Genomic DNA, 134,402 nt, shown 5'->3' with positions numbered 1-134,402 from the left:
GTGTTTGTTTTCTTATATGAAGCTACTTGTGTGGACAGGTAGGCGATGATGATCGGCAACATCTTTTTCTATACGAACGTGGAAAGAAGAAACAAATGGAAGGAAATAAAGTTGCATTTAAAGGTCGACATGAATTTCTATATCATGTTTGGGGTTAATCATGATTGTACAGCTGAAATTTTGCATTGAGGCTGTCTGCCAACTTTAAAATAAGCACACATTTTCTTTCTTTTTGTTTAGATCTATCATGGGGATACATGCATACACATGTGGATTGATCCCAAAAGACTGGCAGAATTACAGTCTTACTTGATTTCTGTATAAAAAAATGATGGATGAGATCTTTTGTTGTTTTATAGTTTTCCCTTTATTGCTTAAAGTGTTTTGGGAAACCTATATAAAACAATTTAAAATCTTTGATGCTGTGACTTGGGGCAGACAGTATTCTTATTGGAAATGTTTAATTTTTATTACCCTTGTGACAGAATTCTGCTGTCATTTAGCATGTTTTAATGTTCTCTGCTAGTTTTATTTTATTTATTTCTGATATGATATGCTTTTATGGGCTGGGAGGGTTGCCTAGCAATTGCTAAAATTTGCAGTTGGCTTTCTTAAATTTGCGTCTTTATCAGTTCTTATTATTTTACTATTGGTAACATTGCCTTATTAAATTGGGCCCTTTTGGTTACTGCATCATATCTTCAGCAATCTACTTAGCACTAGAATCTAGTATTAGGTTATGTTGGGTGTGATTTGGACATGATCCTGTTGTGATTACTTTTCTAAATACTTTTTTGTATTCTTGTGTAGCAGATGGTTCAGACCCCTCTTCTTATTCCGGAAAAATAATTGAGTGTTCTTGGTCTTCTGAAGCAAATGAATGGGTCTGTATGCGCATCAGGACCGACAAATCAACTCCGAATGATTTCAATACCTACAAGAAGGTCCTTATCCACATATTTTAATTTTACTTTTCCTGTTTGACTCCGGACATTGGGCTTATTGATTGCTGATTTTGGAAGCAGGTTATGCGAAGCATAAGGGATAATATCACGCAGGACATCTTGTTGAATGAGATCTATGAGATCATTCGTCTGCCTATGTATGCTGATAGGATAAGGAATGATAGCAAAGCAGCCCAGCAGCATGCAAATGCAGCACGACGAAGGTGACAGCAGGGCTGAGCAACACTGGCAGTTTCTTGTAAGGTTTGCTGATAATAGGTGAGCATAGTAGTACTAAAGGCTGCCCTCGGACACCTTCTTGGCAAGTCGTTCAGAGTTGTAATTACTTGAGTTCGGCATAATTTGGGCATATCAGCTGATGATGAATCACAGAGATTGTGTAACTAGCTAAAGCGTAGCTATAATTTGTACTGAGTGCTGTGCTGGTGAGTTGTATGATCCAGTTTGGCACACCAGATAACCCCCCGGTATTATTGTCAAATTTATTTGGTTCTGATAGTCGTAGTCAGATGAAGAGAAGTAGGGTTAGTGTCAGCCATGTATATTCAGATGATATTATTAAGTTGTTTAAAAAGGTAGGCATTTTTTACAATCCAAATTTTGCCTTTCCCCTTTAATGTGAATATAACTTCGGGACCGTAAATGACTCTCCAAGCTCCTCCTAATCCTTGTTTTTAGTTTTTCGTCTTTCTTTCTATATTTTATTTGTTTAAGATAGAAGTGGGATTTTGGATTTTTACCACGCGCCTTGATATTATTCTTATGATTGAGATGATCCATTTCCTGTTTGATGCTGTCTTTGTGGTGTTATAGTAAATGAGTATTGAGCTCAAAAATCATCTTTGATGGTTACATAAACGACGATCAAAGAGGCCGACTCATGAGCTAATTACCAACTGGTCTGCCAAGTATTTGCTTTTTGTAAGGATTGATCATGGTGGATGAGTTTTGCTAATGTTGTTTGACAGTCAAGGCTTCCCCGCTCTAATGACGTGTGTAAAGCTATATGAATTCTGCTAGAGCTAGCGTTAGTGACCCATGTGTTTTTGGATTTGATTGGATCACCCATTCGCGTTTTTAGGTTTGATCTGATCGTAGATGCATTGTGACATTTTTGGATTTAATTGAAATGCATCAATGGTTAGAATCTCAAGCTTAATTTCACCAATATATTTCATTTCTGGCTGTTCTACAAGTTTAAGGTGTGAGTTTAGTTTCATAATCATAAAGAAAAAATAAAAATAAATAAGAAAGATAAAGTATTTTATATTATTTTGGAAGTAATGAAAGAACAGATGGTTTAACCAAGGTGGTTGGTGTGAGTGGTTCGGCACTCTCATTCCTTAAGAGAGGTCAAGGGTTCGATTCTTGCTCTTGTACGGAGTCACCACTTTGGCCAACACTTTATCCTTTACGGGCCGACTCGGCGTGAGCGGGGATTAGTCTGGGTTGTGGTTAAGGCTTAAAAGGTGCCACCCATAGTTGGGGCCCATCCAGGGCCACCTCGTGGTTCAGACAAAAAGAAAAAGAACAGATAGTTTTGTAACCGAAGAAAAAGAACGAATTATTTTGCCCTCACCTCCTCCTAGTCCTCTATGAGGCAGAGCAGACAGCACACAGTCGAGTCTCCAAAGATCACGATTAACTGACTTCTTTAGACGTCATTTCGCGCCCGAGATAACAACCCATTGGCCGCACTCACCAGTCACCGGACCTCTGCTTATAAACACCTCGCTTTTCTTCCCTCTCGCGCGTAAATGTAATTTACTCAAACCCAAGGGGCATTTACAATTATAGTCCTCGATTGTTGACTCTCTGCGCTCCCATGTCCAAAATTCTCTCTGCCTCACTCGCTTCTTCACATCTCTGAGACATTGCTCAGAACCCTAGTTAGTAGCTAGGGTTTATCTTCTCCTCCCAATTTCATTTCCGATCAGATTGATTCAAACGAGCACGTTCATATGAAATCCACCGCGGTTAGGGCTTTCCTGATCTGTCTAATTCTCTGCGCCGGCTCGGGCTTCGTTCATGGCGAGGAGCCTGCGAAAAATAAGTTCAGGGAACGTGAGGCCAGTGACGATTCCCTTGGCTATCCAAACATGTATGTTCATTTCTTCTTCAACTGTCGTAATTGCCTTTAATTCGCATATAATCACTAGGATTTCTATTGATTGTTAGGTTAATTGTATGGAATTTTTTGCATTTGACTGATGCGTTTCTATTATTGGTACTGTATTTTGTTAGAGATGAGGATGCATTGTTGAATACGCAGTGCCCTGCGAAATTGGAGCTAAGATGGCAAACTGAAGTTAGTTCTAGCATATATGCGACGCCCTTGATCGCCGATATTAATAGGTACGAAAAGGAAAGTGTTTTGGCTTGAAACTTTGTGCATTTACTTGTGCATTTTGAGATCACCTAGGGGACTAACATATGGTTGGCGTTTGAGTTAAATGTGTCTAGAATTGATTTGCGTGTTCTTTTTGTTTTTGGCATTCGTTTTCTTCCTCCCAGTGATGGAAAACTTGAGATTGTGGTTCCTTCTTTTGTTCACTATCTTGAAGTTCTAGAAGGTTCTGACGGAGACAAACATCCTGGTATGGCAATTTCGTTTATCTTTTTTGGGTAAAGCTGTCTTAAAGGTTGGTGAAGTGATTTTTCTGAGTACCTGCTTAATTCTTTATCAGGTTGGCCTGCTTTCCATCAGTCAACTGTACATGCCAGTCCTCTCCTCTATGATATTGACAAGGATGGTGTAAGAGAAATAACTTTGGCAACCTACAATGGCGAAGTTCTATTTTTCAGGTAATTTAATTATATTTATATTTTGCATGAGTGATGTTATTAGTTATATTTCTTTTTCTTTTTTCTTGTCCGTGCAATAATATATCAGCCTGCACAAGCTCGTAAAAGTTTTTGTGTATTTTTTCTCTTAGGGTCTCAGGCTACATGATGGTAGATAAACTTGTAGTACCTCGTAGGAAAGTTAAAAAGAACTGGTATGGGGGTTTGCATCCAGATCACGTGGATCGTACTCATCCAGATGTTCAAGATGATTCTCTTGTCATGGAGGCTATGAAATCAACCCTTCGTAAGTTATTTACATATTGCAGTAGTTCTTTTATTAATATAAATTCTTTAACGACTGCTATGGTTTTTTGAGGGTGCCCATATTCATAACATCTGTGGACCTTTAGGAAGAGAATGCTGAGCCACCTGAAACAGTTTCTGACTTTATATGACTGTGAAAGTATGCCTTTTAAGAGGAACTAATCTTGTCTGCAATTGATGGTTATCCTTGTAGAAACAGATGGAAGTACACCTGAATTAAACAACTCTGCTACTATTTCAACAGAAAGCCATCCTGATTTAAACAGTTCAAGTACTATTTCAAAAGAAAGCAACCTTAGCATGGTGAATGCATCAAATCCAGAGAATAAAATGGAAACAAATTCAAGTCATTTAGAAACAGTTATCAAGTTGCCTACAAGCACAGACAATTCTTCTGTGAAAAATGTGTCAGAGGAAACTGTTAATGCATTGAATGCAACTAGTTCTGGGAGACGACTTTTGGAAGACAAAAACTCGAGCGAATCGCTGGGGGTTGGTTCTGAATCCAAAAATAATAGTAAGGAGGATGTTCCTATTGCAACTGTAGAAAATGATGGACGTCTGGAAGGAGATGCCGATTCATCTTTTGATTTATTCCGTAACAGTGATGAACTGGCCGATGAGTATAGTTATGACTATGATGATTATGTTGATGAATCAATGTGGGGAGATGAGGAGTGGACTGAAGAGCAACATGAGAAGGTGGAGGATTATGTCAATGTTGATGCCCACATTCTCTGCACTCCTGTGAGTTTACACTTTAATGTTTCTTCATTTCACATGCATGCACACACTGCACAGGCATTAAGTATGTATGTAAGCATGAATGTTAGTTATGAATGGATTTTATTGCCAGATGCAAGTTAAATTGGTTGATGGGGATATGTTTCTTATTTTCATCAGGTCATAGCGGACATTGATAATGATGGAGTATCAGAAATGGTTGTTGCTGTATCTTACTTCTTTGATCATGAGTGAGTTCTCTTCCTTAGTGTCAAAACTCTTCTTTCTTTACAGTTGGAATCATATATTAATGATGAATGGTTACTTCTCTAACATTAAACTGAAAAAAATGGTTGTTTGTTTGAGTGGAAGTCAATCCCATTACCTGTAACACTTCTATTCCCATTTAAAGTGTCTACCTCCTGATTTTAGAGGATTTGTGCAGTGTAGGCTCTGGAAAAGCAAGTCTTTTCTGTACATGATGTACATTAGAGAATTTATCAAAATAAGCGTATATTTTAATTAATGGTCTGAAAGTAATCTGCCACCTTGTAAATTGGCAGGTATTATGACAACCCAGAGCATATGAAGGAATTAGGTGACATTGATATTGCGAAGTATGTAGCTGGTTCAATTGTTGTATTCAATCTTGACACAAAGCAAGTAAAGTGGACTGCTGAACTAGATCTGAGTACAGAGACTGGACAGTTCCGTGCTCATATATATTCTTCTCCAACTGTTGTGGATTTGGATGGTGATGGGAATCTGGACATTCTTGTCGGGACTTCCTTTGGCTTGTTTTATGTCTTGGATCATCATGGTGACTTAACTTTTCTTATCCTCATTCCTGGCTTTGCTGACATATTTAGCTCAAAATGCATGAGTTGCTATAAATTCTGCACCAGTTATATAAGATGCTGGATTATCTTTTGGTTACATACAGATCTTTTTTTCTCAGTGATGTAGTAACTAAATTGTTTCTTTTGTTCAGGCAAGGTAAGGGAAAAATTTCCTCTTGAAATGGCTGAAATTCAAGGAGCTGTTGTTGCTGCTGATATCAATGATGATGGAAAAATTGAACTAGTGACTACTGATACTCATGGAAATGTTGCTGCATGGACTCCACAAGGAGTAGAAATTTGGGAAACGCATCTTAAGAGTCTAGTTCCCCAGGTACATTGCAGTTTTAATTTTATATTAAGTTGTGTGGGAATGGGAACAGCATGCCATACCAGATCTTTTGCACTATAATTGATCAATTGTTTTCCGATTGTTTTTCCTGCTATGGACCTGGTGATATTAATTTACCATCTTGTTAGATAGCTTATCCGTTGTAAACTTGTATGCACAAATTTGTGATTCTCATTTAATCAAGACCCGTGAGCATCTTGGTTCTACGTATTAATGCTATCAATATTTTCAACCTGTGTGATTTCAGTTACATTAACACTTGGATTATTCATGTCTGGGCACCGTCAAAGTAAATTTATTATATTTCACAGTGGTGCAATCTGATGCATAGTTGTTGTGTTCCTCAGGGTCCCACTATTGGTGATGTTGATGGGGATGGCCATACTGATGTTGTGGTTCCAACCCTATCAGGGAACATATATGTTCTCAGTGGCAAAGATGGGTCAATTGTTCGTCCATATCCATATAGAACTCATGGGAGAGTTATGAATCAAGTTCTTCTAGTTGATTTAAGTAAAAAAGGAGAGAAGAAGGGACTCACCCTTGTTACAACTTCATTTGATGGATACTTATACATAATTGATGGACCAACATCATGCACAGATGTTGTCGATATTGGTGAAACTTCGTAAGTTTTTTTTGTAAATGTTCGATTAGTTCTCCCCATTCCAATGGTTTGCCTGAAACATTAATCTCTGCATGACAGATATAGCATGGTCTTGGCAGACAATGTTGATGGTGGAGATGATCTCGATCTTATTGTTTCAACCATGAATGGCAATGTATTCTGCTTCTCAACTCCCGCTTCACATCATCCCCTCAAGGCAGGATAGAACTGAAGCTGAATCTGTGGATAATTTCTTCTGTTGTATTCAGTTTTATTTTTTATTTTTTTATTTGTTTTAATTATCTTTACCATGTTGTCCTTTCTCAGGCATGGAGATTACCTCATCAAGGACGAAATCATGTTGCAAATAGGTACAACCGTGAAGGTGTCTTTGTTTCACATTCATCAAGAGCCTTCCGTGATGAAGAGGGCAAGAACTTCTGGGTGGAGATTGAGATTATAGATGGCTATAGATACCCATCTGGGTTGCAAGCACCATATAATGTCACGGTAAGTGGCTCCTTGCCACCATATATTGTTCAACTCTCTCTCTCTCTCTCTCTCTCTCTCTCTCTCTCTCTCTCTAAATAAGTTTTTGTTTTCTTTTAAACTATGCAGACAACCTTGTTAGTGCCCGGTAACTACCAAGGAGAGAGAAGGATTGTGGTAAACCAGATCTTCAATCGTCCTGGAAAATACCGTATAAAGCTTCCAACAGTTGGTGTAAGGACAACGGGGACTGTTATGGTGGAGATGGTTGACAAGAACGGACTCTACTTTTCAGATGATTTCTCCCTCACATTTCATATGTATTATTACAGACTGTTGAAGTGGCTGCTCGTCCTACCGATGATTGGAATGTTCGGCGTGCTTGTAATCCTTCGTCCTCAGGAAGCTGTGCCTTTGCCATCATTTTCGCGGAACACTGACTAAATGTTGGACCTTTATCAATACAAGACAAGCCAAGCTTCACGGAACATGATATACATTATCACCCGAGCAATCGCAGAAACCATGGCCGCACTCGAGTGAATACTTTTTTAATGGCCAAGCTCAGATTGATCTTGGTTGGCCCAAAATGTATGTGGCCCAAATCGACTGAGTTTTGACTTGAGCAATACATGTCGGAACTTGTAACATAGTCGAATATGAGTTATGGACGAGAAGTTTTTGACTACCAAATTGAAGTTTTACGTTCATAATTTGTTTCAGAGGATAATATAATGCAAAGCTATTGGATATTTATTTACAAAACGTCTTTCTGTCAAATCTCTTATAGTCGATTGATTCTAATGGCATCCAAAAAGTAAGAAAATAATTTGATTTCAACCATTTATTTGCTCAGTTAGGCTATCAGTCTGTTTCTATTTGCTAAATGAAATTCCAAGTTTCATATTCAATCTGTAACCGATCTCCTAGGACAAATATGAACCTAACTGATGCAAAAAATAAAAAAGCTATCGCAGATTGAAGCCAACATAAACAAACCCAAATAGCAATTCTGAATATCCCTCGTCTATATTTTGCACTCAATATAAGAAACATGTTCAAAATGACATAGTAAAATCAGAAAATACAGCCACCAAACTTAGACCAGTAAGTAACAGTTCGGTGCAGAACTGAGAAGATACCAGTTTAGATTTAGAATCCCTGCAAGACAGGCCTCTTCCCCAGCCGCTTGATCTCTCTGTCCATATTACCAGTAAGCATCAAAGCGAACATCTTGAAATCGCAAAAGAGAGACCAAAATGGATGCCCAAACGAAGCAGGAACATTCCCTTCCACGAAAAAATGGCTGTACCATGCACATCCATACCCAGCCAAAGGCACAAGAAACAAAAGCCACCAATTAAACAGCAGCGAGCAGAGGAAGAAGAAGATAGAAACAAGGGTCCCAACAAAATGCCAACGCCTTGTCGATGGCTTCGAGTGCTGGTTCACGTAAAAGGCCCAGAACTCCTCCAAGCTCCTGAAATTCATATCTTCAAGTGAATTAAAGACCAACCCAATTCAGCAAAACCTTGTTCAATGAAAACCCAAGTAGCAGATAATCAAAATTTTGGATTTAACAAAACCCAAGTAGAAAAGCTGCTATCTTTATTTGGACAATCTTCAAGAATATGATTTCGAGTCTTATCAGGTTCAGACAGGACGATGATGATACCGAGATGTAGAGCAAGAAAATCTTCAGGATGATACGAATAAAAAAAAAATCTGGAATTTTGGTTGATATTTTGTGGTGGACCGTGAAGGTGTTTGTATAAGAATTGTACAGAGCAGCGAGAAAAATCTCATAAAAGGGTGAATAGTTTCTCTCATCAGTCATCAGTTTGTGTGGTAAATTAATAAAAAATAGTAGGTTTAAGGTCTCGTCCACGTCACCCACTTTGGACTTATCATCGTATTTTTGTTTTGCCTTTTTCTTGGATTTAACAACATATTATTATATAATAAGTTCTTGATTTAGCAGGTAGCTAAGATAAAAGATGATTGAAGAGTTTTTAATATTTTATTATCTTTGGATTAATCTATTTAATCCAAATTACATGAACATGACTGCGTCATCCAACTGCAAATTACATTTATTGGCCAATTTTTTTTAAAATTTTTGGATGAATTTGGCCATTGGAGGAAAATACAAAAAAGAAAAAAGAATAAAAACTAAACCTTATGAGCGGATGAAAATCTGGCAAAACCATTGGCTAGCCGTTATGAGCCACGTCACCGCCACCAATCGTAATGCATATTTTACATCACTCTTTAAATGCCACATATTAGTTTATGATTTTTTCCGGGAAACAAATTTAATCATTTGCACCGACACATATTGAGTGTAATGATGTCATCGCATCATATTCATCATCTAGGGATCATTTCTCTAAGTTGAACCTAAATATATATGTAAAACTCATTTGTATTAGAAATGTGATCAACAATAAAATCAGTACATATAGTATAAATAACCGCACTTATACACTGCGTGTGATATACTATAACTAAGAGTTACCAATACGAAATTATACTCTTCTACATCTGCTAATCAATGATCATGGGCTAAGCTACATCTTCTAAAATGAATAATTTATTTGCTTCTTACAACAGAATCTAAAACATGCAACAGAAGAGCAAGGAATGCCTTGCAGAATCTTGAAACATGAGTGTTCAACTCTACTTGCTCAAATCTCTCTCAGCTCTAACATTGCCTAAAAAATGAACCAAAATTTCGAACATCCAAATTGATGTTATGTTCTTCTTTTCCTTGCCTATGCCGTCTAAGATCTCCAAATTGATGTTTATGTTCATCTTTTCCATGCCTATACCATCTAAGATTTCCTAAAAAAATTTAAGCATATATATTACTGATGCAAATCAGTCTAGAAGACACGCTCTCCAGTAGCAAATAGGTTCCAAAAGATTGCTGTCGCGAAATAGAGCACCGCAGTGACGGTTAGGAATGCTTGAAATGATCCTAACCATTGTACAAAATAACCGGTTCCTATTGTGCTGACTATGGCTGCAAATGTCCCTGCTGAATTTGAAATCCCTGTTGGTATATAATGCCATTGAATCATTGTAGTCAGCTAACTATACTAAGAAAGAAGTAAATAGAATCTAATCTTGCCCTCTGTGTCAAGCAACTGGGAAAGAACGTACCGTGGAGAAATCCAGCGTATTGAGGGGCGATATCCTGATCAAATAAACCACAGAAGCTAGATCAGATTGAAAATTCAGCGTCCACCATTTAATGGCTATGGTTGAATTGAATTAATAAGGGAATTAACTATTAGCTGCATTAGTTCGACTGTTCTGTCATATGCTTAGATGAATGGAACTTACTTGCATATTAAGGAGAAAGCCTGCTTGGCTGAAAGAGCTGAAGCACAAGGCTGCTGTGAGGAGTACCGCTGCATCCGTGGGTGTGTTCGCATAGTTTAGGCAGAGCAATGACACTCCAGGTCCAATGAAACCAATAGACTGTCATGCACAAATATTTCTCAGCTTTTGATACATAAGACTACCATATTTAAGGATCTGTTAAGTACAACTGGATTTAACTTGGATTTTATTTTATTCAAGTTAGACTTTCACAAGAAAATTCAGTTAAATAGGAGAAAAAGAAATAGGCCCTCCTGTCATGTGGTGTATAATATTTTGCTTTCTTTATCCACTGATATCCCTTGTTTGAGGCCAACTTTGTTGGTTTATATTGTGCTTTAACCAATAATATATATGAACTTATCCTACTATTCTGAATTGCAGGCTTCGAATTATCTACGAGCTCTAAAAACAGATGGAAATTCAAGAGCTACCTGCATGATCTTTCGAACTAAAGTCAAAGAGTAGCCTGCCTTGATTAATGAATCTGATGCTGCACCAGCAATGTAGCTGGAAACTGCCATTGTTCCCCATGGAACAGCACTAAACCATGCTGCTTGCTTCAAGTTTACACCAAATACCTATAAAAAAGATTGTAAAATTCACATTTAGGATAGTGATCTAGCAATTCATTTATAATTAATAACATTATACACCAGTAACATGATAAATTTACTAATGATCAACAAAGATAAAGGAAAAATGGACTTACAGTCTTAAAATAAACAGGCATCCACGAGAGTAGAACAAAGTATCCCTGTAAGGTAGGCCATGCTTAAGAATCAATTACTCAGCAGAAAACAAAACCATATTCCTACCCCATTAGTAATAAGAAAAACTCACCCAATTGTTAGTTATATTGGCAAAAATAATGGTCCATGTTGGTAATTTTGATAATAGGAGCCGCAGAGGTGGGAGCTTGCCACTGTTTACTGGAGAATCAGATTTTCCAGCTTGGATCAATCGGAGCTCCGATTTGCTGATGCAATAACTCTCTCTTGGATCATTTGTGACTGTATATGCCCAGATTGTCAGCCAGAGAAGTCCAATGGAAGAGAAGAGAATAAAGGGGCCTGAAATTCCAATTGATGATAACATAACTGGAGTGAGCAGCAAGCCTACGACATTGCCAAGGTGAAAACCAGCCATAGAGATTCCAACTGCACTTGCTCTTTCTTGGGTTGGAAACCACCTGCTCAAATTAAATATAAACAGATTTATTGCCTAGATTGTCAACTAATTCTCATATCAATTTGATTCAAAAATATTTTTCCAATTCATGTATTGGTTTTAGTACTTCAGTTCACTAGCAAAGACTATTACATAAAGCCCAGAGTCCTTCAATATAAACCTGCTCTCCAAGTTACCTAAAACCTTGTACATTGATACATCATTTGGTGACTCGAGCGTTATCGTAATTAAAAATTAAAGGTCTAATTCATGATTAGCAGCAATGATTAATGAGGCATTAATTACCTGGACAAGAGGGTGCTCATGGATGGCAAGGCCACACCTTCAGCCAGTCCAAAGAAGGCACGAACGGCCAAGAGGCTGGTTGTGGAATGGTTGGCAGCCCACGGGGTGAGGAGAGTAGCCAAAGACCACATGGCCACACCCCATGCCATCACTCTCTTTCCTCCATACTTGTCCACCAAGGCTCCTCCAATCACTGATGAGAATATGTATCCCCATAGAAAAGATGACTGCAACCAAAAATTAAAATGTTAAGAAACGATTCATGGGTCCCACAAGAAGTGCAGACCAAGCTCCACTACAATCCGTACAGTTCAATCATCTTTGCTAGCAAACAACATACATTAACCTTTAATCTCACGCAATGGGCTTATAACTCAAGTAATTAACAACGTTTAGTTCGAAATTTTGAGGTTCCATGTTCGAATCTCTACTCCCCTATATCATGTTTTGGGAAAAAAAAAAATCTATGGGATTATTCTTTGGGCTCCAACAGAATTAATTGTTCACTGTGGGCAATTTTATTGTAAACGGATTGGATGGGTTGTTCATTTTTCTCAACCACAACTACACAATATTTCTCTCATTATTATTATTGTTTCTTGACTATCTCGTTCCCTTGTTTACCTATAAAAGCACAACACGCAAAGAAAACTTGTACCTCTATTGACCAATAAAAAAATATTATTAAAAATTCCATACATAAGTATGGATTTTGTCGTTAATTTCAATGTTTTTTTTTTTTTTTTTTGTTCAATATCGTTAATTTCAATGTTAACACACAAACAAACGAGCAAAAAGGACAACAACAAAAAATTAAAAAAATAAGAAGACAGAAACAGAGTGGCTGAAGTGAAGTTTACGAGTACCTGAACGACGCCCAAGAAAGAACTGGTCCAGCCATTTTTAGCTGCGAGTGGAACAATAGCCACGGACATGACGACTCTATCGGCATTACACAAGCACATCACACACGCCAACAACGCCACCACCTTGAACCTCTCTGGCACACTGATTGCTTTCTTAGCAGCAGCAGCATCTCCTGATCCTCCTCCTCTGTTTCCCATCAACATTCCTCTCTCTATGCCCTCCGCCGTACACGTCACCACACATGGCTTTCCCCTCTGAAACCCCTCTGTTTTCCTTCTTCTTCCTCTGTTTCCCAATCTGAAACCTGCAGAAGAAGCAATCTCCGTCTCCCATTTTGCTTGGACTCTGCCTCTGGGCTTAAACCCCAACTGAGTTTTCTCTGTATTGATCAAACTTGATTGGGTTTTGAATAAACGAGCAGGGTATGAAATATGCAGCTGCGATGTAGTGGTAGATACAGCAGCCATGAGAGGCAGAGAGAGATCAATAAAGAGAGAATATATGAACTAGAAACCACCCATCAACAAAATGGGCATGTTAATGTACAGAATTTCAAATGCAGACTGACTCTGTTTAAAGGCATATGGTCAGATATATATAATATACAATGTAGTTGTGTATTATATTATTTTAATGGTGTCTGTCTGGTGTGGGAATGGAAGGAAAGAATGAAAAATGGAAAAATGGTAGGTGCAGGAAAAGGTTGTTTTGTATTGCGGGGGTTGGTGAGAAGAGAATGGGGAAATAGACCGATTGCTCGTCGAAGGGCATTTTCGTCAATATAAAAATACTGCTGACTTGTCATTCGTCAGAGTGTTCTAGACATCTAAATACTCCTACGTGGCAACACGTGTTGCTCTGCTTGCAGCCTTGGTTCGGTGGACAACCACCAGCTTTGTGGTTTTGCTACCTTTAGGCCATCTCCAGCTATATCCCAAATATAGCCCTAAAATAATGCAAAATTCATCTCCAGTCATGGGCTAAATAAAATTTTGGCCAAATTTGGAGGGCCACATTTGACCCTTTAGCCCTCCAACCAGGCCACATATAGCCCACCTTTAGTCTAGGCCAAATTTTTGTGGGCCCATGTATTTGCTTTTTAAAAGTCAACAATGAAGTAAGATGATGTCATAGCTGGATATATATAATAAAATATGAAGGATCCTAAAATATAGCCATGCATGGCTGGAGATGGAAAAATTTAGCCCTGCACTATTCTTTAAAAAATTAATATTTTGGAGGGCTAAATTTTTAGCCCTATGACTGGAGATGGCCTTAGGTGTCATACATGGAAAATTTTACGTTCCTTACATAACAAACCTTTACTTATGAACACTCAAACAAAAAAAAACAAAAAAACCTTACTTATGAACACTAGAATGAAATCACTTCGTTTTGGGTTCGCTTCACAATGTAGTTTAACGAACTCAAACTTATACCTGAGTTGTATTTTGATCTATCAGCTAAATTATTCACCAACTCTGTATTCATCGTCGCATTGGTCCTACCGTTACATTTTCTGTTAAATTTAGTCATTTGAGCAGCACATGCTACATTCGTGGGGGAAAATAAGACATTTGACACTCCAATCCCAAACCCCTTCTCCTAGCCACATCCACCTCAACAGACCCCATACTTGAACCCAACATCCCATCCAGGCGAACCCACTTTGTCCATGTCCCAACAATGAGAGGAACATGTCAGGTTACGTTTCAGGTTTTGCCAGTACAACACTATGGGTTTAATGGTATGGCACTATGGCTCTCTTTGGGTTGTCTGGAAGATGTGGAGTGGTGGTACTGCTTCTTAGCTTTTTTATCTAATAATTTTCATGAATTGTTTAGCCTTTCGATAGAGATCTGTCGTGTCTATTGTTGCGTAGCATATTGGTTTTGTAAGTTTAAGTAGGCGTGCTTTTGGTTGTTGAATCAGGGATTTTAATCACTTTATGGATTGTGTGTGATTCTCTCCATATCAATTTAACGTGTTGTTGCATTTGGTCACTAGACAAGATGTATTCATATTTGGCACGATAGTGACTTTGTACTTATTTATGTTCCTCTTATCAATAAAATATTATTGCTCTTTATTTTAATTTTGTAAATATCATTATCAACATTTTGTTAATTTATCTGTAATATCGTGTTCCTCTCTTTATTATTGTGTTATTATATTAGATGATTTAATTATTTCAGATTTTATTGAATTTTTATTTATTTATAAAGGTGATCATTGAATGATGTTCTAAAAACGAATTGTTCATATGATTGATGGTGGTTCGACCCGCATACGAATAATTTTTGGTGAATAGTAAAAAAGAGTTTCCTTAATATGTTAACTCATTAATATATTATAAAGAGCCTTCGACATCATATTGAAGCATTCAAATGTGTTTTATTTAGAACCACCGCCACCACCTATCTAACATTCAAGGCCATGTGCATCTCATCTGTATATTTTTTTTGGTTGGAATCTCATGTGTATTTTTAAAAGTTCTTCTTCTACATGTCAAGGCCTCACATTTTGGTGTTGGATTGGATGAACCCACAAACCATTTGGATATGCAGAGAGCATTGATGCATTTGGCGGATGCACTTGAAAAAGTTCAAAGGAAATTTGGGTTGTGGAAAATGGCGATGTGTGTGCTTTTGACGTTAGTTTTGAAGAGTAGAAAAGGAGGACCCTAGCTAGACCTAAGAAGAAAAATCAAAGCTGTGTTTGTTTTGTTGAATGCATAGAAACGAAAATAGGAGATTTTGACCAGATTTGAGTGCTCAGTCATTACCCTGTTTCCTCTGTTTCTGATTCCCATTCTACTTCCAACTACTACCAATTGCCAATTCAATATCAAATGTAGCAACAACAAAAAATAATAATAATAATAATAATAAATAATAAATAAAATCAGCAATTTTCTTAATATGCTCATGGAAAGAAAGAGTTTAAAAGAAAATTTATGAAAAATCAAAGTTTTTTTTATATATAAATATGTGCGGAAATAACTTTCTGTATTTTTTTTAATGAGGAATAATAAAAATCTCTTAACATACCCATACTTTAAAAAAAAATGTTACAAACAAACCGATATAATAAAACAAGGGTAAAAATAAATAGATAACAATATATCCCACTACCCTCAATATTTATCAAATTAGTTAGCCACCCTCAACTTTTAGAAAAATTATATTTCCAAGTACATTAAAAGAGAAACATAGATAGAATACTAGGAAGTAAATCTTTATTTAATTATTTATTTATTGGGTATTGAATGAATGAATGAATTAACAAAAACAAACAAGGAAAACCCTATGAAAAAGGATTGTACGAGAGTACCAAATAAAGTAAAATTTTCACTAGGACCAAATAGTGGTCTTTAATTTATTTATTTTTGGGACCTTAAGCCATGTGACATGTGATTTGGGGGAAAACTTACTTGATTTTTTTTTTTCTGCATTAAAAACTTACTTATTTTAAGCTATCCTATAATAATATAAAGAAATACAAATAAAGGCCATTGAATTATGGTGCACCTAATTACATGCTAATACTCTCTCATTCCTAAGTGTAGTAGGATTTTGTGAAGGGTGGTTCTATTTAAACTCTCTAATTTGCTCCTCTTCCTCTTTGCTCTAGGGTTTTCTTTTTGCTCCTCTTACTCTTTGCTCATATAAAAGGGCTAGCTAGAAAAGAAAAGAAAAGAAAAACCCTTTCTGAGGATGTATTAGGTTGGAAGAAAAAGAAAAAGATCCATGATGGCTACAAGACAAGAGGTATGTATCACAACTTTCTTCTTGAATACTTTGAAACTTGAATAAGAAATTTAGAATGCAAATCTTAGTCCTCCTATCTATTTGTTTTCTAGTTAACCAAGTTTATAAAGCCTCAACATCAAGAAATTTTGGGTTGAATATCTCAATGATTCATCACAATTTGGGATTAACCATATTATGCAACCCATTCTTGGAAAAGGAAGATCTCCATCTAATTAGTTAGAGGATTCTTTTAATCCATCCAAAAAAACATAATTTTAACTTATGATTCTTTCATCTTATTTTGGAGAATTTTTTTTCCCAAAGTTAGGAACGGGGAATGGGGTTTTCTCACACACACACACACACTGCTAATAAGGGTTCGAATCTAAGACTACTGGTCTGCAAGTCAAAATCATTTTTTCCACAGGGCTAGACCCCATTGGCTTTTTAGGGATTTCATTCTTGTGCTATTTTCTATATCTCATAGAAAATTCAATGAAATAAATCATTTGTCAACCTTTTTTATGTTGATCTTGTATTTATGTTCCATATGACATCGCTTCGACGTTTAAAGGTTAAAGCGTTTTGGAATTTGGGTGATCTTTTACAAGGATGATTATTTAATGAAGACTTTAGACTAGATGTAAGTTTTGAAATTTTTCAAAAATTTGGAGTTTTTTGAATGGAAATAGATGTTGTAATTCCAAAAAATTTGGAATGGTTGGAAGAGAATTTTCATTCCAAAGTTTTTGTGATTGGAATTGGAATTCCTGATTCTGATTCAATCTATTCGAAAATCAGGTGTACACCTACCTTACTCACTCTTCCTGAAATTTCTCACTACACCTTCATAACCCCGATATCCATCTCTCTCTCCCTCTCTCCTTGATGGGATCAGTTGTGCTACCTTTATCTTCCTCCTCAAGAAAGCCAAATCCGAGCTCCCTACCCTACACTCCACTACAAACAGGATTGGGAATCCTCAACCACTTCCCCAGTCATCAAAACACACTTCACCAATCTCACCCGCACGCGAGCTAATGATCTCTCTCACACCGATCTCTCATTTACTTTCATTTCTCTTTATCTTTCTCTCATGGCCAATCGACTCATGGGCTTGCTCGTCATCTCTCCTTTACCACTATCTTTCTCCTCTATTATTTTATTGTTTCTCTCATCTCTCCTATTTCCCTCCCCTCTGATCTGGGTGCTGGCACAATCGCCAATCTCAAACCGACAATTGTAGAGACGGAGATAGGGAAAATAGAAAAGGAGAGGAAGAGAAGGAAAATGGAGCGAGGAATGGGATGAGAATGGCAAACTGGACCTCGTCTTGCCCCACTATGCCGAGTCCAATTTTCCTGTTACCAAAACCCCTATTCCCCCTGTTTCTTTCTTAATTTTGCGACATGTGGCACACAACTAAACACTCATTTAACTTTGTTAATTGCTATTCGTATTAAAGAATAGTAGAATATTAAAATTAAAATAATGTTATTCACAAGCACAATCCCTTCGTCTTCTCTGCCACACATCTTGTGATGCAACAGATCCAGATCCATATATGCCTTCACTTATTGTGGTCCCTTTATTTCAACACACACACCCTCCCTTTGTCCTCTCTCTCTCTCTCTCTCTCTCTCTCTCTTCGCACTGCCGAACTAGATCCAGAACCCACATGTCCTCTGCCTTGACGATGCCAGCAAGCTTCATCGCGAGTTCGACATTCCCGCGGCTACTCTGTCGCGACCTTGAATTTCCCATGGTTGCTTCCTCCAAGGAAGAACAATCCATAAGGTTGATGGAGGTTCTGAGTAAAAGAAGATAAATATGTTCTGTTGGGCTAGAAATTTGATGAGAAATAGGGGGAAAGAGAGCCTTGGCTGGGTTGTGGAGGATAGGGGGTTGCCATACGTTGGTGGCCGTGTGCTGAGTGGTTGTTGAAGTTCGATGGGAGGGCATTGGGATTTTATTATTTTACTTCAATTTATTTTGTTAAACATGTATTTTAATATATTTTAAAAAAAATTTAAAGACCTGCAGAGTTAACAGAGTGAAATCAATGTTAAGTTTTGTGCCACATGTCACAAAACTAAGGAGGAAACAGGGGGCACAGGGGTTTTGGTAACAGGAAAACTGGACTCCACTCTGCCCTATTATCATTCTTTTTTGGTGATTTAATTATCATCACAAATTTAGTGTTTACTATAAAAATTAAAAATCATTTAATCATTTGATTATCATCACAAAATTTTAGTGCTTATCAAAAGTTGGTTTTTATTTATATCTCTTATCTTCTATGTCATAAAATTTACTTATCTGCCAACGGGGTCTAGGTCTTGACTTGTAGACTAGAGGTCTCAGGTTCGAACCTTCATGGCATCATAGTTGTGTGTGTGTGTGTGTGTGTGTGTGAAATCCTCTTTTTCCTCTAGTTTAGACTATCTCTTGTACTAAAAAACAAGTTACTTATCTCTGCATATGTGGATTATGTCAGTTGGTAAAGGCAGTGAACTCGCCCCTCTACACCTAAATTTAAATCCTTAAATTAGATTAATTTAGAGTAATTTAAATTATCACTTGTATAAAATAAAATAAACAAATTATTTCTAGGGATGGCAATGAGACGAAAAGGATGGGGTACAAGTTATTTCTAAGAATGGGTATGTAATTCACATCCCCATCCCCCGGCCCACCCCATTGTAAAAACACCAACAACAATAATAATCTTGAATGGGAAAAAAGAAAAGTTAGAAACTATTATACTAGGGAACAGAGAATACAAAATTATGTTTTAGACTTACACTATGTTTTATTTAATTCAATATATAATATGTGGAATATATATTTTGGTGGAAGTTGAGAGACAAACTAGAAGCCACTTAACAATAAATTCATATGAAAAATTAATAATATATATATATATATATATATATATATATATATATATATATATGTGTGTGTATAGTCCCCTTTTATTGAGGGATTTATCAAATAAATTATTTGAGGAACGCCTTTAGGGTCTCCTACAAACTTTTTTTCAACAATCCAAACATCTATTTTTTAAGTTTGCATTCATAGATCATCATTGCAAAAAATTAGACAAATCAAAAACTGTTTCGACATCCAATTGTATCCTACAAAATCAATGAACACGGTACTTTAAGAAAGTACTAAAATTTCAATAACTCAATTGAGTGGTCAAATGATATCGGATTCAAGTATTTTTTGCAGAGATGATCTTTGAATGAATATCTACAAAATAGATAGTTTGAATGAATCCGAAACCATTTGACCACTCAATTAGATTGTTGTTATTATATTCTTTTCTTGAAGTACTGTGTTTGTCTATTTTGTTGATCCCAATTAGATTTTTGCAATGTGTATCTATGATTGAAAACTTCAAAAATAAACGATTTGGATCATTTAAAAAAATATTCATAGGGATCTCTAAATGGTGTCTCTCAATAAAAGAGACTATATATATTATATATGGATTGGGTTTGGGTTGGGATAGAATACCATCCCCGTCCAAACACTATACCCAAAAATTCCCCCAAGTCCATCCCCATACCCAATTTATATCCTTCATACTCAACTCATTGGGATCGAAACCCCACAAAGACCCTAACCAGTGGGGAAAATTATCATCCCTAATTATTTATGCTATCCTCTCGTAGTCTATCAAAGATCAAAACAAAATATTTCGACGCCTCCTCTCCTTCCTCTTATTTTTTTACCGCTACAGCCCAAAAGAGATTTATAATGCAAATGCAAAATTAGCCTTCAACATCGCTACTTTCTTTCTTTTCCAATTTTATGTTTCTCGAGGGACCAGAGGTGCAAACCAGAATCCACGAGTTCCAGAGTTCGAACTCGTCCTACTCGGCCATCCCAAAGGTACCCTTTTTACACTCACACACAGACAAACCCACTCGCTTCATTTTCGTGCACAGTTTCTTCAACCCCATTAATGGCGGTCGCGAACTGAAGCGACCAAGGTCAGCCCTCCATTTCTATGAATCCGCCTTTGCTTTATGCTAACCCAATACTACTACAGATATTAGTAGCGAACCCAACCATTGAATATTAGTGTAATGCGGTAAGTTAGATTAACTTGACGAAGAGGCCGATGCCATCACACAAAGTTACCCACTTTAGGGTTTGGGTGTTGCTCTCGTTAGGAGATGGGTCCCTGAGGTTCTGTTTGTTTCGACGGAAAATGGGTTGGCTGAAGTGTCCCGGGAAATGTTTTGTTTGTTTGGTTTTTGAAGTTTCCTGGGAAATTGAAAGATTTCAATCAGAGCTCCATTTTTGCACTGACGTATTTTCGATTTCCACTTAAAACTTTAACCTTTGGGATGTGTTTTTTTCTCGGAATATAGCTAAGGGATGGGTTTAGAATTCCCTAAGAATGCATTTCTGGCAAGTGCAAACTTCTGGGTTTTTAATTTGGCCAGAAAATTACAATGTGTTTGGTTTCAGATAGAAACTCAGAAAATAGATGGTTTCCAAACACATCATTTAGAGGTGGGTTTCATAAACTTATTGTTTGGTTTTAACTTGGCGACCTTGCCATACTTTAAAAACGAAATTTCTTTTGGTGTCATTGATAAAAACATTTATATTTTTAGCATTCCAAATACTGGAATGAGAACATTCGATGCCATTAATTTCTAAAATCCATATTCCAAAGAATGGTTTTAGAAATTCCTGAAATCTGCTTCCACGAAACAGACACACCATTGGATTTGAATGTGATGGTTGGGAAAGGCATTTCCTTTTTTGTCCTATGGAAAAGATTTTGTCATAAAAACTCTTTAGAACAACTGCTTTCAATTTATAATGATATATGTTGAAATCTACTGGCAAGATTGAACCACCATATAATATGTAAGAATGAAGGAGATTGGCCATTTGAGGGAACTTAGACATGAGCATTGTGCTTGGACCAAGGGTCTCAAACAGTGTGAACATGAATGATAAGTGTGAAAGTGAAAGCTGCAAGGCTTAGATTGGCCATAGGAAAGTTTCAGTAGGTTTCCTCTTCTCATCTAGATAAAAGGGATATCTCATCTGAAAGGGGTAGTTTATTTAGGCTATAGTTGCCTAATTGGATGAGATCTCATGAGTTGAGAGCTGACTTTGTCAAATTTCTTGCAAAGTAAGGATGGTTTGTACAACCAAATTACGTTCATGTGGAACTTTAGAGGGTTAAGGAGGTCAGACCAAGGACAGGACACTTGAATTTTTCAAGGGTTCTTTCTGAGTTCTCGACCTCCTCATGGTTTTCAATCTCTACTAACATTTGACAGTATGCTATGTGTTTGAAGTGTTATAGAAGTGATTGAATTTCAGCATAGATTTGTTTACTATCTTTTACTACATTGAGTATAAGTTAGAAAGTGGCACCTGCTAAGGTGAGAAAATTTGATACAGGGTCTGAATAGGATTTGAAGGATAACTTTGCTAAAATGACGTTAATGAGAAGTCCTAGTGGTCGTGACAATCAGGGGAGTGCTAAGAAACCTTCTTTTCCCTTGGCGGACCAGCTGCAAAAACAGAGGTCACCTTTTGGCTTCTATACTGATTCTGATATGTTGGTGTGGTTGAAAGGGCTAGCATTAGACCCTTGTGACCGGAAAGCATCCCCAGATTCAGCTCAACAATTATGGAAGCAGAGTCTTAAAGTGCGGAAACTATTGCTTCTTGGTAATGTCGTTTGTCCTCGGGTATGTTCAAACTAAAACATTGTTTGTTTTCAATCATCTTGTTGCATTGTTTTCTTGCAGATAAATGTGTTGTTGTTCATTTGACTAAACCATATTAGTATGTTAAGATAATAAAACAATAGTTGGCCCACATCCTAACAGCTTAACTTTTAGTGGTATACCAATAAACTTTTATGTGGTATCACAGAGAGAGAGATCCTGAGTCCAGAACCTCCCAATCTGCATTTAATTGTACGTGTTGGGCTTTCTAGTGCTGGAGAGAAGCCCAATGTGGTTGTATATGGGATTGCAATAGTGATAAGACTAGTTATCCTGCTACATACCTGTATTCTACCAATTATAAGCTGACATATCCTATATTCCCTATGATCCTAGCCTAATTTATCCTGCATGTCAAGCATACATTATGAGCATTTCTTCACAGACCCAACTTAGAATCAACTGATGATCTTGTTCCATTGTCTGAAAAGTTGTCCAACAGAACTTCATATGCTTGATAAGCTCTTCCACAACCATTACTGAAAAGAAAATATAAGAAAAAATAGAGGGCTACTGCTTAATTGTGTCATGATACATAAGTGAAACATTACAATTTCCGAAGCATTTAGCCCTGCTTAATTTTTTCATGCTACTTTGTGATAATTTCTCTAAATGTGAGTTATTTTCTTTGTACTTTTAATGTAATTTCCAGTTCAGAAGTTTTTTTTTAACATGAACTTTCCTTCGTCACTCCCAATCTTATTGAAACTACTCCCCCCCTCCTTTTTTTCTACAGAGAAAACGAAAACTTCATCAGTTCCTAAACAGTAGTAAGTTCGCAGGTGCTTCTGGATTGGCTACAGAGAAATCTGATGTTCACACTGTTAAGAAAATGGGCAGAGTGCATTCTGTCTCATGCTTAACCAATACAAATGCCAACAATGAAATTTTCGAACCACAGCTTCTCTGTAACTCACGCAGTTCTGGAAGTTTGTTGACTTTTGAAGATGAAGATCAGCATAAGCCAGGCTATACAGATTTGGCCAGTATGGATGTGGAAAATATTGGTCCATATTGCAAGGATAATTCTGCCTCTCCTTTAATTGATACAGATGAATCAAACAATGGTTTGAACACATTGAGTCCGAAAAACTTGAATTTCTGTGATGCAACCAATGTGAATCTTAATGATACAGCTGAAAGCTCAGACTCTTCGAGTTTAGATGAGAATAGTTCAGAACTTGAATGTGCATTGAGGTCATTGGTTTCCAGTGATGATTATCTTCCAAGATCTATTCCTGTGAGAGAGATCGATGGCTCAGCTCACCATTCGGATCCAATGAGGTCAAAGGAGCAAAATTCAAAAGTTCGAGAAGCAGTGAAAATAATGTTTTCAGATGGTGGTGTTCTGAGGGCTGTTGTTCCCATTGGTCCTGGTTTTCAGGTGGAAGTCCCAGAATGGACGGGTCCAGTGGATAGGAAGAATCTTTATGGTAGTGATGGTGATTCGAAAGTGTCAAGGTGGTTGGGCAAACGAACGTGGCCCATTAAAGGAAAAAGTGCAGGAACCGCTGTGAAAGAACTTGGTAAAGGGAGATCCGACTCTTGTTCTTGCGTCTCTCCAGGATCTGTTGGTTGTGTCAAACACCACATTCATGAAGCAAGACTCCATTTGCAATATGAAATTGGTCCTGCCTTCCGGAGTTGGAAGTTTGATGAAATGGGAGAATTTGTCTCAGCGTCATGGACTTCAAGTGAACAGCGGAGCTTTGAATCTCTTGTCAGAATGAATCCACTATCAAATGAAGCAAGTTTTTGGAGGACTGCCTTTAAGCGTTTCCCTTCCAAGTGCCGGAAGAGCATTTTGAATTACTACTATAATGTGTTCATCCCTAGACGTATGAGCATCCAGACTAGATCCTCTCTTGATGAAATTGACAGTGATGATGACCAGACAAAGGAAGAACAGCTAACTGGATGTAAATCTAGAAGGGTAGCTTAGATGTTCGAAGGACAAGAAATTGACAATTGAGCAGCTTGAGGTTGTTAGTGGCCTGTGATATACTTGTCCCTTTAGGTTTAGCTTAATGGCACTTTTTCAAGACTGATCTTTTGCCCTATCACATGCCTAACCAGTGCTATTTTGGTTTGTACAGACATACAAAATCCAAAGCAATTTTGATACTCAGTTGCCTGTGCTTTGCCTTCGTACAAACTTGTTTCTTGTATGTTTCTGTATTCAATTTGTTTCATATCCGGCACAGAGTTGGAACCCAAATCCAGAGAGCCTATAGAAATTTCTTGCCAATGTGTTCAGTTTTTGTCATTCCAAGCTCATGCTCTAACTTCATTTGTTTAATTGATCGTATTAGATGGTTTTACAGTATGGTAATCTGTTTTTAGTCGTGTGCCTGTAAATCATCAATCAAGACCAAGACCTTTGATCACTGAATCAAGCATCACAGTATCCCAGATTAAGAAAGATGAAAACAAACAAGAAAGCATCCTATCACAATACTATTGGCACAAATTATCAAAAAGATTAAATATGACTTAGAAAGAAAGAGAAGGCAGATGGACCAAAAAGAAGAAAAAATGGCAGAGTTCCTATTGACTTCATGAGTGCCATCATATCTTGTTTACATGTAAACTCGATAACATTCTTGTACAAGAATATGGGCAGACAAATGTTGGCAAACAAAATGCGAGTCTAAGAAAGGCAACAAATTCACAAACAAACCCCGAGGCTGAAGGTGCAGCAGTAGACAATGAGCCTACAACCGTTGACAAACAAGTCCTCCATTACCTTAAACAAATCATTCTCCACCCACCTCCCACTTCCCATTCTCTCTTTTTTTTTTCTTTTTTTTTCTCTCTTTATCTCCTCCATGAAGGAGCATATGTTGGGATGTTTTCATGCTTACCTTTTGACTCTAGAGGCAAACTGTTGATCATGGGGCTTTTTTTACATGTACAAGAAAGAGGAGAAAGAATAATCTCAAGACTTGGTGAATCAAAAAGAAAATTGTTGATTGGTTTGATTCCCTTAACATGCTGGTGGCCCCCTGAGAGAGAGAAATCAAGAGAAGAATCTCTGTTTTTGAGAGACAATAATTACTAAATTTGGTTCTCGTTTTTGACAATGGGATTTGGGTCGATCAATGTTTCTAACATCTTTACAACCTATTTGTTCATTTTCTGGTCAAAGTTCATTTTCTTTGCCTGGCTCAGATTATATAATATGGACAACGATTTTATAGGCTTTTGTGTTTTCTCCACTTCACCTTTTGCTTGGTTTCCCAAGCTCACTTTTCACTTTAAAAATTTGGTCAAATATGACCTGAAATGTTCCAATTTGCTGATATATCCACATGTTGAAGATGATGACTAATACTATAGGTTGGGTTACATTTATAGTTCTCCAATAATAATAATAATATTGGTTCAAATTGTTTTTATTACTACATTTTATTTTTATACAATCTATAGTATACTTGATTCTAATCTAAATTACGAGAAGGGGAATTCAAACTCGGATGTAGAATAAGGAGCACATCCGTTCTATCTAATTTGGCTGAGAAGGGGAATTCAAACTCGGATGTAGAATAAGGAGCACATCCGTTCTATCTAATTTGGCTAAGGCTATGTCTGCTTATTATTACACTTTGGAATGAAAGAGCAGAGCATGTGGCTACTGCCAACGAACTAGTCATAATAAACTGAGTAGTTGAAACACAATAAGTCAATAAGTGTCTGCCAATCAATCATTCCATATTCCACTCTGCGTAAAAAATAAATCATGTAAAAAATACCATAAACAATTAACTTTCAAACTTTTTCAGGCAATTTTAATGTTCAATTGGGCATTTGCAGAGACTGCTTTCTTTCCCACATTCCTTTGATCAAAAGCTTGTAACCCACTTAATCTTTGATAAATCTCATCCTCTATTTGGGCTTAAAAGTGACTTAAGCCAAGCTTTAAACGCGTTTGAGTGAAATAAGTGCAACCCCAAAGAAACATTGGCAGCAAGGATTCTGGAGATGAAAATGCATGTGGAAGGCAAACTGCTCTGCAATTACAGATACCAAGATATATATGAAGTTTTGTGTTATTGGATCATTGCAGAGAACCAAAACAAACAAAAAAAACCATTTGAGCAGGCCCGAAGCCAGCAGCATAAAAAAGACCACCACCAGCGCATTGTAGCTCTTTCTTTTTCAGAGTGGGGTCAAGGTGATATCTGGTCTTCCACATTCTATCTGATAGCAACTGCCATGACAAATTTGCAATCAGTGTGAGTGTTTTGAATAGTTACTTGATGCCAAAGGAGCCAAAAAAATAAACATATCAACTGTATCTTTTGCATGGTTGCTTCAATTTATATGGAAGAAATAGCAAAACCAGGAGAAGGAGCAGGCCCTGATCAAATTGTTACTGTTTTTTCTCCAGAATGTATAAGATGCCAAAGAAAGAATTCAGGGAACACAGACACTGCAAATTCTCAGGCTTCAAACTTACCTTCTTCCCCAATGAGCCAATTTTGTTTAAGACAAGAAGCAGCAAATGGGAACAAAAGATTAATCAAAGAAATGGGAAAAAAACACTGAAATTGTTGTTATTTGAGTAATTGAAGAAGCAAGGTACTCACAGGAAGAAAAAAAAAATTAAAGGAACATTTCAAAGTGCTTTCTTCTTCTTTTTTTAATCCCACCAACCAACAAGAATGCATAGGCATGTGTGGTTTTACACAACAAATGCAGCAGTAGCAGCAAAATGAACAACATGAACTTAAAACCGAAAGAACAAACACCTTATGGTTATGAACACCCTCTCATTCATTCATTCATTTTTCAATACAATCGCAGCACACTTCTAGCAATGGAATGAGCATGGCTGGACCTGGTTTTCCCAGCTCCACTTCTCCAGCTGCTCCTCATCGGCGTCAAGTAAAACCTCAACAGTCCATTGTCAATGTGGTTCGGTGAATACCTCGCACTCCGATTTCTTTCCAGCACGAACTGATCGTCCTTCTTCTTCCTTCCAGCATTCCCATTTGCCTCAACAGCAGCAGCAGCAGCAGCAGCAGCAACAGCAGCACCATTGCTATAGTTCTTCCTCATGCTCCCAAAAGATCCACCAACTCCACCAAACCCATGAGAGCTATTTCTCCAACTAGCACTGCTATTGCTCCTCATGATCTTGGGATTGAAACCCTTTGCTTCCCCGTTCCTCTCACCACCTCTGAGCTCCGGCCAGGACTCTGAAAACGACCTCTCAACCCCATTTGATCTAACACTACTATACCTATCTTCATCCTCCTCTTTGTTCCCACCTCTCCTGTGTATAAAACTCCATATATTCCAAGCCTTGCTCCACCTCCTTGACTTTTTACACCCTTTATTTCTCTCCCCATTGACACCCACCGACCCCGAATCTCCGCCCCGAAAGGAGGACATTTCGAAGGTCTCCGAGCAGTCGTCCCGGAGAGAATTCGAGTTGTAAAAGTCCCTCAAATCTCTATTATCAGGAACGGTCGTGGGCGACACCTTGGCATTCGAAACCGACTTCATCTCATCGATCTCCGCCACCACGGCCGCCGCAGTCTTCCGAATGGAGTTGGACCGGTCGAGGCTCTTCCTCCGCCGCGACGACGAGTCCGAATAGTAGTCCCGGGTTTGGGCTGACCCGCCCGGAACCGTCTCCTCTTCAATCGAATTCATGGGCGGCTCCTCCACCGGAATCTGAGCGTCGCATCTCGAGACTTGGACCACCGGAGCGTCCTCCACCACCGAGACCATCGTGGGCATTCTCGGAAATGTCCTTCCGATGAGGTACCCGTCCCACGAAGCCCGAGGCTCTTCGAAGGAGTATCTCGGGTCGTCGAACGACATCCGACCCGCATCGAGCGAGAACCTCGGATCCGTGTCGCAGGAGCGCCGGCCGAAGCCGTAATCGGCGATCTCCGACTGGGTTTCTCTGAACTGTCGCCCGATTGGCTTCTCCACCGGCAATGTAGCCGATCCGCCGCCGTTTCGACGCTTCTTCAGCTTCTGCTTCTGCCTCCATTTCTGCAATTTTTTGCTGAACACCGAAGCTGCTGACCAGAAGCTACCTGCAATCTCTTTCAGGTCCCTCTTCTTGGTCTGTGAATCGAGATCTATGTGGTCTTTCATGGGCTTCAAGTCTTCTACTTCAAATAGTTCCGGTTCCGGTGGTGGTTGAAATTGCTCTTCTTCTTCTTCTTCCTCCTCCTCTAAGATTTCTGGAACTCTGTCTTCAATCACATTTGCGACATTGGGTTCCTCAGATATTTCAATTCGGTCGCCGTCGTCGTCGCTGCTCTGGTTTTCGTCGTCTTCCTCTTCCTCTTCCTCCTTGGACTCAAACACAGGACCCCGAAAGCTGGAAGAAGACCCGCCTAAGTTCCTGGTCTCGACCTCAACCTCAGTGGGTGGTTGTGGTTCCTTCTTGTTGGGGTTCCGGCCGTCGTCCTGGTGAAAAAGTGTCCAGAGAGTGTTCCGAACCCTAACGTCGCAGGACTTTCTCTGAGGCTCAAACACACCAGAGAAGCCCTCGTTTTTAGAGGCAGAGAAGGATTTGGTTCGCCGGAGCTCAGGAAAAAAGGAGGTGGGTCGGGTTTTGTTGGTGGAGGAGGCCCCACCACCGCCAATGGGGGGCTTGAAAATGGCCTTAAGGGCAGCAGCGGCAGTGGAAGAAGTAGGGGGTTTGCGAGAAGTGGAAGAGGAAGAGGAAGAAGGGTCCAAAACGGCAAGCCGTTCGCAGAGGCATGAGGGGCAGAATCCAGTGAAGTGCTCTTCTGGGTGGCGGTCGCAGGAGGTGGAGGGTCGGTTGGGCTGAGGCGGCTGCGGCGGATGTAGTGGTGGCGGTGGTGCTGCTGCTTCTGCGCTGGGATTCATAACCGGTGGTGGTGCTCTGTGTTGTTGCCCACTCTGCTGCTGCTGCTCATGTTATGAGAGTGAAGAAGAAGAAGAAGAGTGACTGTGTGGACTATGAGAGCTACTGTTTCTGTTTGGCTCCCAACGGACAGTGAGAGAGAGAAGAGAGAGAAGAGAGATGAGATTGTGAAGCACAAAGGGGAAAATAAATGAAATGAATTGAAAATGTTCGATAATATGCCCCACACACACACTCACTCACTCACTCACCGTCTGCTATTTCTCTCTGTGTTTCTGTTTGCCCATTGTGGGGTTTTCTTTTTTCATTTTTTTTTGTTCTTTTTTGGGGTTTGCTTTATTATTTCTGTATTTTCTTTTTCTTTTTCTTTTTCTCTGGGGGCACTCGCTGGTGAAAAGACAATTTTCTGCCTACAGGTACCTACTGAATCCTTAATCGAGGTCAGTAAATAGACCCCTCTAGAGGCTCTGTTTGGGATGTTTAACTTGTTTTGGATGCCATTGGAACACTACGGTTTCTATTTCTGATTTACATGTTTTTAAGTTGTGAACCTCCGCTCTGCTCACAATGTATTATTTCAAAACCATTTATTTACGGGCACTAGTTGATCAGGACAGTGATTTTGGTTCTCCTTTGGACTTAAGTTCAAATCTCATGTTTGCAAATTAACTTAATGTAGATTATCGCCTGTATTAAAAATAAAAAAAAATCATTTATTTGTGCATATGAGATTTAAGCAAGTTGATTAAGATTGTAAGTTCGCCTCCTTATAACAAGTTTGAATTCCTTTATTTTGGTAAATTAGATTAATCTAGTATAAGTTACAAGGGTTTTTAATATATTTAATTAAGATTTTTGTGACAAAAGAGTTGCATGTCAAGATTCTGAATTTCACTTTCCTCGTACCAGAAGACCTTAATATCAAATATTATTTCATGATATAAACATTGGTGGCAAGATCTAGTTTGTTGAACTGGAAATTCTTCACTCAGTTGGTACTCGGTACTAAATTAATAGGAACAACAACTGTAGAATATGGCACCCTCCTGCCAAAAAGAAATAGTGCATCCAGTATTCTATGGCTAAATATAAAATTAAGGTACCCTCTCTCTCTGTTTAACTTTAAATACCGTAGCAAATACCCAAGTTGGCACAAATCACTTCCTAATTAAGTGGGATTAGCAAGATTCATGCATAGCAAGAGAGTTTCATTAGCAAAAGCAGGGGATGAGGTGCCCAAATTGCTTAGCTTTTTGGCTTTTTTTTGTTTATAATTTGGGAGGGTACTTTGGATTTTCAAAGATTCCTGTCGAGAGAGAAAAAGCAAAAGCAAACCACGCCATCACTATGGGAGAGAGAGAGAGAGAGAGAGAGAGAGAGAGGGGTTTCGGAGCTGCTGCTGCTGCTGTTGCTGTGCTGTTTCTCTCTTTCTCACATTTCGCTTTCTTTCCTTCTTTCTTTCTCTCTTTCTTTTCTTTCTTTCTTTTCCTCCTTTTTCTTTTTCCTGTTTTGTGTTCTTTTTGTTTTTCGGCTTTCTTTCTTTTTTTCCCTCCCAAATAGCTCCCATCGTATTCTCTGCTCATGCATTTGCTTTGCTATTTGGCATTTGCTTTGCTCTGCTTTCCCACTTTACATCTATTTATTTTGTAAACAACAAAAACAAAATGATGGCTTGCACTCTCCAAACACTAAATTTCAAAACCCTATAGATCAATTGTCACACTCTCGCACATAGACACAAAGAGACAGATTCAGACTCCACCAAAACAAAAATGTCAAAATGGAAATAAGGAAGTATTTCCCCAAAACGAGGCCGTTCCGGCTCTATCTAAGCTTTTGGCCACATTATTGACGAGAGCATATATGCATTTTATCCATCTAGCAATCAGAATATGACATCCTATGTTATGTTGGTGTGACCTTTACCCAAAATCAGAAAATCTTTCTCCATTTGGTCATGGAAATGGGGACTTAAGCTAGGGCTGGCTTTAGCTTGGCCTGCCTTTATATATGGTAAAAGGGTGGTGCGTGATGCATTTGATGCGTGCCCTGCCTCTCTGCCTCCTGCAGCATGCAGCAGCATCCTGCATACATAGATTCTTTCTCTGAGACTCTCCATCAAACATAAATATGGAATCGCTCGAGAAGATGGTGAAAGCCATCGGTTCCCCCTTCCATTTTCTCCAAAAGGGCAACCTGCTTTTTTCCAATAATTTAGCTGTGATTCAAACATATCATAAAACTTCCAAAATCTTTTTATAATATATATTCTTTTAGGCAAATGCACGAACACTTTGGTCACCTAATTTGTTTTGCACCAAGACAAAGTTTGTCAAAAACCACCCGTACAAACTGTGAAAATATTTATATAAATAAAACTTATCATGAAAACTGAAATTTATTTACTTGCCCTTCCTCTAAAGCTCACATGAGCTGCTTTACAGAACCCCATTGATCCAACATACAGTACTGTATGGCCATGTTCTATTGGGTGAATAGAGTGTACTCAGCTGTGGTTTATAGTGGGGCTTGGAAAAGAAAAAAGAAATGACCCGAAATGAAGGTTGATTGTTGATTGATGCGATCATACATGCTTGTGAAAAAAGGGAATGAAGGGGAAAAAAAAAAAAAGGTTTTACACAAACTGATATCATTTCAAATTTATCTCGTGACTTATTTTAATTTGTACTTTGTAAAACGTTAAGCTATCTTATCTACATGAGCGTACGTGTGATTAAACGTCTAATCCAAGCATTGTTCGATGTTCATTCTTGTTTCAACACGTAATTTGTCAGTGTAAACATTTATTTCACGATGTTAATTAAGTCTAGCAATAAAATAGTATACTCATTTTTGGTGAAAGTAAAATACTACCCTTCAAAATGCTTTTATATTAGCATATTTACTTATCAAGAATAAGAGCCATGAAACGGGAAACCGAGATAGAGAAATTAAGAAATATCAACTACACAATTGATTCTATCCATGATTTAGATGGTATTTGATTGTGGATTGTAACGTTGAACCTATATATTCTATGTGTTAGTAAGGGGAAGTCATAATTTAGAATCATTACAATACCACGTGTTAGTAAATACAAATAAAAACAAAAATTGAAATCATTCCGGTATCCATTTTTGATAAGTAAATATTAGTATGAGTTCTTAAGAAGATGATTTGAGTTAAAGAGTTGAGAGACCCCACAACACCGCTGAGTCACGAGAGATGACCCGCCGGCTGAATAGAGAGCCCATCCAGGAGCAGACATACCTCTCAATCGGTTGCACATCACGGGGTCCCATTAAACACACTCTTACTCAGTTCACATGGGATATGAATATCTGCAAGAAATTTTGTTAACCAGAGATCTAGAGAGAGAGTAAAAAAAAACCAGAGAAAACAGAGAGATTTGATTTGGTAGTGGTGCTGTGGCCCTTGTGGGTTGGTGGTCTTTGCCACAGTGGTGGGGGATTTTTCAGATTTAGGGGGCAAAGCAAATACTTTGTGTAGTCTGTGGTGTTTTAGTGTGAGAGTATTTTTGTGTGCATGGAATGAGGCGTAAAGTGTTGGCCTGTCCTCTCTACCTTTACCTTTTCCTTTTATAATAAAGTAAGTATACAGAAATAAATAAAAACTATATAATTAACAAAAAGAAATATTTATTTGCTCAGCTGAAATGGGTTCATGGATTTGTCTCTCTCTCTCTCTCTTTCTCACAGACAATATTCTCTCTTCCTAGGGTTTGTCTTTCTAGGGTTTTGTTTGTTTGTTTGGTTGGTTGGTGGAGTGTAGATTTCAGATAAATTCCCATATGATATCCAAAGTGGATGGATATCTTGTTATATATATATATATATATATATATATATAAGTCTTAGCTTATAGATAGTGGGGAGGGGAGAGATAAAGAACATAGATTTAATTTGGGACAAAAATTCCCTTATTGCGGGCATGCATGCAGGGGCCCTCTCCCTGCCTAGTTTCTGTGATTTTATTGGCCAATTTCCAAATTTTGTTTCCACTAAGCAACATGCATATGGTGGCAAATTTTTTCAATATGGCTTTTTCTTTGATTGGGATGTGTATATTTGTGTGTTTTCTTTGTTTGTTGCTGCTGCTGATGCTTCGTGTTTCGCAATTGTGACAGTCCGCCATAGTCCCCACAAAATATTTGTTCATAAATAAGACTAGTTTGACGATAAGCTAGCCTGTCTTTCTCAACTCAATCATTTTAAGGTATTATTTGGGTTGCTTCAATTATGGGCTGGAGTACTATGAAATGTACCACTTCTTAATTGCGTTGTCCTCCACAATATAGCATATCCATGGAATAACATACACTTACCCAAAGAAAAAATAATGTTCCTTCAAAATCGAGACCCAGACTGTGTCTACAGAAAATTTATAGACTCTCGTACGTTATGATCATGAAAGTAAATACTCTCTATCACTCGAACATATCACCTTATTGGTTATTTGTGGACCAGAGTTTTCCCATCGATCCCTTTTGTTTAGCGTGAAATGATTATATGATCCTACCAAGGCTAGCAATTCCAATATAAATTAATAATGCATGGCACTAAGTAAATTATTGTATTGTTGCAACTTGCATTTGTACGGATTTACACCTACTAGCATGCAGTTGCAGTAGTTTATTAAATTGTATTATAATTTTCTCTGCTGCAATATTGACATGCAAAGGATCTGATTACAACTGTTGGAGGATGCAAGCAAAGATTAGGATGGATGATGATGATGATGTTAACACTTTTGGATCTGAATTCTGAAGGAGGCAACAAAATAAAATTATTTAGTTTGTTTCTCTGTTGTTTTGTGAAGAACTGAAGATTCTATATAGTCAGAGAAATAGTTTTGTCCCCCCGAAGGCCGATGCTTTATGCAGTGAGGTTGAGCTTTCCTTCCCTTCCTTTCTGTATAATTTGTCATTTTCTATATCAAAACATCTGCAGCCTGATTTTTATTTTTATTTTTTTGGAGAAATTCTGTAGACTGAATTCTATACACATACCGACAATATGTATACCATTTATTATTATAAACGAAATAAGAGGGAAATAATGCATCTCCTTATATGATGTCATAAATTATTATTCCTATATCCAATTAACTAGGAATGAAAAGTCTCTGTCCCTCTATCATCATTCCTAACTTCATTTTTTACCCCAAAAAAAAAAAAAAAAACTTCATTTTTGACATTAAAAATATATATATATATATATATATATATATATCAAACTAAATCTAGAGGCTCTAAGCATTGGCACCCTATTGTACCGGATCAAGGTCGGCCGGCCTTGTACTAGGTCCACTTCATAATAGCGGTTTTCGTTAATCTCTCACTATTCAGCAGATAATAATACGGTTAATATATATCTTACAAGTTTATTTTGTGTAAATCCTTAGTCAAGGGTTACGTTATGTTTTAATAATATAGAAAATTTGGCATAAGTCCAATTATGAGGAGAGATTTTGGGTGCAATCCATTCAGAAATTGTTGTTGATCCAAGTCCTTTGACTTTTGTGCCACATAAGATTACATGCCTATTTCAATTTATTGATATTTACTTTTTTTTATTTTTTATTTTTTGTTCCAGTTATGCACCTAAAACATAAATAAGGTAAATTATGAATTCCTAAAACTGGTAAGTTATTGATTTGTAGGATATTAATTATCATATTTGATTTGAATTTAATTGTAAATCTATTTATTGAATTCTGAAATTTTCCCAAGGTATACCGACATCAAAATTTGTAATAAGAGTTCATAAAAACTTCATACCTTAACAATAGGTAAGGTACCTATGCATACACCTCGTATGCAATATGCAGGTAATTAAACCCATAAATTACCTCTGGTCCAGGTAATTAAATCCATAAATTACCTCTAGTCTAGGTAGTTATACCCTATAGTCCAGCTAATTGAACTCATATAAGATCTTGGTATGGATCCTTAAACTCAACTGAGATGAAAATCCATACAAAATTTATTTGGGGAAAAAAAAAAACACTATTACATGGAAGACATGTACATATGTATATAAATATGAACCTCCAGAAAAAAATGCTTAAGAAAACTCAAGAAAAAAACACTTACCTGTAAGACAGGTACATATATATACTCGTATGTATTAACATTTTTTACATGTATGTCATGTACATAATTTAATGTGGGTGCTTGTTTGATCAATTGGTATAATATGTGAGTCTTAACTTTTTATTGATTAAATTGTATTTTATCTATATATTAGGAATATTATCAAGGAAAAAAATTTCAAAATTCAAAATTTGGAATTCAATTTCAAGGAAATAATGCATTAAATTTAGATTTTCAATTTGTTTTCCTTATTTACCTTAAAGGGTAAAATCGACACAACAAAAAAGTAATAAATGTCAAAGGACTTACATCTAAAACCAAAAACACGAGGACTAAACCCAATGACAGCTAATCGTTTTGGACCTAAATTTAAGAACCCCTTAATAATATAACTCACACACACTTCTTCTTTTCTCACGAGACATATAGAAAGTCTAAACTACATATTTTATGTTAAGATTCGGTTGAGAACTTCTAATCTTAGTTATTGAGTCACATATATATATATAGATGATTGAAATTATAATTTCATAACTAATCCTTAACACAAATTTTTATTGGAGAAGCTTCCGTTAAGTTATATCTCACACACTTGAATTCAATCATTCATGTATACATAGAGGAGGGGAAATGTGAAATGATAAGAAAGGGTTACATGCATGTAATGTAAGAAACATGCTCATCGCCAAGAAAAGCTCACCTTTCTCATTGAATCATAATTATTAATAATTTCCAAACGGATTACAGCTCTGCTAGCTACTCGAATAATGCAAAGATAAACATGCGCACCCATAGATTCCACTAATTTCGCGGAACCCATTATATCCATCCAATTATGCTGTCTTTTTATACACCCCTACATCAAAATATTCTTACTTTACAATAAGAAACAAAATTATCACCATCCTAAACTAAATTGAAAATTATTATACGTCTACAAATTTTTATTCTTTTTTTCAATTTCTATTTTAATTTAATCTAAACTACAGAAAGGGGGATTGAACTCGCACATCTGCTCTAAGCATTAGAATATTCATAATTTTGATTTTATTTCACCTCATTAATAGTAGTAGAGTGTCCAAAATTCCTCAGTTAAAGAAGATGACACGTTGCTACATTTAATTGTGGAAAAATTAAAAAGGGAGAAAAGTATGCTCATGATTACAAAGGGAAAATGAATGCAAAAGGACAATCTAATTGAGAGTCCTTTACCCCACACGCATACACTGCACATACAAATCAGAGGCTTTTGATTTTCCCCAATTTAATAGTAATAATAATAATTATTATATAATAAATAAATAAATAAAATGTGTATAGTATGATCATCATCCACTTTAAACAAAGCCTCCATCTTTGGACCCAACATGCCTCCTACCCTAAACTTCATTCACATTTTGCTCCATCCATAATCATGGACTCCACATAGTATATATTAATATATAAATATTTCTCAGAACATTTGCATGATCAATATCCCCATTTGTGCCGCTAATCACTCCACATGGCATCTTTTCAACCGAAAGATCTTGAATGAACGGTCCACTATTTGCTCCTTTATTTATTTATTTATTTTTTTCATTTTCTTTTGGATTTCTCTAATAGGTATTTAATTTTCCTAATTTTAATTCAGGTTTATGTCTCCATGGTCCCTAATCCAAGCCTAAGGGCTCATTCTTAGCGAATAAAATGGTCATGATTAGGCTAATTTGAGACAATTAGATTAGGGTAGAGAGATGAGGTGAGGTAGGCCTTGATGGTAGCAATTTGCAATTGCAATTGATCCTATCATAGAGCCTCCCAAAAAAGAAGTATATGATTATATAAGTAGAGTGAAGGAATCCCAAGAAAGAATGTAGAGTTTGGCATGTTACTAAAGCAAGACAGAGGCAAAGAAAGAAAGAAGCACACAACACAACAGACCAAGAGGCCAATTTCTAGGCACACCCCTTAGGGATTTACAAATATTCCAAACATATCTTTAGGTGTGTGTGATGCTATTACATGTGTTTTTTTATATAGAGCTATGCTGTTTTGCTGCCAAAGCCTTGAAATTTACACACAAATAAAGGGAGGTTTGCCCTATTGTTTACTATAAAACTGCATGAAAATCATCAGCAGAAATGTTTTTCTTTTCAAAGGTGAAGGGATAGAGGGGAAAGAAAGAAAAGATAGTCTTTGCTTTCTTGCCCTTTCTCTTTTTTAATGATAAAGTGGAGAGAGATAGGATGAACAAGTATGCTTGGAAAGGATGTGCTTAAAAGAAAAGGAGTTCACACAAGAAAGATCCCAATTTTTCTAAATTTCTTTATAGGGATGAACCTGATCATGTCTACACTACAAAAAAAAACTTCCTACTCTCGTTGCATTGTCTCATTCTTTCTATCTCTTCTTACACCTGTTGCATTGTCCCTTTCTTCCTATCTCTCTCTCCTCATCATGGCCACATTACGAGAAAACCTTCCCTACTCTCATTGCATTGTCCCCTTATTCCTATCTCTTCTTAGCCCCGTTGCATTGCCCCCTTTATTGAGGAGAGAGATAAAAAGAATGGGACAATGCAACGGGGTAGAGAAGTTTTTATCTTACACTACACACTTCTTCAAGACTTCAAGTCAATTTGTTGTTTTGGGCTGTAAAGGCTACTTGAATTTGTAGGCTGGGCTTTCATTGTTTGGCCATCTCCAATCCATGAGGCCAAATTCAAAATATCCCAAATTTTAGCCCAATTTCTCACCAAACATTGAAAAGTAAGGGGCTAAAATTTGAGAAAACTCAAACTTGGGGTAAATACCAGTCCAGCTATTGCATGGATTGGAAAACTTTTTGGTGGAGCCCACTTAAGGCTAACACAGCCCATGTGCAAGGAGGAATCAATGGGGCACCATGTGTCGCAATACTTTTTTTAAAATTCCAACAATAACCCAAATCAACGATCCATATTAAATCCAAGCTATTTTAACGGTGAAAAAAAGAGCCAATGGTTGAAATTTAAATCCAAAGGTTAAAATAATTTTTAAAATTAATCTAAATTATATCCAATCCCAAAACTCACTCCAAACTCTATAAATACCTACCTATTTCTCAAATAAAATTATATTTATGGAATTTCAATTTTTTTATATCAAATTATTCAAAAAAAAATTAAATTATAAAGTTATTTTAAAAGATTAAATAAAGAAAAATTATCCATGAAAAGAAAAAAAACTTAAACTATTCTTAAACAATTTAATAAAATTTCAGATTTAAAATTTGAGTCTAAAACAGTTTGAGTTAGGGCAAAACCCAAATAGTTATATTTTAGAAGAGGGAGATTTGGGTTTAGGACTAAATGGGTTGGAGAAGGCTTTAAGAGACCTTTCTTCTCTTCAAAGATAAATGAAAACAAACCCTTTATCAATGTATGCATATGGGCTTTAATGTTAGATGGTTTGACCAAATATCAATGAATCCAGAAAAGTAGTAGATCCACCAAGTTGGGCCTGTCTGCCCCAGCATTTGAGTTTCCACCCAGTTTAGAACCCCGACCCATGACCCGACCCATAAAAATCCGTCACTCTATAGTTTTGTTTGTCTCCCGCTTCTCGCCCATTTTCAGACTTTCAAGCCGCCGAAAATTTTAGTCCGATCAAAGCTCCCTATAACATGCCGTAACAATGAGACATAGAAACCACACAAATTTGCGTCTTTGCCATTGCCATGGTCGACTTCCCCAAATCTCTATCTCCGAAGCGAGTTCTGAAGCTCCTCCAAGCCGAAAAGAACCCGCACTCCGCCCTTGCTCTGCTCGACTCAGCGAGTCGCCACCCGAACTACAACCATTCGCCCGACGTCTTCCACCACATCCTCCGCCGCCTTCTCGACCCGAAACTTGTGGCCCACGTCGACCGGGTCGTCGAGCTGATTCGAACCCAGAAATGCAAGTGCCCCGAGGACGTGGTATTGACTGTGATCAAAGCCTATGCGAAAAACTCAATGCCCGATAAAGCTTTGGCTGTGTTTCAACAAATGGAAGAGATTTTTGGGTGCGCGCCTGGTATAAGGTCGTACAATTCGCTGCTGAATGCTTTCATTGAGTCCAACCAGTGGGAACGAGCTGAGAAGTTTTTCGCTTATTTTGAAACGGTGGGTTTGTCGCCGAATTTGCAGACTTATAATATTTTGATCAAGATTTCGTGTAAGAAGAAGCAGTTTGAGAAGGCCAAAGCGTTGCTAAGTTGGATGTGGGAAAAGGGTTTGAAGCCTGATGTGTTTAGTTATGGGACTTTGATCAACGGGCTTGCGAAAAGTGGGAACTTGTGTGATGCTTTGGAGGTGTTTGATGAAATGGTTGACAGAGGGGTTAGTCCTGATGTGATGTGCTATAATATTTTGATTGATGGGTTTTTCAGGAAAGGCGATAGTGTGAATGCTAATGAGATTTGGGATAGGCTGGTAAAGGACTCAGAGGTTTATCCTAATGTTGTTACTTATAATGTTATGATCAATGGTTTATGCAAATGTGGGAAGTTCGATGAGAGTTTGGAGATATGGAATAGGATGAAGAAAAATGAAAGAGGGCCTGATTTGTTTACTTGTAGTTCTTTGATTCAAGGTTTATGTGAAGCAGGGAATGTAGATCGAGCTGAGAGAGTTTATAAAGAGATGGTTGGGAAAGGGGTATCACCGGATGTGGTTGTCTATAATGCAATGCTCAATGGGTTCTGTCGAGCTGGGAAGGTCAAAGAGTGCTTTGAGTTGTGGGAGGTGATGGAGAAGTGCGGTTGTCATAATGTTGTGAGTTATAACATATTCATTAGAGGGTTGTTTGAAAACAGGAAGGTCGAAGAAGCAATTTCTGTCTGGGAACTAATGCATGAGAAGGGTTGTGTTGCAGATTCCACAACCTATGGAGTATTAATCCACGGACTGTGTAAGAATGGGTACTTGCACAAAGCTTTATGGATTTTAAAAGAGGCAGAAAATACAAGAGCTGACCTGGATGCCTTTGCTTATTCCTCAATGATTAATTGGTTATGCAAGGAAGGGAAACTAGATGAAGCAGCCAGGCTAGTTGGTCAGATGGATAAGTGTGGCTATGAACCGAATTCTCATGTTTGCAATGCATTGATATATGGGTTTATCCGAGCCTCCAAACTTGAAGATGCCATTTTCTTTTTTAGGGGAATGCGTACAAAATTTTGCTCTCCAAATGTTATCTCCTACAATACTCTCATAAATGGATTATGCAAAGCAAAAAGATTTAGTGACGCATATGTGTTTGTGAGAGAAATGCTGGAAGAAGGATGGAAACCGGATGTGATCACATATAGCTTGTTAATGGATGGCCTTTGTCAAGACAGGAAGATTGACATGGCCCTCAACTTGTGGCATCAAGCTCTTGTCAAGGGATCTGAGCCTGATGTAACTATGCATAACATTATAATTCATGGGCTTTGCTCTGCGGGCAAAGCTGAAGATGCTTTGCAGCTTTATTTTCAGATGGGGAGTTGGAACTGTGTTCCAAATCTTGTGACCTACAACACCTTGATGGAGGGGTTTTACAAAATTAGAGACTGTGAAAAGGCATCAGAAATTTGGGCCCGCATTTTTAAAGACGGGCTACAACCAGATATCATCTCCTATAATGTTACACTCAAAGGGTTTTGTTCATGCAGCAGAATATCAGATGCCATTAGGTTTTTAGAAAAGGCTTTGCATCTTGGAATTCTTCCAACTTCCATAACGTGGTACATACTTGTTAGGGCAGTGCTCAACAATGGGGCCACTTAGTACTCTTCTTGGGTATAAAGTAGCATGGAAATAATTCATCCCATGCATTGCTTCATCTGGTATTGTACGAGGAGTCTCTTTTCAGATTTTGTTTGGCATTGGGAGACTTTAAGATTCCATGTGGTGACAAAAGCCACCTGTGGAACTATGTTGCTTTGCTAGTCGGTAGATGCTGGGATATCTATTGATAATGAAAATGCACAACAAAATATTCTTCACGCTGAACATGCTTTTCTTTTGAAAGTGACATAAGGTATGAATGAATTGTACACTGTCTATATTTGTTTCTTGGGTGTGTTGCATACTCATTAATAGCTGTTCCCTGGTGCAGGTTGGATGCCGAGTTCTTTTATTGATCAGGTCACTATTTGGCAGAAGTGTGAGTTTTCCAGAATTTGGATCGCCAATCTTGCTCACCAGATTTTATTTTTTATAGCCAATCAGTTCTCAAATCTGGGTCTATATGCATTTTATTGCAGAGTAGTGGGTTTAAGAACATATAGAAGCTCATGTCTAAAAAATTATTAATTAAAAAATCGTGAAGCATGTCTGGCATGAATTATAATAATTAGAAGTTCATGAAGCATCATATATGGTAACTCAGTGCCATAGTTTTTGGTGATTGCAGTAATATCACCAAGATCACCTTTTGATGATGCAAAAGCAAAGTGGCTTGATGTATCAAACCCAAGCTGTGAGATTTACTTGGGGTTATTTATCATGCTATATGTGTGCAGATGACAGTAGCGCAGCTCCTGATGCAGGTTGGATGCCAAGTTCTTTTATGCATGCTGGATGAGACTTCAAGTCAGCATTTGGTACAAGTGTGACTTTCACACAATCTGTATCAACAACCTTCCTCACCAGACTTTAATGTCTGTAGCCAATCAGTTCTCAATTATGGGTTAACATGCATTTAGTTGTACACTACTGGGTTTAATTTAAGAACATTTAGAAGGTCATATAGAAACCCATATTAATTAAAAAATCTGAAGGCATGCTTGGCATGATCCATTGTAATTAAAAGTTCATAAGCATCATATATGTAACTCAGTTACATAGTTTTTGGTGATTGCAGTATATCACCAAGATCACCTTTTGATGATGCAAAAGCAAGGCTTGATGTATCAAACCCAAGTTGTAAGGTTTACTTGGGTTTATTAATCATGCTATATTTGTGTAGCTGGGAAGTAGTGCTTTCTCCTTTGACTTTGTAATACAATTGAGTTGATCAGGAAAAGCATGGTATATTTGTGTAGACCCAAGCTATGTTTATATAAAATAGTTAAGGCGGAACATTTCACAGCATAATGTTTTTGCTTCATGAGTAGGGCAAGCATCACCTTCTTTCTTCCTCTGTTTTCCCCTCTTCTGTTATTTCTGTTTCTGATAACATTTTCTGCTCATAGATGACCTGAGCAACCAAACCCACAAAAATTGCCCCGAGAACTGCAACTTTTCTCCAATCAGGCGTTGAAGTGATGAAGGAGTCAACGATTTGTATGAGTAGCAGGCCAATCAGTGCAACGTAAATGTTCCTCCTGGTTTCTGATCCTGCACTTTTTTTGGTAAGCTTCTTGATCTTCTTTATTTCCTCCGTAGCATCCACTTTTTCCTTCGGTTTCCCCTGTGTCAGATTCTTAAAAAATAACCCTTCATTGCGTTCTTTGTCAATCTCACCTTCGAATGCTGCTAACTCGTTCTCATTTTTCTCCATCTGCTCAATGTTAATTCCTGCAGATTCCTCGAAGGCCTGCATGCGGCTGTTTATATTCTCCATAATCTGCTAATCACAAATGAATAAGAATTGGATTATCAACAGAATTGCATAGCAAGCCCTTTTTTAAAAAAATCTTTCAATGCTATTGCATGGACTAGGAACGTAAACAGACCCTGGTACTGGCTTCATCCAGGTCTTTGAGGGCGTCTTCTCCAATCTTGTCAAACTCAGCGGTGGCCTCTTCTCCAAATTTGGTAAGATATTCGGATCTTTCGTCTAAGTAATCGGTGAGACGGACTTTCTGAGCTTGAAGCATTGCTATCCTCACCAGCAGGTCCTGCTTGCGAGTATCTCCTTGCGGTGGGGAAGCTTCTGACTCAGAATCAGAATCACTGGACTTGCTGAAGCGCAAGATGGAATTCTTAGCGTTGGACAGTCTTCCTGTGTGTAAAATGTTATGCTTGGTGGTGGTCAAAGAGGTTTGAATGAGCTTGAGGCCAATCATCTTCTCTGCCTTCAGTGTTGGCTTTGAGTTTGGATAAAGGAGAGGGAGAAATAGAAAGAGAGAGAAGGGTAGATATTTTATATGTAACAGTTTTTAGGTCCTTCTGAGCCTCTCATGTGGTGTTACATTATCCATTAGTATAAATAGTTGTTTCTTACACATGAATGTTTCTAAAAAGGTGGATTTTTATCACCAAATTGTGTAAAGAAAAAGAATAGATTGTAAACCCAAAAGAATGTCCTGATGGCCTGGAACAGCGGTCCCTGTGCATGAGGTGAAAGTTCTATTCTTTTTTTTATTTTTAAAAATAAATGCAAGCAATAGTCTAAATTATTCTAAATTAATCAATTTATGAAGATGGGGACTCGAGCTTGGATGCAAGGGGTGGACACACTGCCCAAAACAACTTGGATGCAAGGGGGTGGACACACTGCCCAAAACAACTGACCTAATTGCAAGGTGAAAATTGTATTCATAATCAAACTAATACACCTCCAGAAGTAGATTTGTTTCTTTTACTAATTTGAACAGACTCTGCTTGTAAATTGAAAACAAAAGCGAAATCTGCTTACAAAGAAATAATTGACACAAAACATGGTGGATTAATTGCCCTAAAGTCGAGAAATTAAGAAAAATTCAAAAACACCAGTATTCTATTTTGAAATTAACACACAAATTCCCAGACAATATTTTCAACTAGCAATGACAGAAAAAAAAAAAAAAAGAAGAAGAAGAAGAAAGAAACTACAATGGCAGACCAGCAAGAAGATTCACAAGCGCCAGTCTCCTCCTAGTGCCTTTCTGCTGTAACCTCTATCAGTTCGCCCGCCCTGTCACCTTCTTGTAAGTATACCACTTAGCAATCCACAGATACACAAAGAAGTTGATGATGCTGAGGGCAGCCAAGAGCCAGTAAAAATAGTCAAGATGGCCTCTGTTCAAGTTATTTGGGATCCAACCCGGGTGCCCATTTCTTGTGGTAACTTTAGTTACCACAGTAACAAGCAGAGTGCTGAGGTAATTACCCAAAGCAACTGTGGTAAGTGAGAGAGCAGAGCACAAGCTTCTCATGGCATCAGGTGCCTGGTCATAGAAAAACTCCAACTGTCCAATGAAAGTGAAAACTTCTGCACACCCAATGATGAAATATTGAGGAACTTGCCAGAAAATTGACATGGGTATGTACTCAAGGTCATAATAATTGTTCTTCCTCACAATGCCAAGCCTAGCAACTTCCAAAATCCCAGCAACGACCATGGAAAATATGGACAAGCCAAGGCCAATGCCCATCCTTTGCAGATGGGTGAAGCCTCTTTCCTGGCCAGTGAACCGCCTTGCCAATTTGACAATGACTTGGTCATATATAGGAGCCCAGAAAATGACACTGACTGTGTCAAAGAGGGAGAGGGAAGCTGATGGGATCTTGAAGTTTGGGCCCATGTGTTGGTCCATTGTGTTGCCTTGCAGCACAAACATTGTGCTCATTTGACTGTATACTGCAGCAAAGACTATCCCAGATGCCCATATTGGAAGCAATCTGATAATGGACTTTAGCTCCTCTACTTGAGTCACTGTGCAGAGCCTCCATGGATTTGGCAAGTCCTTGTCATGGTCAGTTTCTGATTCCACAGCAGCCTTGTCGAAGAACCTGAAATTCGACGAATATTATGTCGAGGCATAATCAAACGAACTTAAAGATTGAATATGGTTTTTAAATGAAAACTTATCTGTAGCTTACTGAAATTCTAGCTGTGTGAGCTTACCTTAGCTTGTCTGTGTGCTCAAGCTTGCGGCTTCCTTGGATATTACACTCCTCATCTGGAGTCTCATAGAGAAGAGACTTGTCAGCTGGAACTTTTACATTGTATTTCCTGATGGATGCAACAATGACCTGAATAATCCTTGTGAGGGGACTCCCTCCTGGTTTTTGAAGACGGTATAACTTGCTGCCCAAGAAAAAGAACACAACAGCAATGGCCATTGCAACTGCTGGGATTCCGAACCCCCAGTTCCATCCCACAGTCATTTGTATCCAGACCAAAACTGTGGAAGCAATAAGTGCACCAATATTGATTGACAAGTAAAACCAATTGAAGAATGAGCTCTTCTTCTTCCTCTCAGTCTCGTCAGTTTCATCAAATTGATCTGCACCGAAGGATGAAACGCATGGCTTGATTCCACCAGTGCCAAGTGCAATCATGTACAGTGCTACAAAGCAGGCTGCTCTTTGTGATGACGTAGCCTGGCAACCAGATTTATCGCACTGCGGTTTTAGTCCTTTGATAGAGGCAGTGAGTGTTAAGAAAGTCATCCCCTACAAAAACAGAACAATTCTTCAATAAATAGCCTCTTGGAGAAGAACAAAAATCTATATTAAAATCAATTTGTCTAAATGCAGCCAAAACAGCAAACAATAAAAAATCCATAGCGAAAAGTTTGATTGTGGCTAGAGAGTATGGCCAAGAATGAAACATCAGCATGGTTTGGCAAAACACAGATGAAAGTTATGGTTTTTTATGTCAAATTGGATAACATGTGCACTAAAAGGCTTGACAGTAAAGTATAAACTTATCACTATATCCATTTCAAACTTTCATGTCCCATATTCTGAGAGGAGAAGAGTTTTTATTTGGACCAAACTTACAAGAGCATAAATAACTGAAAAGATGGCAATTGTCCAATATCTTCCCAAGTATGCATCAGCTAGGAAGGCTCCTATCAATGGAGTGGCGTAGCACGTCCCGGACCAATTAGTAACAGTGGTTGATGCGGCGACATTTCCCATGCTGAGATGTTTCCCAAGATAGTTCACTAGATTGGTACTCATTCCATAGTATGCCAATCTTTCACAGCATTCATTTCCTGCAACAGAATTATGTAGTGATCAATATAGGCCCTACAGAGTACCATGAAGGGGATAATAAACAGAAAAGAAATGAATAACAAATAAAGCCATACCAAGAATAAAGCGGCATGCTCTCCAATTTCCAGTCTTCTTCTTGTTAGCAGGATTTTTATGGATGTCCACAGTCCCATCGTTCGTATAATTATCATCTTCCCCCATAGAGTGCTGCAGATTAGCTATCTTCCAAGTTCCAGGCCTTGTTTTTCTTAGTATCTAAAACCAAAGACACCTACAAAATCACCATCATCATGGACACGCTAAGATAAGAGCAATCATGAGAATTTTGAAAGTGAAAGCATTGGTTTGGATATATTCCACTCATTTGATAATGCTTAGGTTGGTTGCTGAAAAGCTAGTTAGGAATTATATGGCCAAACTCAAATCTAGATTCTCAAAATATGTAATTCGGAGCACAGATACTTCACCAAACACTTGAACATACAACAGAGCACATGTATGGCATATATAACCACACCTTACAGGCCATCTATCTATTTTTTCTAACTTAGATAGTAAGTATAATTCAAGCAGCATGACACATGAAAACTGGCATAGTTTTTGCTTACGAGTCGAAAAAGAGCTTAAATTGCTAATTATTTATAATTTGAAAGACAAGGGATTATGAACTCTAACATGGCACAAATTATGAACTCTAATAATGGGACACTCACAACAACTGGTCCACCAAGTATAAACAAAGTGTTCTTGAGCAGAATCAGCACCACACATAAGATACATATACTAAGCGCAATTTAGCAAACTAGTTTTCTTTATCTCCAATAACTAGAGCCTCCCATCATCAAAGAATCCACAAACCCTATTTTATCAATCAAAATCCCATTCTCTCAACACCAAAAAAAAAAAAAAAAAAAAAACAATCAAAATCCCATGAACACAAATAAGCAAAAGTTAAGTAAAGCCTAAGCAATGTGTCATCATCACCATCATGAAAGTCAAAATCAGTTAACCACAAGGTGTGGTGCGGTTGGCAAACTGCCACCTCCAGTTAGCGAGCTACCTGGTGCCTCAATGGCAGGGGTTTGAAACCCGTTGGAAGCACTTTGTGGCCAGAGACAAGCCGAATTCTCACTTTTCGAGTGTGGGGAGACCTCGTGGTATTTACCAAAAAAAAGAAAGTCAAAATCAGTTTGTTCAATAAAAGGACAAACTCCACAACCCAAAAAATAATAAAGAAAGCCAAGAAGGACAATGGGCACACACAGAGGATTTCTTTTCTACACTGTTAATTAAGTCAAGCCTCAAACTTCCATTCTAAAACATTTCATGAACAACAGCAGCAAAAGCAAACCACTCAATTTCAACCTTCATACTTATTGTAGATCAAAACAAGCAAGTTGGGACATCAGAATTTGAACCGACAAGAGACTTTCTAAGTAATATGAATCTTTGACAGGAATGGCTGGGTGATGTAACAGAGAAGGAGAGAGAGGTGTGAAAATCAAGAGAAAGAGAGAGAGAGAAAAAAATAAGGGAGTAGATTTTTATGGGCGTTAAGGGTGATTAGGGCTAATGAGTTTTATATGGGGGATTACAAGGCGAGCGAAACAAGGAAAATAAGTCCGGTTCCTGCTCCTACACAGCAGTTCAAGAGCCACGAAATTTTATAGAATAATAGTCATATATGAATATGATTTTTAGTACTACCTGTTTACGCAGTATTTATGTGACAAGGATTTTATTTGTTTGTTTGTTTTCCTTTTGGAAATAGGGTATGCCGGTATGCTAACATCGATGTGCTCACGTGGATGAATGGTAGCCGTTGATCTATATAAAACCACACCAGTCAATGACTCACGTGCGGACAACTGTGATTAGCATTGAGACCCCTTAAACTGCTTATTGATGGGAGAAAAAAAAAGTCAAATGATCAGCAAGGGATGGCAATTAAATCACCATGCTGCCTTTGGAACATTTGGCAGAGAAGGAAAATTTTTGGCTGCCCACAACTGTCAAGAAGCAAAATCTTATGAATGAGGCTGGAACTTGGTAGGTAAAGATGCTTCGATAATTTTCCTTGCAAGACTCAAAGTGCGGTTGTGGTTGTGAACGGCTAACTTTCCATATGTGATTATGAGTCTTTGTGGTGGTACGGAAATAGATTGATATGATTTCATTGGGAAATTTTTTTCTAGTCTGAGAAAATTTTATAATGACATTGTGTAATTATTTCATGCTTTGTGGTAATACCTACGTCACAACTTTTCTACAGATTCGTGCAAGTCTCATCTTGCAAAGGCAATCTTTATTTATTGCACCTTATGTGGGATTTTGATATTTCTAAACCATTAAATATAAGAACATAGGTGATACATCTTAATTTTAAAAAGTTAATTTCTAAAAAATAATGAGAGAATTTAATGGGCCTAACATAAAAAATACCTGAATTTAATTTGTAATCCCAGAAGTTTAGCAGAAATAAATCTTAAAATTATTGACATTTTAGGTTAACTTCGTACCTGGACTCTTTACTGGAACTATTATATATTGAAAGTCTCATTTTCTTAGCTAAAGTGGAAACAAAGAAATCCACTTGACAGCACAATCCTACTCTAATTGAAATCGAACGGTAAAGATTTTCTAGTCATGTGAAAGCAACTGGTGAAAGACGTACATGCCCTCTACAGCTTTCCTTTGTTCACAAATTTTCTTAAATTGAAGACGTGCAACGCAATATTTGACGGTAACATCACGTAGCATAATGATAGTGGTACCATAAGAAAAATGAAATAATTAGAAAAACTCAATGGTACTTTATAAGAAAAATGGAAGATCGCTATCAAAATGGATCCTTGTTAGATAAACTGCTCAATGATTGGGCACCACTGCCCTCTTGTAAGTGTACCATCTAGCAACCAAAAGATAGAACCCTATATTCATCACACTCAAGCAAGCCAAAAGCCAGAAAAAGTAGTGAAGGTGACCATAATTCAAGTTATCTGGTATCCAGCCAGCCTTGCCATCTCTGGTGCTCACATCAGTCACAATATTGACAAGCATGGTGCTCAAATAGCTGCCCAAAGCAGCAGTTGTGAGAGAAAGAGCAGAGCACAAGCTCCTCATGGCATCAGGAGCCTGCTCATAAAAAAACTCCAATTGCCCAATGAAGGTGAAAACTTCAGCACACCCAATGATAAAATACTGTGGAACCTGCCAAAAAATGGACATGGGCATGTGCTTGAGGTCATAATAATTGTGCTTTCTCACTACATTTAGTCTCACAAGCTCCAAAGTTCCTGCAGCCAACATGGCAAAAATGGAGATCACAAGCCCAATTGCTATTCTCTGGAGTTGGGTGAAGCCATTGTTTCTTTTTGTGAATCTTCTCACAAATGGGACTATCAAACGGTCATAAACAGGAACCCAGAAGATGACACTGATTGTATCAAAGAGGGAGAGTGAGGCAGATGGGATTTCAAAGGATTTGTTGACATGGAGGTCCATTGTGTTGCCTTGGAGCACAAACAATGTCCCCATTTGACTGTAGACTGCTGAGAAGATTATGCCAGTTGCCCATATGGGAAGCAACCTTACAAGGGACTTGAGCTCCTCAACTTGGGTCACAGTGCAGAGTCTCCATGCCATCACTGAGCCTTTGATTTTATCTGATGGAGTCTCGACCGCCGCCTTATCCAAGAAACTACAAAAGTTATTAGCAACATAAGTTTGACAAGAGAACATTTTTTTCTATACCACTCCATTTTTATCCACTTACACTCCTTTTTTAGTTATAAAATGGAGTGTAAGTGGAAAAAATTGGAGTGGGGAAATCACCACTCTTGTTTTATTACTTGGAAAGTTAGCTTTCAAAAGTAACAAAGTCATGATTCTTTGTTACAAACTTACAATTTACCTTAACTCTTCTGTATGATCAAGCTTTCGGCTTCCTTTGACGACAGAATCCTCATCAGCAGTTTCATACAACAGAGACTTGTTACCGGGAACTTTTACCCTGAATTTCCTGAAGGATGCAACAAGCACTTGACAAATGCGAGTCAGGGGACTCCCACCAGGCCTCTGGTTTCGATACAACCGGGTACCCGAAAAGAAGCTCACAACAGCAAGTGCCATGGCCACAGCTGGGATGCCAAAGCCCCAACTCCATCCAACGTTTGTTTGTATCCACACAAGCACAGAGGAAGCCACAAGGGCACCAATGTTGATTGAGAAATAGAACCAGTTGAAGAAGGATCCCTTGTTCTTTTTCTCAGCCTCATCCGAGTCATCAAATTGGTCTGCCCCAAATGATGAGACACAAGGCTTTATGCCTCCAGTTCCAAGTGCTATGAGGTAAAGCCCCATAAAAAACACCCCTGCTTGTAACCCTGTTGGATGACACACATTGTTTGTGTCACAGGGAGGTTTTAGTCCTTGGACTGATGCAGATAAGGTCAACAATGTCATTCCCTGAAACAAATTATGGATTTTTCATTTCATATGGACAATGGGTTTTTGATTTATGGACCAACAAGAATTTTAGTGTATAGTTTTTACAGAAATTGACTTACAAAAACATAGATGATGGAGAAGGCAGCAATTGCCCAGTATCTTCCTAAGTATGCATCAGCTAGAAATGCTCCAAGCAATGGGGTCACATAGCAAGTGCCTGACCAATTTGTGACATTATTGACAGCAACCACATTCCTCTGGTTCAGTTGAAACTTGAGGTAATTAACAAGATTTGTGTTGATCCCATAGTAAGCCAATCTTTCACAGCATTCATTTCCTGTTCATCAAAAGCCAAAGTTTGTAATTAAGCATTTGTTATTCATCATAATTCAAACAAAAATATTAATTAAGGGATTTTAATTACCTAGAATATAAGGGCAAGCTTTCCATGTTCCTGTGTTCTTCTTGATTGCAGGCCTGTTTTGGTAATCTGTTGTTCCATCCTTGGTATGAATATCTTCTTCTTCCATTAATAATCTGTCTCTCACTCATATGAAGTTTTTCTCTCTCGTGTGCCTCACTTTTATTTTAGTGAGAGAAAGCTCGAGCTCAAGGAGTTCTTCTATATGCTCTACAGCAAGCAGTTTTATATGAATTCATGGTGCACTGCATATTGACGACATATGGCACGCAATTCAAACGGACCCTTGAAAAGCTTTCTTGATTCAATGTAACCTATAAATGTAGTGCACTTGTGTCGTTTTCAGCTGTGGAGGTGACATTTAGGTATGATCAGATGACCCTATCTGCAGCAGCAGCGTTTCATAAAATGGTAGGCACATTCAAGTTCAGTTTTCCTGGCACACTTTCTAAGACATACAACTTGACAGAATTACCACATAGTGTATATAATTATGTGTATGTCTCTCTCATCATGTAATTAATAACAGATGTAGCATTTGGCATGTGCAACATGAACGATTGCATAGGGCCCCTAATATTATTTTATTATATAATTATATACTTGTTTTAACTTAAAGGTTAACCATTGAATTTTACTGGAATTTCAATTATCTCTCTCTCTCTCCCTCTCTCTCTCTCTCTCTCTCTCTCCCTCCCTCTTCCAATCCAAATCATTTCTTGTAGTCCTACTCTCTAAATCTCTTCAACCTTTTTGCTCCCTCTATCTCAATCATAATTGATGATAATTAGTAATTTAATGAATCATGGGATTTTGGTTTTATGTTCCCATTGAATTATTGGTTTGATAATTCTTTATAATAGTGAAAAATCATATGGCGATGAGTTTTTAGTTCTAAATTTACTATCAATATATGTGGGTTTTTTAGTTGTATTGTTTCTGTTGTGCACAGGGCCCCTAAAATCTCAGAGCTACCTCGACTACTAATAATGTGACGTGAGATACAAACACTCACCAGTTGTATATAATTGTGTGTATGGGATTACATCCCTAAAACTTGTTTAGGGCATGGATGGGATTACATCCAGGGCCGATTGATTAACTTAAATGCAAAAGGCCCAACCCAATATGTTCGTGATGACCTTGACTGAATCTTGATCTTGATGTTAGTGAGTTAGCATTTGGTTGGGCCGTCTTTGGTTAAAAGATTTGCCTACGCTTTCTGGCCCAACATTACAGCTTCCTGACCTCAGAAGTTTCCAACTATGAAAATTTTGCTTCAACATATTCAGATGAAGTCGTGTTTTCAATGAAAGATGCATTCATTGTCGTCCTTACTTGATCTAGATGTCCCGTACTTAATTATGAGATTAGATATCAATTCATACTACCTATTACTTAATGGCGGTGATTAAATTAATGTTACTCAACAATTAATAATCACTCGTATAGCACTCATTACCAAGCAAAAAAGTTGGCACCTTTTTATTTTTAGCTTCTTGTTATTGGGCTCATGAAAGTGAAAAAAATTCAACCATCGTATCTAGAAGACACTGATAACTTCAAACAATGAAGACTAACTACGTTTTCCTCTGTCTTTTTTTATGTCAATGAAAAACGTTTTTCTCGTTAATTTAGGGCAGTTTGTAGTCGATTTCTACGTACTTTGACCTTTTCGGTCGTTTCTTTGATGATTTTAGGGCCTATGACAATTTGATCTATTCAAGTTCATGGATTTTAATCGTATACAATACGTATCAATACTATTGCATCAAGTAGAAGTGCCTAATCATGATGAAGACTTAACTTCCTACCAAATTGACCATCATAACCACACACCTACTTTTAATTTGTCATATACGCATAATAATGTACTCAAAGTGTATATATACTGGGAGAGTGTGGTGTTAAAGTTGGAGAAAAGAAAGAAGAAGAAGAAGAAGAAGAGGACGTTGATGAAGAAACAAACAAAGAAGAGAGAAGTTGATGAAGACACACTGAGTTTACCCACCGTTTGTTTACTTAATTAGTCTTGGCTTTCAAACAAACCATGATTTCCATGCTGTTGGTGCTTCCAGCTGATATATGACCTGAAAGCCATTTCTCAACCATTAACTAATTTGTTTGTAGTCTAAGCATCCCACGTAGACAGTATGTATGTATTTACACTTCCCTCTATACGTATTTCTCAACCAACCACACAGTGCATGTATTTTGGCTTTCCGCTACTTCATCATATACGAAATTACGTACACATTTAATATATATTGTGTTAAAAATAAGTAAAACTTTGGATGTAAGTAAGATGAAATACGTATACTCAATTGGCACTTCTAGAAGCACTGCAGATTTTGAACTTAGAGAGTATGAAAAACCAATTCTGGTAATAAAATATTCTAGCTAGCTTCATATATGAATATGTCATCAAACTTATAAAATTTTTGACATGAACCACTTTGCTTCCATATGTTGTTGAAATTATGACTAGAATGAACTGAAACAAATCTAAATAATATTAATATAAGTAGGTCATGGCCTACCAGCTGCTGGGTTGACCCAAAAGCCACTGTAGTCAGTAGATAAACATCCTATTAATTATACACTAAGTCAGGGGGGCATAATTAACTTGTCTCAAACAAACAAACTCCATAAACAAAAAGGTTAATTATGAGATCAAATGTCATTTAATGAGCTTATTATTATAATCCGCATTTTCCAGAAATTGCCAAGAAATATCAGCTGGCGTGGTCAATTGAAAAACTTTATGTGACATGTAAGATAACACAGGGAAGAACCTCGGTTAGCTTAAGAAATCTTGTTTTTAAAGAGTTCCATCGTCCACCTACCAAGGAAAAACGACATGGCAGCAATGCCTCTCGTCACCCTTTATAAGTTTACGCTGGCCAGTCATGACCATGAACAACAACAACAACAACAATACCAAGACAAACAATTAAGAACAGAGAGATCTTTCAGTAGTGTTACTATTGCAGAGAGAAACACACAGAGAGAGAGAGAGAGAGAGAGAGAGAGAGAGAGAGAGAGCAGTGATAAATGGAGTCGTGGGTTCGATTTCTCGTGCTTTTTCTGGCGTGCCTTCTTCCGGGTTTGGTTGAGAGCAGAATCCGACACTACAAGTTTAATGTAAGTACTTTAACCACATTGTTCTTGCTACGTACATAATTTTTTGTTGCATTGTTCTTGCTATCTGGTTTTTGTTACATTGTTCTTGCTGTGTATAGTTTTTGTTATGGCCTTTGTGACATTCAAAGTTGGCAAAAAACAATGGCTGTCCAAGACATGGGAAGAGATGATTAATCGAATTGATTCAACTTAATCAAGAACTTATCTGATACTGAATTTGATCAAAACTGGTCCTTGTAGATAATTAAATCGTATCTCAGAGTCAGACATGGATTTCTTAGACTAAAAGATAACTGACAGGGAGGTGTATCCAATTTAAAAATGAAAAGTACGTGGATGGTACAACCTCAAAACCTAAAAGTTACACCTTCGATCATTTTGCTGCCAAATGACATTGCATTGCTAATTTCTCACAACAACATTACAACATGCGCATTTTATAATTGATTAACATGCTCAGTTAGTCCTAACAAGAGTAATTTTTAACTTTGGTTTTGCCCCTTTGTCCCTTTTGGTGACGTGCTTAGGTGGTCTTGAAAAATACTACCAGACTATGCTCCACCAAGCCAATCGTAACCATTAACGGTCGGTTCCCGGGGCCAACCCTCTATGCCAGGGAAGACGACACGGTACTCGTCAAAGTTACCAACCATGTCAAGTATAATGTTTCCGTTCACTGGTGAGAATTTAGAAACCAATTTAATTATATACCACTTCATGACTAATCATCAATCTATAAGTCACATTAAATTCAATGTACATAATAATAATAATCTCAATTACCAAATTAAATTTTGGACCGGCAGGCATGGTGTCCGGCAACTGCAAACCGGTTGGGCAGATGGTCCAGCATACATCACACAGTGCCCAATTCCCCCAGGCCAAAGCTATGTGTACAACTTCACCATCACAGGGCAAAGAGGCACACTTCTTTGGCATGCACATATTCTCTGGCTGAGGGCCACAGTCCATGGTGCCCTTGTAATTTTGCCCAAGCGTGGTGTGCCTTATCCATTCCCAGCACCCCACAAGGAAGTAAATGTCATATTAGGTGAGACTTAATCTCTCTGTTTTTTTTCTTCTTCTAATAACAACATAATTGCAGGTGAATGTTTGATTTTATATAATTTAATTAAACAATATGCACATTGCAGCTGAATGGTGGAAATCAGATACTGAATCAGTGATCAATCAAGCCATGAGTTCTGGTTTAGCACCAAATGTCTCGGATGCTCACACCATTAACGGCCATCCAGGCCCCGTTGCAAATTGTTCTTCCCAAGGTACGCACACATGAATAAAAAATAACATACAGACTGTCTCACGAGAGAACATTTCTAAGATATCCTAATGCAGGCGGCTTTACATTACCTGTGGAAAGCGGCAAGACCTACCTGCTACGAATCATCAATGCTGCGCTCAATGAGGAGCTCTTCTTCAAAATTGCGGGACACAAATTGACCATAGTGGAAGTAGATGCTACCTATGTGAAACCATTCAAGACAGACACCATTGTGATTGCCCCAGGGCAAACCACCAATGCCCTCATCACGGCGAATCAAAAGTCCGGCAAGTACTTGGTTGCAGCCTCACCATTCATGGACTCTCCCATTGCTGTCGACAACCTCACTGCCACTGCAACTCTGCATTATTCAGGCACACTTGCAACCACATCCACAACTCTCACCAACCCACCTCCCCAAAACGCAACCCAAGTTGCTAACAATTTTATCAACTCCCTCAAAAGCTTAAATTCCAAGAAATTTCCAGCCAAAGTCCCATTGAAAATTGACCACAACCTCTTGTTCACAGTTGGGCTCGGGATCAACCCGTGCCCTACTTGCAAAGCAGGTAATGGGAGCAGAGTTGTGGCAAGTGTCAACAATGTCACATTTGTTATGCCAACAACTGCTCTTCTTCAAGCTCATGTTTTCAACATCAGTGGGGTTTTTACTACCGATTTTCCCGGAAACCCGCCAAATACCTTCAACTTTTCTGGGGGTCCACCTGCAAATGCGAGCATGGCAACCACAAATGGGACAAAGCTTTATAGGCTGGCTTATAACTCGACTGTTCAACTTGTTTTGCAAGACACTGGGACTATAGCCCCTGAGAACCACCCTGTCCATTTACATGGATACAATTTCTATTCTGTGGGCAGGGGAGTGGGGAATTACAATCCCAAGAAGGATCCTAAGAAGTTTAATCTTGTTGATCCTGTTGAAAGGAACACAGTTGGAGTGCCATCCGGCGGATGGGCAGCTATCCGATTTCAAGCAGATAATCCAGGTAAAATATGTACATATTATGAGAGGAATGTCACATAGTACAGATTGATATAGAAATTCCTTTATCATTATAGGTAATTGAGATTTGGTGCTAGTTTAATTCACTTATAACCTTTTTTTCCCCCAAATTTGTTTGCAATTTTCAGGGGTGTGGTTCTTGCATTGCCATCTTGAAGTGCACACGACATGGGGGCTCAAGATGGCATTCCTGGTGGACAATGGGAAAGGACCGAATGAATCAGTTCTACCACCTCCGAGCGATCTCCCAAAATGTTAATGTAGCCAAAAGGGGCCTCTAGTCTTGCAAGTAGAGAGAACTAACAAAAAAGGAGACGCGCGGAATCAAAGGCACATGATCAAGAAGAAGAAGAAAGAGCGGATGAATAAACAAACAAATTTATATATATATATATTTCTAGATTCAAACTTATTTCTTGAGTGACTGAAAAAATTTCCTCGAGCAAAGTTTGAGTTAATTTTTGGTTGTTGAAGTGAAGCATACCACATTTTTTTTTAAAGAATTAATATATGTATTGGATCTTGGATGTGCAAGTCTTTGTTTATCTATTATAAAGTTTGTGAAATGGATTTTTAAATTTCTTTTTCATGTGACCTCTATTTGCACATTTGACACTGAAAAACATCATATTCTGTCAATGAGGTATAACTCAGTTAGTTGAGCCCTTCCACCTCAACCCATATGAACAGAGGTTCGAAATCCCAGTCGCTTGTGCAGCTCCTCTTCTTCATTTATTTATAGGGAGACCACAAACTTATGAGTAAATGACATGGGCCATTAAAGTTGGTAGAGGCCCATTAGCACAAGATATGATTTTATGTCATGGGCTCTCACAAGGGCATTATTTTCCCATTAGCACAAAATACTGAATCTTAAACAGGTGTATTGTGTACCGTGGAAATCCTAACAAACCTTAAAAAGAGAGAATTAGGGGCACTAAATGACAGGTTTACATAGAATTAGCTCTATTTGGAATATTGGGGAAGGTTCTATACAAAATGTTTCTAAGGGTAAACCTCTAGCGCTAACCCTTTTGTATAAAAATAATCCTAACTTTTTCTGTAACTTTCACTTTTGTTTTTCCTTTGTCAGTAGTGCAACAATCAATTATTTTGGCCACCTTTCTTGTTATCCCCTTTTCATTCTACTTTATGCATTTGGAAAACATAAACTTTATATTCAATGAGATATTTGTATTTGAGTTGTATTAGTCGGAGATAATTTAAATAAGTTCATTCTGTCGTTTGTGATTGAGAGGGTAGACTACTCAATTAGTCCGACGACTGAACCTTTATGTGTAGAAAAGCTCGCCTAATCCCTTATGACATAACCCAATTTTTGTACTTGATTCTCCTTTTTTTATAAATAAAACAATAAAACAATAAAACAACTTCAAGAGCAAACTTCAATTTCTTCATTTATTGTTCCTAATAGATTGGTTTTTATGATGATTTAATATTGGTCATACTTTTAGGGATAATTTATGTGTTTTTTTTTGTAATTAAAAAAAACAAATATTTCCAATATATTATTGGTTCCCTATTTGACTTTACTTGTAATTTGAAACTTATCCTAACTTGATTAAGATTAAGATTAATTAGGAGATGAAAATGACCAAGACAAGTACACATGTGACGCCTAACATGTACCATAAAATAAATATTTTTCTAATAATATCACAAAACAATTATATATGCAAGAGTGCACTTTACCGACAGTTATTCACGACTTTGAACAGTTAAATTAATGATTAATTTTTCATGAACTCGTGTGGGGTACGATTGTCATTAGCAACCAAATTGAATTTGTCATACCATCATACTATCTATCTGGGATATTTTAGAAAAAATGGAGATATGCGAAATTACGAAAAGGCCCACATGCCCATTCTGTCACCAATCAGCGAATCACAGGCTGTCCATTTCAAAGTCTCTCTACGTGTTGTTGGGGTTCTCTGTTTCTCTCTCTCTACGCGCTGCGCCCACAAAGCCCATACCAACCAATCACAACTCTACAACTTTGACCTCTCTTTTTCACTCTCTTCCCTCTACTTGTTCCTGTTCCATAGATCCCCTGTCTCTCAATCAAAGCCTTCTCTCTCTCTCTCTCTCTCTCTCTGTATTATTATTCACTGCCTATAGCCTACAAACCTAAAAATCCCATTTAAAGAAAGAAAAGAAATTTCCTACTCTCTTCTTCAGCTCACCTCTGCAAAAGCACTCTCCTTTATCAAGTTTCCTTACTTGGGTCTTGTTTTCCTTTTGGGTTTTCATTATAATCTTCTCAAGTTTTCTTCTGCGTACTTAAATTTCACTCTCCAAGCTCTAAGCTTTCCTGAAAACTTGATCTGGGTTTTGCTTCTTTTTTTTTGTGCCTTTGAATCTGGTGTGGAGGTCTAGGGTTTATCTTTGACAATCCAAGATCTAATATTTTCATATTGCTTATCGAATTTCCCCCCTTGGGTTTTGGAAAGGTTGGGCCTTTTTCAGATTCCTCAACATGTGCTTGTGTTAAAACCCCACTGAGATTCCTTTTCAAATGCTACTCCTTGATTAATGCTTCTTTGGTCATAAAGACCTTCACTTCTCTGCATTTCCTATCTGGGTTTTCTCTCTCTTTGAGCTTTCAAAGAGAGAGAGAGAGAGAGAGAGAGAGAGACAAACAGGCTCATTGTTTTACTTATCCTTGGCTTGCTTGCTATGTGATTCAGTTTCCCAGTTTGACAAACTATATAAAAAACCATGTACAGAGGAATTGGAATTCTATCTCCAACCTCGTATCTTGAGAACTCAAATTGGTTGTTTCAAGAGAGCAATGGAACCGAGTGGACTGCAGAAGAGAACAAGCAATTTGAAAATGCTCTTGCTCTTTATGATAAGGATACTCCTGATCGATGGTTCAAGGTGGCAGCTAGGATCCCTGGAAAGACTGTAGGCGACGTGATCAAACAGTACAAGGAATTGGAAGAGGATGTTAGTGATATTGAAGCTGGGCTTATCCCAATCCCTGGTTACACCAGTAACTCTTTCACATTGGAGTGGGTTAACAATCAAGGATTTGATGGGTTGAAACAATTTTACGGTGTTGGTGGAAAGAGAGGCACCTCGACCCGGCCTGCTGATCAGGAAAGGAAGAAAGGGGTGCCATGGACAGAAGAAGAACACAGGTACTTACATGCCTATTGAATATATCATATATACTACTCATTTGTCCTTGTATTTAATCTGCCAATGGTGAGTGTCAGTGAGGAGAGACATGTTTTGAGAGCAAGTTCTTGAAACCCTTTAAAAGTCTGGAACATGAATTTTTCCTAGAATTGAACCTGTTCATGGCTATGGTAAAGTTGAAATTTTAGCTGGAGAAATGTTAGGTGGAGAACCTGAAATTATTGTGCATAGTTTTGAGAGCTAAAGTCTGCTAGATCTGGTGAATTAGGTATAGTTCGTACAATTTAATATACAGATGAACAGTTTATAACTGGCTTAATAATTGGTTTACTATAAAGTGTTTTTGGCTTGCGTCCTAGTGTCTTCTTGCAGCTTTTGATGTGGTGTTCTTTGATAATTGTACCACAGGCAGTTTCTGATGGGTCTTAAAAAGTATGGTAAAGGTGACTGGAGAAACATCTCTCGCAATTTTGTGACCACAAGGACGCCTACTCAGGTAGCCAGTCATGCTCAAAAATACTTTATCAGGCAACTTACAGGAGGAAAGGACAAGAGAAGATCCAGCATCCATGATATCACAACCGTCAATCTCCAAGATAACAAACCTCCCTCACCAGACAGCAAAAGCCCTCCATCATCAGACCATTCTTCCACTGTGGTGCAGTCACAGCAGCATCAAAAGGTGACTGGCATGAGTGAACAACAATTTGACTGGAAATCGCCGAATGAGGGGCAGCCTATGGTTTTCAATTCAGCAAATGGGAGCACCTTCATGGGACCATTTTGTGGGATTTCTTCATATGTACCTAAGCTTGAGGAGCAAAACTTTCTCAGTGGCAATCTTCATGGATCTCAATTGGGACATTACAATGCGCGTTTTCAGATGCAATCGATGCGATACCAGTGAACCTGTGCATGGAGGGTGCTAGAGCTATAAAAATGCCAGACTTTATTGCTCTCCCTCCACGGTACATCAAGGTTTTTATGTGGTGAAAAAGTTGATGATGAGGACATTGAGTTAGTCCCCTAGTTTTAGACTCTACAGAGAGATCAGTTAGTTCATCTTGTGATTTACTATTCAAATTCTGAAAGTCCGAAAGAAGGGAAGCTTATTTACATGAAAGCTTGAGCTTTGTCACTTGTGATTCTGGTTGTGTGCTTGGGGATTTTGAGAATAGTCAGAAATGAGAGAGTAATTTTGAGATTGAGTTTGCATGTCTTACAAATATTCTATTGCAAGTAATTTTCTGCAAAAAAAGTGACTTGAAGGTACATACAAATAAATGAAAACCGTCCTTCTTACTTGCATGAAGTAAGCCATGCAGCTTCCAAAATTCACACAGTAGGTGGGTTACAGGCATCAGTGAAAGAAATAAATTTGAGAGGGAATCTATTTTAACGGTTGAGATATGTCTTAGGATATCAAGTCCTCGATTTACTTTAAGAAGATATTTATGAACAGTGCAGAATAAACTGTAGCTTTTGAATCAAAAAACCCAAAAGTCTGTCTGTGGCATGGTTTCAACGCACAGAATTATGCATGCTTTGCTTTACAGGCCATGTCATCAGATGCCTCGGTCCACTGCATTTCTGCAAATGACAAAGTTTAATTGGATCTGTTTAACCCTGACTCTTTTTATGCAAACTAGGATTAATATATGCCTCTGACTGCACCTTGATTGATTACATTTGACAATCGAATCTTGACTCTAAGCTAAGACCAAGAGCCACTAATTTGGGCATCTCATGCTTCATTCTACCCTCTTTTCACTTTGTTCTCTTCTTGAGGATGACTCTTCTTTTTGTACTCATATTTAGCATTATATTCTTTTGGTCACATTGGATTCAATTTAGCCCTTAATTTATCTCAACCCTAACTCATTTTTCTCACCCTGATTCACCACTTCAACTAACTCAAAACTTTATATTTAAAGTTACATTCAAAAGTAGAAAGCGACGGATTATCAGTGGTTCATGTATTATGAGACCCGCATGCATCAACGATTCACAATTCTCCACACGCGTGCAACACGGTAGCATAAGTTTCGAATTAATTCTACTTTATAAAGAAAATAGCCGTACACCAAAGAATAAAATATCCGTACAACATCCTCCCTCCCTTCCTCCAAAAGAAAGGCAATTGTCAGTGGTATTGGTATCTGCAGAGAGTTGGATTTCCTTGACTGCTTAATGTAATAAGCAGAGGGAATCATGGTTTAATGATTCGTAATTGTACTAGCCAGATAAAGAAAGTTCAAAAAGGCTACTACTATTTTGTTCTTCCAACCCCATCCTCTCCTCTCCTCTCCCAAAGACCCCTATGCAAAATTTATGGGACATCCAAGCTTATTATTAGCTACCATTTGTATTAACTAATCACTCTTTATGTCAAAGGCGCATTATATAATTTTTTGTTTGCACCTCAAAATGGGCTTTGGATTCTCTGAGAAAATAACGTCTTGACTTTTATTGTGTGAAAGCACTTTCATTACGAAAGGTATCTTCTTGCAAGTCAAATGCAATGTGGAGAGAATGATCTTGACCATATATCAACTCTTCGGTGGTTTAGTTAAATGTGGTTATATTTCAGGTCCTTATGAGTAAATGTACTTGACCTCCAAACGTCAAAACTTGATAGTTCGGAAAAAATTGAGTTGAGTATATGATTGAATAAAGGGAGATTCGAACTTGAAATTTCCTAAATACATTGTTCACTATGGATGAGGAATCATCCCACCCAAGATCTTGTGCATATGTAGTTTACCCAAGCAGACACTACATGTGTGGAACTCTCTTAATCATTATAAAATGTAGGACTTACCACCAACTTTGAACTTGACAAATAAGATCAAGTAATTTTTTCAGGGCATTATTGTCTGTAACACGTATCATCTTCGAATTGGAAGTTCAAAATTTACCCCCGCAAAGTTACCTAGTATCGAAAATCTCAGACAGTTACATGTACAATCTCATCTTGTAATATTGCAGTTAAAATTGGAGGAGGACGGTACATATTCCTATTCTTGTTCATAAGTTGGGCCCTTTGTTGAGTTGCTTGCTGTTGCTAATTGCTGGCACTAACATTATTGTTGCTTTTTTGCAAGCTTCATTTCATGAAAAGCCTAGTGCTCACCACCCTATTGCTTGGACACATTATTTTGGTCCCACCCACTAGACAAATACTTCGAGGCAACATGACCAATGTGAAGAATCCTACCAAAAAAGGAGAAGAAAAAAAACACTTGAGCTATTAAATGACAAAATTACCCAACTTTCTTTTTTAAAAGAAGCAACTTTTTCTGCAAGTTGCATCGGAAAAGCACTTTGGCCACCTTTATTCTAATTTTGATTATATAACTTTTGTGTTGATTTATGACCACATACCTTATAGTCCCTCACAACACAAACTTTTTGGCTTTCTTGTGTTCCTTCAATGTTTATGCAAAAGTATTCTGATTCTTCTCTTGAGTGGTTTCAAACTTTCAATTGACTATTGACATGCCTCCGCTCAGCCATGTGTAAATTAAAATTTGGTTACCCACATGGCCCCTAGTGATAAAACAATGAGTGCACATGAGACTGAACTGTAAACTCGTCTATTCTTATTAGCTGGTGATTGCACGTATGCAGAATTTAAAAATTATGAATAAAATAAAAATTTGGTCACATAGTTTGGAAACTACTGCATTCATGAAAAAGGAAAGAAAGGTCAGTGAGTAGTTGGTGGAGTTATTTATTAATTTCCCATGGTGCATCATTGTGGTTGTAAGTTAATGAATGTCACCAGAAAATAACTGAAAGGAGGAAGAAAGTGGAAGAGATTTCATGTTTTTATAACCAATGATCATATTATAAACATAATTAAGCTGCGCATTTTGCATATCCAAACAAACGAAACATGTTTTTAAAATACTTTTTAACAGATTAAACTAATTTTCAAATTGAAAAGTGGTTGTTGGTAGGCCTGGAAAATGGGCCGGGCCGGGCCAGCCCGGCCCTAAGAAGTGTGAGCCCAAGCCCTATCTTTCACGGGCTTTTTTGGCCCTAGACAACTATCGGGCCGGGCCGGGCCAGCCCACTATGAAATATGCAAAGCCCAGGCCCTACCCACGGGCCAAACTATTTCGGGCTTTCAAGACGGGCCTATATGGCCCTTGTCTATATATATAACATTATTAAGACACAATTCCAATCCGAAAACAATAATAAATCTTCAAATCAATATAATATTTAGAGACTATGAATGCCAAGGCATTTATCAAAAATCTCAACTAAGATTTATGCTAAAATCCAATAATCCAAATGAGGATTTCGGCAATCTAGCAAGAACTTCAAATGGAAGGCCCATATACAAATGACTGACCCTGCCAAGCTATTTATAAAGGAAAAAATAATTGTGTTGATGTGTGAAGTCGATGTGGGACAGAAATAGACACCCACCCCCACTTACTCTTTCTTTTTCTTCCTTCCCAGCCTCCTCCACTTTATCTTTCTTCCTTTCAAGAGCGGGAAGAAGGAGACGAAGGAAGAGAAGAGAGCGATGGAAAAAAATAGAAAAAAGAGAGAGATATGGAAGATGACGCAAAAGAGGGAGAAGAGAAAAAATTGCAAAGACTAACAGAGGAAGAAGGAGGAAAAATAGAAAGAGAGAGGGAGAGAAGAATAAGGAAAAAAGAAATAAAAGAGAGAGGGAGAGATGGAAAGTAACGGAAGGAAGAAGAAGGGAAAAAAATAAAAAATGAAGGTGTTGGGAGGAGAGAGAGATATGAGACAAAGCATGCTCTTAAAAAATGAAGGTGTTGGGGAGATATGAGACAAAGTAACGGGCCTTTTCAAACTATTAATATTATATATAATATAACTATATTAATAAAATAAAATAATTATAATCGGGCCGGGCCGGGCTTTTAAAGGGCTTAAAAATGAAGCCCAAGCCCTACTCATTAGACTTCGGGCCGGGCCAAGCCCGCCCATTACTTCGGGCCGGGTAAGCCCATGCATTAAAAAATAGGGCCGGGTTCGGGCCAGCCCATCGGGCCCGGGCTTTTTTTCCAGGCCTAGTTGTTGGGAAATTGCAAAACACACATACACACATACCAAAAAGTTGATTATATGAGGTAGGCAGGGTTGAGCTGCGTAGGCAATGTGAGGGTGCAATTCCTTGTCATGTCTTCCATTGCTTGGTTCAATTGAACTCCTTGATGCTTGGTAAAGGCTTTCTGTTCCAAATTCTCTTTTGCATGCCAAATTTGGTAGAGATCGAATAGGCAGCTGATGGGGAAATTTATTATAATTAATTTGCTGTCTATACCAAAAAGCAATTTAAAAAGAACAAGAGGAAATTGGTAAGCTTTTTTTCTGCACGCAGATGGGTTGTTTGTTAAACTTAAACCCTTGCATGTGAGAAATTATGAGTTTGAATAATATATCATGTCTAATTTGACCCAACTTCGAGTTTCAATTAATAAGTGAATTATCTGTACAGGAATCAAACTGATTTTTGATTATATATAAGAAGGAACTAGATTAGATGCATCATTAAATTTTGAGCTGACTTTGTATCAAGGTCAACTGTCAACCCCTTACATGTGATAAATTTTGACTTTGTATCAAAGAAATATATTTTAATTCCCATTTTTAAAATGAAAAACAAAGAATGAGAGTATAATTTCCTCAAACTTTGAGGTCCATTGATTTTTGAAATTCATAATTTCGTCAATTAAGATATCTTCTAATATTAACAAGAAATGAATCACTAAACCAAAAGCTAGTTCATAATCAATATTGTAAAACTATTTTTAGAAATGATGTAGTGTAGAAAAATCCTAGTTTGAAAACTTGACTTCGGTGTTTTGCTAATGGGGTCTAGCCTAGTTAAAAAGGGTCCTGACTTGCAGGGGAGTCGTCTTAGGTTTGAACCCTCCATGGTACATTGGTAGTGCGTGTGAAATGTCATTCCCCTTGTAGTTAAGACTATCGCTTGTATTTTTAAATAATAAAAAACTGGACTTTGATTTATAAAATTGAATGTTGAAATCCACTTGGGTTATTTTTCCATTCACTATTCCTGTGCTGCTCATAAATACGCCCAAGCACTAAAATAGAATTCTCATCTTGCCATCTTCCGAGTCCAGCCCATAGTTTCCGGGTCACCTTACCGTGACCTATTTTCCATAAGAAAGATAACACTCATTGCGTCCACCAAAACCCACTAAACGGGCTCAGCCTCGGACTCGGGCTTGGGCTCTCTTCATTTGCGTTTGGTTCTCGTGTGGTGGACCCAAAAAAGAAAAGAAAAAGGTTCTCTCATGTGTCACCAAACATGCGATACCTCTTTTTCGTCCCCCCAAAAAAAAAAAAACACATGCGATACCTCCTAGTATTGATCTGGCGCCTCTAATTTTGTTGATCATAATAATTTTACCGTACAACAAGTCGGTCAACGGATTGTGATGCTCCACGACATCTACAACATATGCTCTACAATTAACAGGAAGCACTGTAAAAACTTTTTGTTGCACAAATATATGTGAGAGATTTTTATGCATTGTGGATTTCACATGCATTTAACGTTTAGAAATCACTCACGCATAGCGGCATAGGGGCACACAGAACTGAGGAGACGTAACTTATGCAAAGATCAGAGTTCACTTAATGTGGTGCATGCACAGCAGGAGCAGCTAGCTAGAGGGTGCCACTGAATAGAAGAGGCAGGCTACAGCTATAAGCCTGTTAGGCATTCATGTCATTCGAGGACCAGGTCTTAAAGACTCTCAAGTCTTAGCCGCCTCCTTCCTCGTTGGTTCAGTCAGCACCACTCGCTTAATTTCCAGGCGCACTAAAACATTGACCAAATTTTAATTCTCCTAAAAATTCCATTCAGCGAGGAAAGCATGGAGAAACTCAACACCACCAACTTTGTCATATTCTATCAATGTTTCAATGTTTGATGAGGTGAATTGAAGCCCGATAAGACCAACTAGGACTTTATTCAATTCATGTGCAATAGTTTCAATAGTTTCGTTTCGTGAGTTGGATTATATGACTGAATAGAATTTATAATCTTAATTAAAATGATTGTTTATTTCTATTAGGGTACGTAGTAGGATCATAAATTCCACCAAAATATTGAAATTAAGTTGAATTGAATTATATGTAATCTTGCTGGACTATGTAATAGCATATTCGAATTAATGATGTATAGTACGTACGAAATACATAATTGAATTAGTATTATCGTGTTCAATTCAATGCTTAATTATTCAAACCAATCCCAGTCTCCATGTAATCACATTCTTCCATGACCTTGGTTTTTTCTTGTGACACATGTGGAATTTGTGTCTGGATATATAATGTAATGGATTGGCTCTGAGACTTGGTTTCAAACTAGTACATATATACAGTTGTCCGTGACTTCATTTTGCCCACACTATCCGATTACAGCCAAAATAGGCCTATGTGTTTGCCAGACTTGCTATGGCCCAGGGTTGTTTGTTTGCAAAGGGGAAAACCATAAACCAGAAAACATAAAACTAAAGCTGAAAACCATCATGTTGGTAGTTAGTTTTGCTAAGGATCGATTGTGTTGTGCATATAACAAGTAGAGAACTTCATGCATATAATGCTTTTGCCAACTGGTTCGACTGATGAGGGGGGTTGAAAACCGAACTGCCCATGTTGTCGTCTTTCTGAAATAGGGACATTGCATCTAAACGAATCATGGCAAAACCATACATGCCATCAAACCAAGCACACAGAGAAAGAGGGTGTGCTTGTTTGTGCCAGCTTGTCCCTCACCTAAGTTGTTGAAAGGGATGTTTGGTCAGCTTGTTACTGACCAAAAACCAATTATTTTTTGGGGTTGTTTTTTGGTGATGACCAAATCATTGAATTGTTCAAAACTTTTAATTATTTCACATTCTTGAGCCATTGAACCTAACAAGTTGTTGATGTAATATTAGCAAGTTCCAATTTAGATTACGATACTAGATTTCTGCGGTCTACAACATAAGTATATTTGTTTGATATGTCTTGCAAGAGAACATTATTCGATAAACTTTATTCCTTGAAATATCTTCTTAACTTGCATTGGCTAGCAAAAGCCTCAGAAATAAGTAGTTGATCCTCCGGATTATATTAATTTTTTTATTATTATTTATGATTATGTTCATGCACCAATGTGCAACTAATCATTGGGATTCTAATAGTTAAATTGTTATTACCAAATTATATGTTGGTAGGAACCAGGATGAGTGGGGAGTTAGCATCTTGTCAAAAGCACAATTAGAAAAACCTCATCATTCATTTCCCTTGTGGAAAAGTAGTTCATCTTTTTTCCTTTGGCTTTTGTCGTCTAGTGTTCAGTGATCTCCTACAGTAAGATAAAGAGGTTCATATCCTCTCTCACTCTCTGCGTCGAATTTGCTCTACAGGTCGATGAGAGGACCTGAAACGACTATATTCGGACAATCTTCTTTTTTTATGGTCTTTATATTTATATGCTCTCTTATCTCAACACCACTAATTTTACTAACTTTTCATGCGCCAAGTTTATTGATGAATTTTACTTCTACTTATCTAAGCATTTGTTCTGTAATATAATCATTAAATACGATAAAAATGATTTAGGGTTTGGAAGATATTCCAATAGTGCTGCTAATATAAAACTAATGCACCTAGAGCATTATCAGACGACTAACTAACTTATAATTTGGTGATACCCTCATTTTCTTTCGAAGATTTAAAGATGTTCCAAATTTGAAACTCACTATTCCTTATTGATTAATAAATAAAAACTAGTATCGGGGAAGGTGGGTAAAGGTTAACTACTAAAGAGGTTTTTTTATTTATAGAAATTTTGGGATTGCATTCATAATTCAGCCAATACAAAATAGCCACAAATGGTCATTACAATAAAAAAGTGATCTAGTATCAAAATTAAGACAATATAGGGCTCCTCCCATAACGATCACGCATGATCGAAGAAACTCTGGTATAGACATCCCAACTAAGAGTGCAAACTCAGAACAACCAAAAATAGATAAAGATTGAAAAAACCAAGCCATAACAATACAAACAAAACTCTCATAGAGAAGAGGTGGAAAGCTCTCACAAAGGAATGGTGAAAATCTCTCACAAAAGAAGATGTGAAAAATACTTAGAAAAGCCAAAGAGGAGAAGGGAGGAAGAACAATGACTTCCTTCCCCCTCAAAGTGAAAACGGGCTGTAGAGTGTTTTTTGAGAGAGAGGGGGCTAGAGTTTTCTTTGATACAGAGAACTTAAACATTACTGGGTCAACTACTAAGGGGACTAGTGGATAATTTTAACTTATTAAGTGTTGGGTGGGCCAAAAGAATAGGCTCTTTCCATGGTTAAGAAGACACACTTTCAAATTTCAACCCTAATCTACCTTCAGATTCATGAATATCATCAAGATATGATGCTGAATTCTGATCCCATGTCATGGAAAACAATTGAGTAGGACGGCCTGAATTGTTTTTGTCCTGGTTTGTTTGATCAGTTAGGATCTAATGGGCTAAAGCCAGGTGGGTTTTGACAATGTACTTGACTTGTGTCAACGTCATATATCAATGAAAGTCCAGGCGTTTAACATGCAGTAGAGAACCCTAGCCAGTAGAATTCAGACACGTCTCTGCGGTTGCTATATGATTGGCCCTAGTTGATCAGTATGTTGTTGGCCACTGGAATCTGCTTTGAGATGTTCCATCCATGGTGGAACAAAGGCTGTGATTAATTGGACCCCGTTTGTTGATTGAATAAGATAATTTAGAAATACCGAGTGGCAGCAGGTACCAGATTACATTCTCAGTTATCGTTTGGTCCATGGCTCTTATCCGTCAAAGTAGACATGTTTTGTCACTTAATTAGATTTTGTTTAGATATGTCCCGGAGCACTGATCATTAAATTACATATATCATGTTTGTGTGGATGATCTCACGGCCACTACTTAATCAACTTTTAAGCCTACACATATGACCAGGTAGAAAACATTCATTGAACACTCCGCAATAATCTTTTATGTATTTTGTTTTTCTTTTCCTTTTTTCTTCTTCCTTAAAAGGCCGCCTATAACAGTTTCGGTAAAGCATTTTGTTCTCATGCTTAGTATAAGAGTTTTGTTAATTGTTTAATCACCCCGGGGGGTGGGGGGGAGAGAGAAATACTACCATGTTAAGAGTTAATTGACACCATATTAAAAATCTCATATGTACGGGAAAAGATAGGTGATCGAAACTTGGAGTCAAATTTGCATAAAATTGGATTTTGTTGTTTCTAAGTTTGCCCATGTCAAGTTGCTCTTCAATCATTTGATTCTTCCAACAACACGAAAGAGAAAGACTAGTATTCTATCATATGAGTCAGAAAACACTTTGTTTTGAAATTTCAACTCAGTCCCTCTAAAGGTTCATTAAGTTTATCCTTGTTTAGAAGGGTTCTAAAGGAGTTTGGTCCTGGTTGTTGTACCTTTTCCTTTTGTCTTCTTTCCTGGTTTAAAAGCAGTTTATTTTCCCAAACAGAACAAACCAAGATTGTTGAGTTGAGACTTGAGAGACAGATATTATTAAAGGCAAATTAAGTAAACAAACACTGATTTTTCACGTTTTTAACACCAGGTGTTACGATTCCTTTGGTCAAACGAAATGGGCGGCTCTACGTATAATTGGGATAGAAAATCCTATTCATCAACTTAAATAGTTAAAGTGAAAACTGGCTGCAAAAATCATATGGCACGTGGGCGATATGCATTTGTTCATCTCTTTTCTTTGTAATGAACCCTTTTTCCTTTTCTTTTTTCATTTTTTCATTTTTTCATTTTTTCATTTTTTCATTTTTTCATTTTTTCATTTTTTCTTCTTTTGGGGGTGAAAATGAACACTTTTGAATATAAGCCAAGTTAATGACAGGGGTGTGATGGTAATTCTCTTTACGGACAGAGTTGTTAAGCTGAGAAATTGTGTTTCTCGTTTAGTCTTGGAATCAAAATATTTTCCACAAGTTTCTGTACAAATGTTAAATCTTGTCTTTAATGCGTTCTCAAGTGGTGGTTATGAGTTCAAAAACTCATAGTATCCGTGTGTGTGAGTTTTCCGTCCTTATAAATTCCCAAAGAAAATTTGCTTTGAGAATCTGAGCATGAATCCCAATTCCCAAATATATTGGCAGTTTGGCACATGACTCGCTGAGCATTACAAGCTGCTCTAAATATTTGCCACAATCTTTACAAGACATAGGAATAAACAAAATATATAGATCATATATCCCACACTCCAACATTAATCTCCGAGATTAAACAATGTCTTTTTGCTGCACCACTGTAACACCCACTCATCATCCATGTGTCCACCCCTTTTCTTGGCACGTCATCATTTCCCCCCAACACGCACCCTTATACAATTCAACTAATATCAACCAAAGAAAGTAGGAGGAGAAGGAAAATTCTACGAACCCAACCTCATCTCCGCCCTCTATATAAACACCCCACCACACCCACCACTTCACTCACCACCACAACCTCACAACTTCACAACTTCACAACTCAACAGAATTAATCCCCAAATTTCAAAATGCCTTCCTCTGATTCCTCTGTAACTATAATTTCAAAATGCTCAATTTATCCAAACACGAAATCCACAATCAAATCCCTCAAGCTCTCCGTCTCTGATCTTCCCATGCTCTCTTGTCAATACATCCAGAAAGGCGTCCTCCTCAGCTCCTCGCCCTTCCACATCGCCGACCTTATCGCCTCTCTCAAACACTCCCTCTCTCTCGCCCTCTCCCATTTCCCCGCCCTCGCCGGCCGCTTTGTGACCGACGCCCAAGGATACGTCCACATCGTTTGCAACGACGCCGGCGTCGATTTCATCCAAGCCAAAGCCAAGCACCTCTCCGTCGACGTCCTTTTGCCGCCCAACGAGGACGTTCCGCATTACTTCAGGGAGTTTTTTGCGTTCGACCGGACCTTGAGCTACTCCGGCCACTCCAGACCCTTGGCTGCAATCCAAGTCACCGAGCTCGCCGACGGCATCTTCATCGGTTGCACTGTTAACCACTCTGTTACCGACGGAACTTCCTTCTGGCACTTTTTTAACACTTTTGCTGAGATTTGCAAAGGCGCCAAGAAAATCTCAAAATCTCCCGATTTCTCGCGCGACAACATCTTTAACTCGCCGGCGGTGCTCCAGTTGCCCGACGGCGGCCCTAAGGCCACCTTCTCCGGAAACGAGCCGTTACGAGAGCGAATCTTCCATTTCACCAGAGAATCGATTCTCAAACTAAAAAACAAAGCCAATAACAGTCCTCTGATTAATGGTAACGGTAACTGTAACGGCAATGGTAACGGGCTTTTGGAATCGGCCGAGATTTTCGGGAAGCAATGCAACGACACCTGGAAAATCGTTTCTCGTTGTAAAGGCGCGAAAACTGCGGAGATTTCGTCGTTTCAGTCACTGAGCGCGCAGCTCTGGCGTTCCGTGACACGTGTTAGGAATCTACCAGATTCTAAAACGACGACGTTTCGGATGGCTGTGAACTGCCGCCACCGGCTCGAGCCGAAGCTGAGCCCACACTATTTCGGGAACGCAATACAAAGCATCCCAACCGTTGCTTCCGCAGGCGAGCTGTTGTCTCGAGATCTGAGCTGGTGCGCTGGTCTGCTCCGCAAGAACGTTGCCGCGCACGACAACGCCACGGTGCGCCGCGGCGTGGAGGATTGGGAGAGCGCCCCAAGGCTTTTCCCGCTAGGAAATTTCGACGGCGCAATGATCACGATGGGGAGCTCGCCGAGATTCCCAATGTACGACAATGATTTTGGATGGGGCCGACCCTTGGCCGTACGGAGCGGCAGGGCAAACAAATTTGACGGCAAGATTTCGGCGTTTCCGGGGAGAGAAGGGAACGGGAGCGTTGATCTGGAGGTGGTTTTGGCTCCGGAGACGATGGCGGGGCTCGAGTCCGATATGGAGTTCATGCAGTACGTATCGGCGGTTGTGTAAACGGTTGCTTAGTCGGCGATATGGTTTAAATTACCGTTAATCCGTTATGGTGGCTTGGACTTTGGTCAAAACGTTGTCATGGGTATGTGAAATTGATTTGGACGGTTGTGATGAGACTTGAAACAACGACGTTTTGGCTACTAGTGTGTGGTTTGTACTATATTAGGATTAGGATTTTATATTAGTATTGTTATTGTATAATATTATTATGATTATATATAAATATCTGGTTAATCACTTTCCACGTGACGGAATTTCCGAATTTCTTTATCAGATAAATCCAAGACGTGTTGGTTTTTTTTTTTCTAATTCCTGTTTGGAGTGATTAGGCATTCTGTAATCCTGTTTTCGTTTTTTTGGAAATGGGTTGACGCTAAAAATCTGGTTCAATAGAAATTGGGCCGAAATAGACCGCTCCTAATTTTGACTAGAGCACAATTTAAAACTTGAGAAATTCTGCAGAGACAAAAGAGGTCATTGAAGTGATATACACTGGTGTGATGTCTACAGCTCTACCCTCTCCATGTGCTGAGGTCAATAATCACCCCCCCATTAATTACAAGTTTCAATCAAAAGATCTTAACTTAAAACTTTACATAATGTTGAGGAGAAAAACTTGCCCTTCCTGTTTGTGGCAAATAACAAGCCAACTTTGATCAATCAATATCTTATCTTACAACTTACATATTGTCTTCATATATAATATCTTGTGGAATTTCGATAACAAAATCGAAAGCAGCGTGTACTTTCCAAACATGAGAATGTTAAACTCGTTGCTTAACTTTGATTTCACTAAACGAAAGCAACCTAAATGAGATTCTTAGCACAAAACAAGTATGTGAAGTAGATAGTTTTATATTAAATTTTCAAATATGAACATAAGCAGGCTTAGGTTAGGTCCTATGCAAGTGTTTCTCGTGATGGAGACAATCATATCCCAAGGACCCCTCAACCCGACCGAGAGTCAGAATGATCTAAACCTCGACCATTCATTCATTCAAAATCTCAAATGCGATTTTTTGTGTGTGTGTGTGGTACGTTCATGGGGAGGGCAGCAGACAGCAGTGATAAAGCTTAGAAAAGCTGCACTACTTTTTAAGTGATGCGCCAACTGCAGCAGGTGTACCTTTGTACATGTGTTTCGCAAAATGCTCCTAGCCGTCTAAATGCACCTGAGATTCTTACACTTTTCACAATTACTGGGTTTGGTTTTCACTCTTTCGACAAGTAATGGATTTGGTTTGTAAGTTAATGATGTAAACTGTTTTAAAGATCTATCAAATCAAACATACTGCACCAACCCACCTCATAGTTTTGCATCTAAACAAGAAGCTAAGAATTATGCTAGCATCATTCGCCCATGCGTTTGTGAGTGACTAAGCTGTGGATGCACTGACTGCTCAGAGTCACCCAAACGTGCCTTGCCGACTTATACTAGCATCGGTCGATGTTGCCTAAAAAGCTTCATCTCCTAGGCAATTGACCCCTTGAGAACGACCCCAAACATCAAAATCCAACCCCATATGCCATATCATATGTGACTGCTTGGTGGTATAGGGGATGCACCGGGATGACTTTTCCATGTGTGGTCCATGGCCCTTCCTGCCTACAGACTACCAATACAAAAACAATGCGTTACTGCTTTATATTAGACCTACTCATTCGTTAGCATGTGAACCAATTAATGAACAACAGAGCTTTTTCATCCCTACAATACTCTCTCACTGGTCCTGAAGTGCCCAATCTATGAGTTAAGGAGATGAGGCACTCAGGTACATGTAAAATGCATGGAAACAGTGGCCTTACTTACACTCGAACTTACTCTCAGCCAATTAACATCTAAGTAGTTTTCGCGAGAAAATGAGGCACTTGCACAGCACGTTAGATACACAAAACGTGCACGGATTTCACATCGCCTGTCGATTGAGTATAGATTACAAACGTCACAGTAAGACGTGACGATAACGGGCTAAGAATGCAGTTTTGTGTATATACAAGTTTGCAAGGGTCAGTTGAGCAACACAATTGACTTTACTTGATCGTCCAATATATACAACAAATGAGTTACAATTGATCACAAGTGCAATCCAACAAACTTCTTTTGAAGCCCAAAACAAAGTCTACAACAACCAGTTACCTGTGCTAAACGCAGTAGGATCTGAATCATCACCTGTACTTAATTTCTGGTGGGGATGGTGGAAAAATGCGCTTCATGAACCATTGCAAAGGTCTGAGAAACTGTGCTCGCTTCTTCCTCCAAAACCAAATGGCAGCATTGTATTGTTCATTTCGTATTACTCGCGTGGCTGCCTTCCAATCGTACTTTTCCATTTCTTCACGTGCTGCTTTGCCGATTGTTTCCCTTAGTTCCTTGTTCTCCAACAGGGGCTGCAATTTTCTTAAGCAGTCATCAACATCCCCATAATCATAGAGAAAGCCAGTTTTCCCCTCCTGGTCTGCTGGAATTATATCTGGGATTCCACCAGCTCGAGCTCCTACCACCGGGATACCTGAAGACATAGCCTCCAAAACAACAAGCCCAAGTGTCTCTGATTCTGAAGGCATCACGAATACGTCCCCACTGGCATATGCCTGAGAGAGCTCTTCACCTCCTAACATACCTGTAAATACTGCGGGCATGCCAGAGAACAGTTTTTCTAGGTCCTCCCTGCCAAGTAAAAGCCACACAATTGATTGAGATAATATGCTGCTACATAATTTTTGTATGAGCTTTTTTAATCCTAAGAATTCTAGACGTTCATCATGTGGCAGAGTAATACCTGTACGGTCCATCTCCAATAAAAGCAATGCGTGCTTCTGGAAGCCTATCCATGACACTGTTAAACCAAAATTATTTATATGTTAAAGGCCGCAAGTTATGCAAAAGCATGGTACATATCAGAGGAGAATACAAGAAGATATGACAACATCCAAGTTTAGGCTTAGCTTGAATGTTCCACATAGCAAGAAATACGTCAATTGTCTAATTGGTTGTATAAATCTGACTTGATATATAATGAACTTTTGAGGTCACTTTAATGTTGTAAAATGAAAAGCAACAGGTAAAAACAAACATAAAAGAAGGTTTCCAAAATGATTATTTAGGGGAAAAAAAGGTTTCCAAAATGAAAGACTTTTCAAGTGCTTTGATATACCCTTGGTTGGGTTAAAAGCTATACATTACTACCTTTTCAATCGAAAGAAATGACTCCCATTGATTTCTAATTTGTAAGAGAGAAGCACACTACCTTTTCAGAAAATCCAAACTCTTCTCCACTCCAAGTCTTCCAACATGAACAATTAAAGGTTTCTCAGGTTCACCATTGCTGTTCAGGACAACGACTTATATGAATTAAGAAAATTTCCAACTCCATGGGAAAAAGAGAGACAAATTGACAAATAGAGGTACTACCTCAGTCTTAAACGCATTTCATGAGAACGGAAGCGAGGATGGAAGCTTTCAGAATCCACACCCTTATTCCAAAGACGGATTGTATTAGCTGCAGATAAGCAATACAGAAAAGGAGGTTAGTTTAAAACTGAGCTGGATGGACACAATTTTTTCTATTTAGTTAACAATTTCATCAAAGGAAATCTAGGATGGAGACATGAAATGAGACTGCTATATTCACCTGCTGCCACCCCAGCTTCTAGGAGATCCTTACTGATTGCAGCTGATGGAACTAGCGTGAGATCAGCAGCTCTGTGCAGAAATTCTGATAAGACAAAGTACAATGTCAACAATATGCTCTTGTCTACATGTTACTATAACAGGCTGTAAAGGAAAGGTAACATACTTATAACCAACCACATAGGTTTCACCAGCCAACTGAAGGTGTATCGTGGGATATATCTGCATAACAAAAGAGAGGAAGCTCAGTGCTAAGCACTCTGGTCATATAATTACTTCTTCCATATGATTTATCAAAATCTGGCATCATATCTGACATAGTATATGCTGATAACTTGGAATAAATCAAAGAATTAAACTCACACGGGCACATGAGTGTGATAAGACATCACTATAGGGACAGATAATAACTTAGCGATAATGAGAGCGCCGAAAACCTACAGGACAATTGGTAAGTGTCAGCCATCTTTCAATTCTTCGTTATTATTTCTTTCTCCATAATAACGAAAATATAATCAATTTACCATCTACCGGGAGAAGAATAAGAAATAAATAAATTCTTACCATAATTCCAGGTGAGGATGCATGAATAATGTCAGGCTTGAACTGAGCAACCTCTGAAATAATTCTAGGACTAAGTGCAAGGGAAAGGGGAACCTTCTGATACCAGGGGCAAGGGAAGCTGAGAAACAAAAGGAAAATAGAGGGAGAAATGAATTAGTAAAATCAATGCTTTGCATACTTTTAGTCTACTATTCTTTTAGAAGTTAGATCACTGTGTATCTTACCTTCGGGATCCAATCAATTTTGCTCCATAAAATTCGTCAGGCACTCCCTCATGTGTTGTCACAACCATCACCTATACCATGTATCAGTAAGCAAATATGTCAATTGTTATGCAAAGGAATCTTGGAATTTAAAGAAAACTTTATAACCTTAAAGTTTAAATAAGCCAACTTGACTGCCAATTTAGCCAGGAAGTTCATTCTCACTAATGCAGGTTCAATTAAGGACATCCATAGTCAATATAGACAATTTTACCTCATCCCCCATTTCACGCAAGTATCTAATGAAATTCTGGAACCGATTTTTATAACCTGACACATATCTGCAAGAAAAACAGAACAAGGAAATACTTTCAATATGCAACCCTTTCTATTTCATATCAGAATCATGCAACCCGTTGATAGTGAACTATTAGATGATTGGCAACCAAGCAATCTATAATATCACAACTGAAGCCCAAAAAATACAGGATGCCTCGTACATGACAGCACATTAACGACAAGCTGCCGGAAGATGTAACAGAATTGGTTGTTGAAAAAGCTTAATTCTCAACACATAAATACTAGGAAACCACATAATAAACTCAGGACAACAGCATTCAGGGTCATAGCAGCTAAATAAGCCTTAACTTGCCAGCAGTAACAGGTAACACCCTCGACTTCACCCAATAAGTGGACAGAGATAAAGCTAAAATCAAGATCCCACTTATGACGGCCAAATGTTAACCAACAAATATTGACCCAATAAAACAAAACTTAAAAGCTAAGCGACAAAACTAGCCAATACTCATTAAAAAAACGATCCCAAGAACGCCAAATGCCATGCCAGAATGGAAAAACCACCAAGCCAGATAGCAACTAGCGTAGCACACTAGATTACTTTACCACTGAGATGGAAAGAGCCATTAAATCATTAGGCACACCATAAATCAAAGCTGAGCTAAACCTACCAGCTAAAACAGCAGCAAAAGTCATGGTCTTAACACTTCATTCGGCGTCAATTAAAAACAAAATAACCAAATTTTAGCTTAAGCTACTAGCTGATGTATAATCTTCAAAGGAAACACAAATGTCATATAGCTAAACCGATACCATCATAATCATTTCATCAAACGCAATATTAGTTGTAGCTAAACCAGATTAGATCCAAACCCAGAGTCAATGACACTACCTAAAGACACAAACTTCACTTAGAAAAGCTTAAAAACATAAACGTCCATAGCTAAGGCAACTTTTTAAAGCATTTTAATAAGATGGGTATCTCAAAATTGAAGATGTAGTGAAGCTAAACCATAAAGTTTAACTTCCCAAAAAAATAATTTATACAAAAAGAGTCATAGTAGCAAAACAGTGGAGACTCACGCAAAGGGAGAAGGCTCCACAAAGAGGGCAATGCGACGAGGTCTTGAGTTTATCTCTGAATCAACATACGGAGGAGGACCCTCTTCCTCTTCTTCTTGCCCGACCTCTGTAATAGTCATATTGCTGGCTTTAAGCTCAAGTTTTCTACTTTCCCTCAAACCCTTTGGCTTCTCAGAGTAACAAAAGCAAACACCTCGACCGTAAAGGCTACTGGGTTTTGTTCTTGACGAATGGTAGCTTGGGAATCTGAGGAAAGCAGGGGATGGAGAATGAGAAAAGGCAGAGGAAAAAGATGATTGGGTAGCTGTGCAAAAAGAGGGAGGAGAGAGAGAGGGATTTATAGAGAGAGAAGCACAGGTCACCATGATGATTGAGTGTAGCGTAAATTGTAATATAAATTGTATGGAGGTATAACTTGAAGGGGCTTTTGTTAGAAAACTTGAGGGATAAATTCCATGGAATTAAGGAGTATCATAAAAAAAAAGTGGGTGCATGTGGAAGATGGGATGAATTATGTGCAAAGGAATCTAGAAGACCTTGAAGGACTTTGGCAATGGATATTCTTTCATGGTGGTATCAAATGGAAGCTCTCTCAGTATATGCCCCTATTCCGTATTGGCTTGATATGTTGAGAACTTGAGTTGAATCTTTCTTCTTCCTTTCTAATTTCTCACACTCTTCTCTGTGGTCAATTTCTTGCATGCCTATCTTTTCGGTTGCACAATTGGACAAGCAAAAAATAATAATAATAATAAAGAAGAAAAAATCTTTACACAAATCAATTTTTAGGAGAAAATTGAGCTTGGAAAAAAGGACCCATAATTTAACGGGCATCTGTGGCATGAGCATTATTTTACAATTTTGTGTGGTTGTATATTGGATTAGCTTTGTTTTTATTTTTTGGGTCTGAATATTGGATTAGCTATTTTGTCAGTCAAACTGTAAAACATTGCTTAGATTTCATATCCATCAAGCATCTCATCTTCTCCATTTTAAGTAGTAGCATAGTACCAAACAAAAAGGGGCCCCACCAATATTCCTTACTAATTTTTTACTTTTGACAACTAGGTGAAAACTTGGAGTGTAAATTTGGATTTACTGATATGCATTACATTCTGAAATCTCAAATGCAAAATCCTCATTTGTCTCTGTTTGGCATGCATACCCAATTATCCAACGTGCACTTGTTCTGCTCGTACTTTTATACAACTGGAATTTTCATGACGTTTTGGCAGCTGCTCTGTCCCTCCACACTGCTCATTTGCTTCAATGATTCATTCTAGAGTCTGAAATATGACTTCTTTTAGAACAATCTAATCGAATATTTTAATAAGAAAATGTAGCGTAGGCTGTTTATGCGCACAAGGTCATTCTGAATCATAGATGATATAACAACAACAAAAATAGTTTAATATTGTTATTTTCTTAATGTCGATATGTCATAGTTCTAACCCTTGTGTTAATCCCTTAATTCTATTGTTCAATGTGTAATGAATGGAAGCCTTACAAAATATCCAGAGTATCATAACATATTCGTTTGAATATCCCTTTATTGTTGATTCGATTTCTCAAGTGGCACCCAAATAACGTTGAACTAATCCAACTTCAAAACAAGTATTATCTTAATTTTTTAAGCGGTCTTAGTCATGATTACAAATTTGATACGTATGGAGATATGCTGGTAGATATTAAATTAGGAGATCATAACACAATCAAACAAGTTGCTTGAAAGCAACTTCAAACTGAGTTTGGGGTTTTGTCTGTTTGGCAAGGCTTTCCCATTTAGGTGAAGAAAACAAAACTTGGGATAGCATGAGAGTCGTAAGAAATATGCTTGGTAACAAATTACATGTTGCATTCTGTCCTCTGCAGAAATGAACTTGAAAACACTTGTGGATGAAGTGCATGGCTCCAAACTAGTGGTTAGCCTGTTAAATCTGTTGTATAGTTTAAGATTTTGTCTGCTTATTGCTGTTATTTTAGGATTAAAAACACAAGCATTTACTAGAAATACAAAAATGTGAGTGGAAGTTTAAGTTCTCAGAGCCAGAAAGAAGGAAAATGGAGATGAGCTTGGAGCCCATCAAACTATGGCCCTCTGAAATCGAATGTGATGTACTTCTGAAAAAACATTAAAATGTTTAAAGATTAGCCCAACTTAGATGGAAGTCAGGCCCATGTCCATGACCCTACTGTTGTATGTTTTTTTTCATAAGTATACAAGCAATGTTTGGGGAGGAGGGAATCGAAACCTTAAAGTGTTGTATGTTTGCAATTATGAATCTTTTGGCAACTTGATGTTAAGTCTACTTAGTTGTGGTCCACCAAGGTATCTATTGTTATGATTTGTGGATCGAATACAATTGTTTTAGGTTAAAAAATAAAGAGATTGTCTCGAAAGGGTTAGTTAAGTGATATTTCTTTCTAAGTTGTATCGATATCTTTTGAGATAAAGCTTCATACTTGAATGTGTCCATAGATTTCGACAGAAAAAATAAAGAATGTGTCCATAGACCTGAGTTGGAGATAACATGACATCTGTACAATTCACGCGGCCAAGAGGACCTAGGCCCCTACCCCTATGATATCAGCAGCATCTTAATAATCAATCTTTGAACAGAGAACCTCAGACCAATCTCCTTTCTTCCATAATGCAATGACTGCCAAGGCTAGAAATAAAAAGTGACATATATTCCAACAGGTCATGATTCAAAGAAGATAAGTTTGAACCCAAAACGTGAAATGTTGATTTCATACAAGAATGAAGAATTCATGGAGGAAACATTAGTGGAAGACCCACATTAGCAGGAAAAGATCTCCGCATAGACTATTTATATATAGTACAGAAAAAAACAAGAGTGAGTTCTTGACTGAATATGCAAAATCCACATTTATTGGGAACTGGGAAGCCTTTTTCTTGTCACCCCCAGTCAAAAGAACCACTGCAGCAAACATTTTCTGCGACACAGGAATTTTCTCTCTCTGCCAAAGAGGTTAAAAAAGAGGAGAAAAGAAAGTAAAAGTTCCCTCATATTCACGCCAAACCCAAATCTATGCTCCTCTCTCTCTCTCTCTCTCTCAAAAATTCAAACAGATTCTCTTTATCTCTCTCTCCACAATTCTGCAATTCTGATGGACAACTGTAGGAAAATGGAGAGTAGGCCCTGCAGGCAGCACCTAAAAAGCAAAACTTCTGATGAAGAGAAGAGTATCGAGTGCTTGTCTCTCTTGCTCCACTCTTGTCTTCCTCTTATGGCTCCACCACTTCCATCTTTTCTTTTGACCAAAACCCTTTCTTTTTTTTTTGCCTTTTTTCTTTTTAATCTTCCAAGTTAACTAGTAGATTCATTTTCCATGCTGTTCATACCTACTCTTAGTGCCAGCTGATTGGTAATAATAACCACCTTTAGCGAAGTATAATTAATCAAATTATAATCAAAGTTCAAAGGCCGGCCTGCAGAGAATGCGGATTAATAATGATCTATTTAATCACATACAGCAGGTGCATGGCTCATGCAAGTATATATATATATATATATATACATATACATATATCAACCCAATGAGTGCGTGAACCAAACGCTTATTGCTTGGTCTTGCAGTCAAAACCACCATATCCATATGCTTTAACACAAACACACACAACCATTCTCACATTTCATTTCCAGCAAGAAAAACCAATCCAATCCAATCCTCTCTTTTTCTTTTTCATTCTGTGTCCTCTTTTTCCTTTTCTCTTTTCCTCAATACCAATCCATCATAAATACTCCTCATAACCAACCCAACTGCCTCCTCTGCTCCCAAATTTGGTGTTTTTTTCTCTCTTTTTTCTCTTTGTTTTCCGGTCAAATATGTCGAGGAAAGCTAGTAAGAGGGTGAGTTTCAGTCCTGATGTGAACGAGAAGCCGATTCTGTATCTGAAACAGAGTGGTAGCAATGGCACCAGAGTAGATGGAAGCAGGAACAGGGTCACTAGAATTTGGGCTTTCAGGCTGCTCAAAGATACAACAGAACTCCATGCACCCATCAAATTACTACGCACACTCAGGGCTAAGGTGGCAAGGGCTGTGTGTATTATATCTGCAAGAAAGAGGAATTCAAGGAAGGTGTCTTCCTCCAACCACTTGACAAGGTCACGCTCTGTATCTGATCCCATCGAGTCTCATCGAGCCGAAGCTTTAGAGGACTGCATCGAGTTCTTGAACTCTGCTGCTTCTTTGCAGAGGAGCAATTCTGTTACTTCAAATTCTTGTTAATTAGAGATTTGTAGAATATATTACATTAATGTTCATACAAAAGGAAAAAAGAAGAAGAAAAAAAAGAGAGCTTAGTTTATGGTTGTTGTTTGCATGAAAAATTTATCTGTAACATGTAGAAAGATACATAATGAGTGCAAATCACACCTTCTGGTGTGAAGTTTGTTACATGGTTTCTTTAATTTTATTTTCGGTAATCGCTGATTACATCATATATAATCTCTAACCTCTTCGTATACGAGCGCTTTGCCGATTAGTAAATTAATACTCTAACATGGTATGTTAAGAAATGCCAGTAAGAGCATAATTCACATCACCTTGCCACAGAGTTTACCAAAATCTGAAGATTCGATCTTTTAAGTCTAACTAGAAATTACTGTGCTTATTCTTCAAGTAGAAAGTATAAGCTATCGAATATTTTACCAGCACCAAACATGATACCAAGTTACCAACTCATGGATACTGATAATTCTCTGAGGGCAGGATGGGCTGTGGACCTAGAGTCGCGTGCCTCTTTTAACCTTACCAGAATTCACAGGTTGCTGTCTCAGGACCACTATTGTTCAACTCAACGAATATACCACTTTTTACATCTACTTTATCTCAATCTTTTGACCCAACAAAGTAGAGCTCAGTTTGCCCTGTAGATTCGAGTGACCCTAGGAATTAGGAGCACAAAAGCACACAATCGAAAGCCACCTTATCATTGCAGTGCTTCCAATGGAAGTGTAAAGAGCATCTTGTCTACTGATATTTGAATACCATATGATATCATTTCCAATCTCAGAAAGATTATAGTTATATCAAGATTAATCAGATACTGTGAGACATACACACTGTTACAACAAGAAAGGGATGAATAATTGTCTTAAAAATCGGGACAAGCCCATCTGTAGTTTAAATTAGATATCTAAGGATCCCTAAGTTGTTTGATCCTGAGTATAAATGATCGCATTCATGACTCCAAAGAAAGCTTCTCAAGCTCTGTGATGCCCTGGCTGGAAGCTTTCTTCATTTCTAGAGCTCTCTTATAAGGAGGGGCTATTGGGGGCTGTACAGGATCCAAGCTCCGGTAAGTTCCCTGGGCATCTTTAGGTAGTGGATATGAACGGTCAGAGTCATATCCGCTGAGGTCACCGCAAGCTAGAAATGGAATATACACCTTATTTGGCCCTTCCAACCACCCACTACTGCAATCTGCAAAGTTAAAGCATGCAATGAAGTCAATACTGCATTATCAGAACAAGTAACTTATTCAAAATACAAAACAAGTTGGAGCTGTTGATCTATATTTGAACTGTGACTGTTTGTCAGACTCAGACCATCAAGCACCATAAAGAATTATAAGAATGCCCATTGATATTGTAACTTTGTGAATATAAGAGTCTCCGCATATCTCAATGTAGAAGATTTTACATACCTAGATCATCTGCACCCGAGGGACTTCCCACCTTTTCTAGGAGGCGATGCAGATCCTTAGGGTTGAATCCATCAGGAGGAGAATAATTCTCACAAACTGCAAATGCCTCTGTATGATAAATATTACCAGCATTAGTCTGGACACAGTAGAAGCAGTCCAACAACGTCATGTTAAATTTTCAGCATTTTGTAAGTTTTATTATGCACATGCTGTATGCTCCTCTGAAGGGAAGGGGATTTGGATATCAAATGGAATTCAGTTCACATTTCATGCAGCATTTGTATATCTAGAACAGAATTGTATTTTAACTCGATTGCCCATACAACCTTAAGAAATTACCAGGATTCTTTATTAATTTAGCCAATTTTAATTAAGAAAGAGTTGACAAGATGATTGATCCTATTTCACGGCAAATGTACTGGATTAGTAGGGATTGAAAAGAACCGAGAATGTAAACTACCAAGAAAAACAAAATGAAGCCCAATCTGTTACCTATGCTGGAATTGCGACTACTTTTTGGTTTTGCAAAAGTCACTAAGGGGAAGAATAGTTTCAGCTGCAACAAAATCAGCAAAATAACCGGGGAATTAATTCAATGGAAGTCATGGTTCATCTTACATATAAAAACACTGCAGAAATATAAATTTTTAACAACTTTTATTAGGCACCCAAATATGGAAGCTTAAAAACTACCTGGCAGTAGAGAAGACTTGTATCTTTTCCACGGAATATCTTTGCAATAAATTTTCCACCTTCTTTAAGTACATGAGTAACAATCGTCAAACCCTGCAAGGAAGATCCACTATAATACAAAGTTCAACAGCATAACAAATTTTAGACAAATTTAGGCCAGAAAGATAGAATGTGATGTAGAATAACGAGCAAAGGAACCAGGTGTATTTTATATTCCTTCTAAATCAGGTAACTTTCATGCAAACATATGATGATATATTGCCTTGTACAGACTTAGAGGACACTTACTGCTAGTATCAGCTGGGACTGAACAAATTCATCCATGTCATGAAGGCCAGTAACTGCAAATCAAAATAAAGTAAAGCTTAAGAAAATAGTAATTATAAACGAAAGCAGTAACAAGAAGGTGGACCATGAAACTAAAAATGTCAGCATACCATCTGGGGCACCATCACACACAACCAGGTCAGCCTTGCAACCATCAAAATGTCTGATGACCTAAAAGGGTCAACAAAAAGTCAGATAAAAAAATGGATGCCAATACACATCACCATATACAAAAAGAAAGAAAACTGTAGAGCTAGGGAAGTAGAAATGTAGCTGATCCTTACAATTTCAGCGGTTCGAGCATTAGTTATATCACCCTGCACTTGAATAACACCTTCAATTGGAGCCATGGGCTGCAAATCAATAGCTACAATAAGGGGCACATCACCATCCCTGAAAATATCGATAAAAAGAGAAAGTTAGGGTCTTGGTTTACTAAGAAGAATAGTTGTACTACTAGTATAAGCAGTAGTTGACAACTTACTTAGAATCTGATGAACTCTTTGCTGGGAGATACAATTTCCTACTCAAAACCTAAACCACAAAACGCATCAACATTAGGAACTGCGAATTGGGTTTTCAGTAAATTAGCAAAAGGGCAATATCAAAATCAATATCAGTACCTGACTCCAGCTACCAGGGGCAGCACAAAGATCGACGACCCGCTTCACTCCATCAAATATGTTGAATTCCTCGTCAATCTGAAGAAGCTTGAAGGCACTGCGAGCACGCCAACCTTCTTCTTTTGCTTTTCGATAGTATATATCCCTCTTATCCCTTGAAGCTTTCCCCATCTCTCTTTAACAATAACCACTAATCTGCTGCTATTCTCTCAATTTGTTTTTTCAGCTTCTTTGATTTCACAGAATAAATGGAGTTAGGGAATTTCAGAAATTGGCCGTGCTCCTACACGCAGTGCCGCAAAACCCTAAACCCTCCACTGATTTCTAACTTTTCGCTTTTACCAGAGGCCAGGGCTAAGTGGCCGTGCCGCCACCATGGGTTTGTGTGAGGAAGATGTGCAAATAACGGTGTGCCGTTTCATTTCGAGAGTTATCAATTCAACGACATGTAGTTTCTTTGTCGGAAACTTTATTTTTTATTTTTTCAATTTTTTTTTTTTGTATTTGGAACTTAGCCTAAACTAGCTTTGGTTGAAGTTGAACGGAATCCCAAGCCTCTAAATTTAGAGTCCTTGCATTTATCCGTATTTCACAAAATCTAGAGTATTCAAATAATCTAATGCTTATTGATAGGCCAGGCCACATCAGGTATGACTTTTTTTTCCCCAGATTTACGGTAACAACAGCCCTCTTTCTAACGGCAAACACCACCTCTTTTTTTGAACGGGTAACACCATCTCTTTTTTCTATCGTTCTGGAAAATATGCCGATCTTCATTTGCTAAAAATTGAATTAGAAGAAGTTGAATGAAAAAGAAGACAGATTATGGATACACATGAAGAAGAGAGACGGGGCTCAACACCATCCAGGAAGGGCTGGAAGGAAATATAACAACCAAGCCCATTCATCAAATGCTCTTTCTTGGTCATCTTAATGGCACGTTATTAATCCGTTATCAAAGTGAACATAAATTATCCAATGGGATGTTTACTAATCCAATCATTTTAATCATTCCGCATAAACATCATATAGGTTGGGAATGGATGCAACATCTCTCACAACTAAATTTTAAATTTAGGGACAACTTTATTTACTTATTTTAAGAAAAATAGCCAAAACGATAAAACACTACACTTTTCTTGTGCAGTAAAAAGAGCAAATGGGGTTCTTTCACATGCAAATGGGGAAATTTATCAGTGACAAAGATAAAACTGTTCCGATATTGTATAACAAATCAATGACAAAGAAATCTCAACCTGCAAATCCTGTCAATATTGAGAATACAAAATCTTCAATAAAGGCCTCAAAAGTAGCAGATCAAATTGGCTACAAGACGAAAGCTTAGAGCACCGTTCACAACCGCTGAAACCCCAATCACCAGCAAATAATGGTTTTCAGCTTCCAGCGACAGATGGGGCTGTTGCTGGCTTTGCATCCTCAGCTTTCTCGTGTTCTTTGTTTAGCATCTGTAAAGCAGATTTGAAAAAATCATAGAGATGCACAGTTAATCTGCCAGAAGGCTAGAATTTGAATTCAACTCTAAATGTCATACACTAATTCTCATTAATTAAAGAGATTCATGCGAGAGCATACTATCACATTCCCAACTTTTAAAACTCGTATTCTAATTCTCATATGTCAAGAGGCACAAAGGCGAGGACAGCATCTCATCCCCAACTCATATTGTCTGACTGCCGCGTGGGGAGGTTGTTCACAGGAATGATAGTTTAATAGTTTAATAGTTTAATATTTTTCCTTTTTGAGAAGAATAGCTTCCTACTTTTATTTGCATAGTTAGGAACAAATTAAAGGAAACCAAAATCTTGCATGGAGTTGACTTTTCACACTTTTTTTTTGCTTGCTTATGTACAGCAACCAACAATGTATGCCAGCAAAACAGAACCTTAACAGGTGGTGCTGGTCCTACAGGGTGTTTCTTATGTGCAGCTCAGAAAGAGCCAAAAGGCAGGGAGATATAATGGGATCCGAAACACTCAGAACCAAATTCAAAACCTTTCTGATGCTGTTGTCTGCTTCCGGTCAATAGAACAGGAGGAGTTAGAAAGAGCATGGTTACCTTGTTATTGATCAAGTTGTGGAGGGCAATGACGCTTCGGATGAGAGATGAAAGATATATAACCAACATCATGTCATTTGTTTTTACTGCATAGAGAAGGAAAATATACATCAGAAAGCCTAAATTAAACAGAAGAGCTATCTAAATTATTAGGACCCGCACACACTAGATATTTTTGCTTGTATACCTGAAAACCCCTTGACCAACTCTGCCACATTGAGATTTGGAAGTAGATTGAATACGTCCTGAAATTCAACATAAAAATTCTTAATATGACTAATTTATGCTAAAATTAAACCCAAAAACAAAGTGAGTATGCAGGAAGAACGAGTTAGCTAGCGAGAGAGTAAGTAATGAAAAGTGTACCTGCAAATGGTAAAGTATCTCATGATTTAGTGGAAGCTTCTCATCAATGACAAGATCTAGGTAACTGCGTATTTCTCGTAACCGTGCATCCAAGCCCTTTAGAGCGGTAAGTTTTCCAGTAACCTGTAAATAAAAAAAGGTAAATAAATTCCTTCCACTTCATTATAATGCAGATGCTTTAACATTAATAAGGATTCAATTCTCAAGGTTTTCTCTGTAGTTGAAAGTAAAAAAGATGCCCCAAAGAAAAAAGAAAACTTGAATTGAAGAACCTCATTTGCAAGGGTGCTGATGGTTGTATCCTTCACATCCCTTAGTAAGTGTTCCACTCCTGTTGATAAATAACAAAAGAACACAAGCAATATATTAGGATTTTGAACTACACCAGAGGAAAAAAATAATAATAATAAATCAGGTTATCTTTTCTACTGTTTTTGAACGGAGAAAAGTGTTAACAAGAAAATGTAACTATTCTTCCTATGACATACCAATTTCCTCAACCTCATGAGCTGCAATTTCGGAGGGCACGTGGACAAAAATCTTCTGGCTTTTCTGAGTTGCATTCTGTAATTATTATCAAGCCTTTACATTAGCTGCATGGGAGGCTATATGGAATAGCTTGTCGGGAATGTAGAAACAAACAACTAAGTTCCTCCACATGTAATCAGGGATAGTAGCCAGCTAAGAACATGTGTAAACCCATGGTTACCTCTTTAACTTCTTCAACATCATAGTAGGCTTTGGTGGGTATTCCCAGCTCCTTAGGCTGGACATCAATAATGACCAGGACTGGATTTGGGACATAGCTGCATACCATAAGGAACTTGATTTACAAACAAAATAAAAGCAAGTATCCCCAGCTTGCCAAGAGTATGTATATTATATAATATATTTATTCATTAATCTAAATGACATGCATTGAATAGAATCACACAAGGACAGTAGTAAAGAGAGAATAAGGAAAGCATATGCGGGGTACAATGCACAATGCAGCTACATGCACGCATATACTGATTTACATGATCTTACTTGTGGAATAAACTGTGAATATCCAGATCATTCTCCCGTAGTTTCGGCCCAGTGCTATACCAACCTACAACGTGCTCCTTGGCTGAAATGTAACAGATATTCATTTTACAGAGATTACTACTAACAACTCCAAGAAGAGAGGGGCGAGGGAAGGAAAACAGAGCCAGTGTCCATATTTACATAAAAGTTGAACAGAAGTTACCATTGATCCTCTTGAACATAGAGAACATCGCTTCATGGTAGTTGTGGTCAAGAAACCAAATGCTAGGGTCTCTATCATCTTCTTCAAAGGGCACTGAACATTAAAAATGAAAACAGTTAGAAACATGACAATTTCAAGCTCAATCGTCAACCACTGCAAAATGAAGCCCAAATGCATTGGCCCTATTGTGCAAACCCTAACCCCACATCAAATCACTCATAAGGAGAATAAAACAATAACCCCAATTCGAATCACGAAACTAATTTTAGATTCCACAAAACCCTAAAAATATCAAAATCTCTGAATCTACAATCAATTCAACAAATTTCCGGATCAAAACCTAACAAAGAAGTAAAAATGGGGATTTGGGCAAAAGATCAATAATGCGGTAAAATCAAGTGAGGGCATTGAGATTATCGGACCTGCGTAGCTGTTGGAGACGTCGACGACGCCTTTGTAAGTGCTTCCGAGTAGAACGCCAACGACTCGCTTGCGAGTGTCCTTGGCGACTCGGTTGTAGTTGTCGACGATGCTGAGCAGAACGAGTGGGTGAACTATCACCTTCTCGATGAGCCTCGCTGATACTTGCTGCGTCTTGATGACGTCCATGGCGATATTTCGATCTGTGCTCTCTGATGATATTCGGATTCTTCTTGTGTCTAAAACCCTCCGAGAAAGAGTAAAACCCAAAGAAAGAGAAGAGATGGTACGAGCTATTGGGAATTCAGGCAATACGGCGCCAAATACCGTCTGATGGGTTGACCAAAATGAGTCAGTGCAGCGCACGGTGCTTGATACGGTGTAACGGTGCGCACCAGCGCGCAACTGAGTTTTTATTATTTGTATAAGTAAACCATTTTACTTATTTTTTTATTTATTTCTATAGCACTAAAGTAATATTAAAGGTATTATAAACCTTTAGAATAATAATTTTTTTTAAAGTTATCAAAAAAATGTTCTACCTCCCTCCATGACTTGTGGTGAGCAAATTTGCTCTAAAAAGGGAAGTATTTTAAATATTATCATCATTTCTCATATAAATTATCATCAAATAGAGATTATAAGAAATTGCATATATCGCATTGATATTTTTGAGTTAGCGTTTGTTTATTGAGATTTAAACTTAGAACTTAGTATGAGAGATAAGGACAAATCTCTATCTAAAAATGTGGTCATCAATGTATGGATGCTAAATATCATCATCCTTAAAATAAATGCATTTGCAAATGCGTAGTCTTTCAATCTTTTAGACAACACAAAATTTAAACAAAAGTTAAAATCGACATTTTGTTTTTTTCTTTTCCCTATTTTGCAGCTGGTCATCGACTATACGTTAGCTAATTAACAATGCTATTGTAGTAGTGGTTCGTCAACGGCAGGGGCAGCAGGGAGTTTCGCATCCTTGAACCTTGAAACGACATAAAAACAGGCACCACAGCATACGGCCAAAACAAAGAATATCAGCAGATTGATTGCAACCAAGGCAGCCAAGGTCCAGTAGTAATTATCCAAACGACTTGTGTTTAGGGTGTGCTGAAACCAATTGATCTTCCCACCCTCTGCACTTATCTCACCCACCACATGAACCGATAACACGCTGCCCATAACTCCCACTCCATAAACAGCCATATCATAGAAACCCGCGTACTGGCACTGCAGGACTTTCGATGCTTCCAGATTTTTAGCCTCCTCATCGGATATCAATGCCACCATGTACAGAGAACCGATTGCCCTACGAAAAATCCCATCAGCGCACCCAAGAAGAACAAACTGCGGAACCAGCCAGAACATGGTCATGGGAATTGTTTCGTCGGGCAAGTCTATCAAACCGGAGCTCTTAACCACGGCCAGCCTTCGGGCTTCCACCAGCGCAGCTACGACACAACACAGACTCGCAAGCACCATCGACGCTGCGAGCCCGATGGAGATGGCAGCGACAGACCGTTTTAACCCCCCAAACTTTGATCTGGCTTCGTTATACGCAAACAGAAGAATGGGAAGTGGAAACTTCACGAACCAAACCTTCTGGTTCAAGTGGCTCGCTTGCAGAACGAAGTAAGTATTTCCAATAGCGGACACAACGCTCATCGCCACGAACAAGGCGCCTACAAGCGTCACCAACAGGATGGTTTTGGTTTCTTTCCACTTCACAGGAACCCCTTGTCCTTTAACGCGTTTGTAAGAACAAGGTGACAGCGCCACGAAACTAAATGCTGCCATTATGATAACTAGGGCAGAGACGCCATATTTAATCGACCAAGAGGTTACGTAACCGAGTATGCAGACTGCGGCGAGAGCAAGGCCGCGCATTCCCGGGGTGAAGACGAAGGGGCCATCGGATTCTGGTGTCTGGCCTCGGGCGGATCGCGATAAGGCAGTCAGTTGAGCGATCATTACGGAGGAAGAGGAAAGGCCTGATTCTGGTGTAGTCTGGTCTTGGGCGGATTGGATCAGCGAGGTTATTGGAGCAGTGAATGTGAGAGGGCCAAGCCATTGTGGTCTCTCGTCATGGGCGAGCTGCACTAAGGAGGTTGCTTGACCAGTGATTCCGACGGCTATTAGAGGTAGCGCTGTGTAAAACAGGATCTTTTGGACTGGCCCAATGCACTCCGCCTCATATGCGGTGCATGTACCTGTTGCCCAACCAAGCATTGGTGGTGTTGATAGTGCCAAAGCACCAAACCCCTGCATTAAACCCCAAAATTATATGATCATAAGTATATCTATGTATATGCTTACCAATAACATGTTGAGAACTGTGTTATATAGCACATGTATGTATTTATTAATGGTGTATTTTAGATCTATGAAATATTAATTATGTATCATGTCATTCACTTATATTATAATACATGAATTAATATCAATTTATAGTGATCACACCCCAAAAATTTCGAAGTTAAAATGGTTAGTGTGGGGCTTATCCGCAAGAAAAAATATGGAAATATTATTGAAGTTATGAAGGGATGGTGATCTTGTTGGTTATGTAATGTGAGAATGGTGTACTTCGACGTGAGTGCATCTTCCATATATATAAAGTTGAAAGGCTTTAAAAGTGAAACATTCGAAAGTTTACCAATTGTCTTTGGAAAAAAAAAAAAAAACCATAAGAGCAAATAGTTATGCATTTTTTTTTTGGTAACAAAATAGTTATACATTTACTTATAAAAGTATGAGATAATCACCTTCAAAATTTGAAGGACTTTCAGATATTTTTTAGGGCTTGTCCAATATAGATCCCTACATTTTCTATTTCCTAGACATATACCCATCACTCTATAAATCTATGTGTAAAACCCAATTTCAAATTTAAATGACCAGTAAGATATAAGAGGTCGTAGTATTCCTAGGTTTTTACATCGTTGCCACCAAACTTCATATTTTATTTATAATTTATTTCAAGTATTTCATTAACTATCATAATTGTAATTAACACTTCCTATTAATAGCATATCAATCACCTCATTTCTTTTGGTTGCCATTCCCTCTCACATACCGCCCCCTAAAATTGCAAACCAAAAAAAATGTCTGTAATTTACATATCCAATAATGTACCTATGAAAAATATAAATATAAATATATTATTTAAATAAAATATAGGTATATTATTTACAAAAAAAAAAAAATTAAAAAAAACTAAGTCAATTACTTTGTAATTGAAATTTCCGTACATTTTTCATAAATTAAAAATAGGTACACAATAATTTATAGAAAATATAGGTACATTATTTACCCATAGGTAAATTATTTTACAATATACCTATAAATGTGTATAGGTACATTATTTAGAGAGGAAAAATAGGTTCATTTAAAAAAATACGTACATTGTTTTACTAGGTACATTATTAGAGGAAAAAAATAGGTACATTATTTGGAGAGAGAAAATAGGTTCATTTAAAAAAATTATTTTTCATAAAACAAATAATAGGTACTTTATTCAGAGAAAAAAAGGTACATTATTTTGAGAAAAAAATAGGTACATTATTTACAGAAAAAATAGATTCATTTTAAAAAAAATGTTTTTCATAAAACAAACAATAAATAGATTATCAAAATATTTTTCAACATAATTAGAATGTACAATATTATTCATAAAACTATAATAAAATAGATTACTAGTAGTATAATTCATAAAAGGAAAACAACCAAAAAAAAATTAAATAAACCAAAACGTTTTTTTTTGGGGTCATGAAACAAACCAAAACGTTATACTAATACTTTAATGTTGAATTTCATATTTAATTTCAAATAAGTTTCTAAATTAATTCCTACATCCATTACAACAATTTGAAGATCTTTCCAAATTCAACGTGTGCCATTAGTTACACCCCACATAACATGTTAATTAACTTGTAAATAGGGGTAGTTTTGGAATCCGAAAAATAGAATAAATCAAATTTTAAGCTAGATTAGGTAACTTGCTTACTTGGATCATAGTAATCGGGTTTTATTTGAAAAAATTGGGTATTTTAAATAGAAAAATAAAGGAAAGGGTTGTAGGTGATTACACATGAATTTTATGGGTCTAAGCTCAATTTACTATAAAATAAAATATATAACATCCAATTGGCAGGGCTAGTTATCTGGCCAAGATACGAAAGAGGAATTGAGCTGGAGTGGAAGAAACTTACAGCGACGAAAGCATAACTGGAGATCATGAGCATCCGATAGTTGCCCAGGAAAGCATCCACAATGTATTGCGTGAAAAGTGGCATTATGTTGATGATGCCATAATACAAGTTGAAAATCCCAGCAGCCTGTGTAACACTGAGATCCCATACATCGGTTAAGTATGTAACGAAAGTCCAAATGGCATATGCAGCCACTATATCCGCCCCTGACAGAACTGCAAGGAAAGCAAAATTAAAGAAAATAAAATATTAATTATGTATCAATTATACTACTGTTAGATCTAGAATAAGATTAATATAAGAAGTAGTGAATGGTATGACTTACTAGTGATCTCCGCCTTAGTAAACCTCCATCGGGTGCTCTCGAAAGTACTTACAGACGACATTTTTAGGAGTGTATATAGGTATTATGCCTATTTTCTGAGGTCGAGGAAAGCGGAGAAGAAGAGAGAAGAAGTAGAGCACATAAATGAGTGAAACTTCAAAAACTTCCTTCACTCTCTTCTTTCTCATTCAATTGAGGAAGCTTTATAGCCAAAAACTTCAATATAATATTGGAAATTCATTGACTGGAACTTCAAAATAGAAGTCAATTTATTTTAAAGAAGAAATGAAAAAGAGAGGAAGGCAACTTGGGCACATGCAGTTTATCCACTTCCACGAGTGATAGTCTACTTAAATAAAAGCACTTATTAGATTCTCAGTCTTGTTCTATTAATACACATATTAAATTAGTTAATGAGTTAACAAAGACTATTAAATTAGTTAATTAATCAAGGCATATTATAAAAGTAATGAGTTAACAAAGACTTTTCCTTGGTCAAGTGGAGCAGCAGAGCAGCTTTCCTTTCAATCGACTGCCACTCCCATCCTCATCCCTTTTCTCCACCATCATCTCTCCTACGGTAAGGTCTCGCTGTCTTCTTCCTTCTTACTCAGATTCTTTTCTTTGTATTTTAACTTTAGTTTCTAACTTCTGATTTAGCGAGTTAGGAATTAGAGGAATCAGTTTTGTATGTCCTTCATGGAACTCCCAGGCTATGGTGTGACAGCATGCGACCCTGTATACGCAAAGAAAAAGACAAACTGGTTCATCTGCTGGAGGCTGAATCTCAGAGAAGTGGAGGAAAATTACAGGTGTGTGAGAAATTTTATTTTGCTGATAGCCCCCCGGATTTGCAGTTGCATTTTGAAGTACTTTAAAACACTGAAGTAAGAAAATCACAATTCATATGCAAATCTATGTATCCTCAAGTCAAGTACTGCCAGCAACAATTATTGAAACTCAATACAACATCGATATTCTTTCTTATTCTTTAACTATGTCGTTGTTGTTGTTGCTGGGGTGACATTGCCTTCCACATCCTCTGTCGACCGACGTTTAAACTCATAAACAGACAGACAACAGCTGAACAAACCAAACAATACAAGAGTAGCTGCAAACAATGCAGCCAAGGTCCAGAAGTAATTATCCAAACGGCTCTTATTCACCGTGGATTGGAACCAAGTGGGTTGAATCTCACCCACTATATAAACTATCAACACACCCAATATAATCCCCACCCCATTAACAGCCTGAGCAAAGCTTTCTATGTATTTTTTCTTCGCCGCTTTTGCTGCTTCATCACCCTCATTGGCTCCAGGCAGCAGCTCTTCGCTGAAAAAACCCGCAATACACTTCTCCGAAAACGCTTCCGACAACCCAAGTAGAATATATTGAGGTAGCAACCAGAACATGGTCATGGGAATTATCGACGTCGCATCGTCGCTAAAACCCTCTGTCTCAACCACGCCCAGTCTTCGGGTCTCCACTTTCGCAGCCGTGATGCAACAGAGAGTTGCAAACACCATTGACATTGCGATCCCAAACTTAGGAACTTTAGCACAGCATTCTCCTGCCACCCCCCAGTTTTTCCTCACGGACCCTTGGATCCCTGGAAGGATAAGGATTGGAACCCACAAGCTCCCAACATAGTGGTTCATGTCAACTGCTTGCTCGATGAAGAATGTGTTTCCGATTGAAGACACGACGCCTAAGAGGATGAAGGTGATGCACATGGGAACGGCGAAGAGGATAGTTTTGATTTCTATTTTGGTAAAAATTGTGGTGAAAAGATGAAGCCCCCCTTGTTCTCTTTGGTATGAAGAACTTGAATCTGTCAAGAAAATAATTGTTGCCCCAACGGTAACAGCGGTGGGAATCAGAAACTTGATCCACCAAGGGCTTACATAACCAACTGCTATAAGTGCGGATACTGGGAGGAAGACCGCAAGTACCGCCAATAAGACATTCTCAAACAAGGCCGCTGTCCAGTGGGCGTTGGCAGTGCCGGTGCTGGCATTATCTGATTCTGATGCCGCCGTCACCAACAACGGCTCAGATTCTGATGATGATGACAATGGCTTCGATCGCTCGCCAATGGGGGTCAGTGTGGATGCAATGTAAGCAGAGACTCCCACAGCTATTAGAGGTAGTGATATGTAAAGGAGTATCTTCTCTACTGTAGACAATGTCAAAAGGCCTAAACCCTGCATGTTCCAAAATGATTATCACATATATACAGATTTTGGACAGTGTCAACAGACCTAATTAGCAAAATAATCATGATCAAAGACATACTCAACCAACCATTAAGGATAAAATTTTAATTCCGTCGCATTAGAGACATCTAAAATTTAAGCCCATCTCATGTCAACACTTCGTCCAAAAAAATAAGTTGACCTTTTAACCTTAATTGCTAACTAAATTAAACTACACGAGTCGAGCCAAAGCACATGATCCAAAAATATATTAAACCCTCATGTATATGGTTCTGAATTAAAAGTACAAAATGCGTCAATTTATTTACGAAATTACATAAGATAATAGTTTGTGAAAGGGAGAAACTTACAGCGATGAAGGCAACCTTGGAGATGAAGATAATCCAATAGCTACCAATGAAAGCATCCACAATTAGCTTCAAGGCCAATGGCAATATGCCCACCACCCCCCAATAGATATTGACGATTGCAGCAGCGTCTGTGATGCTAATCTCCCACACGCCAGTTAAGTATGTAGCAATTATGGTCATGAGATAAGTGGTGAGGAAGCTAGGCCATACCACAGCTACACAATTGACGAGCACAATTAGCAAATTAATTATGATTAAAAATAATTAAGACAGAGAAGTTTAAGTCTGCTTACCAGCTTGCTTCAGCAGGGGTGACACCGAGGTTTGTAGTGATGATGAAGATGTCGACATTTTTAAGTGTTTCTAGAACTTAATTTGGAAACAAACCAAATGATTAAGGTAATTTGGAAACTAAGATTTTCTTGATCACTTTATCTGATCTCCCTTTCCCAAACTTGAATTTATATAGTAAATTTTCATAAGAAAAAAATAAATAAAGAAGTCGTCTTGGGCACATGAGAGTGAAGCCTCCACATGTGAACAATGGTCGATCCACATTTTAACATAAAAAAGACCATATTCTTATTCTATGCAGAAGTTTGCCTACTTGGTGTAGCGAAGTCAAGTAACTAAATGTGCTCTCAAATAGTCCTTCCATTAAAAAAAATTGTTAAATTCAGGGATATAATCGTCAAATCAATCCAAAATTATAAAATATATATATAAGTTTCTCTCTCCCCTCTTTCTTTTCTGTTTTCTTTCCTTCTCTCTTCTCTGTCTCTGTCTCTGTCTCTCTTTCTTTCTCTCTTCTTTCTTCCTCTCCCCGAGTTCAGTCATCTATCTCCTCTTTCTTTTTTATTTCCTTCCCTTCTCTTAATCAATAAAACGAACCTGCATATTAACTTTCAAGACATCAAGAGGCATGATTGCAAGATGGGTAGTGCAAGCACTGAGCATTTCACCAACAGTGCAGAGCCCATAATATGCAGGTGAAAATTCTTCACACAGCCTCCCTTCAACCTTTCTCATGATCTTTCCTTGTTCCCAAACTCTCTCACTTCCAATCTCAAATAATCACATTCCTACAAGCTCCAGGCCCAAGTGGACCAAAACCCATTTCATAGATTCTTCGGTTGGAGCTGGGTCAAATAGCGAGAGAGAAAGAGAGAGAGAAAGAAGAAAAAAAGAAAGACAGAGAGAGAGAGAGAGAAGAGTGAACTCGGTGAGAGTAAGAAGAAGAAGAAAAGAAAGAGAGAAAAAAGAAGAAGAAAGAAAGAGAGAAGGGAATGAAATAAAAAAGAAAGATGAGAGAGAAGCCTGCACTCGGGGAGAGGAAGAAAAAAGAAAAAAAGAAAGGGAGAGAGAGAGAGAAGAGAGAAGGAAAGGCAACAAAAAAGAAAGAGGGGAGAGAGAAACTTATATATATATATATTTTATAATTTTGGATTGATTTGACGATTATATCCCTAGACTTAACATTTTTTTTAACAGAAGGACTATTTGAGAGCACTTATATTAACGTTAGGGACCATGAGTGATACAAAAAAACTTTAAGGATGCAATGTGATAGTTTCGCAAACGTCAGGGACGCTTTGTGATAATAAGCCATTAAAGAGTGATGATTTCCCCACTATATTTTATCCACTTACACTCCATTTTATAACTAAAAAGGGATTGTAAGTGGATAAAAAGGCAGTGGAGAAATCATTACCCTGATTAAATTACTAAATTAATGCATAGTGAATATAAACAACGCAAAATCTTTAAACTAGTAGCTATGACACTACTATCCCATATTTAAAAGAGACATGTCTCCTGCCAACCGGGTCTAGCCTAATGGAAAAGGGCCTTGACTTGCAGACAAGAGGTCTCAAGTTCGAACCCTCATGACATCATTTGTGTGTGTGAGAAATTCTTCTCCCTTTTAATTTAGACTACTAAAAAGAAAAAAATAATAGAGACCTATCTCCAAGTAGACTAAGAAAAATCTCCTACATAACAGCTATTGAATAAAACTAAAAAGAAGCTGAAATTGAGAGATTCATTTCCAGATGATCATCTAACATTCAATATGAGCAAAGCCTCTCTTTGAACTAAGGTTGGCCAAAGATACATGCTTGCTTAGTCTTTCTCAAGTCTAGTAACTAATTTAAAATAATAGCATCTCAAATCCTCAGTCTTAATTTATATATTGAATTAGGACAATGCTACTAGCCTCACGTTTTCTCCTAACTTTCTTTCCCAACTTAGATGGTATTCTCACATCACATTAGAGTATACAAAGTCTATTTTCTTGATGCAATGACGTAGCGTGCATATCCTATATATACATCAAGAAAATTTGTGAGAAAAAAGTTCGGGCAAAAATAACATTACTCTAATAATTTAGCTACTTGACTAGATACTAAATCTAAACTAACCATTAATTAGGAGGTCCAGAAAAGTAGTTAATGAATAAATAAAGACTAACAAATTTGTTAAATAAGGCCTACTAAAATGACCAAAGTAATTTCTTTGGATAAATTATAGAGTGATATTGTACCACCATGTCAGTTGGAGCAACTTGGGGCTCATATTTTACCGGTATTATATTTTATTGTTTTTACATGTAAAATTTTAAGGCACTTCACATTTTAGCCCACTATCCATAGAAGCAATCCCAACAGAAATAGAGCTGCACTAGATGATCCCATTTCTTGATTTCTTGATTTCTTGATTGAATATGATAAGACTCGTACTTATAGAAGAAAAACTATACCCAGACAGAGCTGCACATTATCAACAAATGGCTCAGCAGTTTCATCAAAAGCTCACCAAAACTTACAGAACAAGAATTAGCTGCAGCCAATGCCGCCAAGGTCCAATAATAATAATCCAAACGACTCTTGTTTAGGGTGTCTTTGGACCAACTTGGGTTCCTCCCCTTCCACGTATCTCACCCACTAATTACCAATTAATTGTGAGATGCAAAGGAAATGCATGCATCGAGAAAAAAAAGGTTTCATTAACGTACGCCAAACATAATCTGCAAGGCTAAAGGAAGTGGTTCTCAAGTGACACATTATGAGAGAGGAATAGACGCATTGATATATATTTTCGGATACAGCTGAAGTTATCCATGACTTGCTGATATGGAAAATGGGCCTCAACCCAACATACACCAAGGGGTCCACGCTAGCCTTGCATTGCATCCATGAGGAAAGGCTTGCATATATATATTCCTAATTTGACATCCTTTTCTTTCATAAGCGATATTGAGTAGGGGATTTGAACATAAAACTTCAAGTGTAAGGTAATTATTCTTAACCACTTGAGCTACAAATTCCTTACACACTGACATTCAAATTAGCGTTGCTCGCGGACAACAATAATCATTCACAATCCCCGCAACTAAATCATGAAAATATATGTAACTAAATCATCTATTTTATCTCATATAAGATCTACAAAATACAGTAGAACATACACTACCAAATTAGCTGCTGTCAATGCAGCCAAGGCCCAATAATAATTGTCCAAATGGCTCTTGTTCAGGGTGTATTGAAACCAACTGGTCCCTCCCACCTTCGCACTTACCTCACCCACCACATAAACAGACAACACACCGCATATAATTCCCACTCCACTAACAGCTTGAGCAAACATTTTCATGTACATCTTCTTGTCCTCCCTTATTGCCTCTGCATCTACATCTTCCTCCGGTGTCTTAATTTCCAGCTTCTCAGTGAAGATTTTAATAACGCTCCTCTCTGAAAGGTCTTCAGCCACTCCAAGGAGAAGAAACTGTGGAAGCAACCAAAATATGGTCATGGAAATTACTGAAGTTGGCTCGTCAACAAAGCCCTCGCTCTCAACCAGGCCCAGCCTTCGGGTCTCCACTTTCGCAGCTGTGATGCAACATAGGGTTGCAAAAACCATTGACACTGCAATCCCAAACTCGCGAAATCCAGCACACCATTTTATTTCTCTGGCACAAAGCTTTTTAGACAATTCTTGGAAAAAAACGGGAAAGAAAATAACAGGAACCCATAAGCTCCCTACATAGTGATTTAGGTCAGTTGCTTGTTCAATGAAGTAGGTATTTCCAATGGAAATTACCACACCTGTTATGATACAGGTCGTACACGTGGCGATCAGGGTTAGGATGGTTTTGGTATCTTGTACCCTAAATATTTTGGTTAGACGGATGGGTTGTGGTCGAGGTCCACGAGGGTACGAAGATAAACCACTCAAGAAAATAGCCGTAGATACCAGGGTACATATGGCTCCTATCCCAAACCTAATCCACCAAGAGCTTATATAACCAATTGCTAGAAGTGCAGCTGCAGGGAACATGACCATTAATATCACACCAAAAAACTGCTCGGTTGTGAAATAGCTGAGGAAACTGTTGGCCCTGCCGCCGGCAGTGCCATTTGATTCTGGAGTAGTAGTAGTGGTAGTAGTAGTAGTAGGCGTCTGCTGATCAGATTCTGATGATGATGGCAGCAACGGCTCAGATTTTCTCTGCTTCAACAACTCATCGATGAATGTCAGTGTAGAGGCCAAGTGAGCAGACACTCCAACAGCTATTAGAGGTAGAGATGTGTAAAAGAGGATCTTCTGAACTTGGCCAATGCACTCGGCCTCAGATGCGCTGCAAGTGCCTGTTGCCCAAGAAAGGACGGGTGGTGTTGACAGTGTCAAAAGAACCAAACCCTGCAATTATGTCTATTAATTATATTCTGCAAATGCTTTATTCATCTATAATGTATTCATAAGTCTACTTTTTGTTAGTACAACATTTATTTTTATACAAAAATTTAATTATATGCAAAAGTACATTGAAATTATTTGTGACCAGGACGAACTTACAGCGGTAAAGCTAAATCTGGAGAGCAAGATCATCCAGTAGCTACCCGTGAAACCAGTCATGTAGACTATGCAAATCAAGCCCACTGGTATTATACCAACCATGCCCGAGTACAAATTGACAATTGCAGCAGCGTGTGTGATACTGAGCTCCCATACATCAGTTAAGTATGTAGCCATTATCGACATGATATATGTGGTGAGTAAATTCGGCACAACCACAACTACAATTGAAGAGCAGAAGGAGAAAATAATATTAATACACACACAAAAAAAAAAAGTTATGATGAAATATTCTCAATTAGATATTAAAAGTTGGGTTAGTAATTTTTAAGACGCAGTGACTCAAAGGGTGTGTCAGTCGGCTTACCGCTGGCCTTCAGCAGAGACGGTGCCATTTCTGACTCCAAGAGATGGAGGAAGTTGGGGAAGAAAACAGAAAGAGCTAAGAAATCGAACTAGACTATGAATTATTTGTTATGTACCATGAAGTAAATATACTTTATTGAGTTAGGTAAGAGACGATTCCATTATCTTTATATGTTTGGACGAAAGAAAGAAATAATTTAGAATTTAAAGAAAAGTCAAAATTTCAAAATTGACATTTTATGAAAAAAAATTATAAGTATTAATATTTTATAAAGACCATGGTGGTCCAAATTAGTAGTCTCTGGCCGAAGAAAAAGAGAGGTGTATAGTATATGGTTCGCACCGCGAGTTTGCTCATTTTAATATGGTGGCTTGATTAAATAAACTGTGAGTCTTTATTTTGAATATAAGTGATAGTTCCTTTTTTTATTGGGCATGATTAACTCATTAATTATAGAACAATAATTTGGATGGTCATTTGAAATTTCAATAAGGCATCCTCTCGTACCTGCCAAATAAAAAAAAATTAGGACAGCTGTACATACCATTTAATAAGACTCAGATGCTTTTATTTATAATAGTTCATACAATATTTCAACCTTAAGTCGAATTCACACATTGGAAAGTTTGCTCATGTTTTATTTGGACTACTAGCTGTCATTAGTCTTTTTATATTCTGACTTAAAACTAAAGTGTGGACCTTTAAATATATACAAGAGTCGGCAGGCATATATATATATATATATATATATATATATATATATATATATATGAAAGCTTCCTAGATTGCATTTTCAGTGATCGGGAAAGGAGTGGTAACCGGAGATGCCTAACGGTAGCGAAGATCCGGAAGAGCCGAACGCGTCTGACCACAGCATTATAGAGTGTGTATGCACCCTTATAGGCTCTGCATGCCTATGTGTAGCCCCCGTTATACGGTGTACAATCGCCCTTATAGACTGTGCATTCAAACTTATAATAGATATTTATAAAAATACCCAATCCTAGACATGTATTTATAAAAATACCCAAGCACTATTTAAACATAGAAACATACCCAAAATGGGTTTTGGGTATGTGTGTAATGATGGGTTTTGGGTATGTTTATAAATAGGTTTTGAGTGTGTGTAATGATGAGTTTTGGGTATGTTTATAAAGTGTTTTGGGTGTTGGGTATTTTTATAATTTCAGCCCCCATTTTGGATATTTTAGTGAAACTCCCAACTTATAATGAGTTGGTGAGTTGCTATGTAATTTTCTCTTCTTTTTTGTTTCTCTCTTAAATTGAAATAGTAATTTAATAGCGCAAAAGGATGAAGGTGGAAATAGCAGCATTCTTATAGTAATTTGGCTAATATATGAAGAACCATAATAATTAATAGGGCAAAATTTAGAAAAAAATTAATATCTATCGACTCTTTCGTGGTAACATTAATTATACCCTAAGCCCTTACTCCGAGTTCTTATATGTATACGTGCAGTGCTTATATCATGTGTTGCTGCTGCTTCTGCGTGTAGAGCTCTGCTCACAGACAGGGTGAAGGAGGGCTTTGCTTTTGCTGATAAATAAATGTTGGCATGTTGTCTTATGTTTTGCAGCTAGTAATATCCACTTCATTAATTCTCTCTTAATTTTGTACTTCCCTATAGTTTGCCTCTCAACTTGCTGATCGCTGTTATTCCATTTGCTTTGCTTGCCCAGCGTTAGAGGACGATGTTGTGAGATGCTGACACCTGTCATTAGATGAGTAAGTGATGTTTTGAGATGTTGACATGTGTGATGAGCAACTTTGTCAGTTTATATTGTTGTGTAAGAGAGAAAGGATACAAAGGCCAAATATATTGTGTAATAATGATCTATCTGAACAACAACACAATATTCTCAATTCTCTTGACTTCTTTTATATTGCCTCTCTTTTCGATTTTAAAGTCCCAAGTCTTTGAAAGTCATCAAATCTCCAAATGTTTTCTTACAATTTTGCAATCTCCCATATCCTTTATGATTCCTACGTACGGTTTCAAGTTCTGTGAATGTAGTAAAAGATTGGTGATTCAAACTATGTTGAAACTTTTCAAATGTAGTCAAGAAATTAAGTGTAGCTGCCAATAAGGTAAATATGGCTGGGACCCCAAAACTATAGGTAAGCCAAACACCGCAATGCACATCTTGTAAAACTGAGAAAAGTCCATGTCCTCGTCAAACACATCTGATATTGCTGACATCACCTGCTCGGTATAGAATGTCGCCAACGGGGTAAAGTGACCGGACATTCCCAGAGCTACTAGAGCTACCGCGGGGTAAAAGAGGATCTTTTGTACTTGGCCAACGCACTGGGGGGATCATTGGCCAACGCACTGGGGGGATCATAGGCTCTGCAAGGGGCTGTTACCCCCCAGCTAGGACTGGTGGTGTTGACATTGTCAAAAGACCTAACCCCTGCATTCCAAAATCATCAAGATCATTGTATTCTGTACTTTTTACTATCAGATTTACATGAATATTTGGTAGTGACATAAAAGTTTGGGTTAATATTTATAAATATATGGTGGCGTGATTATATATTAAATTAGTTTGGGTTAATATCAAAAGTAATGAGTAAACAAAGACTCTTAAATTAGTTAATAGGATTGTTGTTGGCGTGATTATACGACTCTTCAAGTTGGTGGTGCTTGCATCAGAAGAAATAATTTTAAAAGACTGAGATGCTTCAAGTTGGTGGTCTTTTTCTTTCAAAAAAAGATGTCGACCTCAGTGCATATGGAAGCTTTGCTGATTTAGAATTTTTTAATATGTCAATATTATTTTTCTTCCTTTTTTTTTCTTCTCTGAAGAAAGGAGTGTTGGAAAAATGGCTCACATCAAGTATGCAAGTGAAGGAGGAAGCGACCGGTCGCTGGGTATTTGCGACCGGTCGTTTTGAAGCAGATTCGAAGTCTGGAGGTGAAGCTGGAAGTCGCGAAAAGCGACCGGTCGCCTTCAGTCAGAATGCAAAGCGACCAGTCGCCAGTAACGGGCGACCGGTCGCCAGGGCTGCTGTGCTGTTTTCTTCCACGCGTTTTTCAAGAGGTCTTCACATGTGTTGGTTCCCTACCTAATCCCTCGGGCCTCTAAGGTGTGTTATGGGTTCTAGGAGGTCTAGCAAGGTGCTGGAAAAGCTGGAGCACCATTGAATGAGGATTGTTGACTTGTTTCAAAGAGTACCTACCTTATAGCTCTAGATAGGGTGGCTGAAGTTGCAACTATAAATGCCTAGCCTTTGGTCTGCCCAAGTTGTGGTCCATGTTAGGTAACCAAGGGCAGAACGTGGGAGGAAAGAAGGAGTCTCTTCTGAAGTCCAAAGGCTTGTGTATTAAAGGGAAGAGGAAGCAAGACAACAAGTGTGGTTAATCTCAAAGTTGTCAAGTAGCTGGGAGCTATTGTGTTCAAAGGGAGGTTATCTCACCAAGGGAGGAAGAGAGAGAGGGCAGTCAGTTCAAGAGAGAGCTGAGTTGGGTCTTAAGAGTTTAGACACCAAAGAAGGGAAACACCAAGTGTGAGAGAGTGTTCACAAGTGCATCAAAGTGTTGAGCAAGGGGTGAGAGAGAAAAGAGAGCTTGGGAGAGAATAGAGTTCTAAGGGGGTTTCTTTATAAACCAAAGTTGTAACTTATTCATTCATTAGTGAATTTCTCAAGGGGATCACCAAGAGGATGTAGGCATTTGCTGAACCTCTATAAATTCTTGTGTCACTTTGTGCTTGGTTGGTTTCTCAAGTGTGTGTGTGTGATTCATCCATTATTTTGTTTGTCACAAAGTCCATCAACAACAAGATCATTAGGGGAGTGAGTGAAAGTGTTTGTCCATTTTCACAACAAGGAGAAGTTGACATTGACCAACAATAAAAAAGTTGACTTACAGTCAATGAATTTCTATATCATAATGGAGTTTTTCATCACTATAAAGTTTCCGTGAACGAGAAAGCCAGAAATTGAAGTAAGTGTTTGTTTTCTCTCTCTTCTCTTCTCTTCCACTTCAACCTCCCTCAGAAATGGCACCGTCTAAGCTGAAGGCCGGTTGTAAGCAGATCTACTCCTTTGGGTCACTACGTTTCATAAACTATATATTAACCCAATTTTTTTTATATATTTCATCTCATAATACTTGGATTTTAAATATTACTTTCCATGTGTTCTTCAATTGTAGTTGTGGTTTGGCCGAATCTACTCGCCACATTGATCATGTCGATAATGGCTTCATACTTAACCGGTGCATGGGAGCTCAGTATCACACACGCTGCTGCAATTGTCAATTTGTATTCGGGTGTAAGTTTCAAATTTAGTTTTCATTTAAAACCACAAAATTTGAAGGATCAGAAATTTACAAATGAATAAAATAAGAATATGCAGAATAAAATGTTTATTTTTTTATACAAGCTATATTGGGGGAGGGGAATCGAACCTAAGGCCCTGTATCCTGGTGTAAATGTTAACCACTTGAGCAACAAGCTGTCATGTATGTAGAATATAATTGATTCGAGGCATTCAGCATGCATGATGATTTTGGAATGCAGGGCTTGGTTCTTTTGGCGATGTCAACACCTCCAGTCCTTGCTGGGGCAACAGGCACTTGCAGCGCATATAAGGCCGAGTGCATTGGCCAAGTACAAAAGGTTCTGTTTTACACATCATTACCTCTAATAGCTGTGGGTGTGTCTGCTTACTTGGGCTCTGCGCTGACATTCATCGATGAGTTGTTGCCCCAAACAAATCCTGAACAGTTGCCGCCATCAGAATCTGAGCAGTTGCCGCCACCACCAGAACCTGAGAAGTTACCGCCGTCACCACCAGAACCCGAGAAGTTACCGCCTCCAGCAGCTGAGCAGTTGCAGCCACCAGCATCTAAGAAGTTGCCACCAAAAGAAGTTGACAAGCAGAGTACTCCAGAATCAAATGGCACTAGTTGGGCCAAATTTTTTAAAAGTGAGTGGTTCTTTGGTGTGATATCAATGATCTTCTTCCCTGGAGCTGCACTTCTGGCAATTGGTTATATAAATCCTTGGTCGATTAAGTTTGGCATAGGAGCCATATGCACGGTGGTATCAACAATTATCTTCTTGTGTGGTTTATGTTCATTCCCACGTGGACGTGGAGCTGGACAAAAACCGATCAGTCTTACCAAAATGTTCAGGAAACAAGATGCCAAAAGCATCCTATGCCTGATGCCTACATGCATGACCTGTATCCTGACAGGTATTGTAGTTTCTATCGGAAATACTTACTTCATTGAACAAGCAACCGACATGAATCCCCATGTTGGGCGCTTATTGGTTCCTATTATTGTCCTTCCAATTTGTTTCCAAGGGTATCTGAAAGCGTATTTGGCGAACCAAATAAAATGGTGTGCTGCGGATCCCAGATTTGGAATTGCTGTGTCAAAGATAATTGCAACTCTGTGTTGTATCACAGCTGCAAAAGTGGAGACCCGAAGATTAGGCGTGGTGAGTGTTGTGCGGAAGCGTCAACCAAGTGCGAGTGAAAATAAACACAACTAGCAGGAGATAAAATAATGGACACAAAACAACACCAACAAGAACACCAAGATTTATACTGGTTCGGCAATGCCTACATCCAGTTTGGAGACGACGGAGTATTCCACTATAATCAATGAGAACATACAACAGTGTTTATCACTCAATTTCCCAAAGACCCAAATAACCCAAGCTCACACATTTACAATAGGAAGAGAAACTGAAAATACAAAGCAAAGACAACTTGAGAGAATTTTCTTCTCTCTGCCGAATGGCTTCTTGCTGTTTCTCTCCCTCTACTCTATCTTCTTCAGCTGCTGCCATACTTCTCAATTTATAGAGAAGCCAACGGATGAAGGCCAGCTAGTCAAATTATGAGGCCAACTATGAAGTCAGAAAGCCAGCCAAGTTTGCATGGCTTTTGTCTCCCACGTGCTCCCATCTTCTGCCAAAGCTTCAATATTCCTCTGCAAAGGCGCTGCAAAGTTGTTATTCACCTGCAAAGCTGCTGCCCCCACATGACAGCATCCTCCCACATGATAGCACAAAGTTCTTTCGGTGCAAGTTGAGCCATAATCAACAGTGAGGAGTGAGGGTTTGATCGAGGACACGAAAACAATTTCCATGACCATGTTTTGGTTGGTTCCACAGTTTCTTCTTCTCGGATTAGCTGAAGAGCTTTCAGAGAAGAGCATTGTTTGTTTCTTCACTGATAAGCTGGAAATTAAAACCCCGGAGGAAGACAAGGCAACAAAAGAGTCCAAGAATATGTAGATGAAAATATTTGCTCAAGCGGTTAGTGGAGTGGGAATTATATGTGGTGTGTTGTCAGTTTATGCAGTGGGTGAGATAAGTGCAAGGGTGGGAGGGTCCAGTTGGTTCCAGTTCACGCTAAACAGGAGTCGTTTGGACAATTACTATTGGACCTTGGCTGCATTGACTGCAATTAATCTTGTACTGGATCTTTTGGTGAGATGTGTAGTTTTTAGGGACTGATAAGATTAAGTATATTGTATTTATACGTATTTGTTATGTTTCAGTGGTATTGTGGATGTGACGCAGCGTGATAATTGAATGGCTAAAACTATAGTCTAAACACACCAACTCTGGAGTCTGGACTACAGATGATAACATTTCCAAGTACAGTAGAGATAACTTTTGGGAAGAACAGCAGCCTAACAGAGTTTTTCCTACGTACGAAACCATTATTTCAAAATACACACTTGTTTCTGAGAATTTTGAAAACAGTGATAGGTTTGAAGAATGCCGCGTACGATGTCTAAACTCCAGAAGTTGACATTCTGCTCTACCAGCTTACTTTATTTAGAAAACAAAATCTAACTTCATCCTTCAAGTTGAAAATTACTTATCCACACATACAAATATGTTCGCCTCCTCCATCCATATGAGAATTGAGATGTCGTTAAAGACATCACAGATCTTTAAGTGGCAAGTACTCTGTATCACTTTTATTCGACATCACCTTTCAATACAAATCTTTACAACTATTTACTCATCACAGCTGTGGAATTGTAATCACATAATCTCGTCCAAGAAAAGATATAAGAGACATGTAATATAAACCGTAGATACAAAATTATGCCTGGCAGAGCTGCACATTATCATCAACAAATGGCTCAGCAGTTTCATCATAATCAGGAGCTTCCTCATCCTCCGCCCTAGAATCCTTGTAAGCATACCAAAAGCTCACCAAAACATACAGAACAAGATTAGCTGCAGACAATGCAGCCAAGGTCCAGTAATAATGATCCAAGCGACTCTTGTTTAGGGTGTCTTAGAACCAACTGGGTTTCCCTTCCTGTCCACTTATCTCACCCACTACATAAACATACAAGACACTGCCTATACTCCCCACTCCCAAAAGAGCAACACAAAACCGAACCATGCACCGATACATGGATGGAGGGACTTGCTTAACTAAGAACGAACCAATGCTACTTTCTGCAATCCCTTCAAAGCCTCCGAGGAGAAGAAACTGTGGAAGCAACCAAAACATGCTCATGGGAACCGTTTCCTCAGGCTTGTTGATTAGACCGTGGCTCTTAACCACGCCCAACCTTCGTGTCTCCACTTTTGCAGCTGTGATTGAGCATAGAATTCCAAATATCATTGACACGGCAATTCCAATTCGGGGACCATACCTTGTTAGTTCTGCAATTTGGAAGTCGAGTTTTCCAAATAGTTGTTTGGCAAGAGTATAGAACCATACCAAGATTGGAAGAGGAACTGTTATGCGCCCAACTTTGTGATTCATGTGGGTTGCTTGTTCAATGCAGAAACTAGTTCCAATTGAAGATACAACACCAATTAGGATAAGTGTCATGCATATGGGAATCACGCATAGGACGCTTTTGGTTTCTTCCACTTCTGTGACTCTGCAAAGTCTCCAACTATTATTTTCTTGTTGCTCTAGAGGTTGGGTGGCTAATATAATTGCAGCCTTGTCTAGGCACCTAAATTTCAATAAGTAATTTGTGGGTTTAAAATGCTGCACTAGGTGCCACTATTTGCACACATGTATGTGCTTGTGTGCATAAACGTGCACGAGAGAGAGAGAGAGAGGGAGAGAGAGAGAGAGAGAGAGAGAGAGAGAGAGTCAAAACCTGAGGCGACGAGTGTGAGGTATCAAATAATAATCATCACGTCTCTATCAAAACCTGAGGCGACGAGTGTGAGGTATCAAATAATAATCATCACGTCTTTCGTAGAGATGAGAGGGGTCTCTGGGGTGTTTCTGGAAAATTTTGGAGGCAGAGGCCACAAAGACCCTAAACAGAATAGCAAGAGGGCTGCCGTATGGTCTATAAGTGCGATATGAGCACGAACCAGTCAAGAAAATAAGTGTTGCTACCAAGGTACATATGGCAGGGATGCCATACCTCATTGACCAAGGCTTTATATAATAACTAGCAAAAGCTCCAGCTATAGGGACGTGGATCACCATAAAGCTTATGACCAAGTGACGGAGGCTGCTGTCTCTACGGTTTGAGTGTGAGTCCTGGTCAGCCATGAATTGTGGTACGGAGACTAAGTGACCAGAAAATCCCACAGCTTTAGAGCTAAAGCTGTGAAAAAGAGGATTTTTTGCCCTTGGCTGATACACTCGGGATCATATGCGCTGCAAGTGGCTGTTGCAGCAGCAAGGTCTGGTGGTGTTAACATTGACAGAAAACCTAAGCCCTGCACTCCAAAATGATTAAATATATGGTGATCATATTCTGCTTAGAATTACAGTGATTTTGTGACACTTACAGCGATGTAGGAAAAACTGGAGAGCAAGACCATCCAATAGTAACCCATGAAAGTATCCACAAAAAATTGCAAGCCCACTGGCATTATGGCCGCCATGCCCCAGAACAAATTGACAATTGCAGCGGCGTGGTTGAGGTTGAGCTTCCATGCGTCAGTTAAGTATGCCATGGTCATCCACATTGCATATGCAGCTAGTAGATTAGTCCACATCAGCGCTACGCACAGTTAAGGAGAAGGAAAAGAATTGAAAAGGAATGTCAGGCATGATGGAAGATTAGAATAAGAAGTTTGGGTTAATACAAACATATAACAAGCAGTGACTCAAAGGGTAGCTAGGTCTTTTTACCATTGATCTGCACAAAAGCTAACATTTCTAAGTGTGTGCTGTATATCTCACTCTGTGAGGAGGACTGAGGAGGAACAGTTGGGGAGGAAGAAAGAAAAAACAGCAACCTAACCGGAGTTTCTCCAGTGAAATGATTAACTCACACAGAGTAGAAAACAAATAATCAAAATTATTATGTTATATTCTTCTCAATATTTTAATGAACTTTGAAGAATGAGTCATGTTCTTCGCCGCCGCCTATGTATGATCTAATGATGACATTGATGTCTAAACTCCAGAAGTTGACATTCTGCTCTGCCACCTACTTTAGAAGACAAAATTTTCTTTACATCCTTCAAAGAAATACTTTAACAGTAAAAAATTTGAATGCTTGGATTTGAAGAAACCCCATTGACTGGAACTTAGGCATGGAAGTCCACTTGGGCAAATCGACTTTCAACGCGATAAGCGAAGCCTCCATATGAACAAAGGTTGACATTTTTAGTTATCCTTTGAGGATTTGAACCGCGGTTTTTTCTTTGAAAAAAAATAAAGCATATGTGAAGAAACTGAAGAACTGAATTGAGATTGATTTGAGTTCCTCAAGGATTTGCTTCAGCTTTATACAAGAAAGCAGGAAACCAGATCCTACACTAAGGCCTGCAATTATGCTAATAGTTTTTACAATACAAGAAAGAGAATCACTAATTGGTTGACTATTAAACACTAATTATCAGATATCATCACAATCAATCAATAAATAAAAAATAAAGAGTTATACAAATAAATTAGTTAATTGAGTTGAGGATGACAAAACCACACTAATATTTAAAACAGCCTGCCTCTATGACAGGGTGCTTATTATAAAAAGAGTATAAATAAATAAATAAATAAATGCTTCATGATTGAGATTGAGAAGATTGGAGTTGCGCACCTCACATTAGTCAAATTTGTTAAAAATATTGCTTGCATAGGGAGGGAATGTCATTTGCAGAGGTTTCTTTGAATGGAGCTTTCACTTGCACTGAAAATATAAAGAACACATGTGCTTGTTTAGAGTGTCTTGGAACCAAATGGCTCATTAGCAATAGGTACAAATCCAATAGCAACCCCAACAACAAGTAGAGTGCATCATTATACAAACCATGCATGACTTAGATAAAATGATTATCTTATTTCTTTCTTTTCTTGATTTAACGTGAAAAGATTTGTATTTACGGAAGAAACATGGCTACACATATGCATATCCGTAGGAAAATCTATGCACAACAGCAGCAGCATTGCACATTATCATCAAATGGCTCAGCAGTTTCCCCATAATCAGGTGCTTCGTCATCCTCCGACCTTGAATCGTTATAAGCATACCAAATGCTCATCAAAACATACAGAACAAGATTAGCTGCAGCCAATGCAGCCAAGGTCCAATAATATTGATCCAAACGACTCTGGTTTAGAGTCTCTTGGAACCAACTGGGTTTCCCTCCCCTTCCACTTATCTCACCCACTAGATAAACTGACAAGACACTGCCCATAATCCCCATTCCAAAAACAGCAATAGCAAATAGAACCATGTACCGAGCCATGGATGGAGGGACCTGATTAATGAAGAACCAACCAATGCTATTGTCTGCAATCCCATCAAGGCCTCCAAGGAGAAGAAACTGTGGAAGCAACCAAACGATGCTTATGGGAATTGTTTCCTCACGCTTGTCAATTAGACCGTGGCTATTAACCGCGCCTAACCTTCTTGTTTCCACTTTTGCAGCCGTGATACAACATAGAATTGCAAATATCATTGACACAGCAATTCCAATTGGGGGGCCATACCTCGTTAGTCCTCCAATTTGGAAGTAGATTTTGGCAAATTGTTGTTTGGCATGGTCATAGAACCATAGAAGGATTGGAAGAGGAACCTTTATGCGTCCAACTTTGTGATTCATGTGGGTTGCTTGCTCGATGAAGTAGGTATTCCCAATAGAAGATACAACACCCATTAGGATAAAGATTGTGCATATGGGAATCATGCACAGGATGCTTTTGGTTTCTTCCACTTCTGTGACTCTGCAAAGCCTCCACCTATTATTTTGTTGTTGCTCTAGAGGTTGGGTGGCTAATATAATCGCAGCCTTGTCTAGACACCTAAATTTCATATACATAAAAAAAAAAATTGTTGGGTTTTTGTCTTTACAATCAAAGAAAATATGTTGCAAGGGTGCCATTAGTTGCACTCTTTTATGTGCATGTGTGCATGTGTTGTGTCATATGGAAAATAGAAGAGTCAAAACCTGAGGCAAGGAGTATGAGATATCTGATAACCATCATCACGTCTTTCGTAGAGCTGAGAGGCATCTCTCGGGCATCTTCTGAAAATTTTGGAGGCAGAGGCCACAAAGACCCTAAACAGAGTAGTGAGAGGGCTGCCTTGTGCTCTATGAGTGTGATATGAACACGAACCAGTCAAGAAAATAAGTGTTGCTACCAAGGTACATATGGCTGGGATGCCATACCTAATTGACCAAGGCTTTATATAATAAATAGCAAAAACTCCGGCTATAGGGATGAGGATCACCATCAAGAAGCTCAGGAAAAAGTGACAGGGCATGCTGTCTTCAAGGTCTGATTGTGAGTCCATAAACTGCTCAGCAATGAATGCCCCTAACGAGGTTAAGTGACCAGACATTCCCACAGCTATTAGAACTATTGCTGTATAAAAGAGGATTTTTTGTCCTTGGCCTATGCACTCCGGCTCATATGCGCTGCAAGTGCCTGTTGCCCTAGCAAGAACTGGTGGTGTTGACATTGACAAAAAACCTAAGCCCTGCAGTCGAAAACGATTAATATGGTACTGAATGACATTGATTTTTAGACTGGAAGAAATTAACTTACAGCACTGTAGGCGAAACTGGAGACCAAGACCATCCAATAGTTACCCATGAAAGCATCCACAAGAAATTGCAAGCCCACTGGTAGTATTGCTACAATGCCCCAGAACAAATTGACAATTGCAGCAGCATGTGTGAAATTGAGCTTCCATACCTCAGTCAAGTATACCATGGTCATCCACATTGCATACACAGCGAGTACATCCGCCCATGTCAGCACTATGTACAGTTTATGTACAGTTTAGGAGCAGAAGCAAAAGAATTAAAGAAAAATGTTATGCATGATGGAAGATTTGATTAAAAAGTTTAGGTTAATGCAAACATATAACAAGTAATAGATTAAAGTGTTGCTAGGTCAAGTTACCAGTGATCTTCACTAAAGTTAACATTTCTAATATCTCACTTTGTGAGGAGGAATAGTTGGGGAGGAAGAAAGAAAGAACAGCAACCTAACAGAGTTTGGACAATGGAAGAATTTAGTTCACAGAACTTGCACAGTTAGAAGGTTTTTTCCTTTTTAACTACAGAACAAATAATCAAAATTGTTATGTTATATTCCTTTTAATAATCTAATTTAGCAGAAGTTTAATTAATAAACATCCAAACTTAGTGATAAGTTTGAAGAATGAGTCATGTTCTTCCCTGCCGCGTGAGGATATTGATGTCTAAACTCCACAAGTTGACATTCTGCTCTGCCACTGACGCCAATTTTAGAAGACAAATATTTTCGTATTTTCAGTCCCTTGGTTTCTGACTTTTTATAAGATAAAAAGTTGAAGACAAATATTTTAGTTAATTGAGTTGAGTATGATACTACCAAGCTCGTATTTAAAACAGACCTGCCTCTATGATTGGTTCAGGTGCTTATTTAAAAATTAAAAATAGTATAAATAAATAATTAAAAGAATGCTTCATGATTGAGATTGTGAAGATTGGAGTTGTACCTCACAATAGTCAAAATTGTTAAAAATATTGCTTGCATTGCGTAAGGAGGGTATTTCATTATCCGATAACAGATTTCATACACTGCTGAAGAATACATTATATGCGGATCAATGACACCCAGCAGCACATACCATTCTGCAATTGACTTCATACACCACTATCTGCTCATTCTGAGACTCAGTCTAATCATATTTGTACAACAAAGAAGCATCGTGCAGTATCATCAAATTGCTCATTAGTTTCCTCATGCCCTGGTAGCGGCCCAGTGTTTCCTTGTCTTCTGAACATCAATCCACATGCACACCAAGTGAACGTTGATCCACTTGTTCATGCACACCGAGTGAACGTCAATCATGTACCTGCTCGTCGCCTCTTTCACTAATAAACCCTTGAAAATACCAGCACGGCTCATATCACCAATTCTATTTATGGCTCCAAGGAGAAGATGTGTGTAAGAACCCAGAACTTACTCGTGCGGATGGCCTCATGGATCTTGTCAATCATACCGTGTTCATAACCATATGTAGCTTCCCAAGTATCCGCTTGTAAAGCAATAACACAACTTACTACTGAAAGTACAAATGATGTTCCAACTGGGGCAGTTACCTTTCTTGATCTTGATTTGCCACAAACAATCAGAAATTAGGGGATAAAATCATGTGGCAAACCCCAATTCTGCCTCCTGATAGACCAACTGGCCGAGGGACATTCAAAGTAGATGGACAACCTTGCACCAACTGGCCGAGGCACATGGTTGCATGCTTAAGTTAAGAGACAAAATTTCCGCAATTTGCTTATCTGCAAAGTAGAGAGAGGTTTTGTCACTTTGCACCGTATGGCTTCAGTTCAAGAAAAATAATAAATCCTATGGCTATTAGAACCAGAACCATGTAGAAGAGGATTTTCTGTTTGATACCTACGCATTCAGCCTCATATACACTCAGGTGCCTGTAGCTTTAGAAAGTACTGGCGGTATTGACATGGACAAAAATCCCAAACCCCTGCATGAGAAGAGTTTTGGTCTCCGAGTGTGAGAAGTCACAAATTTAAGGCAAATTCTTTCAAATCTTAATTATTAAAGGAAACTAAAAAGAATTATAAATTAGACAATGGACAGTTAAACAAAAGAAATCGGTACAAACAATATTGGACAAATCATTATTTTAAGAGTTACTGCAAGTTTTATTCCTGTGTGAATTGTGCAAGCATGTGCCTAGTTAGTGTGATTATTACTAATTCTTTTGACCATTGCACTTTGTGTAGAATGTCTCCCTAAGCCATAATGCAGAATATCATGCAAGTAAGAACAAAGAAAATGGCATGGAAAAGTATACATCAACTTTACAAACTAACATCAAGAGAAGATCTCAGAGGCAAATAAGGTAAAATGCAGGTCAAGCGAAGAAGCGGATCACAGTGTCTCAAAATGCGTCTACATACCAGCAATTTGCAAATAGGTTGTTGACGTACATGTCTGCAATCACTGGCTCCGACTTCTGCAGATTAAACTCTAAACAATGAGATGAGTGTAACGACGGTACCAACAAACAAACGAAAGCACTGCAGAACTGCTGATTAGAGTAACGATGGAACCTGAAAGTGCTTACAACTAATTGAAAGCCTCCAATCATGTGAATGATGCAAACTGCTCATTGTTGACATTCCTCCACTCCATACCAACTTTGTTTCAAGGTAACTCCTCTCTTAGCATGTAATTACATAAGAAAATACCAGGTAAAGGAGATATATCCAAAATATTCATCCATAAAAGGAAGCAAAGAAACGAAACCTGAGACAATGTGCCACAATACCAATATGCCCAGAAACGCAAAACATAGTACCAATACAGTGTTTGATATTACAGAGCCTCCTTTTGAATCACAAAACTGAAACTGCAGCAGAAGAACAAGAGCTCTCCCAAACCTCAACACCTTCAACTTCTTCTCTTATCACAAAGAGCCTATCTCCGCCGCCTTCGATTTTCTGTATAACCCCTCTCTCAGAATCCTCAACTTTATCCACAAAATTCCTCCTATACCACCCCTCATAAACCCCATTTTCTATTGCCACCCTGTTTTCTGCTTTCGCCACTCTCGACCAAACCTCCAACCCACCTTCCCTCCCCACAAACACTTGCTTTCTGTAACAGCGAATTACACTACTGCTATGGCCAACCGGCCGATCGCCGCTTGTGTTCCTCATGCTCGGGTTCTTGTCTTGTAAATAAACCCACGGATCATCGCCTAATTTACGCAAGTCTGCCACTGCCAAATCCCCAGACTTTGAACACACCTTGAACAGGGTCGACTCTTCGACGTCGGCATCCACGTCAGCGAATGAGTCCCCGAACCTACTGCTCCGGCCCGAACCCGGCTCGTTCGCTTCCCAAACCATCTCATTCGCCCTCGGGTCCCAAATTCGGATATACCCCGAGTACCCAAACGCGCCGCACGTGACCGAGCTCCCCACGACCATGCTCGTCTCTGGAAGCCACCTCAGCTTTCCAACGGCTAGGTTCTTCGCCGAGCTCCCCGGCTGCCGGCTTAGCTCCGACACAATCTTCAGCGTGGATTTGTCGATCAAGAGTATGCAATTCTCTCGGTGCGGGCAATCGAACGACGCGAAGACCGAGCTCGGCGAGTCGGCAATGGCGGTGACTCGGGCCTTGAAGATTCTCGGATCGTTCGGGTCGGTCCAGTGGATCGACCCGAGGTTTCGCACGCCGGAGAAGTCGTAGAAGTAAAGCCCCGCGGATGATTCGGATCCTACGGCGGCGATGTCAGGATACACCCGGCAAATCGAGGTTATGTCCTCCAAATGCGTTCGAATCGTTCCGGAATGGCTCAGATTCCAATCGTAGCTCGACAGCTGGCCGCCATGGGCAATCCAGACGGAGCCATCGTCGCCGGTGGCGATCGCTGAGGGGCAGCCATCGTAGGCTGGTTGGACGGTGGTGACGATGGATGCGTCGATACCGGAGAAAGGAGGCGGCGACATCGCCGACTTGAGCTGCGACTCGATGCCGTAGTAGAGGGCTTCATCGGCAAGCTCTTGCTTGGAGAATCGGCGAGCCGTTGAAGGCAGACCGTTCGATCGGAGAAGAGACAGGATGACGGAGAAGATCTCCGGGTCCCGGTCTATGAAAACCGGGTTCGGGTCGTCGGTGGAGCGGTTCGATAGGGCGGCTAAGAGAGAGTCGGGTCCGCCGGCCTGGATCGTTGACAAGGTGGTTTCGAAGAACTTGCCGCCGACGTTGAGCTTGATGCGGTCGTCGGTGCAGGGCCCAGGGGCAGGATGGGAATTTCCGTTGTCCATATTAATGGAAAAACGAAGGCGGCGTGAGGTTGAAGATGTTTTTACGGTCTTCAACTTCACGGGGACTTGGAAAGCTGAGAGGCAGGCAGGAGATGGGGAAACTGACGACAGTTTGACGCTTATCTTGACACAATTACCCTTCTTCCTTCATGAAATTACTCAATGCTTGCCGGCTTTTGTCGTTCCGTGCAAACTGAACAGAAAGCCCTTTTTGGTCATTTCGTTTTTCCGGAATTGGGTTCTGGACTTTGGAGTTAGCTTCTGACAGCGACCATACGTAATAATTTTTAAATTTAAAAAAAATTCTGACAAAAAAGCGAGTCTGGATTGGGCCAACCTAGAAGGAAGCCCAAACATGAGAAACCAACCTTTTGATCAGTAAGACTATGGACCACGTAGCTTTTGATTGGGCTGTATATAGAATTTACGGTCCACGTAGCGTTTAACCACTTAAACTACAAACCATTTATCGAATTATATTGATGTGACGAGAGTACGCGTGGGTGCGAGGGGCCATGCATTATGGCATTAAGATTAAAGAGACGGTACCACCATCACATGACATGCACGTTATTGAGCCGCTCCCTGACCTACGTAGTTAAAAATATACTTTTGTTGTGTTTAAATGAGAGAGCTAGCTAGCTAGCTAGGTGCTCATCAGACTGGGGTAAAAGGCTAAGCAATAGTCACCGGAAAATTACTTAGAACGGTATATATATATATATGGAAATGAACCTAACTGGTTCGGAATCTAATGCTAGCTAGTGCCTATAGTGGCTGCTAATTATAAACCAAACCTTAATAATTTAACGGTACTTCCTCTCTATATTATTAGCTACCCCCACTTTAATAAATTAATTGAGTATGCAGGCGTATCAAATCTTATCACACATGGTGAGGTGAGGTCCCCATGAATTTATGCTTCACTATGTTAGAATTATGCATATGCAGCTAGCCCCAAGGTTTCCAGTACATTTTCTAATTAAATGAAACAAAGGCTTAGGTAGCTAGCTAGGGCTGACGCTTCACATGCATATTATATGGCTATGCATGTGAAATTTAAGGCGAGCACACCGAGATTTGTGGGCAAGGTCCCAGCAGCCGTGGCAGGCCAGATTGGATAAAAGACTAGTTGTAATGGGGATAACACTGTGTTATTATTCTCGACCAATAATATTATGTCATATGTCTTAATGTTATTGGTTGGAATAACAAAATAGTGATATCCCGTGTCATAATAGGTCTTGTTGAGAGGTTAAAAATATAATAAATATGAGTTATACAGCCTGTCATACCACGTGTTCTCATCCAATTGGGCGGACAAAATGGAGCTGGCAAAATTTATGAGTATAAGGGGGCCCTATATATGCTGCTTTGGTCATGCTCATGAATCATGATTCATGAATTTTCCGAAGGTTACAAAGGGACCACCGGCCCTATATCTTGTTTATGCAATTGAATTGCTACTGTTTCAACAAAAAAAAAAAAAAAAGGGACCACCGACCCAAACCCAAAAATGGAGGCTTTTAATTTTAAAAATAATGTTAGTTGAGCTATATTATCTTCAACTTATCGGCGAATCCATAGTTAACTTTTTTTTTTTTTTTTTTGGTCGAAGAATCCATAGTTAACTTAACTTCCTTGTTTTCTAGAGAGAGATATATATGGAGGGAAGAAGACAAACAAAGAGGAAGAGAAAAAGAGGAAGGTCGTGGTGGTGGGAGGGGAGGCAGTGCTGGGTTCGGGTGGGCTGTAGTTGACCCTTTTTTTAATTTTTTTCATTTTTAATGCTTTAAAAGGGTAACACTATAATTTCAATTCACCTGTTAAAAAACAACAATTTTTGTTTTTAAAAGATGGACATGTGTCAAATTTTGAATGGGAGTATTACCAGCTGATGTGGTGGTACAGTACTATTATATAATTTCTCATATAACCCAAAGTATACCCTCACAACCATTCTTAACACTACACGTGTCCATAAACATAACTTTGGTCCCATAAATATAAAGCAAAGATGTTTTATTTGAGTGTCGAGAATGGTGGTGAATGTACACATTAAGTTAAAGTGGTGAGCAAAAATGTTTTCTTAATATAATGTGAAAATACAAAAGACTGAAGATGAGAAAATACTAAAATAATTTACCCAAATTATAACTAATTAATTACCAAAACAATACCAATTAATTATGTTCTTAGCTCTCTGCTCCAAATCAAAAATTGCAATATATATAAATATAGTCCCCTTGTATTGAAGAATTTTTTAAATAATTTTATTTGAGGAACGCCCTTTAGGGTACCCTATGATTTTTTTTTTCTTTCCAAAGATCCAAATCATTTATTTTTTAGGTCTTCATTCATAGATTATCCTTACAAAAAAAATAGACAAATCAGAAACCGTTTAGACATTTATTGTGTCCTACAAAATCAATGAATATAGTACTTCAAGAAAGTACTAAAATTTCAATAATTTAATTGAGCAATCAAATCATATCGGATTCAAGTTATTTTTTGCAGAGTTGATCTTCGAATGAATATCTACAAAATAGACCGTTTGGATTAATGAAATACAATGTATGATGGGCCCTACAAGGGTGTCCCTCATTTGAGGGATCCCTCAACTGAAGCTTAATATATATATATATATATATATATATTGAGGGATTATTTGAGGGACACCCTTTAGGTTCCCTTAGAGAAACTCTATCCCAAAGGGCAAGGGCAAGGGCAAGGGCAAGGCAAGGCAAAAGCAAGGCAAGGTTTGTCACTATTCACATGAATAGTGATAGCCTTTCCTTTTTTGGTTCCACCCCAAAGGGCAAGGGCAAACACTATTTACTTTAATTTATTTTCTATTTTTTATACTTAAACCATTAATTTTGATAAGCATTTTGGATAAAATTTTTGGTTGCCACGTGTCATTATTTATTATAAAATTCTCACCTAAAATTTCAGATAACATTTTCGGATAAGATTTCCAGTTGCCAAGTGTCCATATTTATTATAAAATTCACATCTCACTCATACTCTCGGTCCTTATAGTCCGACACAATCTAGTACAAGAATGACTCAATCATTAGCGGATGCGGTTCCACTGGATCATGACGTGGGGGAGTATTTTCCTTCGGAGGACGTAACATTGCCGTTATTTCCGACACGGAACCCACCATTGGAACCCACGGTGGGCATTAAAAAAATGAAATATATCGTGTGTGTCATAATATTATTCACTTGAGGAGCCATGTGTAGCGGTTTTCCTCTTTTTTGTTTTGCCTTGAATAATCTATTAAAAAAATGAAATTGGAAATGCAAGAAATATTTTTTTTTAAATGACATTAAATTGAATAAAACGTCCATGACCCTCCGGCTTCGATGGTAGAGGTCATTTGTATTTTTGCACAAATGGAATTTTGTAGTAGAAAATTTGGTGTGGAAAGTGAAAAATATTGAAAGGAGATGAATTTGTATGAAGATTTGGTGTTGAAAGTGAATAATATTCGTAGGTATTTATAGAAAAAATTTCCATAATTTTTTGATATTTTTCACAAATTTTTTTGATTTTTTTTATATTTAAATGTAGCCAAAAATTGACATCCGTTGTATTGTATAAGATTTTTAAATCGGAGGCTCCAGGAGAAGCCACATGGCTTATAGTCGTTGGTTTCTGTGGGCTGGTGGGTCAATCCTGACGAAAGCGACTGATTTTCAATTTTTTTTACTGTTGGCGCATGAAATACATGTGGCAACAATAACTTTTTTATAAAAAAATCATTTGTTGACGTTAGCGTGACGTCACAGCTTGCGTCAGCGCCTTGGGGCAACAGCCCAGTCCAATTCCTGGGCTTGCCCGGGCTAGACTTCGTGCGCTAGAGTTGGATTCAGGCCTCTGGCTGCCTTTTGCCCGGTTAAGGCCCTTGTGCTAGAGGTGCTCTTACAACAAAAAATTTCAACTATCCAAACCATCTATTTTTCACATCTTCATTCAAAGATCATCCTTACAAAAAATCATACAAATTGAAAATCATTAAGGCATAATTAAGACCAACAAAATCAATGAACACGGTGCTTCAAGAAAGTACTTAAATTTCAATAATTTAATTGAGTGATAAAATGATATCGGATTCAAGTAATTTTTTTGTAAAGATAATCTTTGAATGAATATCTACAAAATAGACGTTTGTATTAGTGAAATACAAGGCAGAATGGCCCTACAAGGCTGTCTCTCAAATAAGATTATTTGAGGAATCCAATAGAAGCTCTCAATATATATACTTAGAGAATTCTCAAATTTTTTTGGAGAGAAGAACTGGGCCTCCTTCACATTTGCAGAACTAATGTTAGTTAAATTGCTGTTCTACCAATATAATAAATGGAAAATGCTAGGCTTACCACATTTTTCATACCACATTTGTACCACATCTCTAATATAGGTGGGCCCCATTGTATTGGTGGGCTCCATCTCTATTAGAGATGTGGTACAAATGTGGTATGAAAAATGTGGTAAGCCTAGCATTACCCATAATAAATTGGTACTGGAAAAATGTCAGGAATAAACTTTTCTGATTTAGGCAGGGTTTTATTATTTGTCTTTTTGTTTTAACAATGCCATTAAAACACATTTAAACCGGTCACTTAACTATGTTAGGCCCACACCACCACCAGCGCAAGACTGTAACAAAAAATATTTTGCAAATATCAAAATTAACACATATACATTAATTAATACTAATTAACAAACATTTTATGATAATTATCACAATCAGTTTCATTATTATGAAGAAAAAAAAAACAAGTTTTGAACATATTGGAAAACAGTAGAGAATTTGATCATCAATCTCATGGGGTAATTAAACTAATAAACTTGATATCCCCATTCTTAATTAGGCCTTTGGCTTTTCCTTTTCCTTTTCCTTTTCCTTGATGGGTGATGAAACTCTGCCATCTGTCCCTGCCATCATAGCATACTTGTCCTTCCTGGTCAAATTGGTGCACTCAAAACCTAAAGTCCCAGCCAAAACCCTCTGAATATAATTTGCAACTTCAATGGCAGATTTCCCTCCTCTGCATGTGAGCTCTGCAGGAAGCTGGTTCAAGAAGGTGATCTCATAAGTAGGCATAGGGTTCATGAACACAAAGTAAGGGTCCAGCAATTTGTGCCCTCTAACTGTCGTCCCATAAAACACACTTTGCTTTGTGTTAATGGCAACAGGCACAATTCTGTCAGTGAGCTCTGCAAACAGGGCGCTAAACCTCAGCAGAAATGGCTCTCTGCAAGTGGTGCCTTCAGGGCAAATCACCAAGTCTCCTTCCTCCAGCAAACGCTTGATATTTGCAGCATCTTTCTCTCTCTCCCTCGACAGAGCCACGGCCTTGATCGGAGAAATCAGTTCAGTGAATTTGCTTATGCTATATGTGACACAGCTGATTTTTCTTCCTAATGCAACTGCTGTGACAACGGGGTCTAAAACCGTACGATGGTTGCAAATGAATAGGACCCCGCTTTGACCTTTCTTGGGGGGAGGGGGAGGGGTGCCCTTAACAATTAGGTTAATTCCCAGGAGTTTATAGTTGTATCTTGCAATTCTCTCAGGCAATGGGATGTTTGTGTAGACTCTGAGGAGGGAGAGAAGAATACCAATTGGCAGCCAAAGAAAGGTCAATAGGGCAACTATGGGGGTAGGTCTTTGGACCAATCTGCCCTCATGAAATATGATTGGGCTCAGAAGCTTGTTTCTTGGCAATGGCTCACATTTGGTTCTTGGGATCATGTACCCTTCCTGCGAAAATGACAAGTCAAAAAGAGAGTCATAGGGTTAACATGAGAAGAACTTCTTTAAGTCAAATTGTTATCAAACAGAATTTTGTTAGAATTAAAAACAGGAAATGCAAAAGTCATGACCAAACATGACCCAATAATCTCTACTTCTTTAAAATATTGCTTAATTTGTATATATAGATATATATAACTTGTGGTGAAAAGAAAGTTTGGTTTGTGCAAAGTCACAAGGGTTAATTGGGATTGAATAAAGAAAGTGGGTTGGTGCATGAAGAGTGTATGGGGGTGTCAGTTGTCAAGCATTGTGAAATAAATGTGGTAAAAAAATAAAGTATGGAAAGTGAAAAGCATGAGCCAAAAAGAGGTTATGATTCATGTTAAAATGGTTCCAGTAAAATGCATGTGTAGCAGCTGATATCATACTGTTGCCATTAAGGCTCTCACCAAACTTGTAATAAATCTTAGATGAATGGCACTGTCCTTTCTAATGGTTATCGTTACCATTTATATTCAGCTAAGAAACAGCTCACAAATGAACAAATCAGCACAGGGAAAACAGAAATTTTAAAAAAACAAATAAATAAAACCCAGAAGAAAAAAAAAAAAAAAAAAAAAAGGAGAGGTGAATTATGCATGATGAAATGAACATACCTTGCAAAGGGACATGAAATCATGATCAGTCTCTCTATCTCCCAGGCCTAAATCAGGCAAGTTTGTACCAAACTCCTTGAGAATGGCCTCTCTTTTGAGCTCTCCAACAAGAACACCTGGTGTTTTCACGAACCCAGTTGCCCTCCCAGATTTTGACACCTCCAATTCAGTGCCAAGAACCTTATCAGCATCCAAGAGGTTTTTGACAAAAGGCTCAACCAAAATTCTGGGATTGGCTGTGACTATGTAACGCTTGCCAAATGAATTGAAAACTCTCCAAGTCTCTGGATGAACATCTTCAGCATAAAACTTGGGCAGCACAGACCTTGCCACCATCTCAATGTCCTTCATTTTAAGGCCAGAAATTGTAATGAAGATGAAGGTTTTGATTGCTATGGTCTCGGATAAAAACAAGTAGGTGAAATAGACGAACGGGACGGATGCTAACAGAACTAGGCCTCTTAGAAGACTGCCGGCTTCAATTGCAACAAGCATGTAATAAGGGAAGGCAGTGCGTGACACAAGGAGTGTGCCATCAAGGTCTGCTGCAACGGTTTGGCTTGATCTTCCCTCGGTGCTACATCTAGAAATTGGCTCGAAACGGTGTCGTGCCCCCATGGCCACCAGAGAGAGAGAGAGATGGCTAGGTGGGTTGAATGAATGTTTTGTCGGGTGAGCTTAGTGAGGAGGAGAGGTTATGTTATGAAGAGCGTAGGAGATGGGGTTTTTAAAAGGAGGGAGAGAAAGATGGCCATGTTGTGTTGAAGTTGAAGTTTACTGTTTCTTTTTTTTTTGCCATGAAAATATTATGTGGTTGGGAGAAAATTTTATGCAATTGACTTTGGGTTTTTGGTTTAAATCAAAAGATTATAAAGAGAGACTTTTTTGACGTGTAAATTAGGGCAGTTGTTGTGAGTAGTTGGAGGTCGATGCCAACACCAACATTACATTCAATTGGCCTACTTTTTTAGTTTTTAGGCGCCGGCCGCCTTGTAGCTCATTAAAGCTCGGCTTATGACTCACTTAAGTAAGGTTGGCTATTTTGTTGAATTCTTATCAATTCCATAATTAACCCACAACTAAAAAGTAATTAAAGCATTTAAACCCAAAGTTCAAATTAATTAATTCTTGTCAAATTGTCATTTCGATCACCAGAAGTACGCCAGTTCTAATTAATAAAAACAGAATGTGTTATATCAGAAGATTGTGTAACTAGTGAAAGTGGCTTAGAGTTAGAAAACACAATTAGCATATGTTTATGTTACTTTGTACTTTGGTACTCTCCTCGTGAGTAAATGCTGGCTCCCTTACACCCAAGGGTCCACCAATTCAGCAGGAAAAAAATGATTGAATGAATTTTCATTTTTTCTTTTTAAGTTGTTATGAATACTACGATAATATATATACAGTCGCAATCTTTTTAATATAACTAAAAAGCTTGGTTACTTCAGTATATAGATGCATGAAACTGTGGACTTGTAGAATCTATTATTGCATAAGTTTCCATGTGGTAGATATAAACATTAACCAACCTCATCTTCCTCAAAAAAAAATAGCAATCTGTCACTCTCTCTTTCTCAAGAAACAGATAACTTGAAAGCAATGATACCCCATATAATTGATTTCCATAAACGGTTGCGGATTTTATTGTTGAGGTTGGGAAGAGTCTTTGGCTCTCCAGACTTCAACATTAAATATATATAAACTGCTGGCTGCTGGCTTCTGACTGCTGCCAACAAATTGTCCGCATGAGAACCAGTAATCATAGTTTTAGTTCTTTTAAATTTTATTTTTTTCAAAAAAAAGAAGAAAATGGTGGCATGCATTATCCATTTTTACTCGTCGAAACACGTTTTTAATCTTGTCTCTTCTTGTTGATTATTAATTTTTTAATTTCTCTCAAGAAAACATTGCCGAAAGAGTAATTGAGAGACTTTCATAAGCAAGTTCATATTCACCACAAGGCACGAAATGCATTGTTCAGGGCCGAATTTTCTCTTTGAAAAGTCAAAATTTGTTGGAAATACCCACCTTCCAGTTCTGTAATTGGGACAACAGATCAAAGTTTGAACACAAAGATTAAACTATGAATATATATCTATATGTGTATGTGACTGAAAAAAATCAACAGCTAATAAGAATTAATCTAGGTTGGCACAAAGATTTGTCATTTTAATCAATCGCACGTTTGATTTCCATATATAGAGTATGTGTGTGTTATTATTCTATATCAGAATATTCACTAATAATATCCTTAATTACATTAAGATTTACTTTTTTCAAATCCTTGTGAATCAAGTAAATGTTCTAAGAGAGCAGGGTCATTGTTTTAGTTTTTTTTTGGGTCGATGGGTCATTGTTTAAGTTGGGTTACCAATAGCCCAGATTACAAGAAAAGTAAAATAATCAAAATTTGTTAGACCTTGATAGACCGAAAGAGATCTTATATAACTCTAACTACGAGACAAAAGGCAAATTAAAAAAGTCCATGCTTGAGTGACGAGTCTTAGCTAGTTCATCGTTGTGGATAATCTACATTTAGGGTTAACCTGCATATTTAATTTCTTCTTCAAATTATACGGTCAGACTGTTTGCGTAAACACTCAAAGACCTTGTTGTTGATGGACTACGCAACTATCACACAAAAGTCATGCAAAGATACAGCACACACGAAACCACAAAGTATACACGCATACATAGAACACAAGAATTTATAAAGGTTCAACGTTATGCCTACATCCTTTTTGGTGATTCTCGAGAAATTCACTAATATAAAAAAACTCATTTGGTTATAATGAAAAACCCCATTTGATCTCTCACAAACCCTAATTCTCTCTTCTCTCACCCTTGGCTCAAATCCAATTTGATGTCTTAGCTTTATCACATTTTTTAATAATCTAATGCTAAAGTGCCTATTTATATGTCATAGAGTTTTAGTACAATTATACAAGAAATAGAAAACTTAAAGGACCCCAAAACTAGGAGAAAATTTGTCCAGATTCGCCAAGGATACATGCTAGATTTGGGCCTATATCTACACTACATTCAACCTATACTTGAATCTATATTCGAAACTGAATATAATCATTAATCGTTAATTGATGTGAGTCTAAGAATGAATCATATATCTTCATAATTTTATATTATCATATACGTAGCATTCTATATACTTCACAACATTTCGTAATTCTATTTATATAAACGTGCACGTAGCATTTCATATGTGTCGTCACATTTCAAGGGCCCATGCCATAATAAATTGCTTGAGCTCAAATATGAACTCTCAGGGAAGAAACTATCAGAAGTAGGGACCTTGCATAACTAAAATGGGGGTGCAAATTTTTGTCTTGTAGCCCTTTCTGCAACATAATTTATGAATGCATCGGTGTCCACATATGGAGGTCCACATCTCGCATTTCATGAAGAATTAATATATATGTCACTTAAAACATATCACTATGGAGACTCTAAAGGCCACATGCTCTTCCTCTCTGCCCTCACCTAATTAGTCGATTGTTTTAATGGCCGACCACTTGAGTTAGACGTTTCAACATGATCCCATTTCAACAAATCTCATCTGGCACTCTTTTACTTGTCGTGAAATGGACACCTAGGCTAACTTGTTCCTTTTTTTATTTATATAAAATAGCTATTTAATTTGTTTTTATTTTTTTCACATCTACCATCTAATCGGACAATTACATGTCAAAAGATGAAACAAAGGGAGCAAAATGGATCCATATCATTTTGGAATCGTGAGGCTATCGTGATTCGTACATTAAGCAAGTGTCAGTCTTAGTCATCGATTAATTGTTACCGCATTATGGATAATTAAGCACCGGTCCAAATTTGGTACACAAAATGTAAATGCTAGTACATATGCCAATGATCTCTAGATCCGATTTCTTTTTTCTAGGGTAGGGCCTAATGTAGTTTCTCTTTTTCCCTTCTATTTAAACTCTAGAACTATTCCAATTCCTATGATCTCTAGATCCTAAGTTGGAATTATTCCAACGCCTATTTGAATAATAACTTAAAGAAAGTGACGAGCCTTATAATGTGTTTTAGAGTCAAAGGTTGCATTAAGTGGAGATGCGGTAACCGCGCCACTTTACACTCAAGTTTGATTTATCATTCGAACATTAAAGTAGTTCTGAATATGTTATGTATTGTGTTAAGTTATTATATGAACTTATTATTTTGGTCATGTGGCCGTTGATCTTCATGTTTTTTATCCTTTTAAAAATCTTGTGGCATTGGGTTCAACATGTCATCATTATTTATATAGGGTGCTGCTATTTATACAACTTTTATCACCCACCTCTCTAATACAGATAGGTCTCACATATACTGGTGGGGTCCACCTCTATTAGAGAGGTAGTCAGTAAGGTGGTCAGTCAAAGTGATACAAATAGCATTATTGTTTCTAGAGTAGTTGCCATTGTGGTTTCGTACGTGCCTTTGGTTCGTGTTTGTTAAGCATAATTTTCTTGTATCAATTCAAGAAGGTTAGTCCAAATCAACATTTATATACAATAAGATTGGCTTCTTCAGTATTTAATATGATTTTCAACCTTTATTAAGGATCAGTTCAAGAAGGTTAGTCTTTTTTTTTTTTTTTTTTTTGAAATTTCTAGGATTGCATTAATAATTAAGCCAAAAAAAGCCACTAACCACAAAAAGGCCATTATAAAATAATCATGCAGGATCAAAGAAACTCTGGCATAGACATCCCAACTAAGATTGCAAACTTAGAATAATCAAAAAGAGATAAAGCTTGAAAAAACCAAGCAATAACAATACAAATAAAACTCTCACAAAGGAGAGATCAAAAGCTCTCACAAGGGAGAGGTAAAAAGCTCTCATAAAAGAGGAGGTGAAAACTACACATAGAACCCAAATAGTCTCAGCAACTTATTCCAAATATAAAGAAACCGCAAAAAGGCACATGAAGTCATTATATGTGCGATAACTCCAAGAAAATGGCACATGATCTTTGTAGGGGCTTTTTCGTTCCGGCAGCTACTGCGAGCCTGGGCTGCTGTAAAGAGCAAAATGTGTGAAAATGCCCCTTGAGTCTGAGTTCAAAGATCAGACCCCAAGAGTGTTTCGAAAGGGTAGCTGAGCCTTAGGAAACACTTTGGTCTTCTTCACCAATGAAACCAACAGTCGCTTACAAATAAATTCTTGGCTTGGCATGGGAGCTAAGCATTCATGAGTTTAGCATGAGAGAGAGAAAGAGCTGCGATTTCCTATGAGAAACAGAGGTTTAAGGCAAGGGTGAAAGGATTCTAAAAGGGTTCGTTGAAGAGAGAGAGATGGTGGAATAACAATAGGTGTGTTGAGTAGTTTCCGGCAGCTTGACGAAAGCTCTGTTAAGCTTTGGAACAATTTATCAGAAGAGAAGATGGGAGAAGATATAGGAGTGGGGCTCGAAATTGCAAAGGTTTCAGGGATGAGATATGAAGCTTGCTCTCTGGATGCGTGTTGTAAGGATGAGAGATGATGCTTGCTCTCTTGATGTGGTTTCAAGGATGAGAGATGATACTTGCTCTCTTATTGTGGTTGTTCTAATGGGTAGGAGATGACCTTTTTTATTGCCGTTGGAAGCTCCCTCTTTCCAAGAAACCCTAATGGTTTCTCCCTAATTTTACCAAGTCTCCCCTTCATTTCACTTCTCTTCCTTCGATTCAACCTCTTTTTATGAAATCTCCTTCAATCCAAATACATAGAGACAAGATTTTTGGGAGCTCTAGAGTCTTCCCGCAACTGTCCCTGTGGCAATCTCCTATCTTTGGCTACCATCTCTCCTTCTTTCCTCCCTTATTTCATGGCAAGAGCTGGTAGGAGAAATGAGTGGGTAATGGCGCTGGTCTAAAGTGTGTTTTGCTCAAGTATCCTTTGGTTTTTTGGATGGCTTGTGTTGGGATTTGTCTTTGGCCATGTGCTGGATATTCCCAGCAATCTGCATACATAGGTAACCTTTGGCTTTTGTCGTTGTTTTGTCTCTAGCCATGTGCTGGAGACTTTCAGATATTTTATAGGTCATTTGGGCCATTCTTTAAGGTAATGGGCTAGTTCACTAAAAGGATGGGCCAACTTTCTAAAGTGATGGTCTATTTTTACTAAGGTGATGGGTCAATTTTCTAAGGTAATGGGCTACCTTTTTCTCTCTTTCATGCTTACCCACATATTTGGGCTCAAGAAATGGACTTGAGTTTTGGGGCTCCCAAGCAACCCAAAACTTCCACTTCTTGGCCCATCAATGGGCCTCGTGAATGAACGTAACCATCCATACCACAATCTGCTCAGCAAGCCCTAGGCATTCGCATGGCTTGGGCCCACTTAAGCTTGTAACGTGGCGTGTTGCTTATTTGCTTGGCGTGGAACGTGTGCAAGCGTATATGACAAACTCTTGCGTACCTAAGTTGGGTTTTTTCCCAAGTTAGGTGTCGTACTGGGCTAGAAATATATTTGGGCCCAACCTTGGATTTTTTGGGCCTCAACAATCTTATAATTTATCTCATGTGATTTTTTTTATGGATCCTAAATTTGTGTATATTTCACTAAAATGTAACATATATCTCTAATGAAGAATATAAAAATAAATCGGCAACATATATCTCCCTAGCCCCCTCTTCCTCAACTTGTTAACCATCATTTTTTCATACTTGCCTCCTTGGAAGTAGAAACTCCTACTTTTTGTCAATCACAGTTTTACATGTATGCAGAGATTTATCATTTTGTGTTTTTGATGAATTCATTTTGCGTATGTGTGAAATTGTGATTTGTATGAAGTAGAAATGTATCCTTTTAGGGAAGGAGGGAAAAAATGTATTTTCCTGATATCTTTGAATTAGGGATCCTTTATAACACAAAAAAAAAAAAAAAATCTATTTACCCAAAATAAATAAACACCAATCGATTCAATAAATGGAAATTGTATTCATACTTTAAACAAATAGATAACTATAAAGAAACTCATTTTAGCTATAGAATCATTGAGAAACCCTACATGAAACTGACTTTATAAACACACCCTTTCCTACATGAAATAGACTTTATATATACACCCTATTATTGCCAGCTATCTTTTTTTGGGTTTACTTACTATCTGATTTTCGGGTTTATCCTTTGGTGTTGAATTCATATTAAAAAAATATGGCGCGTCTTTCTCTTCCCCCTGACTCTTTCTCTTTGTTTCATCTCTCTTCCTTCATGGAAACCAGGTCGGCTAGTTTTGGTTGGCGATCTTGGTGCTTCGGCCATGGCTAGACGCATGGCCAGTTGGAAAATGACCATAGGAGGCCGGCGAACCAGGCCTGAGCCTAACCCCGGTTAGCCAAACCTCTTTGCGTTGTCGCAAGCTCCAAGAACCTTCGAGAGTTTCGAGTTTTTCGGCTGCTCTGACAACCGTTGTCATCAATCTAGGCATGGATTTCGATCCTCTCCTCATGCTCTTGCTGATAGTATAGTTATTTGGGATCAATTTTAGCTTTTGATAGTTTGATATAAACACCCATAGATTTCTCGTCAGTTTGGCCGTGATTGAGCCTTTTTCGGCCACTTTTTGGTCGAGGTCCAAGAACAAAAAATGTTCCCCTATGTGTGCTGTTTCTATGGTAGGGAGATTGGCTTATGGTTTCGAGAATTTTCCGTCGCCGAAATTTTCCCAAGACACCAACCGCTGCGCGCAATGAGTGGTGGCGCGTGGGCCACTAGATGGTGGTCCATTGTGTTCTAAAATTTTCTCCACGTCGTCCTGAGCACGACGGTAAGCTCAGATTAGCGATAGGTTACTGTTTGACTATCGAACGGATATTATTATGCAATATCGAGGTTCAATTGTTTCGGACCGTTTGATCGTGCAATCGACATTGATCCGACCGCTAGATTGAGACCAATCCTTCGAGATTTGTTTAGTAGACTTTGTCAGACCTATTATGCAAATTAAATGATGTAGTTGTTAACTTACAGTAAGTGGTATGAACAATTGTTATATTGTTCATACCCTGCAACTGAGTTGATTTCTATGACATAGTATTAACAATGTACTTCTATGACATAGTATTAATAGATTTTCAGTAACAAAGCATGCTCTATATTTTGCTCTATATATAGTTGTGCACTTGAAGTTTATGATATGCAGAATGTGATTTTTATTAGGAAGATAGTTATATGACATAGTATTAACAATGTACTTCTATGATATAGTATTAATAGTATACTTTTTTTCTTTTCTTGTAGAGGTATTTATTTTTGCCTTTGTGATTGTTTCTAGTGAAACCGTGGACAATTGGAGGTGATTTCTGCAAAGGATATCGATGTCTTGCTGGGCTTTTTTGGGTTTTTTTCTTGAATTTTTTGTATGAAATGGTATTAACAATGTACTTCTATGACATTATATTAACAATGTACTTCTATGATATAGTATTAATAATGTACTTTTGTGACATGGTATTAACAATGTACTTCGGGCTTGCTGGGCTTGTTTTGGGTTTTTTGTGTTGGGCTTGTTTTAAATTAATCAGTAATTTAGAGGAACTTTAACACTTATTTCTTATGAGGTAAATGATTTTTTGGTATGTTTCTAAAGTGTATTCTATGTGGGTTTTTTTATATATAATTTCAGCCTCCATTTTAGGTATATTACTAAAACTCCCCTAAACAAACCACTTCAAAATTTTGCATCAGCCCAAGGGTTCAAGCTCATAAAGAATTGGAATGGGCTAGCCCGTATTAGCATAATAAGTGACCCAAATATATTTAGGTAACAATGGGCAAAAATCTTTAAGAGGACCATATGGATTATGGTAGCCCAAATCATCAAGGGCAGCATGGTTTGCATTGGTATGGACGTTTTCTTATGGTTTGCATTGAAGCGAGGCCCAAACAAGTGAAATTGCGTATAACCGGTCTAATAGTCTTTTTCGTACAAAACTCGAACACGTCTCAAGTTCGAATTCCTTCATTTCATTCGATAAAAATATAGAATAGAAGTAGTAAAAGGGAGGGAGGTTTTCTTCCATCTTCTCTAATATTAATTTGAATTTCTAACACATAGTATTGATACACTTCAATGTACAGACAAAAAATGAGTAACCCAATAATGTTAAAAGAATCCACTACGCAGTTTTCTGGTTGACATGCTTAAGAATCTTTTTTATGTTCCCAAATTCTCAAGGTGAATCTCCATATGGGTCTTGGTGTCTGCCACAATGTATTGCTGCCAGAAAAATTTAGAAAGGAGGCAAATGATAGTGGGAAGACAATGAAAAACAATTAGGTTGAAAGAAAAAGAAAAAAAGGCTTTAAATTTGCATTTCAATTCCCTAAAAACGCAAAAACTGCTTAATTTGCAAGCAAATGAAAAGGTATATTACTACTAGTTATGTGAGATAATAAAAAATAAAAATAGGCCAACAATATATATTAAGTTAAACACTCTTCTTTTATGCGCGGAAGAATATAGGGACATTGTAAGACATGTAAAACCTAGCCAAGCCAAACTGAAAGCCAATGGAAAAGGGGAAAAGTGGAAGG

The 134,402-nt window shown here is 38.1% G+C and overlaps 25 protein-coding genes across 29 annotated transcripts in view; 9 read left to right on the top strand and 16 right to left on the bottom strand.

Annotated features, from left to right (window-relative positions):
• The window catches only part of LOC110757331 (mRNA capping enzyme family protein), a gene marked incomplete in the record, with an annotated part of 8,942 nt that extends 7,379 nt beyond the window's left edge, over positions 1–1,563 (top strand). Inside the window, 3 exon segments of the mRNA XM_088255195.1 lie at positions 39–123; positions 814–944; positions 1,026–1,563. Coding sequence (XP_088111321.1) covers positions 39–123; positions 814–944; positions 1,026–1,172 — 363 coding nt within the window.
• Positions 1,564–2,501: 938 nt separating this feature from the next.
• DEX1 (defective in exine formation protein (DEX1)) lies at positions 2,502–7,851 on the top strand. Of its 2 annotated transcripts, none has more exons than XM_021958912.2 (13): positions 2,502–3,066; positions 3,210–3,320; positions 3,480–3,562; positions 3,653–3,770; positions 3,902–4,056; positions 4,276–4,823; positions 4,980–5,050; positions 5,363–5,619; positions 5,791–5,972; positions 6,338–6,618; positions 6,697–6,814; positions 6,925–7,107; positions 7,216–7,851. In XM_021958912.2, exons 1-13 carry the CDS (start codon positions 2,927–2,929, stop codon positions 7,528–7,530), a joined length of 2,562 nt encoding a protein of 853 aa, XP_021814604.1. In that variant the 5' UTR covers positions 2,502–2,926; the 3' UTR covers positions 7,531–7,851. The 2 variants fall into 2 exon arrangements, with proteins under 2 accessions (XP_021814604.1, XP_021814603.1); XM_021958911.2 differs by having other exon boundaries at positions 4,270–4,823.
• A 225-nt stretch (positions 7,852–8,076) lies between these two features.
• Positions 8,077–8,926, bottom strand: LOC110757330 (transmembrane protein (DUF962)). Its single transcript, XM_021958913.2, has one exon. It carries the CDS (start codon positions 8,575–8,577, stop codon positions 8,239–8,241), a length of 339 nt encoding a protein of 112 aa, XP_021814605.1. The 5' UTR covers positions 8,578–8,926; the 3' UTR covers positions 8,077–8,238.
• A 737-nt stretch (positions 8,927–9,663) lies between these two features.
• On the bottom strand, positions 9,664–13,515 carry PHT4;2 (phosphate transporter 4;2). Its single transcript, XM_021958908.2, has 8 exons — positions 12,816–13,515; positions 11,950–12,176; positions 11,317–11,665; positions 11,186–11,230; positions 10,908–11,054; positions 10,435–10,572; positions 10,252–10,285; positions 9,664–10,141 (listed from the first exon to the last, which is right to left on the bottom strand). The coding sequence occupies exons 1-8, from the start codon at positions 13,281–13,283 to the stop codon at positions 9,972–9,974; spliced, it is 1,578 nt and encodes a 525-aa protein (XP_021814600.2). The 5' UTR covers positions 13,284–13,515; the 3' UTR covers positions 9,664–9,971.
• A 6,618-nt stretch (positions 13,516–20,133) lies between these two features.
• LOC110757322 (uncharacterized) lies at positions 20,134–24,494 on the top strand. Of its 3 annotated transcripts, none has more exons than XM_021958904.2 (3): positions 20,134–20,569; positions 22,008–22,300; positions 23,076–24,494. In XM_021958904.2, the coding sequence occupies exons 2-3, from the start codon at positions 22,043–22,045 to the stop codon at positions 24,279–24,281; spliced, it is 1,464 nt and encodes a 487-aa protein (XP_021814596.1). In that variant the 5' UTR covers positions 20,134–20,569; positions 22,008–22,042; the 3' UTR covers positions 24,282–24,494. The 3 variants fall into 3 exon arrangements, with proteins under 3 accessions (XP_021814596.1, XP_021814594.1, XP_021814595.1); XM_021958902.2 differs by having other exon boundaries at positions 20,136–20,468; XM_021958903.2 differs by having other exon boundaries at positions 20,475–22,300.
• A 1,527-nt stretch (positions 24,495–26,021) lies between these two features.
• LOC110757334 (protein OCTOPUS-like) lies at positions 26,022–29,433 on the bottom strand. The gene is made up of 2 exons (XM_021958918.2): positions 27,091–29,433; positions 26,022–26,549 (listed from the first exon to the last, which is right to left on the bottom strand). The coding sequence occupies exon 1, from the start codon at positions 29,195–29,197 to the stop codon at positions 27,131–27,133; it is 2,067 nt and encodes a 688-aa protein (XP_021814610.1). The 5' UTR covers positions 29,198–29,433; the 3' UTR covers positions 26,022–26,549; positions 27,091–27,130.
• A 9,472-nt stretch (positions 29,434–38,905) lies between these two features.
• LOC110757335 (Pentatricopeptide repeat (PPR) superfamily protein) lies at positions 38,906–42,633 on the top strand. The gene is made up of 3 exons (XM_088255058.1): positions 38,906–41,335; positions 41,414–41,461; positions 42,492–42,633. Exon 1 carries the CDS (start codon positions 39,010–39,012, stop codon positions 41,080–41,082), a length of 2,073 nt encoding a protein of 690 aa, XP_088111184.1. The 5' UTR covers positions 38,906–39,009; the 3' UTR covers positions 41,083–41,335; positions 41,414–41,461; positions 42,492–42,633.
• LOC110757336 (8-amino-7-oxononanoate synthase) lies at positions 41,885–43,420 on the bottom strand. The gene is made up of 2 exons (XM_021958920.2): positions 42,975–43,420; positions 41,885–42,865 (listed from the first exon to the last, which is right to left on the bottom strand). Exons 1-2 carry the CDS (start codon positions 43,305–43,307, stop codon positions 42,422–42,424), a joined length of 777 nt encoding a protein of 258 aa, XP_021814612.1. The 5' UTR covers positions 43,308–43,420; the 3' UTR covers positions 41,885–42,421.
• Positions 43,421–43,822: 402 nt separating this feature from the next.
• LOC110757311 (protein NRT1/ PTR FAMILY 8.1-like) lies at positions 43,823–46,437 on the bottom strand. Its single transcript, XM_021958889.2, has 4 exons — positions 46,266–46,437; positions 45,952–46,169; positions 45,071–45,621; positions 43,823–44,955 (listed from the first exon to the last, which is right to left on the bottom strand). Exons 1-4 carry the CDS (start codon positions 46,369–46,371, stop codon positions 44,124–44,126), a joined length of 1,707 nt encoding a protein of 568 aa, XP_021814581.2. The 5' UTR covers positions 46,372–46,437; the 3' UTR covers positions 43,823–44,123.
• Positions 46,438–49,028: 2,591 nt separating this feature from the next.
• LOC110757314 (protein NRT1/ PTR FAMILY 8.1-like) lies at positions 49,029–51,200 on the bottom strand. The gene is made up of 4 exons (XM_021958892.2): positions 51,044–51,200; positions 50,739–50,956; positions 50,084–50,637; positions 49,029–49,870 (listed from the first exon to the last, which is right to left on the bottom strand). The coding sequence occupies exons 1-4, from the start codon at positions 51,147–51,149 to the stop codon at positions 49,039–49,041; spliced, it is 1,710 nt and encodes a 569-aa protein (XP_021814584.1). The 5' UTR covers positions 51,150–51,200; the 3' UTR covers positions 49,029–49,038.
• Positions 51,201–53,960: 2,760 nt separating this feature from the next.
• On the top strand, positions 53,961–57,079 carry IRX12 (Laccase/Diphenol oxidase family protein). Its single transcript, XM_021958888.2, has 6 exons — positions 53,961–54,184; positions 54,712–54,863; positions 54,991–55,235; positions 55,339–55,467; positions 55,541–56,473; positions 56,619–57,079. The coding sequence occupies exons 1-6, from the start codon at positions 54,095–54,097 to the stop codon at positions 56,747–56,749; spliced, it is 1,680 nt and encodes a 559-aa protein (XP_021814580.1). The 5' UTR covers positions 53,961–54,094; the 3' UTR covers positions 56,750–57,079.
• A 1,481-nt stretch (positions 57,080–58,560) lies between these two features.
• LOC110757318 (transcription factor DIVARICATA) lies at positions 58,561–60,866 on the top strand. Its single transcript, XM_021958896.2, has 2 exons — positions 58,561–59,657; positions 60,067–60,866. Exons 1-2 carry the CDS (start codon positions 59,233–59,235, stop codon positions 60,563–60,565), a joined length of 924 nt encoding a protein of 307 aa, XP_021814588.1. The 5' UTR covers positions 58,561–59,232; the 3' UTR covers positions 60,566–60,866.
• Positions 60,867–71,111: 10,245 nt separating this feature from the next.
• LOC110757312 (HXXXD-type acyl-transferase family protein) lies at positions 71,112–72,910 on the top strand. Its single transcript, XM_021958890.2, has one exon. The coding sequence runs from the start codon at positions 71,246–71,248 to the stop codon at positions 72,671–72,673; it is 1,428 nt and encodes a 475-aa protein (XP_021814582.2). The 5' UTR covers positions 71,112–71,245; the 3' UTR covers positions 72,674–72,910.
• A 1,775-nt stretch (positions 72,911–74,685) lies between these two features.
• Positions 74,686–79,108, bottom strand: SQD2 (sulfoquinovosyldiacylglycerol 2). The gene is made up of 11 exons (XM_021958891.2): positions 78,452–79,108; positions 77,346–77,412; positions 77,093–77,163; positions 76,869–76,986; positions 76,668–76,741; positions 76,471–76,526; positions 76,306–76,389; positions 76,086–76,173; positions 75,922–75,999; positions 75,454–75,510; positions 74,686–75,341 (listed from the first exon to the last, which is right to left on the bottom strand). Exons 1-11 carry the CDS (start codon positions 78,814–78,816, stop codon positions 74,840–74,842), a joined length of 1,560 nt encoding a protein of 519 aa, XP_021814583.2. The 5' UTR covers positions 78,817–79,108; the 3' UTR covers positions 74,686–74,839.
• A 2,891-nt stretch (positions 79,109–81,999) lies between these two features.
• Positions 82,000–82,875, top strand: LOC110757319 (uncharacterized). Its single transcript, XM_021958898.2, has one exon. The coding sequence runs from the start codon at positions 82,303–82,305 to the stop codon at positions 82,705–82,707; it is 405 nt and encodes a 134-aa protein (XP_021814590.1). The 5' UTR covers positions 82,000–82,302; the 3' UTR covers positions 82,708–82,875.
• A 583-nt stretch (positions 82,876–83,458) lies between these two features.
• Positions 83,459–86,181, bottom strand: LOC110757316 (S-adenosyl-L-methionine-dependent methyltransferases superfamily protein). Its single transcript, XM_021958893.2, has 9 exons — positions 85,771–86,181; positions 85,632–85,681; positions 85,432–85,540; positions 85,258–85,318; positions 85,109–85,161; positions 84,821–84,913; positions 84,620–84,683; positions 84,128–84,235; positions 83,459–83,904 (listed from the first exon to the last, which is right to left on the bottom strand). The coding sequence occupies exons 1-9, from the start codon at positions 85,939–85,941 to the stop codon at positions 83,663–83,665; spliced, it is 951 nt and encodes a 316-aa protein (XP_021814585.1). The 5' UTR covers positions 85,942–86,181; the 3' UTR covers positions 83,459–83,662.
• A 741-nt stretch (positions 86,182–86,922) lies between these two features.
• Positions 86,923–90,245, bottom strand: LOC110757317 (26S proteasome non-ATPase regulatory subunit 7 homolog A). Its single transcript, XM_088253921.1, has 10 exons — positions 89,867–90,245; positions 89,445–89,537; positions 89,243–89,324; positions 88,923–89,019; positions 88,702–88,777; positions 88,486–88,544; positions 88,214–88,336; positions 88,035–88,092; positions 87,848–87,933; positions 86,923–87,236 (listed from the first exon to the last, which is right to left on the bottom strand). The coding sequence occupies exons 1-10, from the start codon at positions 90,051–90,053 to the stop codon at positions 87,165–87,167; spliced, it is 933 nt and encodes a 310-aa protein (XP_088110047.1). The 5' UTR covers positions 90,054–90,245; the 3' UTR covers positions 86,923–87,164.
• Positions 90,246–90,794: 549 nt separating this feature from the next.
• LOC110757324 (protein NRT1/ PTR FAMILY 5.5-like) lies at positions 90,795–94,461 on the bottom strand. Its single transcript, XM_088254511.1, has 3 exons — positions 94,401–94,461; positions 94,076–94,290; positions 90,795–92,129 (listed from the first exon to the last, which is right to left on the bottom strand). The coding sequence occupies exons 1-3, from the start codon at positions 94,459–94,461 to the stop codon at positions 90,795–90,797; spliced, it is 1,611 nt and encodes a 536-aa protein (XP_088110637.1).
• Positions 94,462–95,395: 934 nt separating this feature from the next.
• LOC148293544 (protein NRT1/ PTR FAMILY 5.5-like) lies at positions 95,396–97,317 on the bottom strand. The gene is made up of 3 exons (XM_088254510.1): positions 97,260–97,317; positions 96,967–97,181; positions 95,396–96,604 (listed from the first exon to the last, which is right to left on the bottom strand). Exons 1-3 carry the CDS (start codon positions 97,315–97,317, stop codon positions 95,396–95,398), a joined length of 1,482 nt encoding a protein of 493 aa, XP_088110636.1.
• Positions 97,318–100,210: 2,893 nt separating this feature from the next.
• Positions 100,211–102,256, bottom strand: LOC110769302 (protein NRT1/ PTR FAMILY 5.5-like). Its single transcript, XM_021973253.2, has 3 exons — positions 102,188–102,256; positions 101,821–102,041; positions 100,211–101,664 (listed from the first exon to the last, which is right to left on the bottom strand). The coding sequence occupies exons 1-3, from the start codon at positions 102,213–102,215 to the stop codon at positions 100,399–100,401; spliced, it is 1,515 nt and encodes a 504-aa protein (XP_021828945.2). The 5' UTR covers positions 102,216–102,256; the 3' UTR covers positions 100,211–100,398.
• A 2,791-nt stretch (positions 102,257–105,047) lies between these two features.
• LOC148293543 (uncharacterized) lies at positions 105,048–107,716 on the top strand. 2 transcript variants are annotated; one of them, XM_088254224.1, is made up of 3 exons: positions 105,048–106,158; positions 106,369–106,487; positions 106,736–107,716. In XM_088254224.1, the coding sequence occupies exons 2-3, from the start codon at positions 106,404–106,406 to the stop codon at positions 107,714–107,716; spliced, it is 1,065 nt and encodes a 354-aa protein (XP_088110350.1). In that variant the 5' UTR covers positions 105,048–106,158; positions 106,369–106,403. The 2 variants fall into 2 exon arrangements, with proteins under 2 accessions (XP_088110350.1, XP_088110349.1); XM_088254223.1 differs by having other exon boundaries at positions 105,048–106,241.
• Positions 107,150–115,255, bottom strand: LOC110769303 (proton-dependent oligopeptide transport (POT) family protein). The gene is made up of 7 exons (XM_088254221.1): positions 115,117–115,255; positions 114,177–114,926; positions 113,576–114,108; positions 112,225–113,429; positions 110,966–111,180; positions 110,317–110,893; positions 107,150–110,166 (listed from the first exon to the last, which is right to left on the bottom strand). The coding sequence occupies exons 2-4, from the start codon at positions 114,354–114,356 to the stop codon at positions 112,550–112,552; spliced, it is 1,593 nt and encodes a 530-aa protein (XP_088110347.1). The 5' UTR covers positions 114,357–114,926; positions 115,117–115,255; the 3' UTR covers positions 107,150–110,166; positions 110,317–110,893; positions 110,966–111,180; positions 112,225–112,549.
• On the bottom strand, positions 109,290–110,036 carry LOC148293542 (protein NRT1/ PTR FAMILY 5.5-like). The gene is made up of 2 exons (XM_088254509.1): positions 109,529–110,036; positions 109,290–109,426 (listed from the first exon to the last, which is right to left on the bottom strand). The coding sequence occupies exons 1-2, from the start codon at positions 110,034–110,036 to the stop codon at positions 109,290–109,292; spliced, it is 645 nt and encodes a 214-aa protein (XP_088110635.1).
• On the bottom strand, positions 115,133–118,574 carry LOC110769307 (BTB/POZ domain-containing protein). The gene is made up of 4 exons (XM_088254222.1): positions 116,725–118,574; positions 116,558–116,613; positions 116,034–116,118; positions 115,133–115,915 (listed from the first exon to the last, which is right to left on the bottom strand). The coding sequence occupies exon 1, from the start codon at positions 118,430–118,432 to the stop codon at positions 116,996–116,998; it is 1,437 nt and encodes a 478-aa protein (XP_088110348.1). The 5' UTR covers positions 118,433–118,574; the 3' UTR covers positions 115,133–115,915; positions 116,034–116,118; positions 116,558–116,613; positions 116,725–116,995.
• A 4,551-nt stretch (positions 118,575–123,125) lies between these two features.
• On the bottom strand, positions 123,126–125,714 carry GPAT6 (glycerol-3-phosphate acyltransferase 6). Its single transcript, XM_021973265.2, has 2 exons — positions 124,860–125,714; positions 123,126–124,209 (listed from the first exon to the last, which is right to left on the bottom strand). Exons 1-2 carry the CDS (start codon positions 125,475–125,477, stop codon positions 123,313–123,315), a joined length of 1,515 nt encoding a protein of 504 aa, XP_021828957.2. The 5' UTR covers positions 125,478–125,714; the 3' UTR covers positions 123,126–123,312.
• Between the last annotated feature and the right edge of the window lie 8,688 nt (positions 125,715–134,402).

This window comes from Prunus avium, chromosome 6 (genome assembly GCF_965620075.1).
Source record: "Prunus avium chromosome 6, drPruAviu1.hap1.1, whole genome shotgun sequence".
In the NCBI taxonomy this organism is placed as follows: domain Eukaryota; kingdom Viridiplantae; phylum Streptophyta; class Magnoliopsida; order Rosales; family Rosaceae; genus Prunus; species Prunus avium.
This window is presented reverse-complemented; position numbering and strand designations above follow the sequence as displayed.

Coding starts and splice junctions, on each gene's coding strand:
- DEX1 (XM_021958911.2), top strand. CDS start 2,927: ATGAAATCCACCGCGGTTAGGGCTTTCCTGATCTGTCTAATTCTCTGC. Junction 3,771..3,901: donor GGCGAAGTTCTATTTTTCAG/GTAATTTAATTA, acceptor TTTTTCTCTTAG/GGTCTCAGGCTACATGATGG. Junction 6,619..6,696: donor GTCGATATTGGTGAAACTTC/GTAAGTTTTTTT, acceptor TCTGCATGACAG/ATATAGCATGGTCTTGGCAG.
- LOC110757330 (XM_021958913.2), bottom strand. CDS start 8,577: ATGAATTTCAGGAGCTTGGAGGAGTTCTGGGCCTTTTACGTGAACCAG.
- LOC110757322 (XM_021958904.2), top strand. CDS start 22,043: ATGACGTTAATGAGAAGTCCTAGTGGTCGTGACAATCAGGGGAGTGCT. Junction 22,301..23,075: donor GTAATGTCGTTTGTCCTCGG/GTATGTTCAAAC, acceptor TTTTTTCTACAG/AGAAAACGAAAACTTCATCA.
- LOC110757334 (XM_021958918.2), bottom strand. CDS start 29,197: ATGAATCCCAGCGCAGAAGCAGCAGCACCACCGCCACCACTACATCCG.
- LOC110757335 (XM_088255058.1), top strand. CDS start 39,010: ATGGTCGACTTCCCCAAATCTCTATCTCCGAAGCGAGTTCTGAAGCTC.
- LOC110757336 (XM_021958920.2), bottom strand. CDS start 43,307: ATGATTGGCCTCAAGCTCATTCAAACCTCTTTGACCACCACCAAGCAT. Junction 42,866..42,974: donor TGGATGAAGCCAGTACCAGG/GTCTGTTTACGT, acceptor TGTGATTAGCAG/ATTATGGAGAATATAAACAG.
- LOC110757311 (XM_021958889.2), bottom strand. CDS start 46,371: ATGGGGGAAGATGATAATTATACGAACGATGGGACTGTGGACATCCAT. Junction 46,170..46,265: donor AGCATGCCGCTTTATTCTTG/GTATGGCTTTAT, acceptor ATTCTGTTGCAG/GAAATGAATGCTGTGAAAGA. Junction 45,622..45,951: donor TTTCAGTTATTTATGCTCTT/GTAAGTTTGGTC, acceptor CTGTTTTTGTAG/GGGATGACTTTCTTAACACT.
- LOC110757314 (XM_021958892.2), bottom strand. CDS start 51,149: ATGGAAGAAGAAGATATTCATACCAAGGATGGAACAACAGATTACCAA. Junction 50,957..51,043: donor AGCTTGCCCTTATATTCTAG/GTAATTAAAATC, acceptor TTTGATGAACAG/GAAATGAATGCTGTGAAAGA. Junction 49,871..50,083: donor GATCATACAGAAGAGTTAAG/GTAAATTGTAAG, acceptor TAACTTTTGTAG/TTTCTTGGATAAGGCGGCGG.
- IRX12 (XM_021958888.2), top strand. CDS start 54,095: ATGGAGTCGTGGGTTCGATTTCTCGTGCTTTTTCTGGCGTGCCTTCTT. Junction 55,236..55,338: donor GGAAGTAAATGTCATATTAG/GTGAGACTTAAT, acceptor TGCACATTGCAG/CTGAATGGTGGAAATCAGAT. Junction 56,474..56,618: donor ATTTCAAGCAGATAATCCAG/GTAAAATATGTA, acceptor TGCAATTTTCAG/GGGTGTGGTTCTTGCATTGC.
- LOC110757318 (XM_021958896.2), top strand. CDS start 59,233: ATGTACAGAGGAATTGGAATTCTATCTCCAACCTCGTATCTTGAGAAC. Junction 59,658..60,066: donor TGGACAGAAGAAGAACACAG/GTACTTACATGC, acceptor ATTGTACCACAG/GCAGTTTCTGATGGGTCTTA.
- LOC110757312 (XM_021958890.2), top strand. CDS start 71,246: ATGCCTTCCTCTGATTCCTCTGTAACTATAATTTCAAAATGCTCAATT.
- SQD2 (XM_021958891.2), bottom strand. CDS start 78,816: ATGGTGACCTGTGCTTCTCTCTCTATAAATCCCTCTCTCTCTCCTCCC. Junction 77,413..78,451: donor GTGGAGCCTTCTCCCTTTGC/GTGAGTCTCCAC, acceptor TTTTTCTTGCAG/ATATGTGTCAGGTTATAAAA. Junction 76,987..77,092: donor AAATTGATTGGATCCCGAAG/GTAAGATACACA, acceptor TTTGTTTCTCAG/CTTCCCTTGCCCCTGGTATC.
- LOC110757319 (XM_021958898.2), top strand. CDS start 82,303: ATGTCGAGGAAAGCTAGTAAGAGGGTGAGTTTCAGTCCTGATGTGAAC.
- LOC110757316 (XM_021958893.2), bottom strand. CDS start 85,941: ATGGGGAAAGCTTCAAGGGATAAGAGGGATATATACTATCGAAAAGCA. Junction 85,541..85,631: donor AAGAGTTCATCAGATTCTAA/GTAAGTTGTCAA, acceptor CGATATTTTCAG/GGATGGTGATGTGCCCCTTA. Junction 84,236..84,619: donor TAGTCGCAATTCCAGCATAG/GTAACAGATTGG, acceptor TTTATCATACAG/AGGCATTTGCAGTTTGTGAG.
- LOC110757317 (XM_088253921.1), bottom strand. CDS start 90,053: ATGGACGTCATCAAGACGCAGCAAGTATCAGCGAGGCTCATCGAGAAG. Junction 89,325..89,444: donor TATGTTCAAGAGGATCAATG/GTAACTTCTGTT, acceptor GTTACATTTCAG/CCAAGGAGCACGTTGTAGGT. Junction 88,778..88,922: donor ATGTTGAAGAAGTTAAAGAG/GTAACCATGGGT, acceptor TAATAATTACAG/AATGCAACTCAGAAAAGCCA.
- LOC110757324 (XM_088254511.1), bottom strand. CDS start 94,461: ATGTCGTCTGTAAGTACTTTCGAGAGCACCCGATGGAGGTTTACTAAG. Junction 94,291..94,400: donor TACTAAGGCGGAGATCACTA/GTAAGTCATACC, acceptor CTTTCCTTGCAG/TTCTGTCAGGGGCGGATATA. Junction 92,130..94,075: donor CCAGTTATGCTTTCGTCGCT/GTAAGTTTCTTC, acceptor GGTTTAATGCAG/GGGTTTGGTGCTTTGGCACT.
- LOC148293544 (XM_088254510.1), bottom strand. CDS start 97,317: ATGTCGACATCTTCATCATCACTACAAACCTCGGTGTCACCCCTGCTG. Junction 97,182..97,259: donor ACCCCTGCTGAAGCAAGCTG/GTAAGCAGACTT, acceptor TCAATTGTGTAG/CTGTGGTATGGCCTAGCTTC. Junction 96,605..96,966: donor CCAAGGTTGCCTTCATCGCT/GTAAGTTTCTCC, acceptor TGGAACATGCAG/GGTTTAGGCCTTTTGACATT.
- LOC110769302 (XM_021973253.2), bottom strand. CDS start 102,215: ATGGCACCGTCTCTGCTGAAGGCCAGCG. Junction 102,042..102,187: donor GTCTCTGCTGAAGGCCAGCG/GTAAGCCGACTG, acceptor CTTCAATTGTAG/TTGTGGTTGTGCCGAATTTA. Junction 101,665..101,820: donor CCAGATTTAGCTTTACCGCT/GTAAGTTCGTCC, acceptor ACATAATTGCAG/GGTTTGGTTCTTTTGACACT.
- LOC148293543 (XM_088254223.1), top strand. CDS start 106,214: ATGGCACCGTCTAAGCTGAAGGCCGGTT. Junction 106,242..106,368: donor GTCTAAGCTGAAGGCCGGTT/GTAAGCAGATCT, acceptor CTTCAATTGTAG/TTGTGGTTTGGCCGAATCTA. Junction 106,488..106,735: donor TTGTCAATTTGTATTCGGGT/GTAAGTTTCAAA, acceptor TTTGGAATGCAG/GGCTTGGTTCTTTTGGCGAT.
- LOC148293542 (XM_088254509.1), bottom strand. CDS start 110,036: ATGACACTTATCCTAATTGGTGTTGTATCTTCAATTGGAACTAGTTTC. Junction 109,427..109,528: donor CTTGTATGTTTATGTAGTGG/GTGAGATAAGTG, acceptor CATTGTCTGCAG/CTAATCTTGTTCTGTATGTT.
- LOC110769303 (XM_088254221.1), bottom strand. CDS start 114,356: ATGTGGATGACCATGGTATACTTGACTGAGGTATGGAAGCTCAATTTC. Junction 114,109..114,176: donor CCAGTTTCGCCTACAGTGCT/GTAAGTTAATTT, acceptor TTTCGACTGCAG/GGCTTAGGTTTTTTGTCAAT. Junction 113,430..113,575: donor TCTCATACTCCTTGCCTCAG/GTTTTGACTCTT, acceptor TATGAAATTTAG/GTGTCTAGACAAGGCTGCGA.
- LOC110769307 (XM_088254222.1), bottom strand. CDS start 118,432: ATGGACAACGGAAATTCCCATCCTGCCCCTGGGCCCTGCACCGACGAC.
- GPAT6 (XM_021973265.2), bottom strand. CDS start 125,477: ATGGGGGCACGACACCGTTTCGAGCCAATTTCTAGATGTAGCACCGAG. Junction 124,210..124,859: donor ATTTCATGTCCCTTTGCAAG/GTATGTTCATTT, acceptor TCATTTTCGCAG/GAAGGGTACATGATCCCAAG.